Raw genomic sequence first — 142428 nt, 5'->3', positions numbered from 1 at the left:
TCCTCAACAGTCTGCTCCTCCCCATATTGTTTTCACCAAGCCATGAGTTTGTGTTGGGACAAATTTATATGGGACTTCGGAATCACGGCCATCGAACACCGCAGGTCCAAATGCTAAAAGAAACAGTGTATAAATCAGACATTACACCCACCCAGCATTCACAGGAGTGCAGCTTTTCATGTTTGTTCGCATCTATGACACACATTATGTCAGCACTCACACTTAGTGTAGCTTTCCACTCGCCACTCCCTCCTCCCCCACGCTAAGCTCTTAGCTATGTCGAAGGCTTTTACTGTAGGAAGCTGACTCACCGCAGATTCACAGAGCCGGCCTGGAATAATTTACAGAAATGAAGTGACTCAATCTGCTGTGAAAGCAGCCCTGAACGCTCAGCAAAGGAAAAGACACACACACACACACACACACACACACACACACAAGGGTAACACTGCTGTTCTGCAGGTAGCCTAGCGTAGCATAAAGACTGGAAGCAGGGGGAAACAGTGGGCTCTGTATAAAGTTTTTAAAAATCCTTTTACCAGCAGCTGTGAAGATGAATAATTGACAAGAAGTATCTTCTTTGTATATCAGACTTCTGCACATCCTGAGAGACGGATCCCTGCTTTGTTGCTCTGCCTGAAGTTTCTTCTTTTTTATTCTCTGGAAAGGCTTTTTTAGGGAGTTTTTTCAGTCCCGATGTGAGGTCCTGGGATAGAGGATGTAGTATGTTGTAGGTTGGAAAGCCCTCTGAGGTAAATTTGTGATTTAGGATTTTGGGTAATACAAATTATTCTAATTTGAACCATTTTTTACACAAACAGAAATGAAAAACATGAAAATGGGCAACTATTCAATAAGTAGAAGAGTTTATCAATCTGCCCAGGATGTCTTTTCACAGTCTCCTGTAGTGTGGGTTGCCAGATAAGACTTCAATATCGCTCTATACAGACACACTGGGACAAAACCTGGCAGCTGTTGTTTGTCAACAAATAGGCACAGTCACTAACTCAACTTAACACAACAAATTGTCACTTATGCATTCATTTTCAGGTATTAACAAACTCAAAAAAATATAAATAGGAGCTTTAGAAGTGCTAGTAATTCACATGTTAAGCATTAGAGAGAATAAAGCTAGCTGTCTGCTCTTGCTTCAAGTCTTTATGCTAAGCTAGGCTAATCACCTCCCATCTCTGGCTCTATATTCAGACACACAGGCTACATCGAACTCATCTAACAATTTTATCAACTAGATTCCTTAAATGTGAAAATGGTCCTTGAGAAAACTCAACTGAATGTTGACCTTGATGGGTTATCTTTCTCAGACACATTTTAAATCCCTGCAGTTTTTCACGAGTGTGAAATGAATGTGCGGCGAGTAATCCATCTAAAAACTGTAAAACTCTTTTATAAACCTGCTTAACTAAGGCTGGTTTATAGTTAAAACCACCCGCATGGATGTTTACTTCACACAATAAAATAATCAATACCTGCTCCCAGCTGAGACACCTCCTCCAGTTCTTTCTGAGTCTTTGCCGATGCAATGGCCTCTGGGAGTTTGAGTGTGAAAGGCAGGACATCCCTAAGAGAAAGATGAACGATAAATGTGACAGAAGTACAATATCATAAATAACGAGAAAATGGTGATACATTTCAGCATGTGTTGTGACACTGTACCGATTGGTCTTAAATCAATACTTTAGAATATATATTTGTACAGAATAAACAAAGAGAAGCTGAGGATGTGAGGGTTGGATGGTTTACCTGCTAATACAGTAGAAGGCCACCAGGCGAAACAGATCTGCAAAGCTGATCCCAGATTCCTCCAGAGAAAAGGCTGCGAGCAAATGAAATGTTTACAGACTGAATTACAATCCACAGACTGGAGCAGTTGTAGTCGCTTTCAGGGCATTTGCATTTGGAGCATTTCTTCTGTCACGAGAGGGGATGCTCAACAAAGAGAGGCCTTCGGTTGTCCAGCAGAGTTCCATCACTCTGCCCCAGACTGAATATCTCAAATATTGGCTGTTGTTGAGAAGTTTTGTACAGATGTTCAATGTCCTCAGAGGATAAACCCCAATTACTTTGGTTTGCTGTGAAATTGATATTCAGGGTTCCTAAGGGATGTTGTCTGACGAATTTGGTGAACGTGTGACATTTTATGTAGTGCTAAAGTCTTCAGTTATCCTCCAAGATACTGCATATCCACATCTATACTGATTGGCACAACATTTGGTTCAGATCATGGTTCCAAGAGAAGCAGTGAAATTTGGTACGGACATTAGGGTTCAAATCCCTCCTCAGTTTCCTGTACTCCTACACCTGCTCTTTACTGTACAAAACCGATAAGTGTCAATACCTTTGCTTTGCTTTGGAGCTGGCTTATCTGATACTTCCAAGTTCTCTGATATGAATTAGCAGCTCTTAGTTTCTACATGGAGCAACTACAAAGAGAGCAAATTACCCTTCCCAATGTGACATTTAAGCCCTGCTGTGCTTGTTAGTGAGCAGTGTGCCCTAAAAGGACGGGTGATTTGTATTGGTTCAAAGTCAAGTTCAAACCGTCGACGCGTGGCTAACTTAAAGCAGCAGGCAGTGCGAGAGGCCAACTGGAAAGCCGCTGACCCACATCTAAAAGACTAACCAGGCCAAAGGCACTCGCCCCCTGCCACCTTCCCTCTCATGTGTGTGTCATTTCAGCGGGTAAAATCCACAGCTGGCGTGCCATCACACTTTGGCACCGTCACAGCTCCATAAACTGAAGCACAGAAAAAAATCTAATGAATAATTACAGTTCATTTTACAACTGAAGTGACGATCAGTGTTTTTGTGGGTTAGGATCACAATAGTTGTCCACGAGAATGCGGTCGCTTTTCTCGTGTGGCAACAGCTTGACTATCTTCACGTCAAGGGTTTCTGAAAGTCACACATCTACACACGGCTGTTACCTGTTCAACGTCAGTGCTGAGGCAGTGTAAATAAACGTGACCATGACCAAACAGTCACATTCAAAGAACAGCTCACTGCCAGGAGGAATCTACTTCGGCTCTAGAACTCTCTGACCTTGAGGTGGTTGTGGTGGAGCTAGACAATCAGAGGAACTGATCAGGGAAACTGAAAGACGTGTCATTATGTGATGTTCCTTACTGTACTGGCTCTCCCTGACGGGGAAGTGGCTGATGGAAGTTCCCGACGGGTCCTCCTTCAGACGCACAGAAAGAACCTTTCTCTGCAGCGCAGCCGACTTTCTGACCAGGAAAACCTGAAAGCCATGAAATGTCCGATGTTAGACAATAATCAAATAGGACGCATTAGGGTTTCGTAGCCGGACGGTGCCCCCTCACCCCGGGTGGCTGCCGGAGCAGAATGCGACTGGCCTCCTCTTCACTGACCGCCAGCAGCAGCCACACCGGATGGGTTCGACTCAGCCTGTCCAGCACGCTCATCCTCCTTCGCAACGAGTCGTATCCGGAATCCCTCTCGCCCCCCTCGCCCCCGCAGTGGGGGGACTGCAGGTAAACGCCGCTGACCTCACCCTCCAGCCTGACAGAGGAACACACACAGAGGGAAGAGACGCAGAGAGTGAAACTCTTTTGCCATCTGCTGGTGACAACGAGCACCAATGCGTGGAGGCATTCACAAACACTTGTGAGGGGAATGCCGTTGGACAGAAGCGCAGAGCCAGTTGACGGTGAAACCCGGCGCGGCTCAGACACGATAAAAACACGACGGGTCAGGCCGAAGAGAAGACGAAGCGCCGACTTACCCTCGTAGATCCATGGGCTGTCTGTTGGCTGTCGGAAAGGTCTGGACCATCTCTCTCTTCAACTCCCCGATCTCCAACGCAAACGTATCAATCAGCTAGAAGGAGACAGAAAGAGAGGACAGGAAGGAGAGGAGGAGATGGGACAGCAGTAAGGACACCGACAGCATGGCTCAAACATACATTAGGAAGCGGCAGACGGAGGGACTGTGCCGGTCACAACTAGAACAAAGGGCAGGGTAACTGTTTCCTGTCTGCGGACCTCATTTCCTCTAGGCAGGAAAACACAGAGACAAAGCGTTGTCAAAGAACCGACTCGCATCAACAGCCAGAGTCAGAGGTACCGTGTGCAGAACTCTTGACTGAACGCTCCTCCGGTGTCACGCAGGGCTGTTTCAGAAGATAATGTAATCTACGTAGCACACAAATCAGTCAACAGATAAAATGATAACGGCGTGTAGGACTGTGTCTTTGTACTGCATTTAGTTTGATCTATTTATAACTACTGGGGACGGATATGGAACTGGTTTAACGACCGCTGACACGAAGGATACCCAGAACCCCTGTGGTCTGTTGCTGCCCAGTGGCCTCGGAGAATGCAGTGAGTTACACTGCGGGTTGCAACTGCAGCCCTGTTATTTAAGTCTCCACTTGTTGACAACTTACGAGGAGTGTATTATTTTTTTCTACGATTTCTCTGGTAATTCAGGGATGATAATGTGCAGTGGATGCATTAGAGATCACGGTAACCTAAGTGAAGTCACACTGAATAGTTGGATCCTGTCTGCACTCGGGTGTGACCGAGTTACGAGAAGAATTTGCGATATTTGACACACATTGCAGCCATTAGGTAAATGTTTTGATATCGTCTCATAAGCGGCGTTGTGAAGCCTGTGTTGATAAAATGGACCAATCAGTGGGACAGAATGCCAAAACCAACTTCCTGCTTTGCTCTGGATTGCCTGCATGCACCCGTCCCCTTCACCTCGTGCAGCATCTTTGTCTTTCTGACTCCCGCTTCATCTCAACAATTTGAAAACCTCTGGAGTAGAGTAATGAAATAGTTCTGAGAATATGTTCTGACAGAATTTAAATAAATCAGCACGGTTCTATGAAACTCCGCTCAGAAAAAGGACTTGTTAAAAATAGAGTGGAAAAACTGCTCAGCTGCATTCAGACTTCAAGCAACTAATTGCTTCTCATGTTGTTGTTTTCTTTTTTCAACCTCAAGTCCACATTCCCTCATTCCGCAATGCAGAACCTCCTCAAAACACATCCGAGCAGATGTTGACATTTGGCGGCTCGTACCCTAATGATCTGGGTCAAGCGGTGAATCCTCACAGTTCTTGTCTGTAGCGCACAATACAATGACGACCGGAAATGTGAGGTAATGCAGAGAATGTCAGTGTCACAGTATCAGACTTCTTCACATGTGGTAAGCTTTCCCCATGTCGTGCAAACACAACGCACCCTGCAGGAACACTTTACATTTCAACCAGTAGGAGGCCTCCTCGGCCAGCTGGGCTCCAGACCACAGTGACCACAGGGCCCTCTGACTCCCCCCTCTTAGTACTGAGTGGAAGCAGCCCTGTTAGAGCCTCACACCCTACAGTATGAGCAGATAGCATGAGCAGACAGCATGTTACTGCAGCCCTGAGCACTGTCCACTTCAAACACTAACTGAGGACACTCATTTAGAGCCCTGGTGAAGACAGGGAGTGGGATCTAGACAACTGACCAGCGCTGTAGAGGGGCATTTCTCTCAAAGGTATCCTGTCAAAGGCAGTGAGAACACTATAGCTACAAGCTACAAACAGCCAAAGGTGCTGACTCATGCTTATTCCTCGCATCGCCACTCTCCTCCGCCATCACAGAGGATCTTTAAATCCCTTAAATGCACCTGGACGAGACGAGGAGCTTGGATTGAGGAAACACGGATGCACCCTAGAAGCGTGCTACACCTCCACCTCATGTGGCAGACGATACAGAAATTGTAACTGAATAAGAGGTTCTGCAGGCCAGTGGCTTTGACAGCTGAGGCACGCCATCAGTACCGGACGTTATTATGTGGCTCCACCGTCCTCGCATCTCTTTCACATCCTCAATGGGGGGAGACAACTGAGCGTAATGAAAAGCAGCAGAAGTGTCCATTTAAACTACCAGAACCACAAGATGTTGCCAGAAATCAGTTTTGAGGTTACAAAGTGTGAATCTGAAGTTATTGCAATAACTTTACTTCATGAATTAACTTCATAGAATCCATTTGTTTCATATTCACACACCAATTTTGATTAAAGTGTGATTATTACAGTAAAAGTCGGGTTACAAGTCGCTCCTACCTTCAGTGGGTGTCCCTGCTGGAGCAAGCTAGCGCTACTGATGCTAACTCCCCGCTGCTACTATACAACTACCTTCGGTGGTTGTCGGGGAGCTAGCGGGAACGAGCAGAGCGCTAGCAGAGAACTAGCAGCATCGCTAACTGGCTACAGCGGGGAGCTAGCAGACAAGTAGCAGCAACTCTAGTTAGCTACAGCGGGGAGCTAGCTGGGAAACCCACTGAAGGTAGTAGCGGCTTGTAACCCGATTTTCCCGATACATTATGGATTACATACTAGATATCAGGGCTCTCAAGTGTCACACATTCTTACGATGAAAAAAAACTCTAGGCTATTTATTGTGCCGCGCAGACACGAGCTGGTCGCGCGCTGCCCTCACCACGGAGGAAGCAAGCCGCCCCCGTGAGGTGCCACTCATCAGCCAATCAAAAAAAAGGAAATGGGCGACAGCCAATCAGAAAAACATATCTTTTGTATGCGATGTATCCGGGTAAGATGCAATGACAGGCGGGACTGGAGCCGTCCAGCGGCGCGTATTTGTCGTCGTCACCGTTGTCTCTCCCTCTCTATCCTCCTCCTCCACCGTCAACGGCTCCAGGGGTACATATATCACGCTTGCCTGTCTGCAAAACTTGAGAGCCCTGAGATATGTACTTCGCTACATTTCACCACTGTATCTATTTAAAGCTCAGGTAAAACAACTGGACAGAGAACGGACTGGTCCCATTTAACTTCCAGCACAGGAATGCTGTGTAGAGGGGGGTGGAGGCCAGCGGCGAGAGTTATGAATGTGGCAGTGGAGAGAAGGAAAATTGGGAATGGAGCCAGAGCAGAGCAGACGACATAGAAACTCCTAATATGTTGTTCAAGCACACCAGAGGTTTATTGATTCAGCTCCTTTAAACGTGTGTGTGTGTGTGTGTGTGTGTGTGTGTGTGTGTGTGTGTGTGTGTGTGTGTCTCGAGGTAAGTGATTCTCTGCATGGACTGCTGTTAAAGCCATGGATGGAGTCAACGGGAAACTATGTTTGGTTTCAACACAGACGGTTTCAGAGTTAGTGAGGATGGAAAAAACAGGAGAGGAAGTTGAAAGCGAGACAACGTTCAGTGTTTGTTTCGTAGGTCACTCTTGATCCTGGTCCAACTTTGAAAGTAGAGACAAACAGTCTGAGTGAACTAAGACGTTCTGATAACGACAGAACAGCTGCTGCAGAAACACTGGTAAAAAAAAAATACACACAGTTCAACTCTGACAAGTTGTAATACTTCATGTGTTAAACCTGCATTCTCTCTTATGTCCATCAGAGTGCGACTCCTCTGGTTGTATACAAGTCTGCTGAAGAATTAGCGTCCCTTAAGAGCGGATCTTTTTCTATTTTTTGTCAAAGCATTTGCTGCAGTGATTGCTATCAGAATGTAATTAGAAATTCAACCAATTTAACAAAGTTCTTTTCTCTAAAATACATTGCCCGCCCTTGCTTTCATTATCTTAATTTTTCATATTTTGTAATCTATTGAGTGGATACATTCAAGTGTTTAATAATTCTTGAAAGAAGTTGTAATAAGCTGAAGCTTTAGCCAACACCGTTACGTGAGCATACACTTGTTTTTACTTTATGTGTATTATCAGTGGTGCTCATGGGAAATGCAGTCTTCATGACCACTTTTGTCCACAGGGGCCAACAGGAAACACCAAGTGGAAAAATTAAGTGGCTTTTATTTAACTTTAGCCAAAGCTAGGTGTGTCTATGTCACCAGCCAAGCTTTATATGCTGGTAATGCAAATTATACATTTCTTTATGGAGGTAAAACACACGTCAGAAAGTTTAACTACATTGTAACCAGATGTCGCCTCGTTTTTTAGGTTTTGGTTTTGCAGCACAATGCAGTTTTTCCCTGTTCTAAACAAAGTCGCAGTGTTGAGTCAGCCTTTTCCCAAAAAGTACATTTTGTACACAGGAAGTGTTGAGCTTTAGTTTTCAAAGTCAGCTACATGAAGCGTCCATCAGTCCTCACCTTAAAGAAGCTCCCGCTCCTGTCTGTGAGGCCACTCAGAGGGATCCCGGGCGGAGAGCTGGAGGCCATGTTGTCTTCCTGTCCACTGAACTCTTACGTACGAGTCTGCAGGAGCTCTGTGGGTCAAAAGAATGCTTCAGTTCAGACGCTTCAGCTGTGGTGCAACCAGAGGACATTCCTGCTTTGGCCACAGATAGTTTTATGGAGTTGCTACCCCCCCCCCCCCTCACCTCTCACTTCTCTTCTTCTCCTTTCATTTCCCTACCTCCTCTCTCTTCGCTCCCCCTTTCCATCGCCTCTTGATCTCAGACAACTGTATTAATCCTCAGCCTCTGTCCTGTCATTATCTGTCTCTCCTGTTTCCTCCCTCTCTCACATTTTACCCTCTGTTTTTCCTCGACTTTGTTTCCATGTCCTACATATACATAATTCATTCTCCATCTTGTCCTCGGTTCTAGCACAGCTGTCCTTCTTTCCCACCACAGTTGATCTATTTCTCTATCTGTATCTATTTGTCCTCCCACCTTCTTGCGTTCTCAGTGTATCATCCTTTCTCTCCAGCCAGGCTACAGCTATTAGGCCAGCTATCACAATCCTCCCAAACCAGGCAGATGTCCCATTCTTCCACTTCTTTTCTTTTTTTTTGTCTATCACCATCTACCAGAAGTGACACTGGAGGGTGCAGCTGAGAACAACCGAATGCTGAATAAGATATTTTTAGGACCAAAAGGTTACATTTAACTTTGATAAAGCAAAAAACACACGATGAAAGAGTTAGAGTTGTAAGACGAAAACACAGACAACGCCGAGGTAGCGACCTGTCAATCACAAGCAAGCCCCGCCCTAAAGCATACCATGCTCCTGCTTTATGGTCTGTTTACTCAAAAAGATAATAATTTAGAAAGCAAAGTGTGTGATGAGTCTCAGTATCAGATTTTTTTTACTTCACAATTATTGAGTTCAAAGGAATTCATGAAAACAATATTATTTATTATCCACAGAAAATGTGAAATAATATTAACAACGCCATCAGTCAAATTCATCTTTAAAAGGTCGTCTATGCAACATATCGTACCCCGTTACCCGTCTGCTCTGCCTGCCTTTGGACTCATTTCCTTTGAGTCTTAAAAAAAAATTATCATACATTTGTTGTTCAAAATATTTTACTTCAAACGTTGCATGGATTGTGTCGAGGCCATATGGTGGGGCCATACATATCTAGTATGAGATATGAGTTTAGAATTTATTATGCTGCCGTCAGAGAGGCAGAAAAGAACTCCCGCACCTGGGTCATGTTATTGCCCCGAGGCAAACCAGATGATGGGCGTGTGTGTGTGTGTGTGTGTGTGTGTGTTCATCGGACAGGAAGGAATGGAAAGAGTGTGTTTGATTTAAATACACCGACTTGGCTGTTTACCTTACTTACTTAAATTAGAAAGGCTATTCCTTAAAAAAACAGCTGCACCAGGAAGGATCCTGATCACTCGCAGCTTTTTTTCCATGAACTTTTCATGGACGTTCTGTCAGTCAAACACCAGCCTGACCAGCAGCCCAACCTCTAATTATAGACTCAGGAGGCTGGCAATGGGAACATGCAAACGCTCAGAATCACACCGATGGAACTTCATATCTAAGCGGTATGAAAACCAGACGCCGGCCCCGCCCGGCCCGGCCGCAACTTTCCAAAAGGTCGGCGAGAGAAAAGCCTGAGCTGTTTTTCTCTGGGCTCCTCCCCTTTATACGAGTACCAGGAACACTTGGAGAAAGGAGGTGGGCGATGCCTCTGCATAACTCCGGTGCCTGAGATGTATAAAGGAAGAGGGGGAGGACAGCAGATGAGCAGATATAGGTGGGAGCCTTCCAATGAACAGGAAATAGTCCAATACCTCCATTACAGCAGCGCTTGATGTGGTTGAGACATGGAGGGAGATATGAAAGACGGGCAAAAGGGTAAACAAACACAGGAAAGTGGATTTTAATGACTTCGGCCCAAGCCTGGCTCCAACCGAGACGGCACTGGAACCCTCAGGGGCCCCAGAGGCCTCTCTCCCTGTGTGGCGACTAGATAGCGGAGTTTTGTCTAAAGCACAAAATCAACTCCCATGAACGAGAAGCTTCAACGGGGCTCCCCGTCCTCGTTTGATTTAAGTCAAGATGAGCTTCCACTTTACGAAAGAAATGCATGCAGGGAGATCTCAAAATAATGTGCCGGATGCCCAATCGAGAAGATTTGCAACATTTCGACATGTTGGTGGCTGGTCGCTGAATATCTCTGCAGCAATAAGTCCACTGAGAAATCACAGGGGAAAAAAAAGATGCCTCTTATAGCCTCTGATCTTTCCTCATCATCATGACCAATCAGACTTTCTTCCGTCTCAAACGGGACGCGGTGATTGTTGTCTGTTTCCGTGGTTTCAGAGGAAGCAGAGGGACGTGCCGGCAGCTGATGCGGCATGGCACAAACAAACACGATGCTCGAGGTGCAGCCCAGAAGCAAACTCACTCTCTGCATGGAGATAGTAAATGCATTGCTTGCATCTCCCCCCCCCCTCAAAGCATGATGGGAGTTGTAGTTCCAACAGAAGGATGGATGAAGCCATAGTTTCAGCAGAACTATAGCTCCCCTGTGGGTCTGAATCAACGTTTGAGGCTCATATTCAGTCCAGTTAGCCGTTAGCTCCTGTGGAAGCGTTCAGTGTTCTAGCTGCTGCCTTCATGACGCTGCCAGGCTCTCGTTCTGCCTCGAACAGAGCACAGACGTGGTTTGAAGAGAGTTCACCTTCAAATGTAAAAAGCAGAACAATCTCTCTCTCGACCGTTAGAAACAAAAGCTCCCGAAGACAGCGGCGGGGCAACGGCAACCGTCCCGTTAAAGGGCCCCGGTGCACACAAACACCCATCGGCTCCACAACCCCATCAAGTACCCACAAGTTAGGAGTCTTTGAAATACCTCGCAGCTGATTCACGTCCACAACGCAGCAGGCAACTCGGGCTCCGCGTGCCCGAAAAAAAGCCCCAGCGAGGATAATGTCTCCAACAGAATCCGAAGAATGAGTAAATTGTTCCCTTTTATTGCGGCGATAGACATCCGATCAGCGCTCAGGAAGAGAAGGGGACGTGTTGTGTTCTGTCAGATTTCACAGAATCATGCGGAGGTGTTGCAACACGTCGACAAGACAGACGCTCGTACGCTCCGATAAGTTGAGAGTGGAGGAATTCCTGAAATAAACAAAGTGAGGGACGGCACGCACTTCCATTCCCAGAGGGACGAGGGAGACGTGAGCACGTTGTCTTTTGGCTGGGGGGGAGAGTTGAGGGAAAAGGGGATGACATCTGATGCATTCATGCTCAGCACAGACTCAGATTTTATTATTTATTTCAGAACTATTTATTATTTGGAACCCAAAGGACTCTTAGTATTTCACTCTTTTTCCACCTAAAGGAATCCAATTAATATGCAGGTGGACTTTACACCAATGAAAGTAGGCGATGGTAAAACCCCATAGACGTGAACTTATTTTTTAACAATGAATGTACAATAAGAATAGATCACCCCGTATAGTTTTCTTCTTTGTTTCATCTCTTTTTGTTGTTGTTTATTCTATGTTTCTCACCCCTCGTTCTCCGCAAAACTAAAATGAGCATCGTTTAAAAATGCGCACATGCAATGCCAATAGTTTGAAAAGCATCGTAAATGTCTAATTGGTGGCAATAATAATAAAAAAACACACAAAAAAACCTAAAAAGTAGGCGATGGACATCTGCTTTTTCTTTGGCGTGTCATGTTGAAGCACAGTAAAAAAAAAAAAAACAGCGTTATGAATCCTGATGATGTCACGGTCCAACCGGAGTTAATGATGGTCGTGACCGACTGAGTTTATGTCTCACTGGAGTCTGCTGGCTTTGAGGATGCAGCATGGGGAGTATGTTTTATTCGTGGATAACTTGAAATGAGCGTGTGATGTTTCCATCCCTGCTCATCGGATGAATAAACCAGACTTCATTTGTCTGGGAATCAAAAGCTGAACCTTTGGAGACAAAGGCCACGCGCTGGCGTGTGTTAGTGGGGTTTCATCCAGTGGGAAAAGGTTCTGGTCAAGAGTTTAATGCCACTGTGAGAATCGGTGGAATTGAATATTCCACCGATCGTAACAACATGTTACGATTGAAGATGACTTGACTATTCTAGTTCTTATTAAATACATGTATATAATACTGTCTGGGAGGGAGGGTCTTGTAATATTACATGGGGTAAGAGGAGGGGGGGGGGGGGGTTATGGTATATAGCCCTGAACGTTTTGAAGCCAAGCAGCACAGTGACCTTCCTGAACCTGTAAACAGCGTGCAGCATGAAGCAACAAGAGAAGAGCCACAGACAATAACACCAGAAGAGGAAGAAGAAGGGAGACAGCATTCCATCTGGATCCCTCAACACGCAGAAGGCTGCAGCTTCCCGCAGAGACTCCAGCTGCAGCTCAGAGCCACACAGAGACTCTCTCATGTCTGCTGCATCCAAACAACAGAGAGGAGCAGAGACCGAGCGGCGGGTTTCGGGCCTCTGGGAGCTCCGGGTTCCATCACTGCGCACGCGGGCATCGGGTTGACTCCTCCAAAGAGGCAATGAGACTTTTTCCTCGCTGGTAAAAACAACTTAACATATGCTCTTTTTGGTTTTTTTAAACAGTGTGCATAGAGCCACTTCCTCGCTGGTGTAGAGTCCACCAGGGTCCCGCCGCACAAAGACAACTTTACTCACCTCTCCAGTCCGCGCAGGCGCCGTCGGGTTCGGGTTCGTCGTGACACCGAGGAGCCTCCCTGTCCCCCAAACCCAACCGGTTACATGGTCCAGACAGACCGAGACACCGGGTCCTGTGTGGCGGCGGGACCCGGAGAGACGCAGATGTGGAGGACGAGGGGGGCAGGTCGCGGTAACATGACGCCTGCTCCTGATTGGCTGAGGACGAGTGACGCGTTTTCACCTTGACTTCACATTTTGTTAGATAAAAAGTAATGATTATGAGATGAAGTCTTAATTATGAGATAAACAGTCTTGATTATGAGATGAAAAGTCATCATTATGAGACAAAAAGTCATAATTATGAGATTAAAAGTCTTGATTATGAGATAAAGTCATAATTATGACATAAAAAGTATTGATTATGAGATAACTAGTAATACTTATGAGGTAAAAGTCTTAATTACGAGATAAAAAAAAGTCACAATTAATAGACAAAAAGTCAGAATTATGAGATACAAAGTCTTGATTATGAGGTAAAAAGTCATAACTATGAAATGAAAAAAGTCCTAATTATGAGAAAGTCATAATAAAAGTGGTAAAAAAAAGAGAAAGAAATACTGGTCAAAATGGGCTTCCATATTGTTCATAAAGCAACTGATATAAAGAATCATAACTGTGGCACATTCAGGTATTACTGCCAGGAGAGTTTGAACTGTTACAGTATGATATTGAACAAGTAAATATTGTTATCATAACAAACTGAATATACACATGTATGTGTGTGTGAACAGCCCACAAAGACATGCGGGGAGTGATTTGTGTATGTAAATCAGTTTATTGCAAGAAGACCACTGGGAACAAGGCCACCATCTTCATCTCTGTGCCCAGAGGTCCTCGTCAACAAAAGAAATGAAGATTTACAAACAATTCAAAGAGACATGAGCAGAAACGACACGGGTCAGCTGAACAAGAGCTGCTGTAAATAGGGTACAGATCCTCGGAAATGCATTAAAATTACACACAAAATAATCTGAATGATGAAAGAGGCATGCAAACCGAGCGGTATGTATCTCTCTCTATATATATAGACTACCTGCAGATGTTCCTCACCTCCTGGCCAGTGTGTGAAAGACACACGCGCCTCAGCAGCGCCCTCCAGTGGCAGCGGGAGGAGCAGCAACACCTGCAGAGGAGGCTTTCTTTTTCTTAAGCAGCAACTCTATTAAATATGACATTTCTCAATGACAATTCCCTCAAGGTAAAAGAAATGTAAATACACGTCTCTCCCACGTGTTGTCAGGACACACGCTGGAACAGAGCGGCGCTGCCGTCGAACAAAAGTGTTGTTGTTGTTGTTGTTGTTGTTGTTGTTGTTGTTGTTGTTGTTGTTGTTGTTGTTTTGGGCTCAAAGACAAGCAGGAGGTGTTCCGAGCCTCAAATAGACGGGATGGCACAAGAGTTAAAGCACTGCGTTTAATAAATCAACCTTCATCGCCCTCCCCGCATCATCATCATCATCATCATCACAACGACCACTGTGTTTGAGAAACCATGTTTGGGGACTCTTCATCACGCCACTGCATTATCTTCCACCCGTGTGGTAAACGTTCATCGAGTGCGTCTCACTGAATCCGACCCGCCAATGTTACTGTATTAATATACAAATGCTGCAATATCTTTCCAAACTATACACATCTTATAAATTATAAAGCACTATTCTTAAATATAAACAACATCAAGTCAGTTCCCAGTACTTGGATTACATATTGGGTATGCTCCAGTAAATACCCCGAGCCCGTCCAAAGGGCTGAAACTGGTGGTTAGACATGATCTTTGAATAAATTAATTCATAAATAAATCATGATTATGTCTTCCCAGTAACAGTCATGCCTTGGCTCCCCTTCGAGACTGTGACATGCATGCGCACACACACACACACACACACGCACGCACACACACACGCACACACACACGCACGCACACACATGCACAGTGCACTCCAGCTGACTTTTAAGTCTAAATATAACATTTTGTACTCCTTTTCTAAAAATACTTTTGGCTTAAAGCAGTAACAATTATTACACTCAAACAGGATTCTTTAATATGAACATGACATCTACCGTCGAGAGGGAACTGTAAATTCAGTAGTTCTATGTTGAGAGTACCTGCTTTGCAACGATGGAATAATACTTCTAAAGTGACAGTGCTGGGTGTCAGTTCCCTCATCGCAGATCCCTTAGCTGTGTGTCTTTTAGTCATTATTATTATTATTATTATTACGATTATATAGAGAAGAAAGAAGCCCACATGTGTTGGGATGTGCCCGTCTATGTGAACACTGTGTTAAAACATCGAGACTCTGTCTGTCAGTGCAAAGCTACAGTTGACTTTGTTAGTACAGCATGCTGTGTAGCTTGGTGCTGAGCGCGGGACACATCTGGACACATCTGGACCAGATCACTACAGTAGGACGTATAATAAAGTCACCTGATGCAGTGGTGCAGAAGAGAATCCCATGTATCAGCTAATATTATATATATATATATTTATATACACATATATATGTACACAGAGAATGCCAGGTTTTAATTCAAAATACCTAAGTGGTGTGTTTATATCCAAACTTTTTACAAAGAGTAACAAAGAATCCAGCTAAAAAGCTCCGTCAGCACGGGATTCCTCTGGTTCCTCCAGCCAGTAGCAGCGTCTTCAGCAGCGGGAGCAGAGCTGTCGGAGTCCAGACGACCTTTGGCTTCACGAGACAATCGGAGGCCATCTCTCCGGTTCCGGTCCCAACAAACTAACTACAATTTCCGGTGTTATTGCACCAGAGATAAATCATACGGAGCTCTATTTTTCTATTTAAAAAAAAAAAAAGAAGAAGGTAGGACTTGTTTTCAAGGCGCAGAGAAACTGGAAGCCAGGTGAAGTTTTCCTCCATCAACCAGAGGCAGAAGAGGACGCGGGAGAGGACGGTGACGGGGTCGGTGGGGGAGGAGGGGGAAGGTCAGTGGATGTCTCGGCACATGGGGAGGTTGACGAAGATGAAGACGTTGAACTCGATGAGGATGGAGAAGCAGAGGAAGATGGCGTACAGGATGATGCAGGCCAGGCCCAGTCGCCAGTCCAGAGTCCATTTGTTCAGGTGGACGCCGAGGACCTGCAGACAGGAGGGACGGAGAACAAGATGGTGACTGCGGTGCACGGATCATCTACACACTGGCAGGCTAACAATCAGCCAGGTTCCAAATGGTCCGGTCCACCACAGTTGCGGGCTGGGTGACATATGATGCGTCGGTCATTTCATAACCCTCCTAACTGTGTATTTCACAACGGAGCATATTTTCTGTATTCTGCATGTTCGTGTAGTAAAACACGCCCACGTGAGAGGATCAGAACAAGGAGGAACAAGGAGGACTGCCATGTGACAATCAATAAGGAATCCATAAAGAATAGGAGCCATAAGAGGAATTCATAAAGAATAGGAGCCATAAGAGGAATCCATAAAGGCACTGGTGTTCATAGATTCTTATCCATTCCCTCTCCCCGGATCTAATATCCTGGTTGCCATCTTCTACATTCAACGCTCATCCGTTCATCCACCACATCATTTCTCACTGTTGACAGATGAGTGACCTCATGTGCAGAGAAGTTTTCTTGGAGCCACATAACTAGACTGTGCCAGTCTTGTGTTCACAGGATGAATGGTGGGCGGGAATATCCTCCTGTAAGTAGTGTAATGGTAAAATATATCCTGCCGTCAGTTCAAAGTTGGAAAGGCCCAGTGGAAGCAGAAACTGTGCTCCCCGTCAATTATCTTGAAATATTGCTGTTATTCTCTTCAAAGCCTGGATACAGGACGTGGGTGGATAGATAAGTTTGCACCTGCTGATAATTTTAATTAATAGTTGGAGCAAGAACATAAGACTTGGATGGCTGATTAAAAATAAGCTTCGGCCCCCCGATAAGGGTGCGGCTCCTTTTCATTGGTTGTCTTAACTTTTTGGTTTCTTTGTAAGACAGACAGAGATGGACAGGGAAAAACCTTTAATACCTAAGAACAGACACGAGTCTGTGTGAGTCCTTTCCACTGTCACTGTGATACGAGCCTTGCAAGCAAATAAAGAATCTTTATAATCTGTTCAAGAGGCTTTATTGTCTTCATTAGAAAAGCTCAAATTACAATTCTCTCCAAACTCTTCTGCTTCTGCCCCAGTGAGTCAAAAGGTAATTTTCTGCAACAGCAGCTATGCTTATGGTTTGTGGATTATGGCTACTGATTTAAATATTCTAAACTTGATTGTTGTTGTTGTTGTTGTTGTTGTTATCAGTTGGGCTGACCTCTGATATAAGGAGCCTGATTCACAAATCTAGCAGTCGCATCATCGGAGTGGCGGAGAAATGTGCTTATGAAACATGGATCATTCCATTCTCAAAATATGGGGGAGTGGAGTGTCTGGTTGGACAGAATGGCTTGATTTTAATGATGACATGTAGCCTGAATTGGGTTAAATATCAACCTATTCATGATACTGTTCATATACATGAGAGAAATGACTCATGTACTTTCAATCAGAACCCTTAGTGTGCATGAATAAACCACCATGTTTTCACAAATGAGCAGGACCACCGGAGCAGCATCTTGGCTTTAGCCGCAGAAAGCTAAGTAACAACAACAACAACAGAACAGCTGCTGTTACAAATTGGTAAAAAAAAAATAATTTAAAAATGAAGAAAAAAAGTGTTACTTACTGTGACGAATACGGAGGCTAGCAGGAGTCCGACGGAGAATATGAGTCCTCTGCTGTTGAGATGGATCTGAGGAAGGGGCCAAACACACATTCTGTTACACCTTTTCCCAAAATGCCTTTTCAGTGCAATCAGCAGGCTAATGAGCATATAATCTGTGCTCGGTGTGAGCTGCTACACTGTGCCCACCCCCCCCTAACATGAATATTATGTCTCATCACTCACTTCCGAGCCGTAGTCGATGCAGAGCGTTTGCAGAGTCCAGGGCAGGCCCAGGCCCACCAGGATGTCAAACACATTACTGCCGATGGAGTTGGAGATGGCCATGTCTCCCAGACCTGAACGCGAGAAGAGCAACGCCGCCGCGGTCTCAGAAGAACAAGTGTACGTCGAGAAGCACAACTCCTAACGGCACAGGGATTCGTTTCAATGTGTGTGTGTGTGTGTGTGTTCGTACCTTGCCGGGCGACGATGACACTCGCCATGCAGTCTGGGACGCTGGTGCCCGCAGCCAGGAAGGTGATGCCCATGATGACGTCTGGGATGCCCAGGGTGAAGCCGATCACGGTCACCTGAAAGCCAACATTCACTGCTCATAGGCGGCTCAGCGGCCTCACACAGCCGGGCCCGTCTCCACAGAGCAGCGCCAGCACTGTGCAGAGCTTCCTCACGGCACCGTTCTGCTGCGGGGTCTCTGTAGTTCTCTAAACCAGGACCAGTGGGCGGAGCTACGGACTCACTGAGGGACTCTATGGACATGATTGGACAACAAGTCCCCGTGCTTGTTCATATTTATATTAGAAAAGTATGCAATATCTTACATTATTACAACAGTATTGACTTTAGACATACGTTGCCACTCTATTTTAAATGTTGCGCCTCTATTTATATTTCAAATGAATCATAAATTACAAGTGGCATTGTAGAAATCATTACTAACATAATTAAGTGCTCATTCCAGTAACAAGAGCTAGTGAGGGAACAGCTGTCACTGCACTACTGAAGGAGGCACTCTGGGGCTGTATACTAACCAATAATGTGCTTTTAAATTCTGCTTTTTAAATGATTCATGCAGGTTGTTGAAGCCCGGACACAGATTTCAGTCCTCTGCATCTGGCTGAACACCTTTCTGATGAGTCACTCCTCTCAAAGATGGAGCTTCCAAGATCAAATCCTTTTCGTGTGGTCCTCAAACAGACAATAAAAGTTTCTCCTCTGTCATGTCCGTGTCCTTTCCTGGATCAGAGCTCCAGTCAGGATCTAAATTTGGGATGCACAGGATGTACCTGAATGCACCGATGGCTGCTCGTGACGGACAAAACGAGATGTCAAGGGCTCGCTACGAGCAATCTGATGCATCCGATCGAGTCTGTAAAGGATTGATTATTGTTTATTAATCACCTATTATATTGTCATTAACACTTAGAGTAACTTTTCTATATTTCAGATATCTTCCTGTGTTCATGTTGTTCCACGGATTGGATGAGAACGTTTCCTAAATGCAGTTTAGGAAACGTACCAATCGTCCTACATGTCATCCTACAGTGAGATGAGGTTTCAGACTTATGCTTCTGTAACGACGCCTCTGGTTGTGACTGGACTGACCATCCAGACCATGATGTAGGAGAGGCCGGCGATCCAGAGGGTGGCGGTGAAGAAGGAGACCATGAACCATCTCTCCCAGCGCCGCTTGGCACAGTTGGGCACGGTGAGGAACAGCAGCAGGGACAGCGGCCACATGGTGAGCCACTTCAGCTTGTTGCAGGCCCCGGCTGGAGGGACGGAGGGGGGGGGGGGGACAAAGACAGGGTGATGGCCTCAGAGCCCACGAACAAACACATATTGTCAGGGGTCGTTTCATTTCAAAATGTCCGCCGCGCCGTACCTGGAACTTTGAAAGGCACCAGGGGCCCGTGATCGTCATCCTCCCCCTCTCCGTCCTCGTCGTTCTCGTTGTTCTCATTATCCTCGTTTTCCTTCTCGGTCTCGTTGCCGGACTCCAGCCGCTGAAGTCCACACCTGCCGTTCAGGCCCGGCTCGGCTCCGCCCATCCCGTTCTCTAAGCCCCGCCTCCCCTGCACCCTGGCGGCGGAGTCCGGGTCGCCGTTGGTGACGCGGTTGACTCGGGTCTCGGTGGTGTTGATCAGCCTTTGTCTCTGGGGGCGATGACAGAACATCGGCACAGACGACGTTAAAGGGACAGCGCTGTGAATCGAGACGGCAGCTCAGTGTCTGCTGCGCTCGCTCTGCTTCGAGAGGAACGCTCCAGTCCCAGTTGACCACTCAAGTTTGCTTTCATTCATTTAAGCCTCTTCTATTTATCTGAAGCAGAAGTGCTCTTTTCTTCTCTTTCAGTCAGTTTGGTTTGGATTTACATCCAGACTGCAGTCGGCAGCAGACAGGTGTCTGAGAGGAAATTGGAATCCGCTCCACTCGCCCTGCCGTTGAGCCCAGACTGGATTATCTAGTTTCAATTCATGCAAAAACTCTGGGGACCCTTTCAAAGTAACGTCAGGTGACCAGATGGCTTTTGTTGAGCACTTCAACTCTTCCCAGAGTGTGTGTGTGTGTGTGTGTGTGTACCTCGTTGATCAGCATGCGAGAGGCCATGGTGAGACGCGTCCTGGGGGAGAAATGACTGGTGATCATGATCCTCATGCCGGCCTCGGAGAAGGAAAGCTGGTGGGGGTACGCACACAGCAGCTCGTCCACCATCAGCACAGACGGCTTACAGTGGAAGTTAGCTGGAGAGAAACGACACAAACACACACACACACACGCACACACTCAGCTGACTGCAGAGTTGATTGTTTACTCTAACTCAAAGCATAATGAGACATCAGCCCAAAATATGTAAATATCAATATATTGTTTCTTATTAGAAGAATGAAAATGTTGTTTTTGCACGCGTCCTCTCTAACCCTCTGAGTGGGTGGGCCTGTGTGCCGCTTTGATTGACAGCTGGGGCTGCTGGATCTCGCTTCCGAGCTTAATTAGCGCATGGAGTGACGGATCATGCAGGTTTTTTTGCTTTCAGCAATGTTTAAGTCAGCGGTGTTGCCTGACACATAACAGAATAATACCGGTGTCTTCCTCGCGGTGTGGCATACAGTTTACCAATGAATCAGTGCTATATAATCCTTACTCCGTATCCGGCGACACCCAGAGCCCAGGTACCGCTATCGGTGCCAGGACTGAAAAAGTCGGACGAGTGCATCGCTAAGCCATAGCAGGCTCAAGGTATCATTTCCCCCCCTAAAAGCTGCACACCATCTGCCAACCGTGATCAGATCCTACAAAAAATCCCTTCACAGAGGCCCGAATGGAGACAGAAACGATAGGAGGTTATCTCCCCCAGAGGGAGGAGGATCTGAAGATCCAATAGTCCCGGGTCCCTGCTGGTTTCTTTAGGCTCGTGAAAAACTCAGAGACGAGCTGACGGAGCGAAGGATGAGCGCGGGCTCGAGCCAACATCTTGAGAACCCGCGACACAGAAAATACCAAACACTGGAGCGATCAGTGGAAGTGCTGGCTGACAAAAACAGTCCCCCCTTCGACGACGGAGGGTGATCCTTCTGGTGGCCAAACAGACTGACGCAGAGCGCCAATAAAACGTGGCACAGCGAAAAGGCATCTCTGGCAGGGAACCATTGAAAGCAACTCTCCTGCCCACGACGAGGATTTGCGGGCAGACGAGTCCCATCTGCCCTGTTGGCACAACCAGATGCCAGGTGAGCAGGTGAATCCTCACCGCTCTGGTGTTGCCGAGCGCCGGGCGGACGTTTTACTCGAGTGAATTTTGACTCATCTACGCGGGCGTCAGAGTTAGTTTGGGAGTGACACTGGTAATCCATCCAGGGCGAGCAGACAGACGGTTGTCCACCGAGTCATCCTGACCGCCCGGGTCCCGGATGGCGGAACGCAAATAGACGCCTTCATACCGATGCAAGCAGCAGAGGCTCAACCCAGGCCTGCACAGCCCCAGCGTGAAGCCGAGCAGATGGCGGCTTACCTTTCTTGAGCAGGACTGCCGTGGCGTCACACGTGACATTGTCCTCCAGATCCGTGCTCCCCGTCAGCCCGTTGGACAGGTTCACGGAGCTCCTCATGCGGCGGCCAAAGTAGCGGTGTGCCCTGTTGTTGAACCTGGGCAAGGACAGACGACGAAGGTGGAGGGCCACAACTTTTACAACCGAAGGCGGCTAATCGGTCAACTGAAGGCATCAGCCGTTCCTGATGGTGAACACTCACTTCATGATGAGGATGTAGACGGCGTACATGAGAATCAGGACGAGAGACTCCCACCTGCACACGGACGCAAGGTCAGCCAAACGTTTTGCCGTGCAGAATATCTAATAAGGGTGTGGTTTAGGATTACTCACCAGCACACCTTCTCGTCGTAGATGAACTAAAGAGGACACAAAGGGGACATTAGGTGGAGGCTGGGAAGCATCTACTCCATCAGAGGACCAATCCAGAGCTCAGGCAGACAGAGAAAAGGTCAACGCACGACCTTTCAGGTCGTTGGGGTTTTATTTTGAAAGCGCTCGTGAGGTTTGCTGTGTGGGCCTCCCGGAGTCATGGATCTCACTGTGAGATCCCGCCACGGATCACCGTGGTGCCGACTTATCGGTTTCTTTTTGTGTGTGCGTGACATGCAGCGACACACGGGAGCCAATCAGACTTGACAAAGAGAAAGCTAAATGTTTGCCGGCACATTAAAAGCCATCTGCTCTGTCTTTGTGGAGCTGGAGGAAGCGTCACATCTTCATCGTCATCAAAAGTACCAATACCACAATGTCAAATGACTCACTGCTCGAGTTACAGTACCCGAGCATTGTCAGATGAGTACACGTGAAGCATCGTGGGGGCATTAGTGATGCGGTCTTTCTTTAGTCTGTGAACATGAGCTCATTGAGTGGACATGATTCCTCTCTCGTCTTGTGTAAGAAGCTGCTTCGGGGCAGACCGGACACATCTTCACTCTCTCATGATCCTCCAGACGCACTACACGTTGATACAACCAGACACACTCCGCATATTAGCGTTAACAGTTGATTAAAAAAAAGCATGCTGGGTATTGGAAGCATAAACAGACCCTTTTCACGCGTCTTTCTGCAGAAGCCGAGCTCTTACCGCAATCAGGGCCGTGATAGAAAAGGTGTAAAAAATAGAATCTCGGAGTAGCGCCCAATGAGAGAGCTTCACTGCCTGCGAGGGGAAAAGAAGAGAAGAGATGAGAAGAATTCAAACACTCCAATAGCGACACTTATTCTCGCTGGAGTTCATGCAGCTCCGGGGTACAGAAACGCCTCTGACATCGTCAAGACACAGGAATCCCATGTTGCCCCTCCTATGAGAGACCCCCGATGCTGGAACCTGCCCGGCGCTCACACTCTTTCACGCGTACAAAAGTGGAGGGTCGGAGGTCACATCTTTAACGGGCCGCTCCTGGCCGTGGAATGGCCTGCCGCTGCGAGGCGGAGCCACGTTAAGAGCATAAACAGAGACGGGAAGTGTTTGCTTGGCCTCCGCCGCGCTAGACGATCCCGCTTTGGAGAGGGGAACCCGCCACGGTCAGCCGGCTAACGCTAACAAACAGCAGCGAGGTGCGGGGGCTTTTTTTTTTTTTTTTTACCGCACCCAGCCCCCCTCTTCCACCCGCCTCCTCCCTTGAGGCCTGCTGCACCGCTCATTATATTACATATTGTTCAAGTGGCTGCTCAAGCACATCGAGCATACAGGGGAATATGAGAGGAAATCATCGGATGAAACGTGTCCGATGGGTGTTCAGGAACTGTGAAGTGGAACATTTTAATCCCGGACTTTGTTCTTTCGGAAAGTCACATGAAATAAAAGACAACTCTGAGGTTGAAAACAGCATGGAATACATGAATAAAATCTACATTATGTGGTTCACGCGGGGAGTGGATTTCCTCTGAAGCGGCAATTTAGTGCAGTCGGGCTCATGGACTCATTGCATGCATGAATCAACTGTGTGTGTGTGTGTGTGTCTGAATATTTAAAGGTGACATTAGCCTGTGTGAAATGTCACCGGGTCAGTGTGGGGATCAGCTGCAGCAGTGTAACGCTGATGACGTCATTACCTGGCCGGCGAAGAAGCCACACACACCGATGATGCAGAGGATGTTGAACACGGCTGAACCCACGATGGTCCCAACACCCACGTCACCTTTGGTTATGAACACTCCTGAGGACAGAATGAGCCAGAACACACACACACACACACACACAAACACACACACACACACAGACACACACGCACAGCATCAGGACTCCATAGAGCACACATCATGTGTTGTACACTACTTGACATTTCCAGTTGCAGAGCGGTGCTGACAAACAGATGTCACACGTAGGAATGCCAAGTTGGTCACGGACCTCTCTCCCTCTCTCTCCCCTCATCTCTCCCTCTTCCTCCCTCTCTGCCTTCATCTCTCACTCTATTCCTCTCCCTCCATCCCTCTTCCTCTCACTTCCTCTCAGTTCCTTTTACTTGGTCATTCCCTCTCTCCCTCTTCCTCTCACTCCCTCTTCCTTCCTCTCGCTCCCTCTCTCTCCCCATTTCTTCTCTCTCCTAAAAAAACAACACATAATACATGTATTACCAAAATGATATCGGCATTTCATTTTTAAATATCTGGGTTATCTTCAAAACCTCAGCTCCTATGATAAACTGTGAAGCCAAAATACAGACCGTCAGGCCGGTTGGGTTGATAATGTCCCCACTGTGTGCCCCAAGGATTCATCTCAGGCCCATCGTTCTTTGTATATTAGTGATTTGTGCATCAGTAGACAACTAAAAAGCACATTTTTATGCAGATGATATCATTCTTTATGCAAATGCAGCATATGTGGAGCAGGCTGTGTCACATCTTCTATGTGCATCTGAAAAACTAATATTGGTTCAAAACGAGTCAAAGACCAAATATATATGCTATTTACAATGTCGTTCCCCGAACACAACGTGTCACAGATGAATAATATGGGAGCATTTGGCTCGATGAGCAGCTCTCATTCATAACACTTGTGCTCGAGCTCAGGAAGAAGTCCTTGGTGAGGGTGATGCTTCGTATTTGCACGACACAGCTCAATGTAAGTGGTTTCTCTCAGTGAAAAAGGGAAAGAATTGCTTGGCAAGTTACCACCTCTCCTCACTTTTCTAATAAAATTAAAATCCATTTGTCATCACACACACTCCTCAGATCAATAAAGAGGTTGGTAAAATAGCTTTTAGTTCTTTCAGATGAGAAAAGATATTGAAATGTTGATTGTTTTACGTCAATGCTCGATGGTGTGGTGGTTAGAGAATGTTCCTACTTTGGTTAATTTGCGAGTTATTGTTTTCATTTTACATTTCGACATTTTATTGTTTGTATTGCTGGTATTGTTGTATGTTCTTCTGGCCTGTATGAATGTCCTGACTGAACTATGGCTGATGAAGGACTTTTTTTAAGTGAGGCTGAGGGGTTAACGTGATTCTGATGGGATTCAGAATACTGAAACCATGTGAAAGACGTGCATGTTTCCTCCCTAGTGCAGCTCCACTTGTTGCGGCATGTGTTTCAGTTGGAACGGAGGAGTTAAAGAGCTGGAGGACAGGTTGAGGTGAATACCTATGATGGATGTGAAGAGCTCAGGAGCCGAACTGCCAGCGGCCATGAAGGTAGCGCCTGCTACGTCCTCGCTGAGTTGGAGACGCTGCAAGAGACATATAAAACGCTGCCATTAGGAATTCCTAACCCCTAACTTCTGATCCGTAATCTCTAAACACTAACGCCTAATTTATAACCCCTAACCTTTAACCCCTAATCTCAAAACCCTGAACTATAACCCCTAATCTCTAAACCCTAACATCCGACCCCTAAAAGTTTTTCTTCTCCTTTTTACTGGGAGCCAGCAACAGGTTGTTTATTGCAGCAAAAACAGGAATATATTTAGATCCACAACATACATATTAACGGTTACGTATTCAGTTCCTTGAAGAACATACTATTCAAAGCGGTTATATAAGTACATGTATGATTTATGGCTGATTTATTCTACAAATGTAACTGGGATGTGGCTGTATTTTCTCATATGTTATATATATATATATATATATATATATATATATATATATATATATATATATATATATATATATATATATATATATTCGTGACTCACTCCCACACAGCCTTGATGAAGTGGATTAGTTGAGTTCTCAACTCTTGTAAGCGGTGAAATGTCCTAAATATACATATCGTGCACTTACACTGATATTTATTCTCTTAGTGTGTAAAATACGTCCACCGCAGAACGTTGCTTTGTTCCATCTACTGCAGTGAAACACTATGAAGAACCTCATAGCGCCACACTCCAACACATCCCTACTGTCCCTTCATTAAATAATACCCAAGAACTTATTTTTGTAGATAATTCAGTCTTTAATATTCAATGTTATGAATAAATATTCAAGATTTGAAATCAAGTGCGTTCATTCATACCTCACACAGCTTCTCCAGCGAGGGGACGAAGTAGTCATCGCAGACGAGGGCCAGGGCGCAGAACATGTAAACCGTCTGCAGAGAGACAGAAATGATGATTGGGCAGAAACAAGTGATGCATGTCTTCTCCTGCTTTTTATTCTCCTTTGAATGAAGGTCTAGCCTGAATGGAAGCTCTAACTGCTCCATTAAAGTTTGATGTCAATTACCGTGAAGGATGAAAACAGGGATTCAAGTTATTTAAAGCTCAAGATTCAACGATCTGATCCCATGCGAATGTAGTGCAGTGCATTAACGAATACATAAAACACAGACATAAAAGAATGATGAATAACAAATCTGTGGGACCACACTTCATACATTTTTAATTAGGAAAGTTAGTTTTCTCATTTAAACATGCTGGCCTGACTTCTGACCTGGAATAACAGAAGAAAATGATATCATAAATAAAGCCATATTGCCTTTTCTTTTCTTTTCATACAACAGTTGGAAACGTTCAGGTAAAGCTTTATTTTGACCTTTACATGTAGTTTGCATCGTTACAAAATCTCTGAGGGTTTGATGGTGTTTAAAGAGACAGTGGCGATGTGTTGACGTTGTGTGAGGCTCTTATCCAAAGGGTTTTACTACAGGAGATATGGTTTGCAGAAACAGACAGCAGTATCAGCATGAGAGCAAAGCAATGTACTGCTGTGGACGTATTTTAGACAGCTTAAGAGAAGGAATATGTACGCTACATTTCGATTATTGTTACCGCACTTCACCTTGCTGGCTGACAGCCCCTTTCCCTTGTATCCATCCATTCCTTTGTTGTTTTAGAGGTTAAACACTCTGGAGCAGAACCTCTCGCACCTCTAAACATTACCACTGTCCCTTTAAAAGGTTTTTCTTGTGTTGCTTTATGGTTGTGTTTTGCAGCATGAACATTGCGTTTGTACTTTGAACAATTTCCCGAAACTTCTAAAAAAGAAGTTCCTGTAAAAGTCGAGTTACAAGCCACTGCTACCTTCGGTGGGTGTCCCCGCTAGCTCTCTGCTGTAGCCAGCCAGCGCTGCTGCTAGTTCCCCCGCTAGCTCCTCGCTAGCTCCTCGCTAGGACCAGCCTCGGCTCGACGCCCGAGTCGGGCAGAGGAAGCACGGGCAGTAGCAGCTAGCAGCAGCGGGGAGCTAGCAGCAGCGGGGGAGCTAACAGCAGCGGGGAGCTAGTAGCAGCCGGGAGCTAGCAGCAGCGCTAGCTTGTTACAGCGGGGACACCCACTGAAGGCAGTTGCGGCTTGTAACCCGACTTTTACGGTACTAAACATTTTGGAAGTATTAACGAACAATATAAAGCTCAGGCAGCTTGTCCTGATACATGTCGTTTTTTTAATATACACACGACAATGTTTAAATACCTTTCAAACTCGTGACAAAAAGAATTCCCTCCCAAATAGTTGTTACGATTCATTAAGACAGCAAACAGTCTCCTGTATTGAAGCCTTTTGACAAGTTATTTTCCGGCTTTATTATGCGGCATAGCTTTGGCATCACAGAGCATGGAGGAGCAGAGACAGACTGGAGATGAAAGATAGCGATGATCAAGAGAGAAAATGGCAGTTAGTGACGACAGACTGACGGGGAACGTGTGAACAAAGGAAAGGCATGAATATATTTTTATGCTTCGTAATGATGAAGCCTTTCAAAATAATGACACAGAGTCAATATTCCTTTCCCCTCCTGAGTCTCATTGTACTTTGAGAGGGAGCTGAGCTACACAAGAATAAGCCACGTACACACACGCAGTGCCTTTTGTACGAGGTCATCACTCACTGAGATGAAGAGAGGTCAAATCAGGGCAAGCAAAAGGTCAAAGGTCACAGGGAATCTTAATAACTCGGTCATGTATTAGGGGATTTGCATAAAAACATACTATTCAAATTATGAGGAAATATAAGATTGTATTTTTATTCATGTATTTTTTGTAATATTATTAGTATTAGTATTATTAGTAACTTTAATAAAGTATAATAAGCTGCTTATAGCTAAGAGTTGAGTGTTAAAAGCTGCCAAAATAATCATTTTTGTATTTAGATGCATAAACGTGTGGATAATCTCAACTTTTCATTCCAATCAAATTAAGCAACTTGAACTACTATTTTTAAGCCGGTAGATGTGGTAGGAATGGACACTGATGTTCGCGATAGTTAATTTCGATGAACTATATCATTTCACCCTCCTCCTTCTTCAGCAGCAGAGCTACGACGAGAGCTCCATGTCTGCACTGAATCGCCTTTTCCTTGTTATTTACATTTGCCTCGTCTGCTGTCGGTGTTACTAACGTTACGAGCTCTCCTCTAGACCTATTGTTCATAAGCATCATTATCAGACTGGAAAGCATCAAGGATGATCTTTAGATTGCATATTTTTACTGAATCTCGGCTATTCTTTTCACACTCAGGTGGTTAAACTGTGTAATTAATCTGCCATTCACATTACTCCCTGCTATTTTATGTACAAAATGCTCCCTCACTGCTGATTTAAGGCACTTTTTGGTGGATATAATGCTGGAGTGTTGGTTCCCTCTAAAATGTTTACAGCAACGCTTCATGACTCTCTCAAACACGTACACACACACGGACACACAGACACACGCACATGGAGCTATCATCCGAGGAGGTTTCAGCAGACACACAAACGTGTCTCCCTGCAGGAATCAGAACACAGAGATATCGTCGCTTCTTTAATTATCGCGGTTATGAAACTGAGGCTTCTGCACTGTAACTGACGTTAATGCCAGCCGCCCTAATTTCATTATTAATAGTTTACTAATCGCGTCCATCGTGGTTAGCTGCAGCCCTGCTCTAACACCTGATATAAAGGCACTTGGCACTTAGCTTTGTGTATTCTGCTGAGGTCGAGGAGACAGCGCTCTCACTTAGCTTTCGCTCTAGCTCACTTCCTACAACGTTCCAAACCTTTTTGAGGTCATAAATATACATGGATATATATATATTCATGTCACAGTGGACCACAGCCCATTCTCACTTAAAAAATGCAAAGCAGTACAACTATACCACAAACTCTGCAGGTATAAGCCCCGACTGTCTGTCCTGGAATACAGAGAACAGTGGTTTTCTCCACAAAGTACAGCAGCACCTGCTGTGTAATGACACAGAGTGCATTACTTTAAAGGTTAAACATCCCAGGGAAATAGTTTGTGATGATATACTGTATTTTGAGGGTTTGTTATTTTAATATCCAAGCATCCCAGAAAAGGTCACCTCCATTTGCCCCTCTGCTGCTGGGAAAGGCAAACTCAGAGGGTGGCCGTGCTGTAAGTAGTGACATCGCCTCTAATGTCAGGAACATCGCGGCAACGCGGCCCCGTCCTGTAGTTCTTAGTGCTCCGTTTATGCACAGCTAAGTTCCCCGGAGACGCCGCACTGCTGGATGAGCTTTCATTACAGTTGGTCCCCCCAGAGACCGCCAGCACGACGCAACATGGGTCATCCTGTACTGGAACATTCTGCCTGTAAGAGTGACGGCAGACGGGCTCCATCGAAGCCTTGACCTGGCTCACTGAAGCATGCATCAGCTGAACCAAGAGGAGAGGAGAGCCTTTTTTTAAAAGGCTCAGTCATTTCCCCAAACACAAGGGCACTGTAGTTTTGAGCAAACATTACTCAAACCAGAGTAAAGGACTATTTTTATTGATCCACATTTGATCCTTTAGTATCAGCAGGACGGAGTGTGTGTGTGTGTGTGTGTGTGTGTGTGTGTGTGTCTTTGTGTGTGTGTCTGGGTCCACACCTGGAATACATCCACTCCAGTTTAAGTTCACTGGTCGTCAGCCATCGGGACATGAAACATCGGTTTCCCCGTTTAAAAAAAAGGAACCGACGAATAAGTGGAGTAAACGATTAGCCAATCGGCGCCAGGGGCGGGACTAAAGCAGTTTGCAAGTCAAATGCAGAGCTGAATACTCACACACAGGACGTGGAGGGCCACGGCTCCTTCTGTTCTCTCTTTGTTGGTGAACAGGTCTGTAGGGAACTCGTGCAGAGCTGGAAGAGACAGACACACACCAGGGTTAGAACAGGGTGTGTGTGTGAGTGTGTGTGTGTGTGTGTGTGTGTTTGCGTGTACATATGTCTGTGTTCTTGCACTGTGTGGTGCGGGAAACATATCTCAATGAACAGCCGATAGGTCAAACCTAAGAGGAAGAAAACTTATGGAGGTCATGTGTGCTGACAGGGAGCCCCGCAGAGAGACTTGCCCAAATGTAAGTGACAGTGTGACATTTTGGGAACAGCAAAAGGAGACCAGGGAAAGGAAAAAAAAAAGGGAGCACAGGAGGACAATGTGACGGCACCGTCTAAAAAAGAGAGGGCGAGAGGGAGAACTTTGTGGAATATTCAGGGTACGGCAAAGATGGAGAGGGTGGTGGAGGCAGGTGAAAACCTCACTTCTCTGTATGGGAGTCCAGAGAGTGAGACTGAGAGAAAAGTTGGCGGACGGAGAGAGTGTGAGTGAGAGAGAACGGAGAGAAATGATCATAAAGGACAAAAGATCAGAGGCCAAAGTTACCACGACTTGCCCCGAGTTCATCCAGTTCCCCCCAAAGGACAGACAGAAGAGGACACGAGGTTTGAGTCATCGTTTAGAAAGCAGGAAGTCTTCTGCCTCATTAAGGCCCGCTCAGGGGACGAGTGAATGAACCAAGTTCGCAGATCATCCTTCCAGCTACCGCTGGTCTCATTTCAGCCTTCAATCCCCTCGCCAAAATGAGAGCAAAGGGAACAGATGACATCCCTCCAACTGTTTTGTAGTATACGTTGACCTATTTGCATCTCCATGTTAGAGTGGCTGCAGTCCTCCTCTGCACTGGGACCCCCAGTGTGTCTCTGTGTGAGTGTGTGTGTGTGTGTGTGGCTCCTGATTACTACTCATTCACCTGTTATGTCCACCTAGCTGCCTTCCATCAACTCATCTCCTCAGCAGTTTATCTGCCCCTTTTTCCACCCACGTTGTTGCGACTTTGTGGTATCTTGTAGTTCTCTGGCGCTCATTATTCTGAGTCTAATCCAGCTGGTTTCATGTACTTGTACTCACCTTGTCATCATCCCCCTCCGGCTCATCAGCCTGTCTGCCTGTCACCAGCCTGTCTGCCTGTCACGCTCTGCCAGCCCTGCTTTCTTCTGCCCGGCCTGCTGCACCACTCCATCACCCCATTTTTCTCAATTTTTTTGCTTATTTACACCCTGGTCTATATCTGCATTCGGGTCCTCAACATCCCCCACCCCGTGACACACAAACTATACTACACACACTGTTCCTGCCACTGTTCCTGCCTTTGGTGACAGCAGATGGCAGCGGGCACGACGTCTATTGCATCTTGCCCAAGAAACTGAGTTGAACTCAAGGCGCTCTGTCTCCAACCCGAAATCACATGGAGGCACACACACACACACACACACACACACACACACACCTACAGCTGATGCCTCCATAACCACTGCTGTACGTTTACTGCAAAAACCCCTCCTGGGGTTTAAAATGGTGTAAACTGTAAACAACTCAAGTGGAAAACATGCGTTCAGTCGAGCAGAGACGAGACATGACACACACTTGTCCTCTGTGGCTTCCCAGTGGTGATAGTCACCGGCTTCACAGCTCGCATGGCAGGATCGGTCAGGCCGGAGCCAATTCCAGTGGACATTGGGCGAAGGCAGAATACACCCTGTACAGGTTGCCAGGGCTGACATATATCTATATCTATATATATATATGTAGAAAATTTAGACCGGAGCTGCATGTCTTTTGACTGTAGGAGGAAGTCGGTTCGCCCAGAGAGAACCCACGCTGAACGTGCAAACTCACGTTCCTCTTGCTATAAATAATCCAGATTCAGGCCTTCAGAGAGCAGAGACAGAAATGCTGCTTCCGTCTGACTCTTTCTTGTTTATTTCTTCAAAAAGAATTCACGATTAAAGCTGCAAGCCGCCATGAACGGACCCTCGCACCTCTGGGGTACCGGCAGGACGCCGGCGATACGCAGCTGCCAAATTCTGTCACCGCGAGACACCGTGCGCACGACTGAACGTGCCATTTCCTGTGTGGAGAGCGTGGCGCCGAAAATGATTCGGCGCAAAATTAAACATGATATTGGTGTACTTCGGGTGGAGATCGAGTGATGATCTCGGCCCCATTAGGTTGACTTCCCCCCGGTCAGTAGGTGGCGCTATGACTCAATATGGGTCTGATGCATTGTTGGAAAGTTCCATACCTGTAAAGTGTCTAAAATGGCATATTAATATGTGAGCTATGACATCATCATTCAAGGTTGTCCCAGAAAACGAAAAGGGAAAGGAATCCAATAAACCCTCTGGGAGGAGTTTGCATAAAATGTGAAATGTGACACTTGCACTGAACCCATCCTCATCCTCATCTTCATCCTCATCCTCAGCAACAGGAGCGGTGGGCTGCTGCAAAGCTCGAGGACAGGAGCCCGGGATGGAACCGCTCTCCCCCTGAGCCACAGACTCCTATAGGTATTAATCGGATAAATACAAGATCACGACGCCCTTTCATCGTCTGTCGAAGTCCATTTCACACTTCATCTACAGAGCCGAGAAATTGTAAACGCTGCGCTCCCATCCGTCCACTTTGATTGTGCGTGCTCGCCTGAACACCAACTCCATAGCAACAGAGCGAGTGTCTCCTCGGGGCGCAGTGTGTTTAAGTGGCGGAGAGGCGGGCGCGAACAGTGGACCGCCGGCCTGAACCTGGAGGAGGCGCTCCACATGCCGCCGGAGGACTCCACGCACTGCAGTTAGTACGCTGTTTGGGCGGAGGAAGGGAAAGAAAGGGAGGGGGGGGGCAGTTAAGAGAGGAGAACCTGCACCTGGACTGACCGCTCAGCAATAAGAAAGGAAGGGACAGGAAGGAAAAGGGGTCGCTACACTCACACACACACACACACACACACACACACACACAGCCAGAGTCCCCTTCTTTTCTTCACTGTGCACAATCAGTGGCAGTCGATGTATCAATCAGCAATCAGGCTTGAGCTTGACGGGAAGAGCACATTCTTCCCGCCGGAGCTCGTTGCTTTTCCTTCAGGCTCCCGTCGCGATAGCTGCAGTCTTTTTTTAAAAGACGCTGTGAAAACCTCTCTTTATCCTCCTCAAACTGGGTTTGAATATTCCTATTCTGCATAAATGTCTGTCAGCAGTGCGCCGTGCCAGACTGCGTGGCATATCTTTCATCCCGCTGCTGCATTTCATTCTCCTCTGCAACAAAAGAACTGAGTCATGTTACCTTCACATTCATCACGGACGTCACAGTCAACCGTTACAATAAGTGAGACTCGGAGCCGGAACCCTGAAAACGCCGTCACGCTCAGCCTCGGATTCTGCGTGGCTGCTAATGGACACTGTGGGCGTGCAGAGAGACCATGAAGGCTCGCGGGTTCACTTTCATTCATAAAAAAAAACCCCAAAAGAAACCTGTTTGTCCTGCGGGTCGTAAAAAAAAAAAAGGCCGCAAGCCAACAGTCAGTTGTTGATGAATGTTCTGTCGGTTGGCTAGTCGCGAGGGTGCAGATCATCACGTCGCCACATAAACGCCATGAATGTGAGCGAGTGTGTGGGTTTATTTATAGAGGAGGGCACGTGCATACAGTGGTGTTCTAGCTCTTGGCCTGGAGCTCTCCTTCAATCACCTACTGTAATAATCCCAGTGGATACTCACAACTTTGATCACAAAGGTCATTTAAAACTGACTCACACTACAAGGCTGTGAACGTAGAGGAAGTATAAAGGGATAAGGTAACTGGCCGAGGGGCCCAAAGTGTCATCCCCCTCCCCCCCAGGCCTTCCCCGACGAAACGTCACCCAGAGAGACACGTACTGACCAGGCAGAGACTCAGAAAGACCAGTACGACGACACACTACACTACAAAGAAACGACAAAGAGATACCAAACGACGACAAAGAGACACAAACACTGTGTGAGCCAGCATGTCCATGTGGGGCCCATAAGGTTTAAATTGGGGCTGAAGATAAGGGTCCCAAGTGGGTTTGTCTGCAGTTTCCACGGTGGCCTCACCTATGAAAAGTAGTGATATTTGACATTTTTAGTTTATTCCACCAGATTCAACCATTTTCCCATTGTAGGCCAATACATGATTTTTGTATAGATGCCAGTTATATGATGGAGATTGAGTGATTGGTTTGTGTGTGTGTGTGTGTGTGTGTGTGTGTGATATCATTTTTAAATCAACATATGATTTATCAATGTGAACATTTACTGTGCAAACTACAACAACTTTGAAGACTCCAACGACAAAAGAGAAACAACAGAACAAAATGAAATGCTGCCATCCCAGAATGCATTTTTATACTCCAATGACAGTGAGATCAAAAAATCCAACATGAAAACCCATATGGGCAAACACAGGTAAGGCCACCGTGGAAACCTGGACCTCTTATCTGCAGCCCAAATTTAAACCTTACGGGCCCCACATGGACATGCTGGCTGGGTCTTTTGCCGCTAAACGAGTGCGAGGGGTTTTATAAATATGTATATAAGCATCAGTTACGATTACTTTGAGACTGTTCCTCATAGAAACACCTGCAGCCTGTCGGCAGGGTTGACGCTGTCCATAGTCCTGAAAACAGAGCGCAGACGATCCATAATGTCCGAATCCCTGAAGTGAACTTTCAGACGTGTCCGTCGCTGCAGGGGTGCGGAATGGATTTTTTTTTGCCGGTCGGTGAAAGCGCCGCCAAATTAAAAAAACGGTCCCGTCTCAGTGGGCATGAACGTGTTATGATTCTCCACGGGCACGAGGACAGGCGTACGTCTCTGTAAAGACATCACCGTCAGATGATACCCATTGTACAGACAGAGACGGCTATTCACGGCCCACACAATCGGCAGTTTCATCCACAGAGCGGAGAGAGACTCCCGACACAGATACTCTTGTATTAGTTCATTGATTAGTCTCCTGTGACGCAGATTTCCCAGAAAGCCTAAAGCTTTTCAGACTTTTCTCAGCCATTTCGACTGGCTTTTTAAAGGTGCCTTTTGGAAACCGTGCGCGAAAATCTTCCCGCGTCCATTTGAAGTTCCAGCATGCCCCATTCAGACAATCTTTTGGCATAAAATATGTATTTTTTCCTTTTTTTGGACTGAAACTCCTTCATAACAGGCCAAGTCCTTGTTTTATTGTGATTTTTGTTGCAGATTCTGATTCGTTAGGTCCTAATCTTTCCAAAAAGGTGTCTTATTAACCGCTTGAGGTGGCATTTTGGGGGAATCTGGCTCATATCATGCTGGATGTTTATAGTTACGATCAAAATATCTTTTAAAAGTGATTTTCTTTTGCAGATGTACATTTTTTTTCCCAAGACTATACTTAACAAATACATACAATAAACACAAGTTTTGGAAATAATTTAAGGTTCCTACGACGACTGAAACACAGGAAAAAACACTCAAACACAGGGAAAAGGAGACTCGAGACAAAATTGGTTCCACAGTTTTCAACGGGTTGAGTTACAAACTGCTGTCAGCTCAGTTGCTCTCTCGTTCCATCTCTTCATTTCTCCCGCTGGATAATAACTGGTGTTTGACTGAAGAAAGTGGAAGTGACTTTTCATGTCTGACGAGGAGACGCGTGCACTTCTTACAGTTATTAATTGGGGACTCTCTCAATCTCTCATTTGGAGAAAGTTACAGGCTGTTGGACAGCAGGGAATCTGCATACTTTACAGGTTTACTGGCGATGAGCCGAGCAGACTTCCTCGTCTCTACGTCCAGACTACAACCCCTCCACGCGGCCGGAGACGGCACCAGCTTGTTTCCTTTCAGTGCCGACGCTTCCCATCGGGAAAGTGGGCTCAGAGCTGCTGCTGGAGAACAATCACTCCGAGCAGACACAAAATAACGAGAGAGACGCAAACCCACTGGAAAAACATTCAAAACGAGCACGGAGAGACGCTGAGCGGCTACGAAGAGACACAAGACAACACAAAGTCCGTGGGTGTGTGTGTGTGAGTGTGTGTGTGTGTGTGTGTAAAATTATTCCCTACTTGCTTCTCACTGATGACATAATACTTTCAGGCCGTTGTCATGGAAACGAACAGGAACCGCTGGCTAGATTTGGCATTGGGGGGTAAGATGATGATGAGAGGAGAGGGAAGGGGGGGGGGGGGATTCTGGATGGCACACACACACTGTGTGTGTGTGTGTGTGTGTGTGTGTGTCTGTGTGTGTGTGTGTGTGTGTGTGTGTGTGTGTGTGTGCTGTTTTGCTGTTCTGATGAGTAAGCATATTACTGTACACTAGTTTGGTACAGACCAGAGCCGACCTCTAGAGTAAAGGCTCAAGAGAGGATTTCACTGTGTGTGTGTGTGTGTGTGTGTGTGTGTGTGTGTGTGTGTGTGTGTGTGTGCGTGCGTGCGTGCGTGCAGACAGACAGAGCAGTACAAACACACCATGACATGACACTCGTGTGTCTGCAGTGAGTCCCCACAAAGACAGTTTGGCATTTCAATGAAATATAGATTACATCCCCGTCTGCACATATTATCCTTCTTATTGTCTTAGTTCTGACATTATTTCCATTGACAAGGATATCTTTGTCCTCAAGTTTGAGTCACTAATTCCTGTCCTACCTCATCACAAACAAATATAAAAAAACGTATTTGAAAGCTTGGTCAACACTCTTTTGATTGTTTTGACATCATTAACAATATTAACAACAACGATGGCCAAAACTACCAAATCAAGACAGAGGTTGAAATGAACCAGAATCCGTCCTGATGGATGAATCACTGCTCAAACACCAGAAAGGTTCCGCCGGCGGCGGAGCGGTGAAGCTGGTGGCATGAAGGGAGGTCGGCCTCTCTGCAGGGACACGGAGCAACTCCCATTCCTCCTCCTCCTCTTCCTCCTCCTCCTGATCCGACAACAGGTGAGGGAGGCGTGGTGTGGAGCCAACAGTCCACTTTTGTCGCTGTCCAATCAGATATGAAGGGTTTGATTGGAACTGCTCACCTCTGTAATGTCCTGTTTCATTGTGAAATGTGTCGCAGCAGAGAAGCTCCAGACGCTCGCACGTCTGTCTCACTGGGACTTCACTGCGCTTAAGTTCACTGAGGCACAACGCAATCGCAAGAACACAATAATATTGTCTGTTCCTAAAGGGTGGAGGTGGGGGCGGGGGCGAGGGTATGATGGCACTCAACAAAACAAAAAAAAACACCCAAAAAAAGGCGATTAAAGTTGCATCTCCCACCCTCGGGGATCTGTACCAGCTCATCCCGTCTCCATCTCGTGCACGTTTGGAGCGCACGTGGAGGGCTGCGGGCCTGTTCTGCACATGCTCAGTGGGCGATGGTGATGCGGGCTGACACATTGCATGTCGTGAGCGTAGCTACCGCGCCGAGTAATGTGACATTTAAGGACTCCCACTTTTTCCCCTTTCCCTACACAGATTGTAGCGCGCATGCACACACACACACAATACACACATGAGCGTATCCTTCAGCGGAAGAGGAGGAAATAGTTTGTGCATGGTTAGAGTGTGACACATCACTCACTAGTTCATGACTACGGGGTTATTCTGCTACATTGATCCTCTTGTCCTTGGTGGGGCGGCGAGGAAACCCCGTTTGCCCCGCGACGACTGCAATCATGGACACGCCCATGAGAAGAGAAGCAGTGGAGCTGGATGGTAGAGAGCTGTAGCAGGGACAATAGTGGCAGCGCGACACAGTCGGATCAGCTGTTAGCCGGGACTTTAATTAACCAAACACACAGGCACACAAGCAAAAACAGAAAATCTCGCTCGATCAGGAGCCCGATCTACAATCTAAAACTCTCTAAGCTCATTCGCCGACGTTATGTGGGTGCCTCTCTTAGCCCCGCCCCTCAGCCCCCCCTCACAGAGCTGACGGATTGGGAGTCAAAAGGGGGCTGAAGTCGGATTTCTCTGTTGCCCAAACTCCTCCACCAACGGTTAACAGGAGCAGTGAGAGGATGAGTTCAAGCCAAAGTATCTGAACCTCTCCGTTTGGAGGTAGAACCCAAACAAAACTAGTTCGTCATGACGCAACAAAAACTACAAGTCAGTCTCAGTAAACTCCGATAGAAGAGTTTGGGTTCACTTCCAAATAGATCAGGCTGATCTGAAGGCTGGTAAAGGCCTCGTAGAGGATCAGTAACCTGTGTGTGAGGCTGGATTACTGCCCTGCAGCTCCTGTACTCAGCTGTGGCAATACTGAACAGCTCCTAACTCTACAAATCTCTCTTTCTCTGAGCCCCTAATGCAGAACTCCAAGGAGCTCCAGAGGCTGAAAACTGTGTCACTGACGGGTGTGAATAGGAGTTTGTGTGCGTGTGAGTGCAGTGCACATCCCTTTGAGTGGTCAGAACACCAGAAAGACGCTCTAGAAATGCGAGGCCATGTGTAACCTGAACACGAGTGTTCAGAGACACTGCCTCGCCATCAGGAGGCCTTGGCCTTCTGGTCCACTCATCCCAGCCCAGCGTCCCATCAGCAGAGCGTCCAAACCCGCGGTTTAGGCACAAACCCCAGGCCTTCGGTGCAGGGCCGATGACTCACATCGCCATGGTAACGCAGGCTGAACAGCCGGACCGCGGGAGCCGGGGTTCATCCGAGCTGCATTGAGATTCATGTTTATCGTGGAAGGGGAGAGGATGGAGATGGAGAGCAAACAGTGGCTCCCAGAAGCAGCAGGCGCCTCACGGAGCGTTATGTGATGATCAGTCATGAAGGAAGGGAGCGAAGCTGACATGGTTTTCCCCTTGAAGGACTGGAGAATATATAGAGCCCATCTCCTCAGCGTTAGGCCGGCTTAGCGGAGAGAGAATCTTTCTGTGCATCAAAGGTTCGAGTGTTTATCGCCGCAGAGCTTTGTGTTCATCTTTCTTTCATTTTAATTGCTCGTTTCTCTTCTTCTTTTTTGAGAGAGATGCCAAATCTTCGTCATCACATTTCCCCCAAAGTCTCTTTATCTTTACTGTCAGCAACGTGTGCTAAAGATGTTGGCCGCATATTTTAAAACAACACACTCTGTAAGTCATTTCGGTGTATTATAGATCATAGTTGCCTCTCAGTACCGTTTCCACTGCGACAACAGAAATGGACTTCATCTAACTTCTCCATAACCGCTGACCTCGAGGTCTAAAGGTCAGCTCTCAACTTTGTGTTAGTGCGTTGCAGTAAACGCACACACAAATGTACAGTCTGCAAAGTGTTTTGTGCATTCTGATTAATTCATATGTTGCATAGTGTTGTCAGGCCAAGCAGACTCTATAGCAGGGGTGTCAAACTCATTTTAGTGAAGGGGCCACATGCTGATCATTTTGATCTCAAGTGGGCCGGACCAGCAAAATCACAGCATAATAACGCATAAATAACGACAATATTTTTCTACGTTTGAATCATTGGTGAAGGTTTTTGGATGATAAACTTTATTTTAAGGTGTTTCAACAATTAACTACAAACATAAAGACCAAAAATTCAGACATCAGCCCTCTGTTTATCTGCCTGGGTCCTCCTCTGCAGATACCCTCGCTTTGTGACACGTTTGTGACGCCACTTTCGCGACGTAATCCATGTTCCATGGCCTAAAAAGGACTTCACATTCTCTGAACTCGACGTTTCCTGTCCTCTATTAGTCTAATAAAGGTATAACATGGCTGCAGTGATACTTTCTTTGTGCCGCCATGTCCTCCCAGACTAGCGGCCTCAATATGCTCTCACTCACACCGATCTTTTTAAAAGGTGTCTGGTGCCTCTCCTGCTGCCTGGAAACCAACCCTTGTCCTCTTTCCCTTCGCAGAGGAGCTAGGCAAGGAAGCACTGGCTCCTCGCGGGAAGACGACACGTGAGCAAAAAGGAATGAAGAGAGTCCAACAGGAGTCCCGTTGGACGCCTGCTGTGGAGAAGAGTGAGGCGGAGTGAGAAGGGAACCTCGCCTGTTAATACCGCCACTGCGTTGGGAGGCGGCAGCAGCCCACTCAGAGCTAATATTGTAATACAACAGAATTGATTTCTCAGAGGAAATCACTTGCTTTTGATTACTGGAGGTATTAGGGAGCGATCGCGTTCCTGACAGGATTGATTCATCTGCGGCGTTACGGCAATGCGTACCTACTTGGGCCTTATGAGGAGGAGGCAGGAGGCCGCCCGTGTGGACCAACACACGCTCCCTCCTCCGGGGCTGCAGAGACCAGGGCCGCCGCCCTCGCATTAATCAATACTATTCTAGGCTCTCCTCCGGACGGTTTGTCACAGGGAAGCCCTGATTAAGTCAGAGCAGCCTCCTTTCCTAAAATGGAGTGTTGCGTCGGAGCCGAGCTGAGAGGATCTTTAATAACGGAGGAGGACACCCTCAGGGGGGGAGGGGGTGGAGCGCTCACGTGACCGGGGTACCCCCCCCCACCCCTCAGATCCGCTATCCGTCAAACACACAGCTCAGGGGTTAGAGCTCCACCTGTGTGTTTGAGAGACGAATGCATCAGGACAGTGGCGGTGTGTGTGTGTGTGTGTGTCGGGTGGAGGAGGAAGAAAGAGTGCACGGGTGTGCGTGTGCATTTACTGCAGATGAAATATGTGAATAATCTGCTCGGACATGTGCAAAAACAGATTGTTGTTTTTTTTCGTGTCTCCCACCTCTCAAAGTCAAAGGACGGCGCGGCCTCGGGCCTCGCATCTGGACGGCGACGTCAACGAAATGAACAGCGCCTGTTTTGCATGACAAAAGGGGAGGTCAAGAGCAGGAGGGCTCCGTTTTGTACCACCTCCACGGCGACGAGCGCGCACGCACTGACAAGGACACGCGTACCGCATCTGAACTCACCGCCCTCCTCGAGCCAGGAGACTCTCTTTTAGATGTTTTATTAGCAGACCTCAAGGCGGCAGAGGTCGAGAGATACTCATGTAAATATTGCTTCCAACCGCTGCATGAGCTTCCCCTCGTCGCTCCTTGAATGAGAAATGAAAGAGTGATGGGGTCTGACCGCCTCCTCGCTCCCTCGGCTTAAGGGTCATTTATACCCGCAAGCACGCAAGACCCGCTAGAAAAGGGCGGGAACCATAAACCAATACGAGTCCATCGATGCAACTGCGTGGCCAGCCGCAGTTGTAGTTGCAAGAGTGTGTGTCGCCCTTTACAGCACTTGACCACCAATCAGTCAGTGCGTTTACATGCTGGTATTAATTCGAATCTTGCTTTAGTCGGACTATGCTCTCTTTCGGGGCAACTGCTGTTATCCGAATATACATGGCAGTGAATAAATCGAATCATTGGCCGAATGCATGTCATATCCGATACGACAGGTGGCGCTGTTTTCATTCCATGTAGTGGTGATACAGCCACCTCCGCTTGACCTCTTCACTCTTCATAATGGAGAGAACCCTGCTAGCTTCGGTGGTTGTCGGGGAGCTAGCGCAGAGCAAACAGGGAACTAGCAGCAGCGCTAGCTGGCTACATCAGGGAGCTAGCGGAGACACCCACCGAAGGTACTAGCGGCTCGTAACCCGACTTTTACGTTTGTTTGTTTCTGCCGGCCGTGACAACTTATCGTCTCTTTCGACTTCCGGGTCACGACCTGAGAGGGAGGGAGGGAGGAGGCGGCGGGATCTTGAGCATGCGCACAAACGCATTGTCCAGTTCCGATCCGATTCAGCGTTTACATGCAGCGTTATTCGAATTATCAATCGAATCGAATCGAGTTATCCAGGGGTGTTAATCGGATCGTAGTCGGACCGCAGTTATTCGAATAAAGGTGTTTACATGAACGGGATAATTCGATTTTAGTCGGACTAAGCCAGTAATTCGAATCCATGTAACCGCACTGAGTGAGGACTTCTCCCCCTCCCTCCCCCACCCAATGTTGACGATCAATTACCAGTTTGAACTGGAAGCGTTGATGGTCATTCAAACACTACGACCCAGACTGAAACATTTCAAACAAGTACTGTCTGGAGTGGATGCGAAGATGGAAGCCGAAACCTCTAGATCTCCATGTCAGTGAGCCAAACTAAAGAATCAGATTACAGTGTGTATTACATTTGTTTAAATATCCATCTGGATAACACAATTTCTTTATATGTCTCTGAAGGAAACAAAACAGAATCAATTTACACGGCAATACGTTCTTTTAAAATACATTCTTATCGTGTGTTTTCAAGTGTTCATTTTTTCCAGACAAGTTTGCTTTTAACCTTTTGGAAACTCCTCCCGCATCCATTTGAAGTCCCAGCAGCATGCCCCATTCAGACAATCTTTTAGCATAAAATATAATATATCATTTTTCCATTTTTGAACCGAACGACATCGTTTTTGGGACTGAAACTCCTTCGTAACAGGTACAGGGATTTTTTTTTATTGTGATTTTTGTTGCAGATTTCTGATTATTTCAGTCCTTATCTTTCCATAAAGGATGTCTGGAGCCAAAAATTGGTTCCAGAGTTTTCAACGGGTTAATTAGTCAGGTGAGATGCCACGATGGAAAGAGGTGAAGTAGTTGCGGAGTCGGAGGCTCGGGAACTGTACAAGAGAGAAGATGTAACTTTAACTTTCCATGGCTGTAATGAAACACGCGTCAGTTTGCTCATGAATGCATTTACAGAGATTTTATGGCTAACTGTTGCTTCCTCCTACGGGACCGGACCCAGACTCTAGCTTCAAATGAAGTCCAAATCGGGAGATAGCAGCTCAAATATGCGGGACATGTATGTGATACTACAGGTGATGGCTTGAATGATGACCTGTTATGAATAAGAATAATCTTTTATTAGCATGCTGATGTTGGCATTTGGCTCAAAGCACTCTGGTACTAGCTGCTGCCTCCCAGAGCTGCTAGCGAGTGTTGATTCGCTAGCAGCGAACCAGAAAACAAGCGATATCAGTCTTCTATATTCTCCGCATTGTATTATTCTTCTTTGTCAAAACCTGGAGCCGACAATTTCCACAATGCACCCCGACCGCCGGCGGTTTGGCCGTAGATTGAGGTGTGTTCTGCTAGTCGCGGTACCTCAAGCGGAAACGAGATGCCACCGCAGAGGTCTGGTGACGTCCCTTCTTTCTCAACGCCTCCAGATGTTTCTACTTCTCTGACCCGTCGCTCTCAGACCCAACAGATGCTGGCTCAACGGACCCTCTGTTGAGAACATGTAACACACTTACTGTACTTTTTCATGGATGCAAAACCTGGTGGACAAAACAAGTCACTTCAACGAGTATGGAGGACAGAAAATGACTTAAGTACAAATAAATACAGGAATAAATGCTTAAATACATACTACTTTATTTAAGCTTTTATTTATTTATTCCTGTATGTATTCATGCATTTATGTATTCATATTTAAGTCATTTTAAGTCCTCCATAAACGAGGGCCTTTACGAGGTTGTGACGACTATACAGCCCTTGCGTACCGCTTCGACATCCCTCTTTTCACGCGTCCATCAGCGTTTGAATACACACAGATTATTCCCTTTCAACAGTGGAATAAAGAATGACTCAATAACTCCACACAAAGCTGCATTTTGTTGTCTCACACCAGAGACGGGAGCATAAAATCACCAGAGTGAGAAAGACTTCCAGAAAATAGTCGTTTTTCGAAAGGAAAAAAGCCAACCCTTGCAGCTCTCCAGAGGGTGGCAGGGGCTGAAGCCACCCAGGTATTCTGCTGTAAATTTAGCCCGAGACGAGCAAAGGGCAGCTACGGTATAATAAGCAGGAGAAGAGAATAAGTTGAACTTTGACCGACGCTCCCGCTATAGATGACAGCAGCGACCTTGGGAGGGTCAGAAAGAAGATTGATGACCGCCATTTTCCTTAATGAGCTCACGAGAGAACCGGCTCCTCCCTGCGAGAGGAGGTCAGTCGTCTCCCGCTCAAAGTGAAGAGAAAAGACAAATGTCAGTGTGATCCGCAGTGCAGCCATCTCCACACCCGTCATGTACGGATCAATTACGACAGGATCCCATCTCCAACTTCCATTTAAAAATAGCCGCGGATACGAGTGACGGTGAGGTTCGTTAGGAATAATCCAGTGAGAAATAGTCTAGCCTACATAACAAGAAATGTTTATTTATAACTTTAAAGCCTTTTTTTATAGCAGCTTTGAATAAAATCCCTTATGTGGCTTATGTCAATCATTTTAACTGGACTGAGTGATTTCAACATTACAAACAAAATACCTTCAACATCCTCTCACGCTCTCCTTGAGTGCCTCAAAGAGAAGTCGCCGGTTGATGATAAGATAAAAAAAAAAAAGGTCGCCATGGAAACTGGGATTTTTTTTTCTTCTTTCGGAGATGTGGCCACAATGAAGGAAAAACGTTAAGGAAGCACAGAGGGAGGGAATGGGAGAGACGAAAACAGAGTTGGTGCGAGACGGGGAGGGTAAAAGCGAACTGGAGGAAAGTGAAAGTGAAATCCGCAGGATCCTAAAAAAGAAGTGTGACGGAGAGCGAATGAGGAAACCGCTGAGGCAGCCAGAATGTCACCGACTGTTGTGTAGCCTGTGCTCATGGGAAATCATCCGACCTCACAATCTGGGTTACCCTCACATCAGGAGGAGAAATTGGGGGGTTAGGGTACGGGGAGGGAGGGGGGGGACAGTAGAGGGTTGGGAAGACCGAACATGTGGGGTGATTTGTTCCTTCATCCCGCCTCTGTCCTACCTGGAGCAGTGCAGTTCTTAGAGTCCTCCTTCTCCTCGTCCTCTAGGCTGCTGTTGTCCGTTTCCTGCAGTAGCCTCCTCCCTCCCCATCTCTCCTGGCCGTCGCTGCTGTGGCTGGAGACATGGAAACCTAGGGAGGGGGGGGAGGGGGGATGTTTGGCACAGTGAAAAGTCTAAACAGATTCAAGGACGTTTCAGTGCAGCATCTAATGAAGATGATTTCATATACAAAAAACCTGATGCCAGCTATGAGCGAAATACTTTTTTCCCAAGATACGCTGACTTGGACAAGCTGAAAGACTTTAGTTGGATTCGAGCTCGAACACTTGTGACTTGACTTTGAATCTATTTTAAAGACTTGAAACTCAACTTGGACAATAGCTCAACAACTTGAGACTTGACCTGGACTAAAAAAAAATAATATTTGACTTTTTTTTAATTGAATATAGCTTCAACACGTGAGACTTGGACCCTTGCTCAAAGACTTGAGAACTGAGTTAGACTCTATTTCAAAAGACTTGAGACTTGAATTCTCGATTAAAAACTTGAAACATGACCTGAAATCTTGTTTAAAGACATATGGATTGGATTTACTCTCTCTAGCAAGCCACACATCTGCTGCTTTACATCTGAATGATGAAAAAATAAACAGATTTTGCTGTGATTTAATTGCAATGAATGGATAAAACTACAATATGATGCAGATTTATAGTTTGTTGGTTCTCTCTGCTAGACGACAAACAAATAACTTTTAGAATGCTTCTTTTCTCAATGGAGCTAGGCTACGCTAACATTGTAGCAGCTCCATCAACACTCAAAATCTGTCGTCTGGGCGTAAATACGGCCGTGTTGTTGTCATTGTTTGTACCATATATGCATTATCATTCATTTCTACACATAGTTGTTGATGACAGGAGGAGCATCTCATCGCCGTTTGGCTTTCACGACACAGCGTCTTGCAAATTTCTTGCCCGAGTTTTCCCGTGGCTCCGTTGTGTGAACACAGCGTCGGACCCCAACGGGAAATTGGCAATTGTTCAAAAATCCAAACATTTTTACAATGATATAATCCTCCCATTCGATTGGACAAAATACCACCAAAGAAGGTTTTTACCATTTTTGGCTTCTTTGTGTCAGTTACATGTTTGTGTTGCTGGGATGTCGCAGGTAGAAAAGTGCGTGTCAAGCAATTTGTTTCATTTTTAATGTGCAGGGTTGTGTTCTCTGTCACATTAAAGTTTGATTCGTTATGTAATAGTGGGGTAGGGAACAGCTGGAGGAGTGCGACACAGATGTTCCAGTTTGGTATCCCCCCCCCGCCTCCCTCCCTCCCCTCTCCCAATTCATACATTGAAGGGGGAATTTCATGATTTTCCAAAACAAAATCCTCTTGGGGGGTGGAGCAACAGTGCAGAGCGCGCAAAGTGGGGCTCCCACTGTGGCTACATCTGCACATTCTTCAAGAAAGCAGCAACACCAATGAATTAATTTCATACTTCAGAGGGCCCAGCTGGAGCACACTGCCCTTTCCACCCTGCCAACTACAAGTCTGGCCTAAGCGAAGCAGGATTCAGGTAGAATTAAAAAGCCCAGTTATTCAATAGTCCTCGGGGCATGGCTGAACTTCTCACCTGGGCTCACCTTCACTCCATCTCACAGGGCAGCTACAGCGGCAGCGAGGTTCGCGTGCCAGCGCTTTACTCTTCCCTCCCGCTTTCTATCTGTCGCTATATCTTGCCCGCGGAGAGGAGGGAGAGGAGAGGAGTGTGGGAATGATTAATGCACCACTGCGAGGAGGCGTTGAGTGCTCCGATTCCGGCTTCACGGCATCCAGCTCAATTGAGCAGAGCTTCATTAAGCGCATCATAAATAATCAACTTTAATTGATATTCCGGCAAGCTGATTAAGAGTTAACGACCACGCAATCGGGACAAGAGAAATGCATTAAGTGCTACGGAGTCATCCCTTGTTCAACTCCGACGTTGAGCACATGCAGGGAAAACAGCACTGTTGCATTTCCATGTAACCGGGATACGCAGCAGGGGGTGGGAAGGGAGTGGGGGGGGGAGAAAAAAAGAATGAGTCCCACTGATGATGCACAAATCATGAGTGTATGAATATTCATGCGGGCCTTCTGTCCATAGAAAGTGATAAATACATCTCACTTTAGCTGACGCTGACTCAGTAATCAAGTGGAGTGTTGGGGGAACGGTCGAAGACGGATAAAAAGAGTAAGAGAGAATCGTGCAGACGTTACGTCAAGTGGTACAGATGTTTGCTGTTAGGAGGTACCGCAGCAGCTACTCTTTATCCAGGTTTCATCGGATTGCATTTTGATCCATTGACATTACGAATGAAGTCAGAAGAGCTTTGACATGAAATTGGAGAGAGACAGTAACCTGGAGGGGAGTTTACCCTGACTTACACCCTGTTGTATACTCTCTAGTATACCCTGTTGTATACTCTCTAGTATACCCTGTTGTATACTCTCTAGTATACCCTGGTTTATACCCTCTAGTATATCCTGGTTTATACCCTGTTTTACACTCTCTAGTATACCCTGTTTTACACCCCCTAGTGTACCCTGTTTTACACTCTCTAGTATACCCTGGTTTATACCCTGTAGTATACCCTGTTTTACACCCTCTAGTATACCCTGGTTTATACCCTGTAGTATACCCTGTTTTACACCCTCTAGTATACCCTGTTTTACACTCTCTAGTATACCCTGGTTTACACTCTCTAGTATACCCTGTTTTACACCCTCTAGTATACCCTGGTTTACACCCTCTAGTATACCCTGGTTTACACCCTCTAGTATACCCTGGTTTACATACCACAGCATACCAGCTCCGCTGATACAGGAGATCATTCCTGCCTTCTGCAATAAGACTTTTGTTTGATTACATCTTGCACTATTGTTTAGTTAGTTCATTAAATAATATTCTGTTCTATTTTTAGAAAGTCTGCATTTTTATATTAAATATGTATTTACCTGTGTGTATAAATGTTGCTGTAGCGAAACAATTTCCCCTTGCGGGATCAATAAAGTAACTATCTATCTACCCTGTATACACCCTGTTGTGTACACCCTGAAATGTACCCTGGCGTACACGCCCTGTGTTGATACCCTAGTGCTGATGCCCTAGTGTTGATGTCCTAGTGGTGATGCCCTGGTTGATGCCCCTGTGTTGACGCTCTAGTGTTGATACCCTGGTGTTGATACCCTAGTGTTGATGCCCTAGTGTTGATACCCTGGTGTTGATGCCATGGTGTTGATACTCTGGTGTTGATACCCTGGTGTTGATGCCATGGTGTTGATACCCTGGTGTTGATACCCTAGTGTTGATGCCCTAGTGTTGATACCCTGGTGTTGATGCCATGGTGTTGATACTCTGGTGTTGATACCCTGGTGTTGATGCCATGGTGTTGATGCCCTGGTGTTGATGCCCTGGTGTTGATACTCTGGTGTTGATACCCTGGTGTTGATACCCTGGTGTTGATACCCTGGTGTTGATACTCTGGTGTTGATACCCTGGTGTTGATACTCTGGTGTTGATACCCTGTGTTGATGCCATGGTGTTGATACCCTGGTGTTGATGCCATGGTGTTGATACCCTGTGTTGATGCCATGGTGTTGATACCCTGGTGTTGATGCCATGGTGTTGATACCCTGGTGTTGATGCCATGGTGTTGATACTCTGGTGTTGATGCCATGGTGTTGATACCCTGGTGTTGATGCCATGGTGTTGATACCCTGGTGTTGATGCCATGGTGTTGATACCCTGGTGTTGATGCCATGGTGTTGATACCCTGGTGTTGATGCCATGGTGTTGATACTCTGGTGTTGATACTCTGGTGTTGATACCCTGGTGTTGATACCCTGGTGTTAATACCCTGGTATTAATGCCATGGTGTTGATACTCTGGTGTTGATACCCTGGTGTTAATACCCTGGTATTAATGCCATGGTGTTGATACTCTGGTGTTAATGCCCTGGTGTTAATGCCCTGGTTGATACTCTGGTGTTGATACTGTGGTGTTAATGCCCTGGTTGATACTCTGGTGTTAATGCCCTGGTGTGAATGCCCTGGTTGATACCCGGGTGCTCACTGCCCTGATTTCAGCGCTCTGCAGCTAAAACACCTGAACATACAGGAGTCTCTGCATCTCTCAGCCAGGAGCAGATCTCCCATGAAGAGATGAAAAAAAATAATCATATTTTAACAAGATATAAACTTGTGTTAAATGCTGTGCTTTGGGAATAGAACTCAAGTGAGATTTTAGGAGGAACTTTCGTCCCCATAGGAGAAGGCTTTCGCACACCACTAGGATTTCACAATGAAACCACAGTCCATTTAGACGTTGAGTACATGCACCACCATGTAAGCTTCCGGAAATGAAGAGTGATACATGGGATTAAGTGACAACAGGAAGGGTGGTTTTCGTCATGCAAACGCCTGACGTGAATGTCTCTTTACGAGCACGAGAAGCTGAGAAAATAAAGACGGTTCACGTTGAGCCTAACAGGAGACTGTTACCTACAGACGGGAATCAAACAAGCAAACTACCGGAGGGATTCAAACCCTTCCCCGGCGTCCCGGGGCTGCGGACCGGAGGCTGAACAAGCGGCTGAGTCCTCACCTGAATGTTCCGCCAAGTAGGAAAACCCCTTCACGAGCAGGAGCAAGCCGCCGAACAGACATATCTGGATTAAAACCAACTCCTTTCGTCTCTTCCGCCTCGCGTGGACCTTCCTCTGGATCGGCATCACTTGCGTCGGCCGATTCCGGAGTCGGATACCCGGCGGAGACGTCCCCTCTGCCGCTAACACATCCATGCGGATCCCCGAAGTAAACAAAAAAACAAACAACCGAGCAGCCTCCTTTTTTGTTGGTTTAAACCACGGAACTGCTGTTGCCTCCCGGGAGTGGATGGCAAACAGAGCCCGCTGAGGAGCAGAGGGACGGGGGAATAAATATTTATAATAAAAAAAGTTGTCAAATTGGTACCGCCGGGATGCTGCGAGCGTCTGCTGGCCGGAAGAAACCCGCGCTGCGCTTATTAAGTCATGTTGGTATGCGGCTTCTGGAAGTAGAGCGAGGCGCGCGGACCGCTGCACGAGCGCTGCGAGGACGCGTCCGTCTGCGCGAGAGAGAGAGAGAGAGGGAGAGCGCGAGAGAGAGAGAGAGAGAGAGAGAGAGAGAGAGAGAGAGAGAGAGAGAGAGAGAGACCACACGGCGAGGGCGCGAGAGACCGCGCGCATGGCCAGGCACGCACACACACGTTAACTTAAGTGAAACCCAGGTCCAACTAAATACTCGCGTGTGCGCATGTGCGTGCGTTCGAGTAGTTTCTCCCCATAGGGCTTTTTTTTAGGGGCATTGTCTTTGATTCAAGGTGCAGTCAGAGTCATGGAGGCCATCGTGAGAGCAGCATGACGTGAGCCTCTGGACACTGAGGGGGGACGAACTGCGACCACGTTTATGGGCACCAGGTGACACATGCAGAGTACAGACCTCGAGCAATATTTCATCTCAACATTTAGCTGGATGCATACTGTACTTAACTATGTTCTCTCGGTGAACTCGCCAGCTCGTGACGGACTCTCTGAGGTTGGACTTTATTCACTTCAAATAATAATAAACAGCGCGGGTCGACGTGTTTCACAGCTTACAGGCCACATACATCACCGGTGTTCCTGTTGAACTGGTTTTCATGTTAACTGGTCAGGCAATGATTGCTTGTTGTGTTGAAGACACCAACAAGACATGGAGGTGTAAAAAGACTTCCGTCTCTTTTAAATGCAGACTTTTTAGTTATTATTTTAGGTGCAGGTCCACTTGACTCGACATGTGTATCTACTAATATATGTTGGGCAGTTTTTCATACAGCTTATATAGCATTTTATTTCCACAACTGGTCCAATTGTGTACGTTCAGGTACAAAACCAGCCCTCTGGCCTCCTCTGGGACTGTCTAATTGATGGAGGAGATGACGTAACCTTAGTTTGGCGCTGTCTCGGTTGTCTCGTGACCTCACGCCGCTGAAGTTAGGTCACGTGGTCTGCTTTCACCTGCGGCTCCTTGTTGGGACGGTGAAACAGAACTTTGGGACGCAGTGGATCAAACTTTACAAAGGGGTTACCAAATGGGTTTGTTGATTGTCGGGCCTGAGGTTTCATATAAACAGCACTGGAAACTTTCCAGCAAGAATGGAAAAAGTGGTCAGGGCTCTAGGCAACATGGCGTCTTTGTGTGTTTTTAACCCTTCGGAGCATTAAGCGAGGACCGACACAATAAAAGACAAGAGGGAGGCAAAGCAAGAAGGAGATGAACAGTTTGTGTGTGCAAATACGATTTGTTTCTAAGTCAGATCAACACACTGTAAGCATCACTTATGGCAAACTCAAAGGACACCCCCCCTTTGTGACTGCTGATCTGGAAGCCGCCATGAAACCTGGCCTGTCCGAGCTCAGACTGGGCATGGAGTTACCGGGCGAGATGAATTCCCAACCTCTCAGAGAGGCACACAAAGTAGGGGGGAGGAGGGAAGAGGAAGGAGGGGGGAGGTAGGGGCAACAAATTAAATCCAGTTAAATTGTTTTTCCATAGCCAGTGGGCTTGGCAAAGGACTCTCACACACGCACAAGATGTAAGATAAGTTGGAGAGAAGACAAACCAGAAAAAAAAACAAAAAACGTGTGGCTTCAGATGTAGGAGAATGCCTGGAATTTAACCCACTTACCCATGTCTGACTGTCCCCCCCCCCCCCTCCCCCCTCGGCTCAGGGCGCCCACTGGCTCTCTCACACACAGGTGACTGCAGAGACAAACCTTGAACATCTGCTCTGCTCACACTCCCTGTCCTACAGCCGCTACCTCAGAGGTTTGGTCCAGTAGTACATCAATAACCCCCCCACCCCCTCACACACACACCCCCTCCCAGTCTACTTCCTCCTCTGTACTGTGAAGCCTGTCTGGCATTGGGATCCCACTGCAGTCATCGCAGAGCACAGCTGCAGTTGCAGCTCACTTTGAGGCAGCACTGAGGCGAGCAGATAGCAGGACACATTTGGGTCATGTCCACCGCGCAGTAAGTAGCTGCTCCCCAACACAACACAGGGAGGCCTCGGCTCCACACCGCAGGAGGGGGAAAAAGGGGTGTATGGATACGGCTTGGTCGGCCAGGAATAGCTCACTGAACTACAAAAAAGAAAGAAGTTGGGACGGAGTCGACGGGCCAGGTGGAGAAATAAGGACAAGCGTCTCTGCTCTTCATTACATACACGAATGAGTGAATAAAGCTCAGCACAGCGTGGATCTCTATTGACATCTTTATTAATAACATGTACATTCAGATCTGTCATGCGGCAGCAGGACATTGTCACAATCAACAACATGAATAAAATAGTCAAGTATTTTCTGTGAGGCCCGACCACACTGCTGCCGGCGTCCAGTGATGCAGAGGAGATGTCCGAGGCACATCACGCTCCTTTGCAGGTCCATACTTCTAGTCTGGGTTTCTTCTAGAATAGATTTACATGTTTTAATGCTAAATAAAAAGTATCCCCCCCTCATACTGTTTGAAAAGCTTTATTTTAGCACTTGTATCATGAAGCCCCCCCCACCCCTCTCCCACAAAAAGGCTCAGTCTCCTCTGATTGGCTTGTAAGAAAAAAAAAGAATATGGTGCACCTTAGAAAAGGTAGTTCTCAATAGTTTTATTCTAAAGAGTCTGCATGTGATGCAGGAAGGGGAGCCACATCTGATTGGCTGGTTGAATCACATAACTTCTAATGGAGGCAGCCCACAACAAAGTGACTAGGTCGTCTTCTTCCGCAGCTTCCGCTTGTGGGTTGATGGGCTCTTCAGACACACTAACAGACGTGCACTAGCAGTGGGAAAGTGAGGTTTTCATCATTTATGAGAGACATTCAGATCCATCTTTTATTTGGAGGTGTTGGAACTTTATAGAGCAGGTGAAAGTGATTTCTAAACACATTGCCGATATTGTGGAACGCATGAACCAGAGAGCTGACGTGGGTTGTTGTTGCTCGCAGACTGAGGCCTCGAGTTGCGGTCTCGCTATTGAATATACATTTCTCTCACAGAGCACCCTGATGTTCTGTAGCAGTTGGACCTCAAAATACACAGTCTATTCAAACAGTAACAGTCACCTTTAATGACAGACTCTATACATGCACTGGAGCGATGAAAAGCGATGCCGTCACTGACGCTTTGAGACCGCTATCACTGTCCTCATGCTCGCTGTGAGCAGAGGACCTTGGAGCTGAGTTATGCTTCAAGGTCAGTCCCACGTCTCTGAGCGGGGAGAGCGCGAATAGGAGAGAGAGACAGACAGAGACAGACACCTGGGAAGATCGGCAGTAGGAGAAAGACAGTGCTGCTGGAGTCTGTCCCCTCCCTCTGCACCCTTTATTCAATCTCCCTTCATCAATCTAAAAAGACTGGGCAGTCCTGAGGCTCGACTTTGCCTCTTTACTTTACACCTAGCCAGTCCTGTCTGTTTGTGAAGGAGAGAAGCCAAGGACGGCGGGGGCGGGGGGGAAGACGACGATGCTCTGCGCCAGGCCAAGAGAATCCTGCTGATGAAGGACGGTCCACAGGCCGGGTGTTAGAGTCACTGAGGATGGAAGCCTTCCTGAGAAGAGAAAACACGATCATGTTCAGTCCCTGGCTCCTCTCATTCGTGCCCCCGTGAATCAATCATCAAGTATTACAATGTGTAAAGCGTAACCGGGCCACTTATTTCTGGACAGCGCTCACTGTGGCCACAAGCGGCAATTACAGGATGACGACGCAGTTGACTCCATTCAGTTCAAAACGGCAATATCTACCTGGAGAGTGCTAACATCAGCCACAATTAGCCACCGGTCAAAACAGACCGAGTGAGGCTGTCGCAGCTCAACTCTTGAGCACATTAGAATGAATAAACACACTTTTTATTATTATTTTCTTTTACATACACACAGAGCCAAGTAAATACTAACGGACAAAAAAAGAAAAATGTCCGACTTTAAAGCTGCGTTAACGTTTTTTTTCGCCAACACATTAACACCTTTTAAAGTTGTCGAAACGAACATTTTAGCAAACGGTTACAGTAGCACATCAGTTACACATCCAGCAGATAGGGGGCAGCAATCTGTTTCTGAGGCCAGAAGACCAAATGGTATTGGCTGAAAGACACTGGAGCAGTCTAAAGAGCTGAGGGGAAGTGCATCGTTTGGTGAAACTTCTCCGTCAGCCTCCACGTCACTGTTTTTGCTAAATCCTACACATGACGATGAGCACGGCTGGGAAGACAGACCGTCCTCATCCGCAGCCGTTTTAAGTGAACAGAGACTAAAAGTGTCCAAAGAGGTCACTGGATTAGCTTTTTATCATCAAAGTTTGACAGTTAAACAATGGGCCTGCTCAGGGTTATTATGAATATTGAAAAATGGAAGTTCACTCCACTCTCTGATGTGGCATGTGGCTCCGCCTCTTCAAACATAGTACCATTAGGATGGAGATATATATAGATATAGATATAGATATATATATACATACATACATACATACATACATACATAGAAGGGAAGGAAGGAAGGCTAGAGAAGATGACGGAGGACTGTTACACGCTGCTCGTGGTTAAGTCAATCCAAGCGAACCTTGGGAACACCAATTCTCTTTCAAATATGCAGCGAATGAGTCAAGCAAGCTCCTTGTCTGACATCTCTTCGATATCCAAATGCCCCACCTCCCACCTCTCCTCCTACCAGAGCGCACACATTTCCAGAAGTGCTGTGAAATTTCAACGAACTCTCTGGACTTGTCAGACTTTATTCTTTTGGCTTCTTCCTCATTTCCCTCTCCCTCCCCTCCGTCTCCCCCGATCTGGCTCTCCGTCAGACTAAAAGGCCTTATGTAACGAGGTGCTGAAGCCTCCATGTCTTACCCAACATGCACTTAGGGATTACAGCGCATGGGCCCCCTGCAGAAGAAGACGGGACGACACAGGCTTTAGCTTTGTTTATACCCCGCGGACTAGCGAACTCACAGCACGGCCGAGGCGTTCATACTCTTAATACGCTGTGCGCTGCGTTATTCTCCCAACCACCAGAGGGCGAACAAACAAAATGAACTGGGAAGAATCAAAAAGACGAGTAAAACTCAGAGATGAACGCAGACTGTTGGTGTAACCAAAGCTAGAAACCAACCTGTTTTTTTATTATTTTAACTATTTGGGACGGTCACGTGATTGCCATTTCCTGGCGCTCCCGTCCAAACTCCAACTTACGCCTTCCCTCATGAGACGGGACGCGTGAAACTCTGGAGGTATGATAGCACGGACAGAACTGCACCAAAATAGCCCAAAATTAATGACACACTTGAATGTGTCATTACCCGTTCAGGCGGTGGGTGTCAACAGCGGAGCGGGACCTGTCGCCGCCAGGAGGCGAGCTGCAGTGACAGACTGCTCGTCGGTCAGTGTGTTCGCCTGCCAGAGAGCCGACAGAGGAGAGGAGCTGTTCCACAGCAGCAGCAGGGAGATGACTCAGTGCTCTTTCTCCTCCTCCTCCTACTCCTCCTCCTCCTCTTGTTTTTGCACGAGTAAACAACTACTGAAGGCAAACAGGAGCAACCCCAAACCCCTCCTCATCCACACAATATGAGCAAAGAGAAGGAGAAACAAACAGAACGGTGTCTCTTGAGCTTTGCCCAGTTTCACTGCAAACGTCAACAACATGAAAGAGAGCAGGCAGGAGGAGGAGGAGGAGGAGGAGAAACACAGACGCTGAGGTGAATGGGAGCGACTCTGCTTCTCTCTTCTCGCTGTACATCTAGAGCTGTCACACATCTAGAGCTGTCAGCTGTCACATCTAGAGCTGTCACACATCTAGAGCCGTCACACATCTAGAGCCGTCACACATCTAGAGCTGTCAGCTGTCACACATCTAGAGCCGCCATACAGCTAGAGCTGCCATACATCTCAAGCTGTCAGTCGTCATACATCTAGAGCTGTCAGAGTCGTCATACATCTAGAGCCGCCATAAATCTAGAGCCGCCATAAATCTAGAGCCGCCATGAATCTAGAGCTGCCATACTGTACTTGTACATAAATGGGAGTAGGGTTGTAAAGTTCGGGAAATATTCAATGAAATAGGAATATTTGTCAATAAAACGGCTGCTCCAGCAGCATTCGTCATGTGCAGATGGAAACAAACCATTACATCACATCACAAACTGATATAATTCATCAGATTGCAAAATAAATTTAGGAATTAAGGAAATATTCTTACACCTAATCTGAGAAATAAAACCGTCGACCTTCCGAGATCAGGTTTCTCTTTTAGGCCAAACTAAGACAGGCTTACCCCTCCAATGGTTTTCCTGCTTAACATGGCGGAGGGGTTTGTGTGCGCCAGGGACCCTGGGAGCCGTGTTGTCGGGGGGCAACAGTTCCTGGTAGGGTTTCTTCGGACAAAAGGGTCTCGGGGGGGTGGACCAGGCCAAGAGCGATTCGCTGACCCTATATGAAGATGTGCTGTAATGCACCTCGCCCCGGGTGGCATCCTGGAAAGGGGGCCGACTGGGGACTCGATCATTCTGATGGAGGATTTCAACGCTCAAATTGGCGACAATGGAGGGAGGTGATCGGGAGGATTGACGAGATCTGATCCTGAGCTTTGTAGTCTGACTTCTGACATAAACCGTGCTCGAGCATTGGCTGATTTATAAGTGACCAGAAGACCCCGAGACCCAAGGCCAACGACCGTGTGTCATGTTCGAGCCCTCCATTGTGGAAGGGTTACGCTTGGAGCCGTGGCCGCTGGATCATCTGTGCCCAACATGGCGGCAAGCTAAGAATCCACTGGCGGGCAACAAGCTGAAGGAGGAGGCCGCCCAGTGGTCTCCGGAAACGGCAGACAGGTACTGGTTGGCCAGCTGCAGCTGTTGCCATAAAAACGAAACCAGCTGTGGGAGGAGTTTGGGGGAAACTTTGGAGAGAGAAAACTGTGAGACGACTCAGGAGGACTTTAATTAGTCTGTGAGATTTCTACGTTGCCTTTTCCAGTTTATCTCCAGCCCACTTCTGTCTGAGTGAGATGGGAAACGTTCATGCGTAGAAACACACACAAGGCTTGCTGTCTCTGAGCTGTAGTCCACAACAAGATCCAAAGAGAACTGCCCACGCTGACATTCATTCCAGCAAAATGATTCTGTTTGTTGACAAAGGCTCCACCAGTCGGTGCTCGCTCTCGGCAGTTCAGGTTCTGGAGGCTCGCCCGCCGGCCATGCCTCCCTCCTGCAGCAGCAGCCTGGAGCGGCCTCTTTACGGCAGAGTCAGCCAAAACACCGTCACATGCATCCTCGTCCAAAAGATCCACTGCTCTGATATTTTGGGATGCCATTCTCACTGTTGGAAATGTTACACAAGCAACATGAACAAAGTCGTTCTTGAGCGGCACACAGCTCAAGCAGCAACAGATTCAACTCGGATAGCCAGATCATAATGTTGAAAACCTGCCAATTGTCTTATTAAGTTCTTTAAATTTCACTCATTCAGCGAGCGAGTTAGCAAGCTATCTTGCGAGTTTCACATTAATCCTTCACCGGTTACAGAAAAGATATGATTGATTTTGAATTATTGAATTGATTATGATTATTAGTATTAAGCATTAACAGCTCCAAATACACTTAACCATGGAGGACGTCTGAAACCATTGATGAGTTGGCAGATTTTTTGTATTTTTTAAATGATTTATATTTTAAATTTAACTTTGGTTCTCGAGCAGCAACCGCAAGTCACTACATGAAGTAATTAATATCTCAGTGGGAACAAATCGAAAAATCATATTCCTGAGTCAAGTCTCTAAAGATTGAAGGACACATCAGACAGTCTCCTCGTGTCCCTTGTCCTCTGCTGATGTCGTTCGCTGCCTGCAGGTACTGCCGGCGGAGGAAGAGGCGGGGCTGATTAGTTTCAGCAAGCGGAGATACGTCGCAAACTAATCCAAACAGTCAGACTACATTTAGACAGCTTTTGTTTGAGCGTGTTGCGCTAATAGCCGAGCTATCACCGGGGGATAAAAAACAGGACAGAGACAATTGAAAAGAAAAGTCAAATTTCCCGCGATAAAACAGCTGTAACCTTTCTAAAGAGTTCGGGTATGTCAGAGTTTCTGCAAATTTTAGTCGAACTCGTCGTTGAAAAAAAAAAAGAAAAAAGGGGAGGTTTTAAGGCCCTGGAGACACCCAGTGTGTGTGTGTGTGTGTGTGTGTGTGTGTGTGTGTTGGTTTGAACATGTATTATGCGTATACGTCTCCTGCGTCCCCCCCCCTCACCCTGCTGACCTAGGGCTCCCTTTCTGATGACACATCGCCGTCGGCCCCGCTACTGGCGTTGGGGTCCTGTCGGGAACGTACGGCGCCTTTTTCCCTGCTGGACTCGGAGGGGCCCTTGGAGCGCGTCTTCTCTTTCCTCTGCTGCTGCTTCTCCTGCTTTGACAGCTGAGGAAACACAAGAAACGTAACGCGTGTGAGGAACAGTTACACACTGTTGGATCCTATTTGTAGGATACATGTAGTTTTCAGAAGACGTCCGGGTACGTTTGTAATAATATTTGATGTCTAAGTGTTTCACATTTGGAGAACAGAGTAAACCCCGAGTGCACAACATGAAGCTTAAAGCTAACAATCTAGCATCTTACGTTACATAGAAAATGTGGATTCTCCACAAAATAAAGTCAAATTGATATATCTATATACAGTATGTATGTACTGTAAATATACATCTAACTAAGAAGACGGGAGTTTATTTTAAACTCACTTTCCAAGGAAAATGCACGTAAAATGAGGAGGAACTTTTGCTAGGAACCGTGTGTGAAGGTGCGCTGCACATCAACTTTGGCTAAACTGGAACTGAGACCTTATCAGTCCGGGGTTCCTGGGGGTTCACATCATGAATGTGTTGCATCATGACTTGCAGATCATGACCTTTGCCGCATGTTCAGTATTCCCCCCCAAAGGTCCCGGCATGCATGAGAATGAGTGAAATGAAGTCAACAAGGAAGTAGAAACTTTTCAGCGGCACACACCAGCGCTCCACATCCGACTCCTCCTTGTGCATTGTGCAGCCTCTCCTGCTCTCTCCTTCACCAACAGCTATTCTGGCTCGTCGCATGCCCACTTCAACGAGTCTATTGTTGTGATGCACGCGCGGCCTCTTACGCGGTCCTAAATGACAGTTCACAGTGCCAGTCGGTAGTCGGCGCTCCGATCAAACCGCTCCTTTCCTCGTTGTGTTCTTCACGGCCCATGAAACACCACAACAGGAGCCTCCGTCTGAAACGCGGCCTGTAAACACAGGTGCTAAAACTTTAATGATTGCTGGCAAATATTCATGAGCTAAATGTCATCTTGAAAATCCAAAGCATTGCATAAGACATTACATTATTCAAAGAGGACTCAAAACTCAAAAATCAGTGCTATTCCCATTTGAACCCATTAACAGGCTGCGGTACCAAATCAGGCCGACCGGTGAACCAGTTTAAAACTACAATACATGTTCCTCTCGCCACGAAGCATTCAACATCTCAATCTGTATCTCGGTTACTCGCCCCGGGATATCTTAATGCTCTGCGAATGAGGAATACAAGAATACAGCGATGAGTCTTGCTGAATTAACGTAAACGGTTCAACCGCAAAACCAAACGCAGACCTCTGTTTATAGAATCTCACACAACTCATGTGCAGAGTAATCGGTCTCATTCATCCAGAAGTAACGCAGTGAAACAGTTCACGCAGAAGAGTTTTAAACGGTACGGTTGTAGTGAAGACTGGATCGATGAGACTGGGAGGACACTTCAGGCAGTTCCCTAAGTCAAGATCAGCTCGGCCGCCGCCTCCTCCTCCTCCTCCCCTTCCTCCTCTCCCTGACATTTTACTTAAGCCGATGGAAGGGCAGGCAAATATGTATGCAAGAGCAAATGGAAATCAAAGTAGAATTTGCTTAAAGTGATTCTGGCTTTCCTTTGAAAGCTACAAACCCCGAAACTCTCAATCCCAACTTGATAGAAACCTTATATCAAACATCTCATCCTTTCTGTGCAAGTTGGGTTCCAGCCCAGGGCCCCCGAAAAACAAAAAGGCACAAAACGAGTCAGGTGATCAACCTCCAGAAAGAGGACCCTCTACCGTCGAGTCCGCTCGGTCAGCGTCCCAAAGGCAACATTCAAATTTTGCTCTGGATAACACCATTGTTTGCTGGCCGCTTGACCCCGCAGAGGACTAAATCCCTGATTCATGGAAAGAATGGAACAGTGTCTGTTGGCCATTGCTTCATCTCCCCCCCACCCCTCCCTCCTCTTGCCAAGCTTAGCTTTTTGGCTGGCCTTTTATCCCTGATGTTCAGCCTCGGCTTTGGCTCATCGGCCTCCACAGCAAAAAAAAAAAAAAAAAACCTCCCCAAAACAGACAAGATTAAAATTCGGAGGACTGCTTAATATCCCAAAGCCGGAATGAAGCCAAAGCATAGGGATGCTGGCCGGGTTCCACGGAAGTGACCAGAATCCATTGGGGGGGGGATAAGTGAACGTCTCCTGGAACAAGAGGCCGAGAGAGGTGCAGACAATGGCGCTTCATTCAAGACGTATAGAGGGGAAACTAACCAGTATTCTAGTTGGGTTTTGGTTATTATACAATTCCGTAACATACGTGCTAAACTACGCTCAATTTACTGAAAAAAAATGCATTTTCATTATTAGCAGTCCAGTCCATCCCAAACTGAGTTACAGGAGGAGCAATGTGGAGTGAATCTAAAGTGTTGTTATCAAACGGAGGAGAAGGTCAAACATTAGTAATTCCTACGTTGTATTGCTTTAATTGCTGGAAGTCAGCCATCCAATGGTTCCAATGTGCTTTTGGCACAACAGCAACTAATGAAACTAATGTTGTTACCACTTGATGGAAACACATTGTTTTGGCTTCCAAAAGCAATCTTTTTCTTCCATCCATCCATTATCTCTAAAAGCTTATCCTGTTCGGGGCTAAGGCCGGCAACAGCACAGACAACCATTCACACATTAACAGGCTTAAATGAACCTTAGCTGCATGTCAGCCAGAGAACCTGGAGAGAACCCACGCTGACGTGAGGAGAACATGCAGACTCCGCGTAGAGAAGGCTCGTCGAGCCTGGGAATCGAACCCCCGGCCCCTTTTGCTGTGAGGCTAGCCATCACCAGCCCGCAATCTTTTTCAATCAATTTAAATAATACTGAAATGAATATTAGTTTCAAACTAGAATTCCTGCCTTCAGGTTGAATGTTGCCGTTTGCATCCATGTTGGTCTAAAATGTCAGCATTTTTTGTGAGAATATGTGAGAAATTGTACATCAATGTTGCCGTTGTATCCAAAAACGTACAGACATAATCAAATAAATGAATCCTTTTGAGCACGAGACCGGCACGGCGATGCGCGATGGCCAACACTTTAGTCAGGGCTGAAATATTTCAACACTTTCCCCCCCGGATGCTGTGAGACCGTGAGAGGCGGAGCTAAAAGCATCGAGGGGGGTCGGGTCCTCATGCTGCCCTGGATGACAGGCAAATGCATTATACTGGTGAACTTTGACAGATATATGAAGCACTTTGTTACATTCCACCACTGCTAAAACAAGAGCACAAAGTACATGTACTCAAGTACTGTACTTCAGTACAATCTTGAGGTACTTATAGTTTACTTAAGAAGTTACAAAATGGAAAATTATACATCTAATCCACTACATCGAAGTGGGAAAGATTGCACTTTTAATTCACTACTTTTATTTGACAATATGAGTTACTATTTAGCCTACTTTACAGATTCAGATTTTTTTGTTTTTTTACATTTAAGTATAATATAGTTCACTTTCACCGGCTGCAACATTAAAGTGATGAACACATCAATGCACTGTAAATATATCATTTGAAATGGGCAATTGTATGCTTTCACTTTTGATACTATCAGTATATTTTGAAGCTTATGACTTTGTACTTTTACTTAAGTAACATTTTGAATGAGGAAATTTAATGTAATTGGTTATTTTTACACTGCGCTCTAGTAAATAAGGCAATCATGAACACATTGGTTGTAGAAATATGAATGGTGCCGACTCAGTACCAAAAATAAAAAGTCACCCTCTGTTCCTCCCCACAGCGAGCGGGGGCTCAGCGAGCAACGAGCCAGATGAAGCAGCACAGTCCGGGGGCGAGAGCTGCTGGAGCGCCGACACGGCCGGAGCCTCGAGCCGCGAGCCGCTTTCACTCTCCGAGAAGCAAAACAATATTTTTCGGTTCATTATGAAACTATGACGTAAAAAAGGTTACGACAGGCCACCAGAGTCTAGGTAGTTCAGGGATAAAGTCTACGAACCGGGGAGACCCCCTGACCTTTTCCTCTTGCGCCACAATCACCAAAAATCTAATGACATAAGTAATGGCTGGAATCATTTCTTGGAGTTCGCAGCAGCATACAACTGAAGAAAAAAAAAGAAGTTTGTCTATTTTAAAGATGGACTTGGCAACGCTGGAGAAAGCAGCACGAGGACGTTAGATTTGACAGCTTCCAACTGAAAACCAAACGGTTCCCCACTGAGAGCAGCAGGAAGAGCTCCAGACTGAAGAGATGGAGAGAATTCTTTATTGGGTCGTCATGAGAGCAGCTTGTAAATGTTGGATGTATATCTTTTCTTCATCTAAAAGTCAGTTAAGCTCAGATCTAAATTTCATATTTATAGCTACACAACAATGAAACAGCAATCAGTGAAAGCTGAAAATAAAAACACAATTTTCTCAATTATGTCTTTGCATAATCCATATTTCTTAAAGAACACCCCTATCATTCAAAACAGAAAACCTGCTCTACATGTAACAGGAGAAGCAAGCGTTTCTGCACACAACAGAGTAAATGTCACCACCTAGTGGATCACAATGAGAAATGACACCTAGTGAATGATTTGATTGCGGTATTTTTTTTCAACCTTTTTTGAGCCACGGCACATTTTTGACAATAAAAATACACCGCAGCACACCAACAACCAAAAAAAGATAACACAGCATATATTGTAGGTAATTGTTGCGCTACCCACTGGCATGGAAGAGTATATAGTTACTAGGCCGGCTACTATATTGAAGGCTCAGACGCAAAACAATGGCAAATTATTTGCTGCAACGAAATATTTTTTTTTGGGACCGATTAAGTAAAATTGGACATTTCCATATTCATGATGACTCGGCTGAAAGCTCCAGTTGAGAGCTAATAAGTGGACCTCGAGGTAAACTGTTCTGTCAGACCACTTTGTCCCAGACTTCATGAGCAAAAACACGTACCTGTCTGAGGTCAGAGGGGCCGGTGGGGGACGTCAGTTCGATGGTGACAGGTCCGTCGTTTTGAATGCTGACCTGCATGCAGGCCCCGAACTTCCCGTCTGGAGACACAAGAACCAAACACACATTTTACAACCCGCCAAGAACGAGCCCAGGACATCAAACATCAAAGACACCGTGAGCCCACGGTGGACTAGATCTACAGTAACCTCGACGTCAAGAGGCAGTCAGTGTTTCACGAGGACGTGGGACGGCGTGGGCCCCCCAGAGACACTGGGGACAAAAGACGAAGGGGCTGTAGGAGGACAGGAAGTTTCGACTTAAGTGCTCTCCTTTCTTCTAACAGGGTCCAGGAGATTAATGACACCATCTGCACAATGAAGCCGTGGGACGTGGTGGGAAAGCGCTGCATCATCATGTTTCCTCTCGGGAGGAGGGGGACTAATTAGGAAGCCTTATGCCTGCCTTGCTGGGACAAGGCGTTCTCCGCACCCGCTCCCCGGTGGGCTGACCTAATTCACTGTCACAGTCCCCACCACGCCGTACCGCAATGAATTAGCAGGGAGGGGATAGGGGGGGCTGGTAGAGGGGCACCGATCCAAACTTATGAGTGGGTGGCAATAACGGTGACCCTCAACACTTAAGTGTTTAATAAGCTCGGAAACTAGCTTTCTTTTCTTCTAGCCATCTTGTCCTCTCAGGCTCCTGGGACTCCACTGGAAGCAGCTTCTGACCCCCGCACTGACTCTGGAAACTCGAAACTCCAACCTCACAAAATATATCACGCTGTCATGGAACAACAGACGTGTGTGTACTTCGCAGAGTGCAGTGTATCCACCTAGCCCGCGCGCACAAAGAAGAGTTGAATCACTCGATTGTCCCTCCTCAACTTCAGTGGATCAAAACCAATCAGGTCTGGAGTTCATCTGCAGACGCTCCGCTTTAAAATGAGATAGCAGTTTTTGCGCCACAACAAAGATTAATATCTGCAACAGACTGGTGAAGCTGGTTTTTGCTTCAGAAGCTGCTGTTGATCCCCACAAGCAGCTTGAGAAGTCAGCAGTCAGTGATGGTAGAAAACAGTCCAGTCATCACTAATCCACCAGAGGTCCTTGAGCATGCAGCTATAAAAAGCACAATTCATGATCACGCGGATGGCTTCTGTTGTATGAGAGATTAGCTGTGGAAAGACACACATGCACGCCTCCTGGGAGATGCTAAACAATGGCTATCTGACCTCGAGCTGACATTTAATGTGTAGAGATAACAGGGACACTATCTAAAGTCGGACGTCTCAGCTCTCCTCTGAGGTCCAGCGGCAGGCGGGTGTACTCGCCCTTGATGAGCTCCGGCTTGTAGCTGCTCCTCATGCTCTTTAGGATGCTGGCGTAGAAGGGCTGGGCAAGCTCAGCGGGCATAGCCGCGTGGAAGTCTGGCTTGTTGCCTTTCAGGACACACTGCAGCGTGAACTGGCTCACGCACAGCACCTCGAAGTCCCGGTCCATGACGCTTTTGGCCCACGCTCGGCCGCTGTCGTCCTCGAACAGCCGCAGGTGGAGGATCTTACGTACTCTGAAAACACACGCACACATCATGGCTACTTTCTATCTTTGCTCATCATCATCAATGCATGGTATAAACACAGTCTTAGATGTATTGTTCTCCCTTATGACACTTATTGGTTCACGTTCCTTTTTGGATGTCAACGAGCACAAGTCTGCATTGTTTCTCACATCCAAATCATCGTTACATGGCAACGCCATTTAAGTGCGGGTTGACTTAAGTAGGAACCAACATATCCCACACCACGAAGAAATACCAGAACGTACTAGGGTCTAAGAATGCTTGAATCTGCTTATAATTGACTGCTCCTTTTTCCGAAGTCTTTGTGCTTTCTCTCCTCACAGTTTTACATGGATCGCGGTTTCATCTGGACCCTGGTCCTGCCTGACACCACCTGCTATTATCATTATTATTATAAAATAAGATAATCTTTTATAGTGGGGGTTATTATTAGTTGCATTGCAATTAGCATTGCCATTACTGCTTTTATTGTCATTATTATTCTACTATATCCACTGTTGCTGCTATTGTTGGTTGAAACTTTTTCTTCATGCCTACTACTCTCATTATATGAATAATTGATGTCACATCCATTGAATGTGTTGTACTCTATTATGTTGTTCATTCTGTACACATGACATATATTGCACTTCTGTAAATCCTATTGGAGGGATCATCCTCTGTTGGGGATAGACAAAATAAATTGAAATTGAAATGAACACTAAATCATTTCTGGCACAAAAACGTTGTAACGTGTTGGTGTTGAAGGCCTCTCCCACAAACACTCACATGTAGTCCGCATCCTTCTGGGTGTCCTCCACCGACACTCCCAGCAGGACACACAGTCCTCGTCCTATTGAACTGATCTCTTCTTCTCCCACTGCAGGAACACAGGCGAAGACATGAGCAGCTATATACTGTTTTCATTCAGGGACAAGCAGTCGGGACAGACAGGCAGCGGACAGATAGACAGGCAGGGGACAGATAGACAGGCAGACAGACTAAACCTCATCATTGCGAGGACAGGCGCCAGCTGCGGGTCAACTTGTGACCTTTGCTGGGTTCCTCGGAGCTTGAACCACCACCGTCCGTCCGTCTATGGGGCCGCGCGCCTAACTTAGCTCTACTGCTAGCCCAGCTAGGGAAGCTAACGCGCATGCTCGGAGACGGGAATACACAAAGGCGGTTCAGCGACACTACCAGAATGGGGTGCAAGCCAATGCCACCTCGCTCGGGTCCGAGCGGTCTCTTACCCGTCACGCTCGCCTTGGTGACCCTCTGAATGATAGCTCTCATCGTTACAGGCTCGCGTGTCGGGCCGTTCGTTCGCTGGCTTTCTCGGCTTCCGTACACCTCCGTCGTGGACGGGACGCTAATGCCCTCTAGCGACCAGAACACGCAGCGCACGCGTCGAGAAGAACATTAATTAATAAATATAAATAAATAAGCCTGGATAAGTTAGCAAAAGTAGAGCCTACAGGCAGTTTAATATGCATATATATATATATATATATATATATATATATATGTATGTATGTATATATATACATATATATATATACATACATATATATATATATATATATATATATATATACATATATATACATATATATATATATATATATATATATATATATATATATATATATATGTATATGTACACAGCAAGAATCAACTGTTAAATTAATCGCTGCATTGTTTAATGCAACACAGTTCGTAATATAATTCAATCAAGTAATTTGTGTGTGTAGAGTTGATCATATTTATTTTTCCATCGTATTGTGCTGTTTCTTGAGTGAACCTATAGCAAAGCCTGTATGAGACCAGTGTCTTTGCAGCTTGCAGCTTTTTATTGTATTAGCACACACTCGGACCAACTGTGCTCTCTCTCTCTCTCTCTCTCTCTCGGCGGTTTGGCCAGTCACGTGGCGTCGCGTTGCTCTGACGGGCTCGTTGCTGTATTCATATTGTTTATGTTTAACCAACGAAACAAAAGTTAAATGTAAACTGTTACTTCTATGCTTTTGTCTACCACGGTGGCCTCTCAGAGGCTACAGTGGGCTGGCACATGGGGGGCCCGGGTTCGAAACCGGGCCTGGACACACTTGAGGCACTAAGCACGCGCGGGTCTACCAGTGTAGCTCGCGCGTTAGACCACAGCGCGTGGTAGTCTACCCTGGACGGTAGATGCCTGTGTGAGGTCATTAGAAGCAGCCCGAGTGAGGTTCAACTCTGTGTCAGATCCGCAACGTGGTAGTTTTTTTTATTTTATTTATTTATTTTTTAACTTTATCTGATATTAGATTAAATATATATTTTTGGATTTCATCTCTTTGACTTTCCTGGTATGAAGTGTTGACTGATGGTAAAACGTACAGGGACCACGGACCCTTCTTCTTCGTGGAAGTAACCAAGTTTAGTTACTCGAGTACTGTACTATACAATTCGAAAGGACTTCAACCTTTTATTCATTTTACTTAGCTTTTTGACTGTTTCAATGTTTTATATTCATCAAAATTTGAGTATTTTAAATATCTCAAATGACCTTGGGCCATTCATACGTCATGCATAATTAATAGTACAACAGTTAAGGATATTTCAAGACTTCCAAACAGTGAAGAGTGATTTCATCCCTTCAAACTTTCCATACTTAAAGTGTGAACTGCTCAGAAGATGATTTCTCACACTGAACTAAAAAACATAAAACGAGGTAATTGGACTTCAAACAATAGTGATTAAAAATACTCATTTTACAGGAACATAATCTCTGTGTTTTAATATTACAAATTGATATTACATATGTATATTTGTTTGGATCATCATTCCTGCAGCACATGTTTCAGGTGGAGCTCATTTTAACTCATTTTTTACAATGTAGTTCAGTTTGGGTTGTTAGGAAGGGTTTGAAAAATTGTATTGCGCAATGTAACTACTAACTGAAGCTGCATTGTAGAGTAAAAACTAAAACGTGGAACAAAAGTACTTTGAATTTGGACTGAAGTACAGTACTTAAGCAAGTATACTTAGGTACAATCACTGATCATAACATTTACTCTTTTTTTACGTCTCCATTCTTCTATTGGGAACTGCATTTTTAACCTCACGTTGCAATGCAATGTGGGTAATTCCCCTAGGCAAAGTCAGCATGCTGACTTACGGAAAGAGTTCATAAAGGGCTCAAAAAGTCTGCCACAGAGCCCTCATGCACTCGACAATTTGACAATGGGACACCCCTAAACCCTCAAGGACATTGCGGGAGCGCGCCTTAAAGTTTGTGAGTCTGTCAGGGTGGAGATTGGGATTGGGCCTAACTCTCCTGTCATTTCAGCACCTGTCACTCACACCCTGTAATCCCTCATTCCCCTCACCTGGTCATGCCAATCTCACCTGCAGCCCATTCCTTCATAGTCCCTCCATTTATATCTGTTTGCTTGAATTTGATCCCTTCCAGATTGTCTTTTGTGTTACTCCCAAGCTCTCTGGCGTTATTCTTGTTTCTATATCTGTCCTGACCCTGCCTGTGTGTTTGTGACCTTAGATTCTTTGCCTTCCCCTTTTTGGATTTGTTTGAGTGACTGATCTTAAGGTTTTGACCTAGGTTAAACACAAAGTAAATTGATCCTTGCAAGTCTCTCTCTCTCTCTCTCTCTCTCTCTCTCTCTCTCTCTCTCTCTCTCTCTCTCTCTCTCTCTCTCTCTCTCTCTCTCTCTCTCTCTCTCTCTCTCTTTGTCATGCTTTTGGGTTCCAGTGTGCAGGCGCTTGTGTAAAAAAGGGAAATTGTGACGTAAACACAGGATTTAACAATTGTAAATGTGCAAGTATACATTTAGTATGTTATTGAATTGCTGTCTATGATCTCAAAAATACAGAAATTGTCCATCAAACCCTGAATTAAAAGGCTGGCTGAAGCCACTTATTGGAAATGATACAGGGCCAAAACATTGCAGGCCTGTATTGTCAGGCCGATTTCTGTCAAACTTTGTGATATAGAAAAACACATGACAACCAAAAAAAATTCTCAAAAGACAAAGCCCAAAACAAGCGGTCATTAATTAGTAAAACAATGTATATATCGTCATATTCCCGTCTTCTATGGGTTACATTAATACTATGCAAATTAGGTATGACGTGATTTTGCGACTTCTAGCGACCTCTAGAGCAGCCAATAGCGACTTCTCTTGCTGGGGAGTTGGCAATCTACAACTTCCTCCAGCGGAGCGCCATTTTCGGCGTTGTTACGGGACGACAGCATGCTGTTGTCAAACAGATAATAAGACCAGAATATAACGTTGCAAGACCTCTCTTTCAGTATTCGCTCGAAATGGGACGAAAGAAGAAGAAGCAGATGAAGCCATGGTGTTGGTATCCTTTTGTTGCCTTGACGGCTAGACACCCGCGGCTCAACGTTAGCTTGACAAAAGGAAGGCCTCCGTTAGCCTCTCGGAGGGTTTAGCGGTCTGTGAGCTAACGTTAGCGTAGCGATTTGGTTACGGGAGGCTAGGAGGTAGCTTTGAGGATTGCTCAAAACAAATTTACTTCATGTTTCATACCGCAAAGACATTTAGCCTCGTGTATATTAACGCGGGCGTAGACTATGTGGAGTCCGCGCTACGCTAAACTCAGCTGGGAGGAGAGTTAATAAGCTGCCTCCGCTCCGATGCTAAGCTAGCTAGCCAACGGTGCATTGATAATTCAGGGCAACATCTATCGTTGTGATGTAGCGTTACGTATCGAGTCGGATTAGTCAGAAGTCTTGTAGTTGTCCAGTTGTGTGAATTTAACATCCGCGCTGCCAGGTCATTGATCATGAAGGATGATCACGACTACCCCTCAGATCGGGCCGTTTTAATCACCAGTTCGGCAACATTAGCGTCATGTTGGAGGCTTGAGTGTGATTCACTGACTCGGGGCGTTGTATGTTGTGTTCTTGTGTATTTTTGCTGTTTTGCCCGTGCTTCCTCTTTCAAACACAATCCTTAACACCTCGCTCAAGGTACTGTAATCGAGACTTTGATGACGAAAAGATTCTCATCCAGCATCAGAAGGCTAAGCATTTTAAATGCCACATTTGCCACAAGAAGTTGTACACTGGCCCAGGCTTGGCAATCCATTGCATGCAGGTAGGTGCATTTGTCTGTGTCATTTATCCTACTTCAGTTTAAATGTCTTTGGTTCCACAGTTCCTGCACTGTTAAGTCATATAGGGGTTTCAGTTGTTGTCTTAAAATGGACTGTGGATGTAATATTACTCTACTTGCTATGATGGTATTCACTGGCTCACTTTGCATGTGTTTCAGGTCCACAAAGAAACGATTGACAGCGTACCAAATGCAATTCCTGGAAGAGTAGACATCGAGCTGGAAATCTACGGCATGGAGGGGATTCCAGAGAAAGACATGCAGGAAAGGAGACGGACATTAGAACAGAAATCACAAGGTTTGTACACTTTGATGTACTTGCGTTGCCAATTTTAGTGGCCGAATTAATTAGTTTTCTTCGATTTCTGTAATGGTTTTGTGTATATGGAATGCTTTATGGTTAAGGGTGATTCCGGATAATGGGTAGCATTTTTATGTGGTAAGACCCCTGAGAGGAAGTGGAGGGTAATCCTGTGGTCTGCCATCTTGGTTAAGTGTTCTATAACTATGATGTTGTTTTTTTAAACTTAAAATCAACCTTCCAAGTGTTTTTTAGAAGCTTAGGATCCTTTATATTTTGTTTATGCGTCACCAGTAGCTTAAATATGGTCCCTTTTTTGTTTTCAGAAAGTCAAAAGAAGAAGTCAAACAATCAGGATGACTCTGACGACGACGATGACGACGACGATGAAGCGGGACCATCAGTTCAGCAGGTTGCTGCTGTCCAGCCCCAGCCAGGCTATGCTACTCCAATGGCCCAGCTTGGGATGCCTCCTGTGGCTGGCGGTGGGATGCACCATGGAGGATACCAAGGCAAGGACCTCTTTGTAAAAAAAGACAATAGAAGTTGGGAATGAGCACTGACTCAAGTTTACAAAACAAATTATCATAAATCCACTCTGAAATTGGGCTATTTCACACCTACCTCACCATGCCATATATAACAATGGATATCTGAGACGAGGCTGCTCATGCTTTCACACGGATTAGGTTGATTAGGGTATTCGACATAAGCATTATTTTGGGATGCCATATGAATTATTTGAAACCTATTCTTTAGACTTGAATGGGAAAGCGTTCAACTTGTCCTATGTCTGATAATCAGGTGGTTATATTTTAGGATTGGATATGTTACATTTTAGTGCTACTGGCTAAGCTGCTATATACATACAGCCGGGAAACATTTGAGGGGTTTGGACTGATGAAGTGTTGAGTTGTTAAAGAAAACATATCTTCTTACTCACTGTTGCAGGAATGCCTCCCATGATGCCTGGTGTTCCTCCCATGATGCACGGCATGCCCCCCAACATGCATGGAATGCCACCAGGGTAACAGATCTCTTATTGATTGAAACATTGATGTCTTTAAAGACATTCAGATTCAATGCTATTTTTCAGTTTAATTCTTCAATTGATTACATGCTCCTTTTATAAAAACTCTGTTTTGTCGTATAAATTAGATTTTATTTGACAGAGGAGACCATTTATAGTGATCTGCTACAGTGATAAACCACTGAATTGAAACTCCGCCGTTCCTCAACTGGCTCTGTGTTACCGCACATGCGTCATCCTTGTTTCCTCTTTTGCAGCATGATGCAGATGGGTGGAATGATGCCTCCCATGATGCCAGGGATGCCCGGTATGCCGCACGGTGAGTTGTGGTTGTGTCTGTGTGCCCACGTAGAGAAGATTTGATGTAACACCCTATCAATTACATTCTTCAATCATAGCCATGCTTACCTTTCTAGATTGTGCAGCAGGTTGGGCTGAATTAAACACATTTTGTCGTCTGCTAGGTGAATGATGTCAGACGATTTCAAGAAAAGTTGATTGACCTGTTTGGGTGATTTTTGTTTAGGAATGCCTCCTCACATGGCTCCAAGGCCAGGGATGCCCCACATGGCCCAAGCTGCTGCAGCCGGAGCGATGCCCAGTCGACCAGCAGTACCATTGTCCCAGCCCGCTGTCACCAAACCCCTCTTCCCCAGTGCAGCGCAGGTGGGCACCATGCGCTCCTCCGACACCCACAAACACCCGCTCACACTCGTACAGCCTCTTCAGAGAGTTGATAGCTTTCTGTTATTATTAAACCATAAATGCCACTTCTTATGAAACCGGTACTGAGGGATATTGGTTTACTTCTCAACTTTACGGATGTCTGATGTCCCGTTTCCTCATTTTATGTAGTCGGCATTTCCTCTTTTTCTGTCTTTCTCGGTCCCATTTCTTTCTTTTATTAAATCAGTGTCACTATTATGTCGGATTCTCAGTTCTCATTATTGAATTCGGACCGAGTGGACATGCTACATGCCAATGCTGTGATCTCCTTTCCACCATGCTGCAGATGGGCGCTGGCGTTCACAGCGCCACCGCCGCAGTTTCTTCTCCACCTGCAGACCCTCAGTCTGCCTCCTCTCAGCCTCCCTTTCCTAACGCGCCACAAGTACGCTCACAGACGGGACTTTGACAGCTGCATGTTGCTTATTTATTAACTCTGCCTGTATTCTTAAGCTTTAAAATGAGGTTGCTTGTCAAAGGTAATTGCCTTGTGCATTAAAACAAGCACGTCGGCGTCTGATAAGTATCCTCAACAACAACTGACGCACTGTTTTGTCTGTGAGCTTTATTACTGTGCATGTGCTTTAATTAACGCGGAATGAGGCGCAAGATTGGCTGTGATGGATCTCATTTTGCATTCACACCCCTTAGCCTCTAAAGCATGGTTTCCGGAATAAATAATTACTCGTCATGCTTTGACTTTGTACGCTGCAGCGGTGCATAGCACACGGCAAGTTGTTCTCCCACACTGGTTTTACTTTTATCTCAGGATTTTGTATTGTGCACTACGGTGAATACCTTGGGGTTTATGTCCCTTTTTAAATGTTCAATCCAGTTGAAAGTGTGTAAGGCAATTGTTTCGTTCTTCACATTCAGAAGGCTGATTCGTTGGAATATTACGGTTCACACATCAAAGACAAACTTTTGAATATTGGTGTATTTGGAGGGGCGGGAGTTCATCTGTCTCAAAGAAATCTGTGACACAATGGTTGTCCCCCAACGGTATAATCCACTCGAGGAGCTCCGATTACCAGTGTGTTACCTGAGTGCGTTTCTTTCCACAGGCCCAGCAGAGCACTTCAGGAGCTGCAGCTTCAAACTCCCACAGTACAGCCGCATCCTCCGACCCTCCCAAAGCAACATTCCCCGCCTACACCCAGCCCTCTGTCTCTTCTTGCTCTTCCACTTCTGCTTCTTCTAACCCCTCTAGCAGCACTGTGGCCAAACCCCCGGCCACAGTGCCCACCAAACCCGCCACCCTTACCACAACGAGTGCAACTAGTAAGTTGATCCATCCTGATGAGGATATCTCACTGGTAAGTTGCTTGAGCTTTCTATTTTGCCCTTTTCACAGTAAGTAATGACTGATGCATATAAGAGCGCATTTATCCGCCATAGGGCTGTTTTGACCACCAGTCAGGTTCTGAATAGCACTGTCATCGTAAAGTGAGATATTTATGGAGATACTCGCCAAGCGTTTAAATTGTATCGCCTCACACTCACTTAGTGGTTGCTCTTTTGTGGTTATGTTAAAGGATGGTTCTGAACTTGAATATCCTCAGTGTGAAAATCAGGGCACGCCAACATTGGTACCCAATTCCTCGTCGTTTGTGTGAGTGTTTATCTTTGTACTGTAAGGGGGCACAATAGATTTTCTTCGGTCTGACTGTTCGCTTTGTGTGTTGTCCCTGCCAACAGGAGGAATTTAGGGCCCAGTTGCCCCGCTACCAGCGACTTGCACTCAGGCCGGGTCAGGCCCTGGTGGCTGCGCCCCCTGTGGTGGCTGTGGGCAGCATAATGCCCCCACAGCAAGGCATGCCACCACAGCAGCCGGGCATGAGGCATCCCATGCATGGTGAGACAAACGTTTGTTTGGAAATCAGCCTCTAGCTCAGCAGATGTTCCTCTGGCTTAATGATCCAAACAAAATGACGTATTCATGTTATCAATTCATGGTGTCGGCAGCTTCATTGCACTGGATCAGTGGTTCCCAATCATTTTTAAACCATGGCACTTTTTCATAGAACTTTTTTTGTTGTTGTGTGACACACTTAAGTCCTGAACAAAGAAGCCTTCAGTATACATTAGTCATGCATGTCTTGGTTCGTGCTAGATGCTAAATCAAGTTGTTTAATTTCCTGTTTTAAAATGGAAAAGTCTGCCTCTCAATGAATTTAAGTCAACTGTTGAAGTCATTTAGAATTGCAGCAAAAACTCATGTTTGCGGTGTGTGTCCCTGCAGGTCAGTATGGCGCTCCTCCTCAGGGCATGCCGAGCTACATGCCCGGAGGGATGCCTCCGTACGGGCAGGGTCCTCCTATGGTGCCCACTTACCAGGGAGGCCCTCCCATGGGCATGCGGCCGCCCGTCATGTCTCCGGCTGGGCGCTACTGAAGCAGCAAAGAAGCAGCCGCCGCATTAGGTTTGAGGTTAACACCTTTCTCTCATCCTTGTGCTTTTTCAAACCTAGCTGCAAGCAAAGAGCAGTGAGACCAGTGGTGGTGAAGACAAACATTACTTGTTAGAACTAACGGACATTTAATATAACATCTTTATTGGGGGAAACAGCCAAACACCACACACGTTCCTGAAAGCTATTTTGTTGTCATCTGATTTCATGTGAGGATATATATATAAATAGATATATATTTCCCCCCTCCCCATAGGTTTCACTCAGGTTTATAGAAGTAAAGTGTGTTAAAATGATTCATATTTCTTTTGAAGCTGCTGGAGTTACATGAACGTACCAACCCCTTACAAAGGCAAGTTTCTCTTGTAAACATTTGATTCTTTTTGTTTTGTTTGTTTTTATTTTTGGTAGCTTTTTATTGAGGCCCTCACAGCATGCTTAGGTGCTGTTGGACTTGCGTCCCCAACCTTGGTTGGTGAGGGTCTCAGTGACGAAAATGATTCCAACTAAGTAGTGTTAAAGAAATACTCACGACTCATCAGCCTCTAGCTTTATCCTTATTTCAGGTTTGCTTTTAATGTCCTGGTCAAGAGGGTACCTGTATGCATCCTTTGTAATGTTTTATGAATCTGTTGTAATAAAATTCATCTTGAAATTCAATGCTGGTTTGTCCTGACGTGCGTGGAGGTGAGTGACGAAGGTTTGTACTGGTGCGCTTTTTTTTTTTCTGTATCTACAGGATTTCATCAGGTATTTAAAAACCAAGTTTGCCATCATCGATTATTTGTGTGTGTGTGTGTGTGTAGAGTCCACTTAGCATGGTCAACGACTGGACATTGAAGTATTACAGGAAATGCTCCTCCGTTAGCTCAAACAGATACAAGATTCAGTGTTCTCAAATCTTTTGTTCCACCAGCCCAAAACTAAGATGTTGGCCAACTTTTGGTTCTAAATACTGCATGTTTACCTCCATGATAACGGCGGCCATAACTGCAGATTATGTAATACTTGTAGATGCACTCGACCGGCGAGACAGAGGAACTAAAGTTCATTAACTTGCATAGCAGTACTCCAACATGCATGAACACTCTACTGTTAGATTGTCATACATCACAGGCGTGTCCCCACTACAGGGTGGCGAGCAACACAACAAACCCAACAATACACTAGCTCTGTGTTAAATTCCGATTTTTGTGACTTTGCAATCAGCAATTCCGTGGTGATCCAAGTAGTTTTATCAACCTGTGTGAATAAAACTTACGCTGCAGGCGCGTGCCGCTAAAGGGTTGTGTCTGGTTGTGGTTGAGACTTGCGGCAGTAATTCCCTAAATGACTTGCACATCATATGATGCAAAAGTGTTTCAAAATGTAATGATGTAATCCTAAAAAATAAACACTGCATCAGCGAGAGGGAACAGTCTCACAAGCAGCTGATTTCTCAAGATGAAATCCTAGATTATTTACTGCAGCGCTAGTTTGTGTTGCTGGGTGGTGTCCTTTTTATTTTTTATCCATCCTTTTTATATTTAAATGTTCATAATCGCCAACCCCAGTGTCCACCGCCATGATCCTGTGTGGGAGATTGCCGTAGAGAGCAATCTCTCCGGAGACCGTCGTTAGTGCGCACTTGGATCGCGAGACTCGGTCTTTGTAGGTGTTTCTAGAGTTTCCTCTGCACACGTCACTTACTGCTTTGTATTTGTTTTTTGTTTGTAGCCCATCCATATCAGCCTTAAAACCCACTCAGCTGGCATGAGAAAGGTCAGTTAAACCCAGTAAGTACCTGATGTTTATTTTAGTCGCGAGGCCTTGTGTTCAATGCTGTATTGTTAAATGTGTTTAGGGCGGTTGAAGACTTTTTAAAATTGTGTCAGAGCCGAGTATACGCCTCAAAGACCATGTAACATGCGATTTAAAAGGGATGACTTAAAAACTGTTAAGTTGTGGGTTTTGTTTTGTTCAGTATGCGATCAATGTCATCAGTGTGTGTGTGTGTTACGTTAAATAATGTTACCTTTTTTGTTGTAAAAAGTCGTTTGCACCAACATGTACTTTATTAGTGAAAGTATTAATTATGCAAATTAGCTCTTTACCCAAGGAAAATGTGTCTTTGACAGAAATACCAATTGATCTTTAAAACGTTATTAAAGTTGAGATAAATTAAGTTTGCACAAGCTGCATGTTCGTCTTTTATCACTGATACTGTTTTTTTTTGGTCTGTCTGAGGAATTGTATGTAGCTTGATATTTTAATAAAAATGTTATACATCAATGTTTTTTTTGTAATAAAATGATTGCATTAATTTGTAGCCACATGTCTTTTTAATTTCATTCAAATGAGAGGTGAAATCCACTGTTCTGAACCAGTGGCCCCCTAGTGGCACACGATGGTATTACCTTGAACAAATCCACTTCTAACCCTCTGATGCAAGTCCTGAGGCGTCGGATACAGCGTCATACACTTACAGTATATCCTCTAATATCTTCAGTGTGAATCTTAAATCAGTGACAGTTTCTATAACTTCCAGAGAGCGAGCGACGGACGTGTTATTTGTAGTTTTTTCTTATCACCAAGTAAAAATAAACAAGATAACTGTAGTGAAATATTTTTCCAAAAATCCTATTTTAACAATTTAATTATGTTCTCTGTATTTATAAATAGGAATATTACGCAGAGCTGAGTATGTATTGTTTCCTTCAACAAAACAACCGTTGGCGTAAAATGTCGTGAGATGGAAACCTGCAGGACCTCGGCATCGTGCCGGTGTGGGCTTGTTCGTGCACGTTACCAGGAATCACTCGTACGCTTGTTTTTAACCTGAAGTTGTGGTGAGAAGCGTCATCGAGGCCGAGCACGCTCTACATAAATGGCACGAGTAGTTTGAGACCTCAAAAACAGTTTGCCTCAAAGCGAGACCCCTCCCCCTCCCCCTCCAACCAGCTCTGATGAAGCGTGAGTATTAAAACGCACACACTCAAAGCTTGAACTCTGTAAACAAGTCACAATCTTCCACCTGTAACAGAAGCAAACATTCTGACTGAGGTTTCCTGCTGGACTAGTAAGAACTACTTGAACCACAAAGCAAGAATAAACTGCCTCTCGTGTTATTAAGACTCTTGCTCAGTAAGTGCAATAATTAGTCCAAACTGGTGTTTACAGATGAATAACTGACCCACATTGTTCATGCTGTTGCAGGTTTGCATGTGTTTACCCTGAATTAAAGCCGTCCACTGTGCCATGTATTTTCATCATTTTCTTTTTCAGCAGACCTTTTTCTTTTTTGAGCAATGTGGAAAAAGTCAGAAATGAAGGATCCTCTGTGATGAGTTTGGATGGATGGAGGTGCTCCATTTTTCAAAAGTCAAAAGTGCACGTGTCCTGTGAGGGGTATCTGAGGCCGATGCTCCCGTGCTTTTGTCCACAGGCCTTTTTATTTCACAGACTAAACCCTGATGCAAGTGTTCAGAACGCTAACGCATCCTGTTCCGAAACAGGCTGTCACAATCGTTTCCTCTGGAAATTGCCGAGACGCGATTGATGCAAATTTCTGAAAAAGAAAAAAACAAAACTAAATGAGTGAAGAGATGTGTTGACCTGCGCCTCAGAAGGAGCTGATCCAACCCCGTGTGTGCGCTGGTGTGTGCTTCCTCTTGTGTCTTGAGGTTTGAAGGTGGAGCTTCATGGAGTTCCTCTTGGTTTCATTTATGTTCACCCAAAAGCTTTTGTGACCCAGTTGCTTATTGTCCTGTCATGGTTTACATCACTGGCTCCCGAAGGGTCTTAACTCGGGTCTTCTAGTGTGAAAGATGACTGGGATCCGACTGCTGGCCTGTCTGGCCTCGCTCATCATCACACAGACTGGATTTGGTAAGTTGATTCTTTTGCTTTATTAGTTTTTTTCTTTGCCCCCAAATTGAATTGCACTACACCGAGGGGGTGGACAGAAAAACAGGAACACTTCACAATGTAATGCACTCCTCTAAATAAATGGGGTTTGGGCTTTTCTTGTCAGCTGCAGTGAAAATAAAATAAAAAATATCTAAAATGCTTGAGTTGAAATGATGAGGTTTGTGTTGGTAGGGTTGGTTTTGACCAAGTTATAAACATAAGATTTGCTTGGTTGTTTTTGTTTTTTTTTAGTTTGAAAATCTGTATGTTGTGTTATGACTTGTTGTACTTTTCATTCTGTGTTTCTATTAACGTTTTTTTATCGCCGAAAAAAATACTTTTTAGGCTTTTTCTTCAAGTAAATAAACAGGTTGAAATTGGGTTAATGTTGACGGCATCCTGTGATTTCAAAGCACAGGATGTTAAAGAACTAAAAGTGTTTTCTTGATTGGCTACACAGCAAATGATGTTAAAAAGAAAAAAGAAATAAAACAAAGTGATTTACCAGATACAGAATATGTTCTAAAAGTTACTTTCTTTTCGTATCAAGTGTGCAGCGAGCTCCAGTTCCTGCAGAGGGGCGAGGGCGAGTCTGTGCTGCTCTCCTGTGCGGTTGAGGGAAAGAACCCACCGCCCTACGGCGTCTACCTGAAGAGCAGCTGGCTGCGTCCCCGCGAGGTGCTGTTCAAGCACACCGGCAGCGACTTCAGTTTGGATAATGACGACGACAGGCCGCGCGTCATAGTCAGTGGAGACCCGAGCAGCCACTCCCTGAATGTGACCATCTCGGATCTCAGCGCCCGAGACACGGACCACTACTACTGTGAGTTCATGGTGAGCGACCCGTCGTCCTCTGTGGACCAACAGATCCGTGGGAACACTGACTTCTTCCTCCTGGTTAATGCTGGTGAGTGTCTATACACACACACCTACACACACACCCCACTCACTTTTCACTTGTTTTCCACCACAGAAGCGTGGGAACTTTCCAAAACTACCACAAAACAAGAGTGTTAAATACTTGGGGGAAATGTGTTTTTTTGTGTGTGTGTGTGTGTGTGTTTGCTCAGAAGCCGTGTTGGCACCACACACAAAAGGATCATTATTGTCAATACTTTTGATTTTGGTGCAGGCGCCCTGCAGCCAGATCTGTAAATAGAGGGGCAATTAAAGAGCAAAATAAAGATATGAAGCATGCTGTGTTCGGGGAGGAATGCACACCAGCAAGAGGGATTTCGCACAACCCCAAAAGTGTCCCATAATAATGATGTTTTAAAATGTCTCATAAGCATTATAAAATCACTAAACATGGTTGCTAATGTCACCACGCTAAATAATCTAGAGCCTCACGGCTTTCATTGTTCAGAGGATTTATTTTGACCATGCGGCGTGTTCTAAGCTTTATCCCCTTTCCCTTTTTGGAGATGCCCCGGGGTCGGTGGTGGACATTGGGTTGGTAGAGACGTGTTCTGGGGGCTCGGCTGTGCTCCCCTGTCTCCCCCCTCACGGGGAGGCCCTGGCCGTGGAGGGGGTGAGTCTGAGGCGGAAGAGGGGCCGGGCGCCTGTGGAGCTGTTGTACCACTCAAAGCGCCACCACGGCAGCAGCTCTCCATCCTCCTCCTCCTCTTTTTCCTCCTCATCCTCCTCGTTCCCTGTCGAGAGGGTCCAGCTGTCCTCGGCGCCCGGGCCCGGGGGCCTCACCTACAACCTCACGCTGCTGCAGCTGCAGCCGGACGACAGCGCCCTCTACAGCTGCCAGCTGCTCCTGCGCGGCGGCAGGCCCGACGGAGGCCCCGGGCTGGGGAGGCGTGCCCTCTTTGTGTCCGTGCAAGGTGGGTCACGCCACGGAGGGGCTCGATGGCCATCGTTGCTTATTCTGAACCGGGATTTTCGTTTTTTTTTTCAGGCATTTGAAAAAGAAGAAAAAAACGTCTTTTCATACTAACTGTTGTTCTTTTGTGTTTCTCTTTTCCTTCATGATGTTTCAGTGTTTATCTGTTAGCCTTCTACTAACACCACTGCTACTGATAATATCAATATCAGCGACTTTAACTTATATTTGTCACTCTTGCCTGTCTTCAAAACTTGAGAGGCCTGATAATTTGCATGGAAACATGAAAATATATCTCCTCCATCAGTAACAGCAGCATAGGCAAAGTCCCCTTATTCTTTTACTTGTACATCTGTGTATGTGCCCACAACTGATAACACCAGACAATAATAGACATCGCTAACTCATGAAAATAACGTTTCCCCGCTGTAGCACGCTAGCGCTGCTACCGCACGCGGCGTTGAGACGGGGCTGGTCTCGCTACCTTCGGTGGTTGTCGGGTAACTAGCAGAGAGCTAGCGGGGGAGCTAGCAGAGAACTTGCAGCAGCGCTAGCTGGCTACAGCGGGGAGCTCGCTGGGACACTCACCGAAGGTAGTAGCGGCTTGTAACCTGACTTTTACACGGTTGAGTCTCGCGTTCGAGAGGACAAACGTCTCCTCTGTCTGTTGCTGTTGACTGCAGCCGACAAATGGGAAGGAAGTTTGTCTCTGTGGTTTTTGCAACTCCCCTGAACACATCGCACCTTTGACCACAGCGGTGCAAACAGACTGCTTTTCTTTACCTTCTTTCTTTTTCTTTACCTGACACAACTTTGCAAACGCACACGTGAAGCAGTGCAACAAGGCACCAGAATGGTGTCAGTGAGGCCCCTCGTGGAGGGCGTTGAGGCCCTCAGAGTTTTTTTGTGTGTGTAGTTTTTTCCTCTCACCTCAACATTTCTCCGCTTCTTCACAGGAGGTCAGTGCGGCTGCTTCAACTACTCCATTCTGCTCTACGCTCTGTCCTCCGCCGTGGTCATCCTCCTCATCCTCCTCCTCACATTTGTGGCCCTCTACAAAGTGAGTGGCCCTGTGGCTTGTATTGGAACACTCTGATAGTGCACCAAGAGTTGGGGGAAGGTTATCGAGCAGCTGCCTATTGAGAGCGTGCCAGAGTTCCTCCAAGCTCTCGCCACAAAAACCACACGAGTTTCAGAAGTTGTTGCTGCCAGTTGTCACTTTGTTTTTCTTCCGATTCAATCATGCTTTGTTTTGAGTTTAGTTCATTTTTTTCTTTCTTCTTCTATGAGAGGTGAAATATGTTTTGTTTTTAAGTTATAGTAGAAACCCATTAGAGTGAGGATGCGGCTGTTAGGACTTCCTATTCAAGATGCCGCTGAGGGAAAAACTCTGATTTTAACAGGAAATCGAGACTGCGCTTACTCTGCTTGTTCTCTCCACTGATTTGTTTTCTTCCTGTGTCGTTGACTGTCAGAGCAAAGCACGCCGCAGCGTCAAGAGCCCTCAGGCCCCCATCTACGAGGAGATGACCGGGGCCAGTGGGAAACGGCGGCCCCGGCATCTGGAGGAAACAAATTTATCCGAGTACACAAACTGCCACGTGAAGAAATCCTGTCCTGAAAACCATTACGAAAGCCCCATCAGCACCTGGAGTGAGGCACAGAAATGAAATATTTGACTTTGAACTGCCTGGAACTCTCCAGACTCCAGATGGCCCTCTGAAGTTTCTCCAACAGATTGTAGCAGAAATGTTCTCCCTGTATTGTCTCTGATCTCATGTGTATTGTACTTTTGATTTGTTTGAAATAGTGAGGCTGTATTTTTTTGGCATTTTCTTCAAAATCTCTGTAAATCTCCACTGCCACTGTCTGTTTTTGGCTATTTCAGATAAATAAAAGTACCCTGCAGAGTTTTGTAAACCGTGATCCCTATAAATCTGGGTTTCTGGGCTCCACAAAATAAACTTTAATTGATATCAGCATATGAGTGTAGAATGTTTTACACAAGCGTCCTGGTTTCCTTTCATAATCGCAGTAGTGTTGACCAATCACACAAAAACGTCACAGTATTAAACACCTGACAAATCAAAGTATTTTTGACATTGATGCAAAACTATTTAAAAAAAAGTCGCCACCTGGATTTAACTACGACTGCCTACTGAACAAGCCTGTGGGGTAGTACTATGATTTGGGGTTGCTGCAGTTGCTCAGGTCTAGGTTCAGCAACGACCAGGTTATTCCATCAATGGATTTTTTTCTTCCCTGATGGCAACGAGCATATTCCAAGATGACAACGCCAGGATTCATTGGGCTCAAATTGTGACAGAGTGGTTCAGCGAGCATGAAACATCATGTTCACACACGGAGTCCAGACCTTAACCTCGTTGAGAATCTCTGGGATGTCCTGGAGAAGGCTTTGCGCAGCGTCAGACTCTACCATCACCAATACAAGATCTTGGTGAGAAATTAATGCAACACTGGATGGAAATAAATCTTGTGACATTGCAGAAGCTTATCGAAACAATACCACAGCAAATGCCAGCCGTAATCAAAGCTAAAGGCGGTCCAATGAAATATTAGTGTGACCTTTTTTTGTGGCAAAAACTGTGGAGAGGGATTAAAATGTTCATTTCCATTATGGGATAAAACAATGACAATCGAAGGTCTCATGAGTCTCGTTCTCACTCACTTTTAAATGTATATACACATGTGACGGACCACAGTATTAAAATCATTAGCCTGTCAGGTGTCCAACAGACCAGGAACAGAAAAAATACCGTAAAAGTCAGTTTACAAGCCGCTACTACATCCGGTGGTTTCCCCCCGCTAGCTCCCTGCTGTAGGTGCTGCTAGCTGCCCTGCTAGCACCTGACTTGGGCAGCGGGGATGCAGGCAGTGGTAGCAGCAGCAGCGGGGAGCTAGCAGCAGCATTGGAGAGCTAGCTACAGCGGGGAGCTAGCAGCATTGTTAGCTTGCGACAGCAGGGAGCTCGCAGCAGCGCTAGCTTGCTGCAGGGGGGAGCTAGCAGCAGCGGTAGCTAGCTACAGCGGGGAGGTAGCAGCATTGCTAACTTGCTACAGCAGGGAGCTAGCAGCAGCGCTAGCTTGCGACAGCGGGGAGCTAGCAGCAGCGATAGCTTGCGACAGCGGGGAGCTAGCAGCAGCGATAGCTTGCTACAGCGGGGACACCCACCGAAGGCAGGAGCCGCTTGTAACCCGACTTTTACAGTAATAATCACACTAAAAATCAAAATTGGTGTGTGAATATATCAGCAAGAAACAGCGTTGCTGCGTAAAAGAACACATGAAGAGTTTACTCACACAAACAAAACTAGGAGAATTGGAATAAAAGCCATTTAGGCTGACCAAGGTAACAAAGTATACTGATTCTGGGTATCTAAACCCAGAGGTTATTGCTCTTAAATCAGATAATTATTCATCTTTTTGATAAACAACAAACTAAAGACACTCAAACTGAATTTGAGGCCCATGGCCAGATGGACTAAATAAATGCTTTAAATGGCCTTATTTAGCTTCCAAATATTCACTTTTGCTTCTCTACTTAACTTAGTCAGTATGGATTAAAAGGATAGAATAAAAAAAACACCTACTTCACCGATAGAATCATAATAAAACGAGAAAAACATGTATATCTGTATACAAAATAAAAAGAGACAAGACACCAAATAACAGCCAAGAAAATTTGTAATTTATTAATATAGTCCGGAAGAAGATCCATAATCCATGGAAACATTTTTTTCCGGTGCATGTCCTTAACAATCACATTCTATGAGGAGAAAAAATGAACAACATTAAAAGCCACAACTTTGTATTTCAGTTACAGACATTTTTCCTTAATGTTTTTTTTTTTTTTTTTTTTTTTTTCAAAAGTAACGAGAAAGGCTAAAGGCAAAGTACCTCCCACTCGTGAACCCCCCCCCCCCCCCCCCCCGACTCCTCCCATTAACACAAAATAAAAAAGAAGCCGCAGGCTTTTTCGTCTCTCTCGGTACAACCCCACAGTGCTTTACAGAAGGATAAGCGCTCATTGGTTAAGGATTACACAGCATGGCGACGCAATGTAAAGTTTTACTCAAACATTAGATGATGATGGCAATGATGATGATGAGAAGGGGAAGAGGAAAAACAAACAAGAACAAGCCTACATAAAACCCTGAACCCCAGAGTCTGGAGTGGACACGCGGCAGCAGAGCAGCAGCGTGGTCCGGACTCCTCCCGCCCACTTTGTGCATAGATCATGATCCCTTAAAAACCAGCTTCCTTCCTCCACTTCAAACCCGTCTCTGAAAACCCTCCGTTTCACGCCGACAAATCTCTCCACCGTTGAAATATACCCGCCGCCGGGAAAAAAAAACAAAAAAGAGACGCGCTCGACAGACAAGGAGAGACGACTTTGAAATAATAACTCAAAATACTTGCACGATGCTCCTGGACAACAGGATGGAATAAAGTTCAAAACGTACAAATGCATTTTCTGTCACTGTCTTTTTTTTTTTCACAATCAAACCGTTGATCGGTTTAAATGTAAAGCAATTATATTTAGATTTCACATGTAAAGCACTCCACTTTTTGTTTTTCAGAGTTGATTCTTAAGTCTTATTTGGTAAATATATAACTTGCTACACACGTTTTGTTGTTGTTACTTGGTACTCTCTATATTCTGTTAAACTCATAACCTTCAGTGCTTGCTTGGAGTTTCATTGTTTTCAGTTGCTTCTTTCACAAAAAAAAACACACACGTTACATCTAGAAATGATGGAGTTGCTATCTGGAACCCTGGCCTTCCTGAGACAAAAATCCACATCTTTTATGAGTGTGCAAGATATTGAGCAAACTGTGTCGCTTACAGGAAATACAAAAACACAACTCAATAAACACACAGAGATAGTCTGTCGACGTGGAAATACAAAATAACAAAAAATTGAAACTTGAAATGACGCAACACTGATCAATCCCAGAGTTCTTAAAGTAGCATAAATCTTCACTTTGCAAAGATTCTCCATGTCCAAGATGAAATTAGTCTTTTTTTGCCTTTCTTCTAACATTCCCGTTATAAATTCCTATTTCCTTGAACCTCACGCGAATGAAATGCTTGTAAACGACGACAGGTGGCTTTTTGCAAAACAACCAAACAAACGGAAAAGATAGGCACCTCTGAGACGAGTCTTGTAACAAACTCCCCTCCCACACGTCATCCCTTTCTATTTCTCCATGAAGTTAACATCAGGACTAGTCCTGCTACAGCTAGCTATGGCCACAGTTCTTTGTTGGTGGTTGGTTTTTTTTTTCTCCTTTTTTTTTGTTTTGTAGTTTTTTTTTGTGTAGTTTTTCTTTTCATAGTTTAAAGTTTTTCTCCATTTTTTTCTTGTATAATTGAAACAAAAATGGTGCAATACTCAATGATAACCCTTGTACGGGATTATTCCACAATAAAAGCCACTATAAGGTAGATAAACTTTGTACAGATAGAATGAAAAGAATCCATTGAGTCCTTGAGTAAACACGCACACATGAATTGTCACCTTCCGCCCCTCAGTACTTAAACTCGTTTTCTACGATTAGCTGAGTGAGGGGTAGAAGACACTCAGTGCAACGGTAGAAGATAATAACGACGGCTATCAGAATAGTTTTTGACAGAAAAACAAACAAAAGGAAAATAATAAACAGACGTAAACAAAATATAGCATACTGAGTGGAACATTACAGCGGACCATGTGCCCGGTACACACAGTTTCTGGCGCACACATTCATACCAACATCGGACTTTCAAGCACACATCGAAGATGACTTTTGCATTTTTTTTTTCTCTCCTCTCTCTTTCAAAGATTTTGTATTTGTAACTCAATGCAATACATGTTTTTTTTTAATATTCTCTAAAAGCCCCTCGGTGTACCTGCCAGATGGAGAGAACAACAACAAAAAATGACTGACTTCACATTACATTATTGGCGCTCCATTATTCAAGTATTTGTGTTTAATATTTTGTCTTGTTTTGATATGTTTGTGATTTGTCTTTATTTAAATGGACTGGTTGGGCTTTTAGACAAACAATACACATATGTACAGTACGAGCACTTCAAAGTACTGCAATATGTCATCAAAAGCGGAAACGTGCATATCCAAACTCCGCGTGGGAAAAACCGACGCTTCCGATCCATCAAAGTGTCCGTTTTGCGCCCGACCCAAATTCGTTCCTTCGTTATCACTTATTTGCGGGGAAAATACATATTGCTCATTTTTCAGGTGGATGAAACAAAGACCGCTGAAACCAAAAAAGTGAAACGTTTCAGGAGGTCATCGCTCCAAGAAGTGTGAAGAGGTGATACCACACACACCAAACTCACAGAATGTATATGTATATATATGCATATACATACACACATATACACATATATACATATTTTTATATATACACCGTTATCTAGAACAGAGCTGTAGAGAGGAGAACCTCTCGATGCTGGTGCAGCATGGGAAACCCCCTTCACTGTCGGGGTTCTCCGGTAATGCAGGATGCAGGAGGAGGAGGAGGAAGAGGAGGTCTTCCTCGGCTATTGGGTCTGTCTGAGCTTGGATCAAGGCAGTTACAGAAACAGGCAATAGTGATTTTTGCTTGTGTGCTGCAGGACTGCAAGTCCTGAAAGGTAGCCTTGTCCCATTTTCTTGCTTTTTTTTTTTTTTTGAAATACATTTTTTTTTCTTTTTTAAACCAAGTTTTTTTAAAACTTTTGTAGTTTTTCTTTTTTTTTTTAAGACTTTGTACCTCTTGAAATGTGCCCCTCCCCTCCTGCTGATGCAGAGCGAGGAGAGTGAGGCTGATACAGTCGGCCCGAGCCATCTGGGTCCGTGGAAATGTACAGTTCAGGGGTCCCGCTTTGAGCGGGACACAAACATAAAATCGAGATAAATACAGCATCCACAAAACAAAAACAAAAAAAACACAAAAAAAAGGCACCCCGGCCACCGGTCTACTCCTTTAGATGGTGGCAGTAGAGGACGGCGGCCGGAGATGTTTCAGCTAGAAGTGCAGAGCTTTAACATATTATAGATCTTTTTTTTTTTTTCACTTAGATTTTTTTGCATTTTCAAGATTTTTATGTCAAACTTCATAAAAATGACGTTAAAATGCAATTTCATTTTTGGTTTTAAAAAAATATGTACCCGGGATTACCCATCATCAACTGTGCACTGTAGCAAACTGGAACACCCAACTGAGTAGAGATGTTCTCCATAGCAATGGGGCGTTTCCCCACAAAAGCAAACAAATACAGAGAAAGAAAGAACTCTCAGCCTTTTTCAGGGTGTGATGCTGCTGCCCGTGTGTTTGATCCCTCCTGTCCCCCGCTGCACCCTCTGCAAAGGTTATCAAAGCTCCTCCAAACAGGGAACAGAAGTGCTCTCTATGAAGATACAGTATGACACAGGAAATCTATATTGGCACATTACGTTGGCAACTTTTACACGCAACAATGGGCCCCGAAACAGTAAATATAGGCCACCTTTTTGAGGAAAAAAAAGATTCAATACAAGCATTTTCCCCTTCCAATTAGGATTAAGTTCGAGGCGTGAGGTCCGTACATGTTGCGCAGATGGCCTTTTCGTTTTAAGACTTTGCTCTCACAGTAGAAAGGACAGATACGGAGAGCTGCATCTCCTACTTGGTATCATCTACTCCCCTACCCTGAGATCAAGTGGACAGAAGTGTCTTCAGCGCGGAGAGAAAGGCCGATCTTTGATAAAGTGTTTCGGACTTCAGTACGTGACAGTGTTCTGGTGGCTTAGCCTGACTTTACAGAAACGGCGGCCATTCTGAAGTGCTGACAGAGGCGCACAGGGGAGGGGGGAATGTGTGTGTGTGGTGGAGGTGGTGGGGGAGGAAGAGGAGGGGTGGGGGAGGAGGAGAGGGTTTTGGGTTTGCCAAGCCCCGGGCTACGAGTGCTCATTCCCGAGTGAGGTTCGGCGTGCTGTAAAGGGCCCCGGCCTCTAGTCTTTTGCATAGAAACAGATGGGAGGGGCCTGTTGGTGCCTGGTCAGGGAGGGGGGCGGGGCTACTGGGTCTGGTGGCGCTGGAGGAGGAGGTCATCGTAGCAGCTAGGCAAAGGGCAAGGGGGGACAGCCTGCAGGCAGGCGGAGCAGCTCGGAGCAACAAACACCCACACCCCCCTCCCTGTCTGAGACACCCCTTTTTTTTTGTAATGTTTTTTTTTTTTTTTTTTAAACACATCTCAAGATACTACCTGGAAGTACTACAGAATACTGTTAAACACAAAAAGCATGATCAGTTAAAAACAAAGACAATCAATAACGCTCTGTAGTATTGATCCTCGGTTTGCATTCAATACACAGGATGAACGTACAGAGGCACCTCTGACCAAAGTGTTTCTGCATATCGACAGTGAAGGGCTACTTCAGCAGCCAGTATTTCGTAGACCACTGCATGTAGACAAAAACGACAACAATATAACACGTTGAAAATAACCGACAAAGTCAAAAATGATCTTGTCCAACAACAACAACAAAAAAATAGAATAAAAAGAACACTGGCAAAAAATTCCAGAAATATGACTATTACATCTTCCAGCTAAAGTGATCTGTGTGTCAAAGAACTGAGAGATGAGAGGAGGAGTTGAGGGGGGGCCGGACGACGGCATGGGGTCGAGGGCCCCCTCGGCCCCGTTGGAGACGCGGAGAGCCGTGATTGGCCGGGTCTCGGAGGGAGCCCGGACCGAGGGAGGGGTTCGAGTGGAGCCCGGGAGGAAGTGCTGCGCTGTGGGGGGGCTGCCGCTCGGCCACAGCAGGAGAGGCACTCGGTGGACCGGTGGACGCTCCCCCCCCCGCCCCCCTCCTCTCCCCTCCTTTCCCACACCCCCTCCGACTCCCCCACCCCGGCTGACTCGCCGGGGTGGGGGCGCATTGCAAGTCTAGTGCCTCCAAACAGAACAAGGCGAAATATTTGGAGTAACAGTGATATTCACTTTGATATTGTTCAAAGACGGGAGGGAGGGGGGGGGGGGGACTAAAGCGTCGACTGCAGTTTTCCCACCGAAGTCCAACGGTGCGTTTCAGTTTCGTTTCCCTTCGTCCTGCTACCAGAGGAACAATGCCAGACACATTTTCAAGGAATAGATATAGTACAGAAAAGAGCAGTTTTGTGTTTGTCGTGGTTTTCAATGTTTATGCTGCTCCTTTTTTTCTTCTTCTTTTGATTCATTGGATTGCAGGTGAAGCGATTTGCTCTTCATAAGTGCTATGATAAAACCCTTTGAATTTATAAAAGTCTTCGTCTCTTCTGTTTGTACAGTACCAAACGCAAGGAACACTCGAAGGTCTACTGCATTAGGAGAAACCCCTCTTATTTGGTTTTGTGCCAGATACCCAGAACCCCCCCCCCCCCCCCAAACCCTCCCTCCGTGGATCCAGTCTCTGTTGGGTGTGGCTGTGGCGTGCAGAGAGGAAGTGTGCATTATTGTGTCACTCTTTAGTACAGTTTGCTGCATGCACAGTTCAACAGCTGCTTCTTCCTCTTTGCAGAGTACCCCCCCCCCCCCTGCCCCCCACCCACTCGCCCCCTCCCAACAGTTTCAGGGGGATTGGCGGCCTGGAGGGAATCCAAGTTTTTGAAAAGGGGGGGTAAGTAAGGTTTGTGAAGTTCCAATGTCTTTTTGCTGCGATCAGCAACAATCAAGAAAAACTAAACAAAAGAGAAACCAGCTCCGGTGGACATATGGATGGAAGAAAAGGTCTATGGTGTATATTGCACAATGTAAGGTGAAATTGTGTTCTTTTTTTCTTTTTTTTGTCCTCCGAAAAAACTGGCTGACCAGACAGACCGTTGGGCTTCATAACAAATCGGACAATAGAAAATTCAACAAAGCACCAGTAAGCGACTGGGTTGAAGGTGACCAGGAGGATCTGGGCTTGCAGTGATTAGGTGCCACTGGACGGAACCAGAGACACGCAGCGAGGTCGACGAATAATCTTCTCTCAGCTTATATATTGTAGATATCAAAAAAACACGCTTGGGTCTAGAACTACTACTACTACTACAAAAAAAGAGAGAACAAAAAGAGAACATTTTACAGCTGTGTCAATCCCTTTGAGAAACCTAAATAATTAAGCTGATGATTGGTAGGGCCAGTCACGTGGCCAGGACTTCTTACTGCCCAGTGACAGAGTTGGTCACCAGTCATGTGTCCTGGTCCACTCGCTGGTTCAGAGGTGAAACTGTGCAAGATTTCAGCAATTTCTTCAGTTACAAAAACAAAAACAAAAAAAGGCTGCTTGGGAAGGACCTGGGCCAGAGAGCACTTAAGGCTAATATTAGTGCTGAGAAACAAACATAACTAGTAAAGGTCTTTGAACCACATCATTGGCCATGGACATGCTGGGAATGGTCGTTTTAAGTCTTATTTTGGGATGATTTTTTTCTTCTTTTTTTTTTTTTTTTTTTTGGAGGGAAAAGGAAAGTCTCAGATGGCAGCTTTGATTGCTTCTCCTAAAAACAGTCTTCAAAAACTATTTCACACAGAATGTCATGTATACTTATGGAAAAACTAAAAACACTTCAAAGGTTTCTTTGTATTGTGTCTCGTTTCAGTTTGTTTTGTACGATGCATTTAAAAAAAATACCAAAAAAAAAGGTAAGGTAAACCAAATAAAAATCGGACAACAGCAAACCAGAAGGACTGGAGTCTGCAGTCTGTGTGGTTGGGACTCCAGCCGTCTGTTTTACAATTCACAGTTCAAATTGATACTGATTATCGCCACATGATTTGCTTGGGTTTTGCTCCCGTTCATATTGATTTTTTTTTGTTTGTATTTTTAGTTTCTTTCTCCCTCCACCACCACGGCTTACGTGACGTGGCGGTGGCGGTTGGTCGGTTAGTGTGTGGTTGGCGTCGTCCTACATGGACTCTCCACTCAGCAGATCTCCAGGCAGCAGGGTGTTGATGGAGGTGGGGCTCCCGATCACGCGGGCATCGTCTCCGCTGGGCGGCCCCCACAGGCTGGAGTAATGGGGCATGCCGCCCCACAGCAGGTCGCCGCCGCCGCCGCCGCCGCTGGACTTGCCTCCGCAGCCGCCGCCGCCGCCGCCGCTGCTCCACTGGTTCATGGAGTGGGACTGTGCTGCCCCGCCCATCCGGTTCTGATTGGTTACTGAGTTGGCCTGCCAGCTAGTGGTGGTCGCCCCCAGGGACTGGCCTTGTGCAAAGAAGCGGTTCACCTCCTCCTCGCCGGCAAACTCCGCCAGGATGGTGGTGTTTCCAAGCACACACCTTACAGAGGACAAAAGAGGAGGCCATTAGTCTCACCGTGACGATTCCACCAGAAATGAGGAAACTATCTTCTCGTGTTGTGAAAAGAGGTTCTCGAATCAAAATGGAGCAGCGTGGAGCTGACATGCTTTTTAAAAGGAAGGATTCTGTTGTTTTTTTTAGGGCTTAACCATGCTATCATGCTTTTTTTGTGCCCTGCCACAACCACATGTTGTGCTGCTGATAATGAAAAGTGGGTCACGCAATTTGCATTTTGTTTCTATGGCAACCAGCTGCAGTGGCTGCCACTATTAGCGAAGAAAGATTGAGGTCAAACCTTTGACAAATAGAGATAAAATGCATCCAAAGTGACCTCAGACTGGCTCTGAGCTAGAGTTTCCTCCACTTTCAGTGTGATTATTACAACCATAACTGTTATATTACAATACAGCTGACTGCAGCATGAATCACCACCACATGTGATAGCCCACAGACCAAAATAACATCATCTGTGGGAAAACATCATTAGGAAAACGGGAACATTAGGTTCCCCCCAAAGGTTACCAATTATTTTTCTCTGAAAAAAAGAGAAGTCTGGAAAGAAAGGGCAAACTCTTCCTTCCTTTCAGTTTGTTTCACTTTAAAAGATTTTGCTTACATGTGCAGAGACTTCTGGGCCTTCGCGGCCTCATCCTTGGAGCTGTAGCGCACCACGGCGTTCCCCTGGGTCAGGTTGAGGTGGAATGTGACCAGGGGGCCGTGCTGCATGCACAGCGTCCGCAGAGTCGAACCGTCGATCTGGGGAACCAAAAATATACATTACAGTTACAGCTAACATCTGAGTTTATTCATCCACATTACACTGCAGTTTCAGTCAACATTTATTTCCTTTACTCAACATGCGTGTTTTTTTTTTTTTGGTACTGTGGCGCATTTGCCAGAGATTTTCTATTAAGTGTTTTGAATCCCACTTTTTTTATCAAACTAAAAGTGCAGAGTCATATTTCTTTTACATTTGGAGTACCCTACCCCCTAAAATCATCAGGTGAGTTGTTTGAGGCATGGCAATTAACATTTTTATTTTAATTTTGTACTTAATTAAAACAATATAATCCACCGTGGCTTCAATCGAGCAAGAATCAGCAGCACAGGGTACGTACTTGTGGGGTGAGGTTCCTCAGCACCAGCCAGCTGCTGGTCCTGCTGGAGCTGTCAGTACTCCAGGTGGTTCCCTCTGCAAGAGAAATGTCAGATATAATGTTATGGAAGAAAAATGTTATGTATTTAGTGCAAGAAGGAGAGTAGAAGGGCTGCAGAGCTTGTCATGACAAAATGTCATCAGCAAATGAGTTATTAGTGACTAACAACCGACTGAAGTTGGTTCAAAAGGCAAACGTGAAGACAAAGAGGCTACGAGACAAATGCATTTCAAGTGACCCTTATAATAGAGCTCTTAAAGGGGAAACTGTTCAAACTGACATTCTTTTTTTGTATTTGCCACTGTTATGGGTTTTCAAGAGGGCTCGAGGTCAGAGGGTTTAACTTCTAAAAACCGAGGAACACACCGTGTTACAATAATACAAGCGCGTCCTCTTCAATCGGCATGAACCTGAACCAAAAAAGGGTCGCATATACAGGACGCTTGAATGAGGCTTCCTCGCAGAGCCGGTAAACCTCAAGATGTTAGTTTCGGAGGGTGTGTTTCCCCCCACACTCCCCTCAGACCTCACATAGCGAGTGCAGCCAGTGCACAATTGCAGCTGTGAACGTCGGCACACCTACACATCTTCAGTCATGCCTGTGCCTGCAGGGCGTGAAATACGCCAAAGAGATTTGACATCTCTTTATTTTGGTGAAAGCTGTCCTCAATTCAGGGTCAATGTTGAAAATCCATCTCGTTGCAAAATAACACATCTTGTACATGACTGTCAATTGTGCATGCTTAGAAGTAGAAGAAAAAGTTGAATTTTTTTGTAATGATGTTAATATATTTGACATATTAGAAATAGAAATGAAATAAGTGCACGTGCTCACCATTGGTGTAGGAGCCGCTCCAGCCTTGGGCCAGGCCCAGCGAGTTGCCGCCCCAGGTGGAGGAGGGTTTGTTGTGGCTGAGACCCGGTGGGGGCCGAGTAGGGGCAGCGTTGCTGCGTGGCCCCTGAGGGACTTTCCACAGCTCGTGGGACAGAGAGGCTTGGCCCTGGGAGATGGGACCCGGGGACCAGGTGGACTTCATGTCAGACATCTTGCCTTCACACCGAGAGAGGGTGGGGACACGGAGGACAGAGAATCAATAACGATGACGATAGGACCGGACAACCAAGTTGGTCAAAAGGCTCCCAACGAGGCGCTAAGCTAATGCTAACGGTAGCAACCGGTATCAATTCACCAAAGAATTTTGGAACACCAAGAGGTGCCAAAAAGAGGTTACGCTATTTGTGCACTAACGACATGCTCTGAATTGTCCACAGGTATTTGTGTCTACTTGGTTACAACCAGGTAGACACAAATACCCGCTGAAGTGAAAGTAGACACATACGTTCAACATGTATGTGTGTGTGTGTGTGTGTGTAGTGAGAGTTGGGTTTCAAGTACCACTTCTCTAAATTAGAGTAAAGGCAAAAACTAGGATTGTGTCAAACAGCAGTCATTTCAAGAGTCGCGTCTCAAACGACATATTCATTACATAGAGCTGAATATATTTATTAAAAAATATATCATCGTAAAGCACACAGAAAAACACCACAAACACAGGGTGTGTACTAATGTCATGACCAGCTGGGGTGAGGCTTGTTTTTGTGTGTGGGTTGAGTCAAAAAAAAGGCACAGATGGTTGAAGGTCACATGTAGGTGAGGTTGCTCTCTTTGTGTCGGTAAAGGTTTCGTCTTAAAAAAAAAAGGCACTGGGAGTACAAGTTTAGGTTTAACTTGGAGAAAAAAACTAAACAAAGGGTTATAAACACGGGTCAGAGGTCGGGTAAGGTTTAGGATAAGTAGGGAGCATAAGACAGGGTTGTAGCAGGGCTCCAACGTGGATGGGAAGAGGTTTGGCAGGTCCACACACTGAGGAAGGATTTTCTGGATGTGTACCTGAGCCGTCTCCGTCAGAGGACGAAAGAGACTGAAAAGAGCTCGAGTAGCCACAGACGGGCCAGTCGCTGCTGGTCGGTGGCAGAGAGTCATTCGGAAGTGGCAGAGCTGGGGAAGTGGCTATGTGGTCGTATCGGTAAGTGAGCAGAGACGGTGAAAAAAACAAAACAAAAACAAACAAACGAGTGACTTCATGTATGCATCCGCGCGGCAACGGACAGCAACATCACGCCAGCACGTCTAACGTAAAGTCACTTACATTCTCTTTGCACATTTTGATTCAAGACTCCTGGTTGTCTCAAATAAGTATTTGTGTGACTGCTCTTGTTCATACCTCCATTCCTGTCCCGCAGCAGGTATCGGTTGACGTCGTGAATGTTGGTGTTGATGGTGGGGCCGCTTGGCACGCTGCCAGGGGTCATGTTGGGGTCATTCTCTGGGTCGATGTTCTGAAGGCCCTTCCACGGCACACCCGGGCAGAACTCTGTGGCCGAGCCAAAAAAGAAGAGCTCGATTAAGGGTTTTGAAAGCAACAAGATCGGAGCTTGGGGACCTTTTTGCCATCTCATGACCTCCCCGCAGTTTGAGCAATGTTCACCGGCCTTTCAGCCGTCGCTTTCTTCACTTATTGTTAGACTGATGCAACTGGTGCAGAAGCCATGAATTAATTAGTCAGTTCCTCTTTTTTTTTTTACATGGTTGTTGCAGCTTTGCCATTGTTTTGTGAACTTGTGCTGATTTTAAGGCTGTACCTATGTGGTTGGCCTACAAAACAGAGTTGGCCCCAAGCTAAAATATTACCTTTTTGTGCATTAATGTCTTCCACTTTTTAATTTGATAAGAATCCCCATTCGCTGATACGGTAATATAGTCGCTGCAGTTCTTACTGAGGACCATGAACTAGATTAACATTAACATTGTCAAATGTCCTTGTGGAATGGCAGTTGACCACAGGCCGTTTTCCCCGAGGACATTTCACCACGGGAAAAGTACAGGTCTGAATAATCAAATTAAGAATGTCTGAATCCCATTACAGTCGCTTCGTTCTCAAGCTCCAGGTCCTGTGCTTGCTGGCTCACAGTCACACTGGACTTACTCAGGACCTATCTTTGTTATCAGCAACATCTGCGATGCGTGAGTGGCCATCTATTTGGATTTTGTCCTCACCTGGGGGCCAGTTGATGTTGGTCCCATTGGAGATCTTTTCATTGGGGCTCTTGGCTTGGCCCCAGCTGTCTTGCGGCACCATGGGGCTGGTGGGGGACTCAGATCTGGACATTAGATTGTAAGGGCTGTACGAGTCCTCCAGATGGGGAGGCTTCCCGGGGGGGCCCAGGTTAGAGGCAGCAGATATGGCACCTGGATATGCAAAAAGAAAAAAATATTAAATTTAACTTAACAAGGACAAAACTTATATTTTGAATTTGCATTGAATTATTTTTTTCGAAATAACATCTCATGGCTGGGATGTTTACTGTAAGATGATCTCCGTGTGCTCTGGATGTCTTTCAAGGACGTCAAAATGTAACACGTGGAAAGCAAACATGGAAGATGACTTATGTCAGCATAAGCTTGAAGACAGAATGTGTGTAAAATAACGGCCGGCGCTGTTGATATCTCAAAGTGTAGGAGTCAACAAGTTGGTGTCGGTCGGTGTTAGTTTCTCTACTCAGAACAAGATACAAGTCAAAATGTGGTTTTGCAGATGGTTACCATCACGCCTGTGTGTTCCATGTGTAAATGTACTTTGGCACTACATTGCCCCAATGAATTGTATATATTATATTAAATCCAAGGATGGCATCTCCATGTTCCTAGCTTAGAAAAATGGTGGCGTCAGGGGAGGAAGGGTTTTAGCAGGGCATGTACCTCAGTGATGACAGAGCAAAAAACACAGAGAGCTCAAGCAGCTTTGCCTTAGCGAGAATGAGCGTGCAGTTGGAATGTGTGAAAACAACAGAGAAAATGACGAGTCAGTGTCAGTTGCTGAGTTCCTCATCTGCAAACCTTAGAGAGGCTCATATGTGGGAGGTTGGGCTGCTGGCCGATCATGATTGTCAAGTTTCACAGTACACAATAATATATGAACCATTGAACATCCATCTTGTCGACAGAAGCAAACTATTGAAGAAGTAAATCACTTCAAAAAATCAAATCAACGTTGAAGGACATTGTACAACACGTGTTGCCGAGTGGTAGTTTACATTATGACATATATGAGACAGTGGCTGTCAAGAATAATGTGTTGTTCTCCGACATACCGTGCTTATTGAGGTTGTTCTCCATGTGTGAGGAGTTGCCAGAGAGGCCGTCCATGGAGTTAGAGTGTGTCCACTGGGACAGGCGGGATTGGGGTTGGGGGGGCTCCTTCAGGGACATACCCCCAACCTCCATGCAGTTTACATTCATGTTTGGATTCAGTCCAGCTGCACACACACACACAGAAAAGGCATTTCTTTAAAGTGTTCATTATATGGAAGTCAGTGGTAGAAGATGTTAAAACCCCAGCAGCTCAAAACAAAAACAGGACAAACACACATTTATATGTTGTCAGACGTCGAGATGGAATCCCCTAAATGTGAATTTGCATTTGTTTGTTCAAGACAAATGGCTTTGGACCATTTCTAGTTGGATGCATTCACTGAATGGACTGTGGGTGACAACGCAGTGTGGTAGGAATACAAATGTATGCGTGACAGCACCTCAAAGGCTGCAGAGGAAAATGACTATTCTCAACAAGCCAGCTACAAATCGTTTGCACAAAAACATCCCCACCCCCCGTCCCATTTCAGCCGTCCCCATCCCGGACTCACAGAGAGGGTAGTTGCTGTAGGCGTTGGGCGAAGACGGCGGCTCTTTGGTGTGCAGTGTGTCGGCTAGGCCCGGAGCCTGGTGTGCGCCTGCGTATGGGTCATGGGTTGATTTGCCGGAACCGTGTCCTCCGGAGGGGCCGCCGGGGTTATGCAGACCGGCGGAGGAGGAGTGAGAGGGATGTTGCTGCTGCTTCATCAGCAGCGCTTGGTACAGCTGACGCTGGTGCTGCTGGATCTGCTGCTGCATGTTGGTGATTGTACGTGCAACCTGGGAGAGCGGAGAGGCGGTGTCACAACAATGTGTCATAAGAGACGCTTTGAGCAGCGAGGGGCAGGATAACAAGAAGATTAAAAATAATAATAGAACAGAACGGGAGGGAAGGATGCTCTGAGCATATTGAACAATGCGTTATGGAAAGTAGGGAAAACGGTGAGGAGGAAGCACAAAAGCCCCCATCCTCCTCCCCTTTCAACAGGCTTGTTTTCTTGATATCAGACCACGTTGCAAAAAAGGAGAACAAAAAGGAAGACAGAATTGCCGGCTCTCGCTAAACGAGAAGTAACCTGTTCACATGCCGATCTCGATAAAACATTTGCGCAACTCCTGTCGTAACGATGCATGATGTTATTTTTTTTCCGCTGTTGCCGTAACGGTGTCATGTGAAAAATCATAATATTTGTGTGATGATGCATTTGTGGACTCACTTGCTGCTCTTGTTGTCTAATGGGGCCGGAAACATTGCGTTGCGCCTGCATCATCTGCTGCTGGATTTGTAAACGCTGGTACGCCTATATGAAGGGAAGCAAAAGCACAACACGCCGATTAAAGAAAGGCAATGATGGAGGGAAACAAATGCAACATGGTAGGAAACAGGGGTCAGCTCTGATACATGAAATCTGATACATCTTTTCTTATTCTAACTCACTTGAGTTCTACTTTCTCATGTGTTTTCAAATTCATACACATTTTGACGAATGGATTTCCATGACTTTAAACCAAAGTTTCATGACCAAACATGTAGTGTAAACAGTAAAAAGTGATAAAATGTAGTATTTAAACTACAATGACAGTTCCAAAGCACATAGTATACCTTAAATGACACAAATGAATGAGAGACAATAGTTTGATTAAAAGAATAAACATTTATATAGATGCCTGTATGTGTGACTGGTTATATTTTGAGCGTCTTTCTTTTAAAAGCGTATTAATTATTTCCCCTAAAACTTTTGGGATTTTATTTTTTTCAAGGACTTCACCAGGCCTGGAAATAACCATTTTAAAATTCTATGACTTTTACAGGTTTTCCATGACTGTAAGAACCCTGAAATAGACACATTCTTAACTTTCATAGGACGCTCGTGTATCCATATTATACATTTTTAACATAAATGTTTTGCCTTGTTTCATCTCCTTTAAATTTAAGCGCCCACACACATGCCTCAGACCTAAATACAGCTGCTATTATAGATGGAAAGAGGGACTCTGACTCACCATTTGCAGCTGCTGAAGTTGGTACAAGAGGGTCATTTGTTGAGGGTTTATTGGTGAGGTTAAAAGTGCAGGGTTCAGACCAATGTTTTTTGCTGCAAACTGCAAGAGCTGTGCTTGGACCTTTGGGGGAGAAGATTGGGGACACAGAAAGTTGAGATGACAAGTTAGTCATTGCAAATCATAACCACTGTACAAAAGCAGCTTCTGACAAGGTACAACTAGTCACTGCTGCATGCATGCATGGAGGAAGGGTCTGCCAGAGGAGTCTGGTAAAGTAAAGAGGTTTTGACATAGTGTGTCGTTAGCTGGGAAAAAAATACATGTTGATGTTGGCCAGTCTACAAAATAGATCTCTTTGGATTTATTCGTCATATAAAATTCATATTTTGACACATTTTTGTCCAGGTTTCACGTCTTTCATGATTATTAAACAGAATATTTCTAATATAGCTCATAAAGTCAAGTATGTATTATCATAGTTTGTCAAAATCATTTACGAGTGTTATATGAGGCTATACAAAATGTAGGTCACACAGAGAACAACAGCCCCACCTATGGTCCTCCTCAGTTGCTATAATAATATCCTGGTAACATTTTAAAGGTAAACCGGCATATGTTTGCAAATTGGAGATATTGCAGATATCAACGTTAGTGATTTTAGGCAGTTTTTTTTTTAAATAAAAAGGCTAGAATGTCAGTTCCTTCTGACATTTTTCACCTGATGATGAAATGATACAACTCGCTGTTGGCTTCTCATCTTGCATGCAACTCACATTGTACAGAAGTCAAATTGTGTTCCCTGGTTATGGTACAACCAGTACAACTTTTGTGATTACATCGGTATTCAACAAGGCAAGTCCTTAAGAACACATTTCACACCAGCATCTTTTATCTGGTCTTGTGGGTTATGAACCAAGCTCCATATTCCTCATTAAATCCGCACATGGTTGTGTGTGTCTACCTGAGGGGAGAGAAACTGAGGCACTTGAGCACGTAGACTAGGCTGGGAGGAGCTGAGAGATGGCACTGGTGGCTGAGGAGGCTGCTGCTGCTGCATCGCCCGGGTTTGTGCTGCTCCACTACTGCCAAACATTCCACTGGGTATCTATAAGCAGGAGTAACGAAGGTACAATGAAACGTCTTCGAAATCTTCCCGTTCATTCAAACCATTGGGGCCATTTCTTAACTGAAGAGCTGAGCCACCGAGTTGGTAAGATAGTGTGCATTCTTGACCACTCCAGCAAAAGGAGCCCCTCGAGAAGAAGGATACGAGTTTTCAGGCCTCTGTGAATTTAATCGGTTCATTCAATACATGAATGAGTGCACTTGAATTGGATGAAAAAACAACAACTTTAAGTGCACTCACAAGCCGAAAGCATGGTTCTATGATACCCCCAACACACACAGACACGTCTCAGAATATATTTTTCAAAGCCTTTTCCTTCAAGGTCAAACTTCACACTCCACTTTGTTCACCAAAGCACATTGAACACTCAGAGCAGCAAGGCGTTAGACCATGAAATTGTTACTATTTTATCTATTTTTACCATTTATCAAATAGCCTCATCCATATTTTGGATTCCATGTTGTTTAAAAGGTCTTTCTATTCAGTGCAAAAAAAGGCCCTCTTACAGTGCCTTTTGTGTGGGTTACAAGGACACACTGTAGTGTTTCTGGGCCATGACTGCCTCTGGGGATGATATTAGATTGCGCAAAACTATCTGATTTCAATGGGCACTTCAGGCAAGGTCATACACACATAAGTGAGTGCAGAGATTTGGGAGTGCATGTGGGAAGAGAAGTGTGTGTAAAAAAAATGAAATTCATCAGTTGTTGCTTTCCCTTCATCATATACACTTAAATCCTGCAAAAGCTGTTCAATTTCACAACAAGGGTGATGCATTTTGCACTGTGATCAACAGACTGCTGATGAAAAATGTTTTGCATGTATTTGACACTGCTTTAAGCGTGCATGCTCAATTTGTTACCTGTCTGTTGTTCAAGTTTTGCATGGCCAGCCCCGGGTTGCCCTGTCCCAGACCCTGCCCAGGAAGGCTACTGTTGGCCAGGGGGAGCTTCAGGCTGGGGGAAGGCAAAAACGGTGATGGGGGGGCATCATCTGACAGACCACCATCCTGGACCAGAGCAAACATAAATGGTTAATGTATGAATAAACAGATAAGGGAAAAAAGGCCCTAATCATTACACATGAAAAACATGAATGAAGTGAGAGAAGACTATAATAAAGTTGGTATTGGCAACAGATTATGACCAGATAAAGAAAGCCAAAACATATAACACGTCTTTGTAGCAGGTCAAAGTAGTTAGAATGTAAAGGTAAATGCTCCCCAAAAGATGAAATGTAAACCACACTCATCATTTCCAACGGATTTTTGGAAAAAAATGTCTGACCTTGTCAAGAAAGGATGTGCGGTCGGAGGGGTCTTTGGAGAGAGCAGAGGGCCGACACATCATGGGCTTGTTCATGCCGTTGCTGTAATCAGACATGCCCATGCCCCGCTTGTCCAGGTCCGTCTTCTTCTCCAACAGGGCGCCTGGGAGGAGAAAAGAGTAGAGTGGATGTAAGTATAGTAAAATCATTGCATGTCAGCATTTTGCAACACACACACACACACACACACACACACACACACACACACACACACACACACACACACACACACACACACACACACACACACACACACACACACACACACACACACGAACACACGAACACACAAACGCACACACACACGCAAATATGTTGTGACTTACTCATGGCCTGGTCAAGGTTCATGTTGTTGCTCTTCAAAGCCTCCTCAGCAGGGTCTCTCTGTACCACAAGACGAACATGAGCATGGTTTAATAGAGTTTTCTCTCTTTTTTTTGAACAGTTTATGTATTTATATTGCTGTATTTATCATTGGATGGTATAATGCCCTCCTTCATTGATTATACATGTTCTCAGATGTTTCTGCTTTGTTAATTTAAGGATCCTGTTTTTGAATGTGGCACATTTTTGGCTTAGTTAGGATAATAAAAAAAAACTTGAACTTACCGGAAAGCCCATGTCAGTGAGCTGTTTGATTAGACGGTTCATTATCCAAGCTTCATCTGGCTTGCCCATCTTGCCCTGACAACACACAAGCAAAGTATTAAAAACATTATTAAATTATTATTTAAATGACATTGATTCCTATCATTAACGTCTGCCTGTATATTCACGACGAGAAAATTGTGTTCTCTAACCTTGCTCGGGCCCTTCTTGGGGCCATTGCCCCAGGAGTTGCAAGAAGAGCTGCTCTCCTGGGATGTAGGGCTGTTCCACATGTCCCCATCCTCAGCATCCCATTGGTTAGTAGACATGCCCATCTCCTCCCCTCCATTTCCCCAGCCATCTTGCATAGGTTTGGGACCTGTGAAAGTGATGAAAGAACATTATGATGACAGCGATAAGCGTTCAGTTGGTTATCTGTTAGAGTGTTTTAGTATCGGTGAAAAAAAGTAATTTTCAACATTAACCACTTGGTGCCACTGTGGCTATTGGACATGCTGCATGTAAAACTTATACCATTCACATATATAGTGGAACAGAGTGTTATGGCAGTATAGAAACCAGAAAGTGTGCGTGAGGAGAAGCAATAGCAGGTGGTCCTACATCTTGGTATACAATAATTTTCCATGTTCGACTCATTGCATCACTTTCTATGTAAATCAACTTACCTGGCTTGCAGGCTGAAGAACCTGTGGGTCCGTTGGCCCTGCCGTAGGGTCCAGAGGGCTCGTGACTACCGTCTCCCCATCCTCCTACTCCACCTCCACCTCCTCCACCACCAACCGGGGGAGCCCCTGTGGACTTGCCCCAGGCAGCGGTGCCATTGTCCACAGATGATGTTGGAGCGGCTGGCTCTCCCCAAGCAGGCTCTGACTTGGGCTGAACATTGGGAATTTCTCCCCAACCTGGGAAAAAAAAGAGATCAATTTCACTGATAGACTGATGGACATTTGAACATGCAATTATACTTCATTTAAAAAATGAAAGGAAGGAAACTCCCAAGTAGTAGGAGTTTGAATTGAAGACATGTCTGAAATCTACATTATATTTATGCATAAATCAGATCTCCTTTAGCAAAACTATATTATGCTAATCCAAGTATTTGAAAACCACAGCACTGTAGTGGCATCTTAATAAGAGACGGAATAGTGGCATGCTGTTTATATCTAGAGGCCCTTCAGGCGGCCTCCTCCTGACCACAGCAAACCCTCGACAAGCTGGCTCGTCAGGAGATGCTTTTTGGTCGCTGCACTGCAATTGGTAAACAGCAGGGGGCAATGGTTTCACTAACAATCCAAAAGGAGAGGAGAGTGTGGGGTGTTGGAGCTGTGCCATCTCTGTGAGCATGGCCTTTGTCTTCAAAAAGACCTATTTGAACTGGCTGCAGAGGTGATTTGAGCTTGCTTTGCAGAGTCTTAATTATGTATGCATGGCCATTCGGAGGCCTTAAATACCTTTGACAGTATCTACTTAGTAATTACTGAGGGAATCATTTTAAGGAATAATCTTTGAATGGAATAACCATTGATGCTTTTAATTAGTAATGTTATCACTTTGTGTGTCAATGAGTGAAAACAACTCTATTTAAGCATCGTCTCTGCTCCATTTGATTCGGCTCCTTATCAAGACAGACTCTGAGGCCTAATACGATTTAGTAAAACATACGTATGCTGTCAGATAAACACGTTGGATCCCAAAAGCGTGAGGTTTTTAGAATGTTGAGTCTTTTCACGAAAATCCTTTTGATACATACCTACTGCATTCGTTTGTAAACATTCCTACGTCTTTTGCATTTGTTCTAAACATAAACATTGGTTGTAAGATTTTCTGAATATCAATCATTACTTTCATTTAAAGTAATATTAAAAAAAAATATTGAACACAACAGCACTGTCACACTCTGTTACCTGGGTTGGCGAGGGGTGGTCTACCCTGGGGGCCCGCACCTGGATGTGGGGGGCCATTGTTGGATGGCCCATTGTTGTTTCCATGGTGTTGCAGGGGAGGTGGGTGCTGGCTATGATGAGGGTGGTGGTGCATGTGGTGGGTGTGATGGTGATTGTTGTTGCCAGGGCCAACAGAGTGATTATTGTTGTTATTGTTGGGGATAATCACTACACCACCCTTACTGGGCGGCGGGCCACTGCTGCCTGGGTTATTATTGGGATTTTTGCGATCCCACATGTTGCCAGTCTTGTTCAAGGTAGCAGGCTCGCCCCAGGTGGACGTTCCATCGTCAATCTCCATCTTCCTGCGAATAGACGGAGGGGAGGGCTCTTCCCAGCCAGTGGGATCCATGCCTTGGTCCTGTTTGCTGCCATTTCCCCAGCTCGATGAGTTCTGCTTCACGGTCCCTGGACCACCCCATGAGCCCATGCTGCCACCTCCTCCGCTACCATTGCTGCTGCTGCTGCTGCCGCTTTCCTGGGGCTTAGAAGAGCCCCAGTTTCCTTGCACTGGGCCATTGACACGTGGGATCTCCCCCCAGCTGCTATTACTCACGGCAGGAGCAGGAGCAGGCTTATTCCAGCCTCCGCCTCCACTTCCTCCTCCTCCACCACCTCTATTTCCTCCCCTGGGGCTCTCCTTCCATCCACCACCTCCTCCATTACCTCCTTCACCTTCCCACATGCTGCTGGATGATCCATTCTTCTTGACCTCGACCTCTCCCCACTCTCCTGTGCTTGTGCCGTTAGAGCCACCATGACTGTTGCCACCATTACTGTTGCCGCCATTACTGTTGCCGCCATTACTGTTGCCGCCATGACCGTTGCCGCCGCCATTACTGTTACCGCCATGACCGTTGCCCCACCCATGGGAGCTTTTGGGGCCCTCTCCCCAGTTAGTCGGCTGACTTTTCGTCATGCCATCGTCCCAACCGGATGACTTTTCCTCAGAACCCCAGGACGGTGTGCCTCCATTTCTGGGTGCATTGGGAGGCAAAGGGTCCCCCCAGCCACTGTTAGTGCCATTCTGCGCTTTGCTGAGTGACTGTGGGGGGTCCCCCCATCCTGATACAGTTTGGATAGGCTGAGTTGAAGGGGCTCTCCAGCCAGAAGATGATGATCCTTCATTATCACTTTTTTCTCCAGACGCAGGCCTCTGACTAGGGCCAATTTTTGGGTTGACGGTACCTCCATTGATGGATGAGGGTCTAACATTAGAGCTGGAGCATCCTGTGGAGGCTGAGCTGCTTTTCATTTTCCCTTCATCCGAGTTGGCTTCTTCCATCTCCCATACAGTGTGCTGTCGGATAGGGGTCTGTCCCCAACCCATGTTACTCAGCACCCTAGGGTCCAGGTCCTGCCGGGGTAGCAGAGGGGTACAATCCGTGCTGGAAGACCTGTCTCGGCCAGAGTGACTTTCGTTGCTGTCCCCACTACCGTCGCTTGCTGGGGCTGTTCTGGGCTGCTGCCCCCATGAGCTAGGTTGCTGCTCTTGGCCTGAACCAGAGCTACCAGCATCTACTGAGTCCCAGCCTTTCGATGCCTCTCCGCCACCAGAGGATTTCTTCCAGTCAGCCCAGCCCCCACTACCACTGCTCCCACCACCACTGCCTTGCCGGCCCCAACCAGAAAGGCCTCCAGAGGGAGTTGAGTCCCAGCCTGATTCCTTGGGAGAGTCAGCTGCCTTGGTTTCTCCACTACCCCATACAGAGCTGCTTGTTCTGTCCCCATTCAGCTGGGATGATTCAGTGGGTGACTGGCCTCCCCAGCCAGTTATCCCATGGATAGGGCTCATAGGATCCTGAGCTTGCTGCTGCTTAGTGTGGTTTGGTCCATCAGTGTTGAGGTTAGAAGGATCCATTTTGAAGGACAAGCTTGTGTTAGTTGAAGAGTGCTGTTGATCATTTTCATTAGTACTCATCATGCCACCCCAACCTCCCCCACCATTATCCGCACCTCCCAGGCTCCCATTTCCCATGTTTCCATTCATGCCTGGTGGGAGGGATGGAGAGTTTGACACCACATTAGGGCCAATACCACAACCTCCACCACCCTCCTGGCCCAGAACAGGCCAAGCTGATGGGTTGGCATTGGGATTGAGGTTCAAGTTCAAATTGGTAGAGCCCCAGTTATTGGGTGCACCTACTCGACCACCATTCATACCATCTTGTTTCCCATCTGAGCCCCAGCCTCGACTACCGCATGTGTTGGCTGACCCAGGTCCCGTCATCATGTTATTGTTAGCTTTAAGAGAGGAGTAGTGGGCCTGCTGGCCTGCGGCACCTGTGGCCATACTCAGAAAACTATTACTACTAGTGGTAGTGACAGCACTTGTGTCTGTGTTAGAGCTAGCTGAGCCCAAGGAGCATTCTGGTGCTGCGGGGTGGCCGGGGTCACTACTGCGGCTGATGGAGGACCAAGCTTCTGTGTCACTTCGGTCAATAATCACTTTGTCCCAGGTGTTGGCACTGCAGGCGCTGTCAACTGGCAAAGAGTCTCCCCAAGGAGAGGTCTCATACTGGGCAACGGAGCCACTCTGGAGGGATGTGTCTGAAGAGAAAGAGGAGAGAAAAAAAATGGTTGAGTGAAAAAGCGAAATACAACACATAAATTAGGTGTGATAATTCAATATGAAGATGCGGAATTGCAAAAAAAAAAAAGAGAAGAAATAAGGCCTAGATTGAGTAATAGGAGTAAAGACGAGTAAGAAAGGGATGTAGAAATAAAAAATATAATAGGTTAGGCTAAGGAAAATCATGTAATGCTGCTGCCCTAAGTACCCTGGACCAATTTGATCTTCTTGCTTGGTTAATGCTAGCAATCAGACTTCTTGGCAGGAGATGGTCACATTTGTACGTTCCACAACCCAACACATAATCAGAATGCACAGCCAAGCGTGCCACATGTCAAACCAGCTATGGCATATCCATATATCCTTGCCGTGGTGCAGTCGGCCAAACAGAAACAGGGAGATGGAGCCCTCCCTTTTGTTTCCTTTTTCCATCTTTCTTCCCATCCCACTTCTCCCTGAACCTCTTTCTCCAGCTCAATTTCCCTTCCCTAGCTGTCTCTCCTATGCCCCTTACTTCCATTGCACCAGAAAACTTCCCTTATTCCTTCTCTTCCCCCTTGTCTCTCTCTGCCCATGTCTCTCCTCTCACTTTCTTTTTCCCCACCCTTTAATTCCTCCCTCTCTCCCCTCTGCTCTCCTCTAACACCCAGCAATGAGAGGCCCATCCGTCTCCATCGTGGCTTCACTAGCTGGGGCTGTGAAGGGAAGCCCAAGTGGAACGCGGCTCATTTATTGGAAGGAATCCAGGACGGCTCCTCATCCATCACTCCCAACGCTCCGCCGGGCATACTCCTCCTCCAAAACCACAAAACACTTCCTCTAAAACCTGTGTGACTACAACACATGTGTCTGCCAACTTCTCACTACCTGCATATACATGAATCCGTATGTGTATGCTATTATTGGATGCATCGCGATTCTCTCTTGAACAATTAGAACGGCTCAGCTCGAGCAGTTGAATATTGATACAATGGCTTAAAAGAGAATTATGGGAGCATTATGCTTCGTCTTCTGTCCAACCTAAAAAGGGGGGATGGAATCACGAAGTAGACTGCTGCTTTTTTTTTGCAGCACTAAAGTCATTGAGAATCAAGAGTTTTTATCGCTTTGTTGCACACACTGGAACTGAGGTACAACATCCACGTCCACGTTTTTATGGACACAGCGATGCTCTACAACAAAACCAAAGCTAAAGTCATGAAGTCTCTGAGGAAAGCGTGGAGGGTGGCAGTAACACGGTACACGTGGGCATCTGTTGCCACTGAATATAGTGTCACCGTAACCGTACACTTCATCACTGTACGTTTACTTTTTCCACATGTTCAAGAAACTATTATTGTCGTAAGACAGCTGAATGCTAATAGCCTATAACAAGGGGCTTTGTTTGAAGATAAGTCAAGAGTAGCTTGTTGGGTCAAATGATTAAGATGCACAACTCTGTTTTTACTACGAGGATGCTCCTCCTGATTTTATTAATTTTATTATTGGTGCTCACCCTCCAGTTGACACATGTCCTTTATAATCCTTTACATCCGTTATAATGGTGGTAAATTGTGAATTATCCCAAATATGCAGTGTTTCAGAAAAAAAGGATATAGATAGTTATAATGAGAAAAAACAATGTATATAAAAATGTTGATGCACAACCATGAATCGATAATTGTTTCCTGATTGCATTGTAGCCCTCTAAATCGGATTGTGAGGTGCCTAATGATTTCCAGCTCTAGTAAGGATGTAGATGAATATTTGATCAATATCAGAGAACTAAGTAAATGCATTTAAATCTTGTCTTTCAAGCTTTAAGCATGATTAACAAATTCAATAGCACACTTCCAAAAACAGAGCATTTACAACAATTCTCTTTACAACATGGTATCACGCACAAAGGCAATTTCATTAGGCACAAAAGCATCCAATCAGAGGAGGGGGGTTCGTGGGGGAGAGAGTAATAATAGACAGATTCAATGCTGTAAAGGGGTAATCAATCAGTGGGAGGCAGCTAATCAATGATCTTTTTAATGCTGGTGGCTGGGAGCAGGGAGGTTATCGATCCAGCATGCAAACATCCAAACCACTAGGCCGGCCTCGTGAAATGGGCTAAACACCAATGAGAACCGCGAGGACTCTCAAAAGTGCACATGCCTCACGAGGCAAGCGTATTAAAAAAAATAAAAAATCATCCAGAAACTTGTAGAAGTAAGAATGGGAAACAATTGTGTATCGTTAAACTAAATGTGAACATGAAAGCTACATATTCATCCCAGTTTGGGTGTTTTCCAACATTCCACTTTGAACAAAGTGTGATGTCAACCCACAACCAATAAAAAGCAGTCATTTCCAGCGAGCATTAGAAGCCTCCCAGACAATAATACATGTCTGGCTACCCCTCCTGAGCTGCTGCATTAAGCGTGGCTCACTAACCTTTAATTAGAAGACCCAGGCTGTGTTTGTAAAATATTTGCTTTGTTTGGCAATTAAGCCGTTTTACCTTCCATTACTCCGCTATTAGTTTCCGTCAGATTGTTGCAGTGATTTTCCAGAATGGAGATAGGTTATCCATCACAAGATAAAGACCCAATGGTCAAAACAATCCAGTCAATTCAGGGAATAAATAAAAAAAAACACGCCGGCAGAGCAGAGATGTGTCTTTAAGATCCTGCGCAACACGCCACAGAGGCTGTGAGCAAAATCTTCGCCTGAAGACACTAATCTCCACTCTCCAGGCATGCTTATCACTAGACTCATGACACACACACGCACACACCAGTCTGTTTACAATCATTTAGACCAACAAAAAAAAGCTGTGATCCCTCACAACTGTTATGACCTCGCCAATTGTTTTAGAGGATATATAGGAGCGTTGGAAACTTAAAAACAAGACACATGTGATCCTTCAGTGAGGACGTTTTCTCTGCCATCTGACAATAAATTGGGTTTGAGAGTCAAGGCAAAGGCCTAGTTTCAGTTTGTATGACAGACTTTCATTCTTAAAACATTTAAGAAAATATATATATTGTGAGGCGGAAACTGCCCAAAATACAACGAGCTGAAGCAAATTAAGGAATCATTTGAGGTACTTAAGGGCCCTGGAATTCCACTAAAGTTACAATAACTGAACTACTGTATTCATTGAACAGATGTTTTTTTTTGATGAAGTGTTTCTTGACATGGAGGGATTTTATTCTTTCTCTACTGTTTTTCATAGTCGATTTGTAAAGAATAAGAACAATAAACAGCTGGTCCTTTCAGTTACCACTTCAAACTCTCAGCGGCTTGTAGGTGGGAGAGAACTGCGACGTCACTCAAAAGCCCCACTGATGTTGCCCCTCTGTCTGTTTTGTACCGGCTCTGTCAATGCTAGAGAACCACCATTTTATCAGACCTGAAACGTAGCCAGAGAGCTCAGAGACTGCAGCCTCAGGAAAATTTGGTTCGGTAGACCCCTCGCCCACCCGGTGCATCCCTCTATGTCTATCTCTCTCTCCCTCTCTTTGTCTCAGTCTCGTTTGCACTATTTGTTTCCTCAAGAGTTGAAAAAATAGGTTACACGAGAAGTTAATCAAAGCCTGGAAAGCAGCCATCTTTTTTTATCACTCCTGTCACAGACACTGGGAACAAGCCGTAAAACTCCCATTAAAAAAAGGAAAAAAATAGAGAGGAGGGGGTGGGGGGGGCGCTGTCAGGGAGAAAGCGAGCGTGTGGAAAAATACCTGAGGAGAGGTGCACCAGCGCCACTCTGAGTGCTGACACAGATATCCTCCGAGTGTGTCCGAGAGCTAACTACCCAGCAACACACTGCTGCTGCTGCTGGCAGGCTGAGAAGTGGCTTGGATCAATAGTGTGTGCAGGCATTTGTGCAACGTGGGGAACAAAAATGGGACAATATTAGCTCCACAAAAGGAGTAGCTGTCACTGCACTACTCCATTGGCTTGCATTATACTGTATCGATGCTAACGCTATTGAGTCTACCTCTAAATATGAACACACTTAAGACTAAAGCAAAACACCATTTCCTCTCTTTTTATTCCCTTCACCTCAACAGGCCCCGATTGCTCCCCTTTTGACTCGCTCCCCCAGAATTACCAATAGAAAGGTCTGCTGATTCTTGGCAAAGCCGTGATTTAGCCGCGGGTGGTGGGGGACAACGACAAAAAAAGGAAAGAAAAGAAAAAGGGGGACAATTATCACCATCGGCCATTTGCAACCATGTGTCAGTAATGTGGTGCTGCTTTCACTCTGCTTGCAATTAGGAGGGCAGTCCCTTATTACGCTTTGTGAATGAAAAATACAAACTATGGGGCCCTCTGTGGCTCCTCATGCCTCTGACGGGGAGCACGGCTTCCTTTTGTTGTTTGTGCGTTCAGATGCAGGCTTGTTCTCTTTGGAGAACCCGGTCGACAGCTAAATAACAGAAATACGCAGGAGATGAGCTTCCGATAATGAGACGCGCTGTCGTCATAGAACTGGGCAGGTAGCCAATAATTAAATGCCTCTCCCCTCCCCTTTGAATGAAATGAGAGGCAGCCTTGGGGATGAGGGGGGAGGGGGGGTTCGCATTCGCAGTTGTGAGGGCAAAGAAAGGGAGCCGGTGAGGGAAAACCGGAGCAGACTATGAGAAACGGTGCGGCAATAAATGGAATCCGCTGCTTGACGGCGAGCCGAAGACTCGGCTTGGTTTCTCTCTCGGGGTGACGTAAGACCAGAAGGAGAGCAGGAGGGGACGTTTAGGAGGCTTTTGTCCCCAAATAGACCCTCTCCGTCTCCCTTTGAGGGGCCACCCCCACACCACCCGCATCAAAGACGGCATACTTGTTTTTCCGGAAGCGGGGAGGAAAAGAAAGACTGAGGGAATGGTCACAGGAGGTTTAAAAAGCTCATTATTCATGTCTGTTTACCTCTGCCGAGAGGAGGAAAAACAGGAGAGCGAGACCATGGTGACTTCTCTGGTTTCCCTGACAGAGGCTGGATTAATTAAGCCACTAGGGGGTTCTCTCACTGTGTGAGTGTGAGCGTGTGTGTATGTGTGTGTGGGTGTGTGTGTGTGTGTGTGACAGCCTGTGCACACGGGGCAATCTATACCTCACAGGCTTCATTAGGGCCAAGTGCTCTTGTGATTATGATTTTAAAGCATACAAGATCTAAGTGGGAGTTTATATATATATATATATATATATATATATATATATATATATATATATATATATATATATATATATATATATATATATATATATCCTAATGGTACCATGTTTGAAGAGGCGGAGCCACATGCCCCCCGAGAAGGTACATGAAGTATATTTTACAGACCACTGTTTTAAAAGCAACACTCTGTTCCTCATCCACACCGAGCTTAAACTTGACTTAAATAAGATGCGCTCCAAAAATATATATAATATACCTTAACTGCTCCTACCTGCAGATCAAAAAAAGGGCCAAATGAAAGGGCCAAGTGTTTTAACAGCACCCAGCTGAGTGCCTTCTGGCTGCATGCTCTGTCTCAGGGACCAACAAACAGCTGTTGGGCTGCAGTTCCCACAGTCTTGAGAAACCCCCTCACCCCACCACCCCACTCCAGCACCTGCTACTGGGGAGCCTGTCTGGACGGCTGCTGGCTGCTCCGGACTACTTAATGGTCTCCAGTCAGCTGGGGAGACTGTGATGGCGGGAGGGAGAGGGCACGGGGGGCGACTGTCTGGTGTTTGGGACAATTAGATGGGATTTCGGAGAGCGGAGGTTACGTGGGAGTGGTGTGAATGTTGAATTTAGAGAGGGGGGAGGTGTCTTGGGGGGCGGGTACCTTTCGGACTTAGTGAAAGTGTGCGTATGGCCTGCGGGAATGTGATAAATTAAACGCATTTAAATGCTATATGGCTTTTGAATTAATTCTGTATGTATTTCTTTCCTGATCCAAATGTGAGAAAAGTAACCAAAATAAATGGGTCAAAGGAAGCGCATTTAACCACCTTAGGATATCTACCCACGATTACTGCAGTGGCTTATAAACTAAACATGCGTACGTGTGTGTGCGTGTGTGTGCGTGTGTCTGTGTGTGTGCGCTTACATACCCTTTAAACTCAGCCAGCTGGCCTGCAAGGCAGACACAGATCTGAGCGGACACAACTAGGTCAGACTAGTGTGTTCTTACTGCTGCGCAGCCACTACATCCATGTGCATGCGCTCGTGTTTGCATGTGCGAGTGGAAGTGTGTGAGGGAACATCATGTCCCTCTGGGCCACAGTAACCTCAGCACAGAGGTCAGAAAAAAATGTCCTGGAAACAAGAGTTCACCCCTGAATTACAGATTACACTGGAACAAGTTTCCAGCTTGATGAAAGTCAGTTTGAGAGGGGGGGCTATAAATTATTATCTTATCTGTGATGATGATGCACATGATTCTTGGCTCCATGATCAACCATGTAATATGCTTACATGGTTGGGTAAGTTCAAAAGACAGCGTTGCAAAAACCGAAGTCATGCGTAAATAAGGTGTTCTGTTCTCTTAATTCTTCTATTTGTCCGTCATGACGCTACAAAAATGACCACAAGAGCAAGAATTGCAGTTCTAATGGGGTCAATTTTAAGATATTTCTTAAGCTTTTTTTCTTCTACTAAAGCGGCAATGTTTTATGTAAATATAGCAGATGCGGCGCAGGAGTGCAGGGTGGGAAGTTTAACGTCCACTCTCTAAATTATGCATCGCCAGAATCTTTGCAACAACAGGGCCGCGAGCTTGAGGCCATTAAGCGAGGCGGACGGAATGAAACCGGCTGTGAGGGGGGAAGCCCTCGAGACAAAAACAAAACGAGAGGGGAAGAAGATGGAAACCCAGCCAATGGCTACTAACGCCATGGGCCGGGATGACCCCTGGGAAAAGTGGGGCCAAGCGAAGGCCAAGCAGTAAAACAACCCTCTGGACCAGGACAATAATAAGGATGCGATAAGGTTAAATACTCTCATCCAGGGGAGCTTAACATGAAGCCAAAAATGAGAGACATATTCTTTTTTAAAGTTCAAGGGCTTAGAGGTATTGCTTCTCTCGAGTGAGTTTAGCCTGCAGCCAATTGTAGTGCTTGGCCCACAGGCATTGGGGAATTACCGCACCAGACAGCAGAGCACAGAGAATACATACCATAATAGGAGGTTTCAGATGCGGGACTAATAGACAATAGTTTATTATCGTTTTGCGAAAAGAAAGTCCTCATTAAATGAGCCTCTAAATATTGGAACAACTTGCCAAAACAAGACCGACGGAAGAGAAACTCAACAGAGACACGCGTGTGTGTTTTCTTCTAACCTGGAGATGAAAACAATGCGCGCTGTCTTCAAAGTTACTGTGGACGTGTGGTGCAGCTTTGTGTCTGTGTAGATTATTAAGCAGATGGTTGTGATTGCTTTACAAAAAGGAAAAAACACTTTGTGACAAATGTGTGCACACACACACACACACACACCTAAGAAAATGTCTAAAAATGTATCTAAAAGAAATCTTGAGTGCACATGTGAAAAGAAACACTGCAATGTCCAAAGAATGAGGGGGCAAAGAATATGTATAATGGCTATGATATTAATAAATCATGGCCATCCTTTATCAACACATCACTTGCATAGAAATACACAAAAGCAGCCGCACTATGAGCAGCTGAAGGCAGGTTCAGTATTAATGATCTTAGGGGCCACAGGTGACTTCATTAAAAAAGTACCGCTGGCTATGGAGGTCTGAGAGTGTGAGTCTTTGTGTATGTGTGCGTGTGTGTGTGTGTGTGTGTGTGTGTGTGTGTGTGTGTGTGTGTGTGTGTGTATGTGTGTATGTGTGCGGTTGAGCAGAAGAGCGTGCAGAGGCTTGAAGAACTTAACCATGTTCTTCTGACTTTGGCTAAAACATCTAAACAAGATTTTTTTTTCCCACAGCTTGGAAAGAATTTGCCGTTATTATTGCCAACGCTAGAAGCACTTGTATCCAGACCTGCACACTAATAGCACAGTTGGAAACAAGCAGACGGCTATCAGAAGGCCAGAGAAATGGAAAGTAGGGCAGCAGCCAATTGAAAACAGCTTAGACTCGAGTCTCACATTTTGAGTTGGCTTTAAATTAGTCAGACTACTACACATCACTTAAGAGCTGCATCTCGGCATCCTTTTAACACCGACAGGAAGTGAAGGTGTGCCGTTAAACTTCAATTATAATCATTGAATTTATTACGCTTACAGTGCAGTAAATCTGAAACCCTGAGATTAAGCTGGTTGTGGGATCCTAAAAAAAAAAAACTAGGACAAAAAACAATGTAGGATTTCCTGCATGTTACGGGGTGATTTGTCTCACTGAAGTTTAGAGGGTGAAACAATTTGCACATAGCCAGAGTTCAACATGAAATAAAAACCAGGAGCCCAATCCAGGGCAATCATATTTGTGTTGTTGTTTGTCTACTGCTTTTTACACAAACCTGGGTGGCGTTTGCCCACAGTGGACGTGGCCGAGTTTGGGGAAGTGCTGCTGGTAGTCGTGGAAGGAGAGGAGTAAGACGATGAGGGCAAAGACGAGGAGGAGGAAGAGGAACAGGAGAGGGTGAGCGCGCTGAGGGCTCCTGCAGGCAGTGGCTGGCCTCTCTTCAGGAGCTGCTTGTGCTCCTGCTGGCGGAAGCGCGGGGGCACCTCTCTGGGCGGGTAGCGAGCACTGGCAGAGGACAACTGGCACTGCTGGGGAGTCTGGGTCGGGAGTTGGCTACTGGAGGAGGCGCGCTTGCCATTGCCAGAAGAAGAGGAGGAGGAGAGGGGCAGCGTAGGGCTGGCGGGGCGGTGGTGATGGTGGTGTTGGTGGTGGTGGGGTGGGCCGGGACTGGGCTTAGTGGGAGCAGGCTCTGGCACTGGATGGATACAGCACACAGGCACAGAGAAAGACACATGCAGGGAGCAAGGTATTAATGTCTGGGTTCACTCATTATTAGACCTTTATAGAAACAAAACGATATTTGGCTGGGTTGTAGTGATAACTGACAAAAAATAACTGTGGCTGGAATTTGGGAGGGGCGGGGCCGGAGTAAACCCTGCAGTGGAAATGTCTGAAAGTGTGGTTTTCCTGAGTGTTCACTTTAATCAATTCCATGGTAATCAAAATCATGTTTGTTTTTTTTAGTGTTAAATGATTACTTTATGAAAGGAAAATGTTCAAAAACATTCAATATATTTAGACACTTTGATTTTTGATACATATTAATCAGTAATGTGGATATAACAGCTTGGTGTAACAAGGCAAATAATTCAACCGCTTTAACAGTCCCGTGAGTTAAGAAAGTTGAATCACTTTACTTTAATGCAGCCTTATAAAACCAGGAAAAGACAACACTTATGACATATTACGATACACAAAAGACAATATCTAGTCTCACAACATAATATCTGTATCTTGCCTGGTTATATTGTCGCAGTATGTGATGGAACGGTCCAATTTTGCAGGGGAGAATGTGAACCAGACAAATGTTCATGAAGTCTCCGGAAGTTTAAATGTGTGTGTTCTTATTTGATGTATAGTACCAGGCAGGTGGGAATAATTGAATCTTTTAGCATGCACCGCACGCTGGTGTGGACTGTCCCTTTAAATTTACGGCCTCATGCAGCCTTTTGTCGAACATATGTTACTTGCCCAGACACACTCTATGAAAAGGTCATGTTTTTTTCTGCTGACTGAACACACAAACGCGCCGAGACAACTTCATTTCCTCTTCAGCACGCACGCGCGCACACGCATGAACGCATGCGCACACGCACACGCACACGCACACTTTCTGACCCCTTTCCTGTGGTTGCAGTGACCGGCCAGCCATCTAATTGAGCGTTAGCCGAGAGGTGTTATTATTAGCAGGACCTGGACAGCTAGCAACCAAACAGATTGGCCTGGCTAAAGTTTCCTCTTCGGGGGGCCAAGAGAGGGGAAAAAATACTGTCTGACACCGAATAATTCTTACTGGGAAGCCGAAGAGGAGGACGGTGGGGGTCTGCGGCTGTACGCACCTACGAGGAAATGAAAATGAGCTGCAGTTTCTTGTTCTAAATGGGTAAATAAGATGAATATTGTTTTCTATACTCTCTATAGATACGGCTGCTCTAAAACAGCTGAGACTGCCCTCACTCAAGTGTGTGTGTGTGTGTGTGTGTGTGTGTGTGTGTGTGTGTGTGTGTGTTTGGAGGGAGGGAACGGGAAAAAAGTATAAAGCATGAAATAGTAGGAAGTTGATGGCATGGAAATAATTTGTTCATTTAAGCTTAATGTCCAGTGTGTGAACTCGTCCTACAGTAGTGCTTTGCTGCAGTGCTGGCAATTAACCACAAAGTGACACACACACACACACACACACACACACACACACACACACACACACACACACACACACACATACACACACACACACACACACACGCAGGCCAACGCAGCCACACTGGAGGAAGTACATTCGGAGAGCGAAAGGTATTTAGCGTGTCTGCCAGGAGCTCGTCTGAAAGCTGAAAAACAACACCAGAGGCACTCTCAGTGAGCACAACACTAATCCAGACGGCTGCCTAAGTGCTGACACACAGAAACGGCAGTGATATGGAGCAAACCCTTCAACGTGCGGCAACCCAGATACAGTTCCAAAACAAAAGCCCCTCTACGTGGAAAACGACTGCACGTGTAGTAGTGCAGCGTCTGAAGGGGAAAACCTGGTTTCCTTCCATCGATTCACAGACGCGCTCACTTCCACACGGGCACAAACACGTGCGGCTTTACTTTTTTTTCTCCAAACTACGAGAGAGCGAGAGACAGAGAGAGAAAGAGAGCAAGAGCAAGCGAGACAGAGAGAGAGAGAGACAGAGAAAGAGAGAGAGAGAAAGCCTGCCCCCTCCAGCAGTATCTGGCTGTTGGCTTGGAACTGCAGCTGGTGACGCACATCTCTGATTAAATCCATCTTGGCCCGCCTGACTCTGCCTCGACCAATCAGACAGCAGAACGGTGAATGCACGCTGCCTTGCCCCCTTTCCTTACTGTTCTGCCCCCTGTTTCCAGTCCTGCGTCTCCCCACTCCAAATATCTCTCTTCCAGCCTGCTCATTGCTTCCTTTTCCATTTCTTTCAGCTCTTCCAACTCCAACCCTTTTTTCTACATAGTCCAACATTATGTTGTGCCCTGCTTGCTGTCCCATGAACCTTTATGTAGAAACCCATTAACCCTTTAAAAAAGGAACTCAGAAAGCTAGAACTTGGTTCTAGGCCTGAACTTACAAAAAGTACTTCCCAATGGCCCAGGAGCGACCAGGATGCACGTTGCAGTACTTGGTGTAGCTCGCTGCTCAAACTGAAAACTGACGACTTGCAAATTGCGTGCAGGAGCCCTTCAGATTAGGGGGACATTCATTTCACGTATTGTGAGTGCACCCAGGATTCAAACGACGGTTAATGTGCCGAACGTCCCGAGCAGATGACAAGCAAGGGACTCAATTCAGAGCGACGGTTATGTTACGTGAGCAGAGAAATAAACCAAATATAAACCCTTTAGCAAAGGGGGGCGACATCAAAGATTGTGTCGTCGTCCACTTTTGTTCTCATCTCTGACAAACCAAAAATCACAGTTTGTTCCGTCTCAAATAAAAGGGATTCCCGTTTAATCCGTTATCTGACTAATTTGCCAAATCCTATCTATTCAGGCCCACAAACGGGCGGAAGGATCTTCCAGAGCTCCTGAGACTTCGGTCTTAAGAGGAGGCGGGTGGACCCAGAACACAGTCCCTTAGCTCATGCACACCCCGCGGCTTCATACTGCGATGGGCTGTCGTCCTAACAAGGATGTATCCATGCTGCGAATCCCTCATGTTGCCCATGACCACACCTCATTTCTCCCGCGCCAGCAATGACATTCCTTCTCTTAACATAATCACGATACATTTAAAAACACATTGTCACGAACCCGTTCAATTACATTATTCTGTGCTCGCGGATAAGAAGAAAGAAAAGAAGCTCAAATGAGCTGTCATTTTTCATGAAAAGTGCTGCTATCCAGCTGGGTAATGTGTCGCCATCTATGGTGTCGTCTGTATTTAACAAGTGGATCAGAGAGAATTAATGTACTCCTGTGTGAGTGTGCACACTAACACACACACACACAAAATGGGAAAACAGCAGCATGTGAGAGACACAGCTCCTCTCTGCCCTGAACAAACATAAATACATTTACTGAGACGCCCCTTATTATTTTTGAGCAGGAGGGATCTTTTCTTAATCCACGCAGTATGGGTAAGTGCTTTTGAAGAGGTGGGGGTTGCAGGAAAAAGACGACCAAGGAACGAATTAGAGAAACGCGGGGAAACCCCCTTTTAGATGAGAGAGTGTGTGTCTGTAAAAGATTAAATGAGGAAAGTGAAGAGTGTGCTGCCAGGGAGGAGAAGCAATGAAATCCACACAGTGAAGTGGTGACGTTTGCTAGGATGACTAACGGGGGTTCTCCGCTTATTAAGCCCTGCCTGTGGGAGAATTTAATTTCTAGAACTATTCATTGACGGCTTCTAATATTGAACCTAGTTGGTGATCATCTATTTTATCTTTACATATCTTGCTTTTGTTATTTAAAAAAAAAAGAAAAAAGAAATCTACTCACAAAAGAGAAAAGGAAGAAGAACAAAAGACATCGGTAACCGTTAGATATCATCTGGGTAAAAAACCAAGTAATGATGCAGAGAGACAAAAGCAGACTTCTAAAAATAATCACGTCGGCAACTCCACTGGCATAGGTACGTACGACGCGTTTAGGTTGGTGTTGTGAAAACCACATTGAGACTGCCAGTGTGGTTGTGGCCTTGGTACCGCTAATTGTAGTTGAAAAGGAGAGCCAATTAAATTAGCATCTCGTATCAAGTGCACTGTAAATTCCATTAAACCCTCCAGCTGAGGTGCTCTACGCAACCTTGCACCAAACTTTTAATTATAGCCCTTCTTCACACTAAATGGTTAATTACAGAGTGAAAGAAAGAGCAACCGTGTACGGATAGAGAGCAAGTGAGCATAGATTAAGAAAGGAGGGGAGTGAAACGCATACAGAAATCAGATATAGGGTTCATAATCCATATGGAGGCAAAGCGTAAGGCGGTGGGGGGGTGGGTAACGGTTATCGAACCAGAACAACTGTTGTACAAGCACGACTGTGATTGGCTCCCTGAGTGCCAGGCGGCGCAGGTTCCCACATCTCTTCTGTCCATTGTCTGCAGAGAGCCACTTTATTATGCAGCTGTGTTTATAGAAGATGGGGGGGGGAGCTGTATGTCCTCCACACAATGGGGCACATTTCTTGATCCAGTGAAAGCAAAGGAAGGTAGAGGAAGGGAATGACATCACATTATCCGTGTACAACACTTGTATACGTTCTCTTTTTACTCACAAGAGAGAAAGAAGGAGCATTTTCCCGCGCCCTGGTGAAGGTAGTGGGACGAGGTATTGCATCACGACAGTATCGAGGTAACACAGAGGGGACTTTTTTTGGGGGGGTGGGGGTTGAGGGAGGGCTGGGTGGGCGTGTCTCTATGGGGTCCCATCTGTCAGTATGAGTGGAGGAGAACAGAAACACCCTCGCTCACGCGAAAAGAAAAAAAAAAAAGGGTAAACATTTCTCACCCCTCACCCTTCCGACAACGGGGCCGTTGCTATAGGGACTTGCCTCACGCACCTCCATTTGCCTCGTGACCCCCCCCCTACTCCCCTTAACCCTCTCCTCCCTCAGCCTGTGCCTCCTGTGACCTCTTCCCATAGCGCACCTCTTCCCCCCCCCCTCTCTTTAATTAGTGACCACCCCGCTCTCAAAGCCAAGCTCTTTCCTCGGTTGTTCATCTCAGCTGTGCCTCTCCGGCCTGTTAAGGTTTTCCTTTTCTCTTTAGCCCTGATACGAGCTAACACGCTGAACGGCATCATACTACTACACCTCGGTCCGAGGTCAGTGCCTGAGGGCGTCGACTGCCTGAGGAGCGGGAGAAAGGTCTTTTGAACTTGGTAGATATGTAGCATGGTGCGTGGCATTTTAAACATGCTACGGCTGATGAGGTGGTCTCCCACAATCAGACCCCCGTAGACAAAGAGCATGAGGAGCACAGTGGGGAGGAGGAGGGGGGGGGGGGGGGGCACCAGTCATTCGAATGTGATTTCTCATGGTTGCTTATAATGTCAGCATTATACGCCCCCACTGAAACAATCTCATCAAGTCAAATTCAACTGGCAAGGTGGTACTGGTTTAGGTCTAACTGCTGCCCCACAATGGCCAGTGTGAGGATCCCTTTATGAACGCCTGCCGCCGGTCTTTGAACCACACACACACACATAAGTGTGTGTGAACACCTTTGCCTCAAAGCGCAGGCTGAACTGTCATTCATATCCGTCGAGCTCCATCCCATTAATCTGCCCCGATGTGTGACGTGAAACAGAGGTGATGGGTCATGGGGGAGGGGAACGAGGCGTCGAATGGGCTCGCTTGTCAGCAGCTTGTGAGTGATCATACAACAACGAATACGCAGAGAGGGAGGAAGCATTGTTGGAGCTCGTGCTCCCCTCTTGTTTCCTCTCACTCTGCCCCCCCGTCTCTCCACCCTCCATCGTTCACTCGCCTCTCGCACTTGACATGCATGCCGGGTGAGCGCACTGGGGGCGGGGGATGGCTTAGAGAAAGAAATTATGCTTGGCAGTCATAAATCCACGGGATGTAATTCACAAGCTATACACTATTAATTCATGGAGTGTTTATAAATTGTGGTTAACAGAAGAGAAAAGCAGCCCGACTGCTAAAGCAAATTAGCCTCTAATTAGATTGTGATTCATGAAATACCCTTTTCAAAAGTGTTGACGCAATTAATAGCATGTGAAATGGCAAATTAATCCGATGCCGGGTTATACGACGCACTGGCATTTGTGGCCGCCTCTCGCCGCTGAGAAAAGCCTTATTGGGGTAGTGTTGGGACTTTTCTGCGTGCAGTTTCATAAACTGCGTTTATGCAACTTCCTGCGAACTTGAATACTATGTGTGTGTGTGTGTGTGCGCATATTATGGCCTTTGCGTTTTCAAAACGAAAGCGTTTTCTTTCGGTCGCAGAGTAGATTTAAATTGCTGCAAGTCGCTGTCGCTGAGAAATGTGCAGGTCTTTTAATAATGCCCGCCAGATACTCCTCACGCACTCCCCTGTGTGTGCGAATATGTGTGTGTGTGTGTGTGTCGTGGCATGTGCATGTTTTTTGTCAGGTGTGTGCAGCAGTCAAACTGACTGATTGTGATTGCAGTGGTGGCAGAGATTGTGATGAAGCTGCGTGTGTGCTGGGGGTGAATAATCAGCATCCCTCGGAGGTAATGGGGACCAGGGGGAGGGGACGGAGCTGCATCAGAGGTCCAGTCTGTGTGTGTGTGTGTGAGGCCGGGGGAGAGGGGGGGAGGTGCGGGAGGGCAGCGGGACCCTGCCTCCTGGAAACCCTGCGTTCGGAGAAGCTCCATGCCTAATGGGGGGCAGAGGAGTTAATTCCGCTGCGCCGAGGCTTTATCTCATTTTCATACATATGAACGCGCGTCGGGCCGAGATCGATTACCGCAAACAAATTGAAATGCCTGGGACCAAGGAAGGCCTGTGGAGAGAAAGGCAAGAGAAAGTCGCTGAAAGGTGGGGGAGGAGCGGTGCGATGTGCATGTGTCTATGAATTTCTGAGAGTGTATAAGGGAGGCAAAATTCCCCGATATGGATGGAGAGACACAAATCACTACCGCATACTGATTTTCTCCCTGCCTGCCTGCCTGCCTACATACACACACCTCTATTATCTAGAGTCACACATGAAAACTCAACTCACTCTGTTGATGCCACCTTCTTTCTAAGCGATATTGCCGATGGGAGGTAGTACGCAAACTCAGAGGTCCTGAAGGCTCGCTACACGATTAGTCTTCAAACTGGTCCGCGAGCCCGCTTCCCCCTATTCCCGTTATCTCTGGGTCTGCATGAGCGCCCGCTAACATACACACAATTAGTTTCTCATTCTATGTCTTTTTCTCGCTCTATCTCTCATTAAACATACCATAAAACAAATGTCCACGTCATTAGCCTGATTCTATACTCGCACCGTCATTTTTGGCACTCCTCGAAAGTGCTCACTGCTTCATTACTTCCTTTCCTTCATTTCTTTTCGCTTTCATCCGGCCCCGGAACGCCCGGTTACACTCTCTCTTACTCTAGTCTCCTCCCACTGTCTCGTTCCCCCCCCAGCCCTCCCTGTTTGTGGGCCTCTCTCACAGGCGGAGGCTTTCAATTTTTTCTCTCTCTCGACTCTCGTCCAGTGACACTTTGGTACAGCCCACATGCACGCGATAACCACATTGGGTTTGAAATGAAACAATGAACAATGCGGGGCACGTACACAAATGAGACCTCCGATGAGATGTTCGGCAGTCAAACTAGAACCAGAGCCAGTCACCTGACCTCCACCCAAATGAAAAAGGTCTCTGATCAGGCAATGCGTTACAGCTGCAGCTTGTCAAGAGCACCACTGAGGAAGAGTGTTGGCTCACTTTTCAGTTCCAACATGTTGCACAGTGCCAAACTAAATACAAAAATGTAAAACATATAGAAACAGACACAGAGCTGTGTGCCGAGGCCCCAGTCCATTGTTGCCTACATCACACTTTGGGATTTGCACCGTCTGACAAGCACATAATTCTCACGGGCCATTTCTCAGTCAACCGCCTGAACAAACGCCACAAGCAAACCGCTGAGCAGGGCTTTAAACGCCAACTGCCCCGAGTGAAGGTGGTCAGCGGGCAGCAGATAAAACCGCGGTTGTAAAAGACAGCTTCCAGGTGTGAATGTGAAGCAGATCTACCCAGTAAAATAATACAAATATTAAAAAACAAACGCTCTGCACATTCAAATGTCCTTGTTCCCTCCTTAAGTTCTCGGTTGCTCGTTAAATCCTATTCCACATACAGATATAGCGCACACATTTCGGACCGGACTATAATGAAGCCTGGAAAGGTCTGAATTTATTTCCATCTTCAATCACTCAAGCGCAAGCATTCAAAATCAGAAGCAGCTAGCTTTGAGTGGAGGCTTTGAAACTCGGATAATAGGCCGAGCTCACAGTTGGTCTGGTGAAACACGGGGAGGGCAATTAAATAGACGGGTCAGAGTTGGAGGCAAGCTGCGGTGACCTTTGTTAGGGCCCAACAGCGACACCCAGATGGCCAAGCTGTTGCTCGCGGTGCGGGAGGAGAGGTAGGCACGGGCGCTAGCAGACGGTAGCAGATTTTTAAAAAAGGTTTGCCACTGTGCGAGACCTCAAGCATCATGCGCAAATTGCCTCACGGACCAACAGTCAACGCATGAACCGCACCAGAGGTGAAACGACGTCAAAGCGGGAAGCCGTGTGCGATGATCAGCACAAAAAGACACGGGACAGCGGGTAGAGGAAAAGGGCAGAAAGATGGAGGAGATATGACTCGAACATCGGCTACTTGGGACCTGGCGCACTCGCTCACATAGCCGTTCCCTCAAGAGCTATTTTAGCATCTTAAGACGACGTCGAAGGGCATGCGAGGACACCGTTCTGTCGGATTCACTCTCTTTGCATTTCAGCCAAACTCTATGGCCTTCTTTTATTCCCCTCTTCCTCTGGCCCCTCCCCTCCCCCACACCACACCACACTCAGTGTGCTGTCTGGGTGCCCTCACGCTTCACTGCCTGATGCTGGGGGCGAACTGGGCGTCACTCGGCATCGCTCTGCATTAGACTCTGCTGTGTGTGTGTGTGTGTGTGTGTGTGTGTGTGTGTGTGTGTTGGAGAAACAGAATCAAACGGCACAATTGTGCATGCATGTGCAAAACGTGTGTGTCCATCTGTGTACAAGAATGCTAAATGCTATGTGTGTGTGTAATGCATGAATAGTGTGTGTGTGTGTGTGTGTGTGTGTGTGTGTGTGTGTCTCCCTTACGGGTCAGTGTGTTGTTAATCAGAGCTGATTAATGCAGATCAGTGGTTGGAACGTAGTTGTTAAAAGTGGGGTAGATGAAAGGGTGCAGTTTAAGTGATCATGACACTCACCTTTGGGTTTCTGATCAGCAGCCTGCAGGGTCAGAAGAGAGAGAAGCAGAATTAGGAACTCCCTTCAAAACTGCACCGGAAATCAAGAGCATCGTGCCTTTATTTGACAGGAAAGTGGCCTGTGTTCCTTGTTCCAGCTGTTGTCGCTATTGATTTTAATAAAAAAGACATTGATAAGAGAAGGTTTAGCACTAAGTGTGCGAGCCACACACACAGTGCTTCGTTCAAGTGCCTACTGGTGGATAGATATACGCAGCTTATTTAACAGGTGTGCTGTGTGCAAACATGTGCATCGTCACCGTTTTCTGAGCGACGTCCGTCTTGGTCTTTTCTTCTTGTTTTTTCTTTTTCTTTTCTTCCATCAAATGGTTCTCTTTCTTCTGTGGCTAGCTTCTCTCAGCTGCTTGAAAGAGAGAGAGAGAGTAATGAATGAAACACGAAGGGCGAGTATTCACGTCAAAAACTGTAAAATGAAAAGGTGCAAAGGGAGGAATCTTAAAATGATTTTTTTTTTTTTTAATTTTAAAAGGCATACATGAGCTCGAGAGCGATAAATGTAGAGAAAGAGAGGACAGTAAGAGTGAAGTGTAAAGAGCTGGGTCAAAAGCCGGAAAAGGCGAAAAGAGCAAAAAGGCACGGGATTAAAAGGACGACAACTTAAAAAGGCCAACAATGTGACAGAATAGGAAACAAGGTCTTTAAAATAAAAAATAGAATCCGTTTCCAGTGGGCGCGAGTCAAACTAGCTAGATCGCTAGCCCAAAGGGCCACGGAAACTAAGTGGTTCTTTTCAGCCCATCTTTCCTTTGACTCCGCTTTAGTGACAGCTCCTGGAAACTATTAAGAGGCATGAGCTGGGCCAGAGGGACCGAGTGTGTGTGTATGTTTACTATTCACAAAGTGCAATGGACACTAATCTTTAGAACTGGACTATGTCGTATCAAATCAATGATAGCCAAATGTGCCAATACAATTAATTATATTCATGCCAGTCGAAAATATTTTGTTGGCCATCCTGCTAAGACTGTGCGTGCGCACGCACACAATAAGCTGTTGCGTTTCATCCTTGTGATATTGAAGGACATGACTTCATGATATCCAAACGTGGTCTGACAGTTAACAGCAATTCATCAGGTAAAAATGACAAATATTTACTGGTTCAAGTTGTATATTACGATGACTTTAAAGTGTGGATCAGACAAAACAAGCAAAGCCAAAACAACCAGACGGATTAATCAAAAATGAAAATCCTCATTTGAAGCCCGTATGATGTGTGCTGCCCCTGACGAGTAAACTAACCAGAAAAGACAAAGTGTGCCAACACAGAGCCTGGAAATGAATCAAATTTGGAAGGTATGAATGAACCATTACGCTCACAACAGAAGATTAATGAAAGCCCCCCACCCGTGCTGCCCACTGGCAGGGAGGGGGAGTGAGCTGTCTATCAAAAAGACAGGACAAGCCTGGCAAAAAACTCCCCGATGGTGGGGCTATGTTTCTATGGCCGTAAGGGAGAGCAAGAGAGAGAGATTGGAGACAAGGGTTAGACCATAGAGACAGAATGAGTCCGCCACTTGCCCCAAGTCGGTTTGGCTCATACGTTAGCCTGCTACAACGTTGCAATGGCAACGGTACGCGTGTAAATGTACACTGCTCTCACCACCCTGCTATGTCAATTTGAATGGGAATGTCTGGTGCGCTCCTTATCTATTTATATTTCTATGCGTTTGACAGACATGCAGACGGGTAGAGAGACAGAGGCAGACGGACATTGAACACATATCAACAGTGAGAGACAAACCCTGGGGGAGACGAGACTAGCGGCTATGGCCGCCGGGTAAAATGAAAATGAAAATCCAATCTGGATTTTCTCTTCTTCACTCCCTGTTACCCTTTTCAATGCTCTAATACGCTTTCTTTCTCTCTCCCTATCTCTCTTACATTCACACAGTCCTATTTTTCATACTGAGGAGTCTGTATGTGTGTGCGTGTCTGTGTCTGCGTGTCTGTGTGTTTGTGTGTGTGTGGCGTCATTGTGCTATCTCAGCAGCTCGGGGAAGGCAGCCCTCAGGTAATAAATAGGAGCTCAAATTATGTGTGGGGCAGAGAGGCAGAGAGAAAGAGAGTTTGTGTGTGTGTGTGTGTGTGTGTGTGGAGGGGGGGGAGGGGGAGGATATAAGTGGGAAGAAACTGTGAGCTAGTTTCATTTAAATTTTTTCTGTCACCATCAGTTGCTAGTGACAAGAAGCTATGTAAGAGGCACCCACATTAATATGCTGTTCTGATCTCTTCACGCACACAAGCGGTCAGAATCCATCTAAATCCATGCTAACGCGCCGGAAAATGCCCAATTCTTTGTTGCACATTCATGGAATAATAGCTTGCATTCTGTGGATGTAGGCAGTAGTAGTATTGTGAAATGCAGACAGCAACAGCAGCTAGCTAGCATTGGCAAAACATTGTTTTGCACGTTGAATTAACAACCGAAAAAAACACTGTCAGAGAGGACAGGGAGAGTACAAACACTACAATAATACCACCAGATGTGCACAATTTAATATTTAGTATCCATCTCGTTCCAGAAATGTCAATACACAGTTAATAATAAATATAGAAGGCCTTTATTTAAACAGCTGTTATGTTGGCAGCAGCCTGGTAGACAACTGACGCAGCCGGTGGCAAACTTAAGCCTAGTTTATGGTTCTGCGTCAAGTCGACGCCGTACCTACGGCATCGACGTGACGCCGTCGTTGAGCATTTAAAGTTCTGCGTCGCTCTGCAATTCACCTCCACGCCGCCAGGGGGGTGTGGCTGTGTGTTTTCAGGAGTTATAGGCGAATTCATGCCTTTTTTTTCGGTCACAGTAAACAACAATAAACAATGGCGACCAAGTTTGAGCAGATGTATTTAGAGTCGGAGCTCATCCATGTTGAAGAGCAAATGCTTATATTGCAAATGTTGAAGCGCAGGCGACAGAAAAGACATTTGACACAGAACCTTAAGCTAGGCTTAAGCTTCCCTCCTCTGCCCCACATATGACCTTACCTGCCTACACGGGTCTCCCTCTCTCTCACTCAGTACTGCTGACGCCTGCACCTCCTCAGCAATGACCCAGGGGCGTCCCTGTGCTGCCGGCCAGCATCAGGTTCACCCTCACTGGCAGTGTGACACTGCAATTAGGCCAAATATGTCATGTTTTGAGGTTACGGACCTACACGGCAACAGCGTGTCATTGAGTCGCTGCCTCGCATTAAAGAGGCTTAGATCACTGGAGCGAAAACAGAGAAAGAAACTAATGCAAAGGAAGCTCTGTGGTACATTCAACCAAACTCTAAATCCAAAAAGCCAGCCTCAATTAGTAAGTAAGACTGATAAACCTTGCAGCAAATGCATTGCTGTTTTTAACATGGGTCGTGTCATCTAGCTCATCGATATGTCCATGATGCAGCTGTGTGTAAGTTGCTGTTACAGCTGCTGGCAGAGGTTTTACGGTTGGCTCTGTAACCCCCCCTCGCATTATCAGAGCGAACACGGCACCGACCAAGGTCACAGAGAAGACTTCTTTACTGAATGAATCAGTTTCAAAACTTCTGTTGTCTCAGCCCGGCTTTACTGGCTTTTCTTACAGACTCGAGTAGGAAAACATCCCAAAACTGGGGCCACTGGGAAATTGTGAAGAAACTGCATCATGAGGCAGTATCCTCTCTTCCTGTGCTGCACACAACCGCTCCATATCCCGGGACTATACGGCTTTAAGCTATAGAGGAGGAGGCATGACAACAGGAACACACTGTACTGGAACGAGGGGGACTGGAAACACACAACACACACACACACACATGCCCACACACACACTCACATAAAAACCACACAGGCTCACACAGGGAAGCTTGATGTACACAAACAGGAGGCAGTCTGTCTGATGCATGCCTTTTTTTCTGCCAAGGATGCAGAGAGAGAGAGGTGGGAGAAGGAGAGATGGGAATGGAGGGGTGGGATGAGAGGACGGGTAAAAAAAAAACCCTAAAAAAACAGGCGGAGGATGAAAGCAGACGCAGAGCAACACCAATTAAGAACGACAGCCGCCGGAGAACCAGACAGGGCACACAGAAGAGAGAGGCTGTGCTGGAAGAGAGAAAATAGAGAAAGAATCCTCACTGGAGAAATGGAAGAGTTTGGTGGGGGGGGCGCAGAACATCGCACTATTGAGGCTGGCAGACGAAGAGAGATGGGAGGGTGCAATGAGGGGAGAGAAAAAGAGGTGCACCGAAATATCCCTGCGCCTTGATCGCTGGTATCTTGAGATGCAGAAAAGCGGGGGGTGATGGGAAAACCATGCAAGGGTGATAGAGAAATAGAAAAGAGGGGGAGGGAGGGGGGGTAGAAAGAGCTGCGCTCGAGCGACGATGGCGCGAGACAAAAGGAGAAGGAGAGACAAACCGGGAGAGAACAAAAACTAAAAGGGGGTGGGGGGACTGGGAGGAAAACATGTAGCTTCACGTGTTCAGATTCAGGCTGTCAGATCAACTGCAGACACAACTCCAGTCACAAAAAGACTGGATTGGGGATGAATGGGATAAGGGGGGGCGGGAGGGGAGGTGGTTATTGTCCGGTCCGCGGCTACAGAATCTAGTGAATCCAATACCCGCCAACATCACCATCCAGCCAGCCGTCCCATTCCTGTGGCGTCAGAGAAGCCACAGGGCTCTCCTGAGCCTTATTACATGGAACATTATCATCCTTACCTGGGGAATAATTCCTCGAAAAAAACCTGCTACACACCTCAACCGCTCCCCACAAATGTCTGGGGCTATGCCATTGGTGTGTACTCGACCTGAACGGCTTGGGGTGGGAGGGCTGAGGGAGGGGGGGTTTAAGTAAGCAATAACAATGTCGTTGTGCGAGTTTCTATGCCGCGGTCACGCCAACAGCCTCGCCCGTCCGCTTTGGTTCGCGAGCGTTCGGTGCATACCCGCTACGCTTTCAGCAGGTGGAGGGAGAGAGAGAGAGAGAGAGAGAGAGCCTCGCGGAGATGTAAAACGGCGCACGGTGTTGCTACTAGGCCCGACCTGCTCAATGAACTGTGGGCAGAAATATTCTTGGTCTGTTGGAATCCGGAAGCGAGGGACTGATCGAGGGTGAACGGGTGGGTGGAGTGACGATGAAGGGCGACTCGCGATGGGAGAGAGAGAGAGCGAGTCAAAGAATCCGATGGCGAGAGAGACAGACCTGCGTTATAAATAACAGCTTTGAGGTTCGCCTCCAGAAAATTTGCTCTCAGCGTCGTGCCTGCTTCCTCTGCCAAGTCGGTATGAAACTTTAACGCGATGGCAGCTCATTAAATGGGAAAAACAGCACAATGCACGAGACCAAGCCGGCCGGCTCCCTGCCAGCAACGCAGCCAAAGCTTATTGAATTCAAGGAGAAGCTGTCGAGCCGAGTGCGTCGGCGTGTGCGCGTTCGTCTTTACTCGCGACTTGCTTTGTGTTTACGAGAAGAAGTAAATGTGGCCTGCATATGGCTGCATCGTTTGCGTATTTGTTTTTGTAATTTGTGTGGCCGCCTGGCAGCGAGGTGACTCCCTGTCAAAAAAATAAATAAACAGGTCTGGATGATTATGAAGTATTAGTGTTATAATACAACGATGACCCCTTAAGTTCCTCTCAACTTGTACCATAGACCAAAACTGAGCACCTCTAAATCTGCACTCACTCACTGAGTTAATATCACGACCACCGAGAGGTTCGGTTCAGCGTTTGGGACTCAAACTGCAGTTTGATCCAACATTCAGCCTACAATATGCATCAGGATGCATCAAACCATATAGGCCCATATAAATGTTAGTCAACAAATCCCTGGATGTCAACAGCGGAAGCAATAAAACAGACTCTGAAATAGCCCGGGAAGGCGATAGGTGAGGACATTAAAGAGCAGGAAGAGAGATAAAAGCATCAGCCCCGTCTGTGGAGCTGCAGGGTTGATGGTGGAGAGCTACAAATACAATGGGAAAGCTGGCGTGGACATGTCTCCATCTGGAGCAACCATACTGAGAATGGGCATCCCGAGATAGACACCCTCAATATCTTGCATTAATGCTTATGACACAGTTCTTAAGAGACAGTTCTTAAGAGACAGACAATAGTGCGACAGCAATTTCAGTATCAAAACATTCATAAAGAAGTTAAAACATGATGACAGCTTGACAAATTCTTTAGTGTCTTCAGATACTCGGTGTCTTAATCAACATACATGAGGCCGGGTTAACTGTTAAAACGTCATCTGCCTGCAATTTAACGAGGTCACAACTCATACGTCACAAGATGTGTTTTGTTGTTGGTCATTTCCAGCAAAGTCCCTAAAAATGTGCTCTATCAAAATAGAAAAACGTAATGAAAAGGCTCCGACATTAATTGACTGTAAGTGAGTTGATTACGACAATGAAACGTTCCCAAGACGGCAAAAAATGATCAAAAATGACCTGAGCTTACGAGGCCTGGCTAAAGCCTCGTCATAGGGGCATTTACAGAGACGCAACAGAAGGCTTTGGGAGTGCTGTGGGGCCTAAGTCCTTTTACATAACGAGTTAGGCCGTCTAATGTCGGTTTGGCGCAGGAAAAAAAAGGGAACACTGTATTCCTGCATATTCACTGTTATCCTCCATGTGACGGGCCCCTCTCCTTCTCTCCACGTCCCTCCAATTAGCCGAAATAGAGCAGGGGGAGAAATGGGGTGGGAAGGGGGGGCTGCCGAACCTCGGGCACATTGAACATTCCCTTGGACCTCTGCCAAGACTCACAGGCAGCGGCTCGCCAGTTTCAGCTTGGCTTCCCCCCGCTCTGCTTCCATCCCGGGGCCTGGCTTACCCTTGGTGGGCCCCCTTAAGCTCTAGTGGCTCACAAGTCGGTAAAGTAGACCCCCCCCAACACACATTGGACTCTTTGGTTACAACTCTCCTAGACCTCTTCCACACAACAGCCATGTATGTGACATAGTAACGTACTGGAGCAGGAGGTCAGCCCGAGTTGGTCTTTGTGCACAGGACAACTGGTCACTACCCGGGGACCTTCACATGGGACTGAAACTACACTTTATACCTTCCTCTGAAGAATTAGTCATTATTTTTAAAAAATAAAAATAAGTGAGTGCAGCTCTCCCACTGACACACTTGGAGGTGTCGACTTTAGAAGAGGCGATAATGACTATCATGACACGACGTCTCATCCCAAAGCAGATTAGTGTCAGAACCCAGGTTTGTGTAAACCGTGTAGACCCAGTCACTAATGGCGTACATGCAAAAAACAAAGGAGCACCCTCTCACAGAAAATGTCAGTTGTGGCACGTGGAATTATTAATGACAGATTGGTACTATTTGCTTTCAGGGTGCCGTCCGTCCATCCATCCAAGATTACTTTGACTATTTCTGTTTTCCTGGCTACTTATTGTGACTACTGCCAGTACCACAGTCCACATACACTTTCCCCCCTCATTTATTACAACAGCTTCACCAACACAACTGGCTGGCAAGTCTTCATCTCCATCTCCACCCATACGACTTCAAAATAGCCATCTACAGAGCAGAGGAAAAACGTAACAGCTTTTGGCAGTCTCCCAGTGAATCCAGCTGATTCTACTGTCAACAACCCCCCCTCCTCCTACCCTCCCACTGCAGCAGCACCCTGCGGCAGTGTTAAGCGCGTTATCTATCAGGACTGTGCCAGTTGTTTGAAAAGCCACATAATCACCGGCTCAGTGACTACCACAGACAGACCTGGGCTTGGGTCAATGACAGGGAAAAGGGATAGAAAGCACAAGCCACTTTTGCAAAGCACAACTAAGTGGGATTTACCAGAGCAAACACAAAATGTCTGACGGGCGATAGAAAGAAGTTTGTTTATTTGATATTGCAGTCCCCGGGGCATATAGCCTAACTACGGTGGAGACATACAAATTTAAAACAGGAGAACCAACACAGTTTATGGGTGGTACTGGGACATGAGACAAGCAGGCTCATTCCAGTTACATTTAGCCCTGTAGGGGAAACCAGGCCGATGACAGCAACCTGAGGGCCGGACTAGCCATGTTTTGGCTGTGAGGGGTCAGACTAGCCGGCTTTCAGTTCCCTTTCTAACAAACGACCCCGCCTCCCCGGTGATAAGGAGCTACGGGCGGAGGGTTGGTCCTCATAGCTTTGTAGTAATACACTCTAATCAAAACAATGTCTAGATGCCAACAGCCTACAGCACCGGTTGGATCCAGAGCTAACGTGGGTTATGGTTTTCCCGCGAGTGCGCTGCCAAAATGGCAAAAGTAGTAATGAAATTCATTGACTCTGGAGCTCCGGTGAGAGACTAAATTTTTCATTTGGGGTCTTGATGTACTGAGAAAGAACCAATTATAGCTGGAGATAATTTATAGAGTTCTGTGCAATTTCTCTGCGCGTGGATTTGCAGATGCCAAAACCTTTTATACTACAATATGTGGGAAAAAACGTTCATAAAGGAGGTTAAAAAAAACACTACTGGCATCTTCGTTGAAAAACACAACACGCCGCCCTCTGGGGCAACCCCCAGTGCCTGTGACCTAACGTCTACACACACACACCACATTTAACCTAGTGCCCTCCAGATAAGCCACCTGCTGTGGCTGCAGGGGTAGCTATGGTGCTGAAGCAGCAGTGTCTGGGAACGGGGAGCCTGACTGTATGGCATTTCAGAAACCTAGCAGACTCCTTCCTCCCCTTTTTTTTTACCAGGCTATAGGCCTCTCTTTTCTCCCTATTCACTCATTTTACATACAGGGGCCCCTGCGACATCTTTTCGCAGCCACCCCCCTGACTGCGTGCTCTTCAGCCTTTTTGGACAGACGGACGTGCGCATGGAAGGGAGGAGGACCTCTGACCCTGTATAAGAACAGGGCTGTGTGTGTGTGTGTGTGTGTGTGTGTGTGAGAGAGAGTCAGCTGGGTACTTAGGGTATGCAGCAGGCGGCTCACAACTTGAGCAGCTGCAGGGCATTGACCAAAGGCGGTTGGCCGCAAGCTTGACATTTGAATGGTCGAGCACTCCCATGCCAAGAGCAACGGGCATTCCACGTGTTTGTTGTGTCTTTGTTGGCTGATGCGGACACAAACACACAAGACTTGCGACTGCATTCTAAGGCACGCACACACACAGACACACACAAATGTGAATGTACCCCACGTGCCAATATGTGCCCGAACAGTCTCCTGAGCTGACTGCAAATCTATGTGCTGCTGCCGCCGCCGCTTGCACGCATTTTTCATTTCATCACCTCACTGGTGTGTGACGATAGAGATAAGTCAGTTGTGACAGAGATGTCAGTGGGGAGGGGGGGTGGAAAGGGGGGTTTCGACATTGAACGGGAAATTATGTACTTCAATTAAGACACGCGGAGGAGATATTAAAAGCTATACTCCAGTGCCTGGGGACAGGATGCAGGAAGAAGGGTTGGGGGGGGGGGGGATATGCAATAGAAGGCGACAGTTCAATCAGTATCTCCAGCTTGTGTGTAAGTGGTGGGGGGGGATCTCCAGAACAGCTATGTTTAATATTGTACTTGGAATTAGTATAGTGGAATGTACAATAGTGTGCAAGATCCAGGGCGTGATAACGCTACAGAATGAACCAAAGAGGAGTGACAACAGGACCGATGGGGTAAAATTGTGTCACGAGGAAACACACTCTGCAGCCTCTATGTTGCAGGGGCAGGAAACAAAACCGTTCTGCTGACATGATACAGTCCTCCTCTGTCAACGACCATGCTATAGAAATAGTGTGATTAAAAACAACCACAAGACATCACCTTCTGATTACTACAGAAACGTGGAGGGGGGAGGGGGGGCAATGCAATGCTCCCAGTTGGCTGGAGTAATCATCACATGTACCCAGTGTGTTCCAACGGGCTATGATATCACAGAAAAGTTCCCAAAACATGTTTAAATCGAGCCACCATTCGAGTAAACACAAACTTCTACTTCCAGTCATTGACCATAGCCAATGTGGGAGAACACCTCGGATCAATCAATTCATCAATCAATCAATCGATCGGTCCTGTGGGGTTTTCTCATCGATCAAACATAAAAGCAGCGTTTCTCATTTTAGCAGGGGACGCCCCTCTCAAGAACAATAACAACAACATAAAACATAAAACACACGAACTGCCTCACATCCACACACTGAGTTAAACGGTACTTTCTGGGGAAAAACAACATAAATACTGTGACAAGAAGAAGAAGAAGAAGAAGAATCATGAATAAATAAATCAAAGGTGTTTTAACTACGCAACACTGCCATTGATCGCTGAAGCTTTAACGTTGTAAAAAGTGTCTGTAACCGGGATGAATGGAGACGGGTTACAGGTTCAACAATGCGATGAGAAACAATAACAACAACGACGTTGCAATGTGATATTAGTTTGCTCGGCGATATTGAGGGGACATTGCTTCGAGGCGAACACGGATCAGCATCAACGACATGCATGAAGTCGTCACACGAGAGAAAAAGCCATTGATTTGAGACTTACCTCGCGTTAGCCGCAGATTTGTTGGCAGCTTTCGCTGTGGAGTCGGTTCATGGCAGAAGAAGAAGCATCCTCCACTGTCTCTTCTTAAAGTTACCCGTAAAAGAGATGGAGCAGAGATTCAGTCGCACTTGGCAGATGAGCCGAGTGGTGACGCGAGAGCGAGGTAAACAACGGCCACTCAGCCAGAGAGACAGAGTACGGTGATTTAGGCTTTAAACGCAACTAAAGCCCACAAAAAAACTAAATATGCCGCGAAATTACACTCGAAAAAACTGTTTTTTAAAACGTCACTGATATAATTGGAGGAGGGGAAAGGGGGCGGGGAGGCGACCGAAACGCCACTGACAACAAAAACAAAAATAAAAAATAAAACACGAATAAAATGACTTCCAAAAGCAGCTAATTGACGCACGCGACCGCCGGTTGACGTTGTAACTCGTCGCGAGGTTTTGCAAAGCGGAGAAAAATCAGGCAGTTTTCGTAAAAAAAAAAAATAATAATTCACCGATGACTTCTCGCGTAAAGGAGCAAAGCCGACGGCCAACTTGCTTTAAAGTGCAAAATAAATTCGTTTTGTTTGTTTGTTTGTTTTTTTAGGTCGCCAGTTGGACGACTAGCGACGGGCTGACTACCGAAGATGCAAAGTGAGAAACGAGTCCGGGGAAATACATTCTGTGTGGATCCAGACAGCGCAGCGGACAGTCATGGTAGGCGTTCAGTGAGCTCTCGTTGACAGTGGTCTCGCAGCCATTTTGTTCAAACTAACAACACCGCAGTCTCGCTCTCCTCCTCCCAGAGCAGACAGACCAGGAAGTGGCCTCCGATACGTCACCCTCGGCCAATCAAAACAGCGGACTCTGACTCCGCCCCAAGCCCCGCCCCCGCTCCCTCCCCCCGGTTTGCCAGACCTCCAAGCCTCCACAGAGGATGGACAGACAGGCGGATCATATTTCTAAGGTAATTGCTGAAGCATGCAGCGAATACTGTGAGCTTAAAAAGAAAACAAATGTGACGCTGTTATGGATTTTGGCAGGATGATGTTGTAGGTTTAGAAAGAATAGTTACATATACCTGACATTTTTTAACACTTTCTCCTATAATGACACAAAATACTTTATGGTATAGATTTATGGCGCCATACTTCACGACCCAAACAGCGCTAAAGAAACGGTCATCAAATTCTACGAGCAGTTCAAAACTTCAACATCATGCACTTTACTTTGCAGACTCAACTGTCTCTTAAAGGGCCCACGCCAAATTTCTTCTACCCAAGATGACCTTTGTCAAGAATCTCTTGATCACACAATGTCCAGAAAACATGTGGCGATCATTCCAGGCTATTCAAAACATGATGAATGAGGTCGCCCTCGCACAAATCCCCCTAAACTGCATCTGCAGCCGTCTCGGAGAAAGAAAATGCGGGCCCTGTCCATTCTCTGCGCTCTTTTCTTATGGAAATGTCGGCCCTGTGCACAGGCAACACACACTCGCACACACAGTGTGATGTGGGGTCAAGGCTGCAGTCCACAAAGGGGAAGGCTGACCAGTGAGAACTCTCTCAGCAAAGCTCCGGGCTACTATCCATCACTGGGAGAGACTGCTAATGAGTAAGCCAGGGGCCCCGGCCCAAAACTTTTCTCTCTCTCTCTCTCTCTCTCTCTCTCTCTCTCTCTCTCTCTCTCTCTCTCTCTCTCTCTCTCTCTCTCTGTTTCTCTCTCTGTTTCTCTCTCTCTCTCTCTCTCTCTCTCTCTCTCTCTCTCTCTCTCTCTCTCTCTCTCTCTCTCTCTCTCTCTCTCGCCCTCTCTCTCTCCTTTTCAAGGCAAGATGCCCAGAGCTATTAAAATAGCAAACCCCGATTGAATGGAGAAAGCAGATGTTCCATACTCGGGGTTAAAAGAGGTGAGAGGAGAGGGGAATGCCTTCAGAATCGCCTGAAGGCATCTGTAATTCACTGCAGATCACAGACTATTAAATGGTATGCAGATATTTGCTGTTCATTCATGCCACGTAAATTAATTGTGTTCCACGTGGGTCTCGAACGAACGTGCATTACGCGAGGCATCAAGCTAAAGTACCCTCCACTTACTTGTGGCTTAAATCTCCTTCATGCAGACTCGCGTGAGTTATCAAAGATGAAGATGGGAATCTGTGCGCCGCAAAGGACAACAGAGACTTGAAACGGTACGTGGTTTGACACGAGCTTAGCCTTCAAAGGCGGAGCACTCCTCAGGTGCGTGTTAATGTTAGGCGTGAGGGGGGGGGGGGGATGTGTGAAAGAGAGAGACAGAGAGAGAGAGAGGAAAGAGAGAGAGAGGGTCTGTGTGCAGCAGACATGTATGTGTGTACGTGAGTATGCATGCACGCTTGCACGTACGCACGGACACACACACAGACACCCACACACACACATCCACTCTTTGGCTCTTCAAAGCTCATTCTGAGATGTTTCTTTGACTCTACCAATTTCCCCAATTGCTTTCACATTTAAGCATCCTGCTGACAGAAGCGAGCCAATGGGAACGTTCCGCTTTGACATTCTGAGAGGAAGCAGCAGCCCAGACACGAACCGAGAGGACTGCAGCAGAGGGAACCACTCACTCCTTCCCCTCTCAGACAATACACTCCTCCTCCTCCCCTGCTCCTTTTCTCACCATTCTCTCTTTCTCTTCTCTCCTCTCTCCTCTTGCTTTCTTCTTCTTTTTCTCCTCCTTTCAGTGCGCTTCTCTGCCTTTTGTTTTAATTCCAGTCCAATCACCGGCTGCGTTACGCATAAGGTTTTAATTTCAGGGCTGCCGCCGGAGTCTGCCAGACGGACACGCACACATGCACAAATTCACGCATGAACGCATGTGCATACACCGAACTGCAGATTCTTATGCAAAGCGCAACACACACACACACACACTCCGGCTTTACAAATACACACTCGCACACGTTTACGCATATTTGATGCATGTGCTCCGTGGCTACAATTTATCATTCAAATATGTTTCCCATGAGAGAAAGTAAGTCCATCCAGAAACATTAATAATCACACACATTCATAAAAGGCAGACACGTCGTCAGACAAATTACATAAAAAGAATCCCAACAGGCTGTGTGTGTGTTTTTTTTTTTTGTTGCTTCAGCAGTCAAAATATATTCCGTAGTTTATGACAGACGAGCAGAATTTATGGGATCATCAAATGGATTTGTAGTACTTTCTTTGCCTTTTACTCTTAAATACAAAGCCCCTTCTCCAAATGCTTAACATTTAATCTCGTGGAATTAACAAGATGAACGTGATCTGAGGAGGAGCCAAACATTTCATGACAGCACTGAATCCCAAAAAAAAGCAGATTCCCCAGGGACTGGAGGAAGAAGAAGAAGAAGAAGAAGAAGAAGAAGAAGAAGAAGAAGAAGAAGAAGAAGAAGAAGAAGAAGAAGAAGAAGAAGAAGATTCATAGTTTGCTGTGTGATGCCGAATGACATGCAAAAGACCCGTCATGACGATGATGATGAATCTAACGCTGCACTTGAAGGCCGAAAGAGCAAGTTGAAGCCGAAACGCCACATTGTGAGTTTTCCTCACGCTGATTAGCGACATGACTGAGGAGCGCCATCTCCACTCAATAACAGCAGAGCGTGGCCAAACACCCCGCTGAGCTGCTCATCTCCAAGGTCTGCAGCGTCGCATCCAGAGACAAGGACAGACTGCAAGTGTGTGGCTGAAGGCACGGTAGTCCTTAAGAGGCGCAGGGATCCTTTTCATTACCTTTCCTTAAGAATAAAGTGTGAATTCCCCTGAACAGAAGAGGTCCGACACACAGAAGCCATTAGGCAAGGAAATGAATGCACACATGCTCAGACTCTTGCATACAAACCCAGAGCAGACCGTGGCAACAAAATGCTTCTAATCCTGCATATACTGCCATTCCTCTCTGTAGTGCATAATGTATTGCGGGCAGGAGGGACAATAGCATAGCAAGAAGGAACACTGAGCACACGTCCACAGTTTGTACGTGTGTGTGTGTGTGTGTGTGTGTGTGTGTGTGCTGTGGAGGGAGGCAGGGCAGAGCGGAGCGTTGCAGTGCAGTAGGACAGCGTTTCTGAGCTCTGGTAATTTCCCCCGAGGCGAACGAGCAGGTAAAAGGCCAACGAGAGAGAGGGATGGAGGGAAGGAGGGAGGGAAGGAGGGATAGAAGGAGGCTGGAATAGGAGGAGGAAGGCAGAGAGGCAGCGAGCGAATGTGTCACAGAATAATGAGGAATGATACAGCGGTGGCTTGGAAGAAGAAGAAAAAAAGAAGAAGAGAGGCCGGCAGATTCGGCCAATCAAACGCGTGGACACTCTGCACCGACAGCACCGTACGGTCGCTCTCATTGTCAACACATTAAGGTTTCTATTTTCCGTTTCAAAAGGCCTTATCTTGTTAATGAGTGTTTTTTTTTTTTGACTGAGTCATTGTTTTTGTAATGAATTCATCTATTAATTACAGCTGCGCCTCTTCCTGATGACCTTGCTTTATTTTGTTACAAGCCGCAGACCTTAATATTAGCATACATTAAGCCCTGCTTATCTTTCATCCCCAAATGCTAATACGTCAAATTATCACCCGAGAAAAAAAATGAAAAAACACAATAGTGGTTTGTGTGTGTGTGTGTGTGTGTGTGTGTGTTTGTCGGTGAGCACCCATACTTATTAGCCCCCTTCCCCCTCCCCACTTGCAAACTCATTACCAGGGTATAAGACCTGCGTGGATTTTATGGTGTTTTGGGAACTGACTGGTTAATCAGATTTATTGCACACTTAAGCTTAATTGATTGCCTTTATGGATTCAAATGAATAATTAAGTGCTAACAAGCCTATAGTTTCTGTTTCATCGTTCTGAAAGGATGATAATGACCCGCAGAGAGGGACGGTAGTAGAGGTGTCAATCAAAAAGTGCTAACATCACAGGAACCACTGTGAGGCTGCGGCCCTCTGTTTGCTATAGAGCCTGCTTATAATAAAGCCGTGCATGAATAGTTTTACTTCCATCAGTCAAAACGCACGCACACATTGTCCCCTGAGCGTTAGACTCTAAAACCCAAAGCTGGAGATTTATATTTCTCTGTCTACTATGGCCCCACCCCCCCACCTCCAACACACACACTGTGATATTTGATGTTTCTATTAGAAATGAAGTAGTCGTGTATGCCTGTCATCTACCGGCAGTGAAAGGACAGACGGTGCATTAGGATCAAGGCGGTCCAAACAGAGGCGACACATCCTGACCTTCAGATGATCTTCACCAGATCAATACTATCATCAGCGCAGACGAGCAGTCACAGATTCACCCGGCCTCCTTTAACAACCCCCAACCTAAACACACTCACTCTCTCCCTCTCACACACCTGATTCAGTAAAGGCGCTGGCTGTATCGATTGGTTTGTATTGACTGACACACAGACCTACCACGTGTACGCGCTTGCTTGTTGACTTTATTTTTCTCTGGCTGGCCGGCTGGCATCGCACAGTGGGGAGGGTGACGGGTTAAAGCTGTCTATATTCGGAGGCAAGGAAGTCCTATTGTAGCTGGATGGATGCTCAACTGTATGGAAGTAGGATTTCTCTCCAGCAATTGTTTGAAAAAAAAAGTTTCTGGTTACTTCTCTACCTACATCTGACTCAAGGTCAAAACTGTGCAATGCTGTAAAAATAATGATTGGTTCTGCATTTACATACGTGTTTGACATTAGAAAAAGGGCATGATAAAGGCCATATGAATGGCATCAATATCTTAGGTCTGGCCCCTGCCCCCCCCCCCCTACCCCCGCCCCCCCCCCACACATATCTCTGCACATTCATTACATGCACATGTGCATTCAGACAATCACGACAATCTGACTCCCCCGCCGGCCAATTCCGCGAAGACGCGCACGAACGCGGCGCCGCAAAAACAAGAAAATCGATCTCTACGCGTCTGCGAGTTGCCGGGAGGCAACCGGCTCCATCCCGCGCTCCAATGTAAATGTTGGTGGCATATCCACGGGCACTGGCTGATATTTAGAAGTCCATTAACACAAGGTGGAGATGGGTTAATTCACTGTTTGTAGCCAGAGATCCGGAGAGGGTTCAGGGCACGCGGAGAGGTGGGGAGGCGGAAGAAAAAAAGAAAAAAGAGAGAGGCGGAAAAGAATGAGAAAAAACACAGGGTGATGTGTGTAAATCCAGACAACAGAGACACACAAATAACACAAGAGGGTAGAGGAAAAATGCAAATACATGTGGTTTGCTGGTGTTGATGTGTGGGTGAGTGTTTGGTGGAGGTGGTGGGGGTTTGTTGTGAGCATCGCTGCTATCATCCGCCTCAGCCTGGGCGTCACTTTGATTAATGCTGCTTTCCTCCGACTGACCTCCAAGGTCACCGGGATAGTGGGTACTCAGCCTCTCCCATTCTCTGTCGCACCGGAGGGGGGTAACGGCCGTATAATACGCTCCCCCAGAGGCTCTCCCTCTCCATTCTTGTCCTTTTCTTTTCTCTTCTGTTTCCCCTCTTCTCTCCGTCTGTCTCTCATTTAGACCATGTCTCTCGCTCTCTCTCATCCGGCCCAATCTGTCTCCCCTTGATCTGCCCTTTCCTTCTCTTCCCCGCGTTCTGCATCTCTCCCCCCGCCTCATCCGTCCCTTTCCCTCGGCCATCGTTTCTCCCCCTCGCCCCCCCCCCCCCCGCCCTCCACCCGTCCCACTGACTCTCCTGCTCTCTTCCCACCAGCGCTCTCTAATCTGAAACGCAATCAAAAGCGGCAATAATGTAATGTGTGTGAAGATGCTGGAGAGAGAAAAGGGGGGAGAACAGGCCTGCGAGGGGCTTTTAGAGAACCCAGGGAGGTTTAGATAAACACATACACATGACAAACACACACGCTCGCGCAGCCACCACCGCCACCGCTCCTCCCCCTTCCTCCCCCTTCCTCCTCTCCCTTTGTTCGCAGACAGACAGCCAAGGTGAAGGCACATGAATGGAGTTGTCCTACACCAATAGATACTTGGCAATGACACACTTCCTCTGGCTGGGCAGGCATGTAGCAAGTTCTCGTGCCAGCCGGTCAGTCCTGGCATGGACATGGCGTGAAGGGAGTTACATACAGAGCGAGAGAGAGAGAGAGAGAGAGAGAGAGAGAGAGAGAGAGAGAGAGAGAGAGAGAGAGAGAGAGCCAACCTCCTTAATCTATCACTTCGAGTTGTGCACTGCATTAATGACCAACAACCGTTTCCTGACCACAAGACAGCATTACATTTGCTGTGGCATTGCACCGACGGGGGGCCTCTAAAGGCTGAATTATACTTCTGCAACTCCAACTGCGGCTGGCCACGCAGTTGGATTGACAGACTCGTTTTGGTTTTTAGTTCCCCAGCGTTTTCCATACTCCAGAACAGTAGGTGGCGCAACGACCGTTTAGAGCCGACCTGCACACCGACGTTCACCGATATCTCCCTCCAGGAATTCACCTCCATCTGCGTGTCCTT

General features: G+C 46.1%; 6 protein-coding genes across 12 annotated transcripts in view; 2 read left to right on the top strand and 4 right to left on the bottom strand.

Annotated features, from left to right (window-relative positions):
- LOC137794910 (ras and Rab interactor 2-like) overlaps positions 1-8221 on the bottom strand; it is a 19543-nt gene extending 11322 nt beyond the window's left edge. For 2 of the 4 annotated variants that reach the window (XM_068592046.1, XM_068592051.1), the window contains exons 1-6: positions 8112-8221; positions 3764-3858; positions 3342-3540; positions 3145-3259; positions 1762-1834; positions 1488-1579 (exon numbers count right to left, since the gene is read on the bottom strand). In XM_068592046.1, the coding sequence (XP_068448147.1) occupies positions 1488-1579; positions 1762-1834; positions 3145-3259; positions 3342-3540; positions 3764-3858; positions 8112-8180 (643 nt within the window). In that variant the 5' untranslated portion in view covers positions 8181-8221. Of the gene's footprint in view, positions 1-1487; positions 1580-1761; positions 1835-3144; positions 3260-3341; positions 3541-3763; positions 3859-6099; positions 6332-6372; positions 6471-8111 lie in introns of those variants that run through there. The other 2 variants (XM_068592047.1, XM_068592048.1) reach the window with 2 other exon arrangements.
- A 6000-nt stretch (positions 8222-14221) lies between these two features.
- LOC137794895 (sodium/potassium/calcium exchanger 3-like) lies at positions 14222-49903 on the bottom strand. Its single transcript, XM_068592017.1, has 17 exons — positions 49463-49903; positions 44821-44949; positions 30074-30150; positions 26109-26183; positions 25236-25320; positions 23706-23809; positions 22735-22809; positions 21981-22006; positions 21850-21903; positions 21611-21744; positions 20182-20342; positions 19484-19754; positions 19204-19370; positions 18056-18170; positions 17824-17936; positions 17602-17667; positions 14222-16009 (listed from the first exon to the last, which is right to left on the bottom strand). Exons 1-17 carry the CDS (start codon positions 49656-49658, stop codon positions 15857-15859), a joined length of 2001 nt encoding a protein of 666 aa, XP_068448118.1. The 5' UTR covers positions 49659-49903; the 3' UTR covers positions 14222-15856.
- Positions 49904-53190: 3287 nt separating this feature from the next.
- dtd1 (D-aminoacyl-tRNA deacylase 1) lies at positions 53191-66093 on the bottom strand. 2 transcript variants are annotated; one of them, XM_068591810.1, is made up of 6 exons: positions 66005-66093; positions 65541-65631; positions 64525-64760; positions 63192-63289; positions 58179-58334; positions 53191-53481 (listed from the first exon to the last, which is right to left on the bottom strand). In XM_068591810.1, exons 1-5 carry the CDS (start codon positions 66045-66047, stop codon positions 58179-58181), a joined length of 624 nt encoding a protein of 207 aa, XP_068447911.1. In that variant the 5' UTR covers positions 66048-66093; the 3' UTR covers positions 53191-53481. The 2 variants fall into 2 exon arrangements, with proteins under 2 accessions (XP_068447911.1, XP_068447912.1); XM_068591811.1 differs by lacking the exons at positions 53191-53481; positions 58179-58334 and adding an exon at positions 58932-59180.
- A 2839-nt stretch (positions 66094-68932) lies between these two features.
- On the top strand, positions 68933-75019 carry LOC137794894 (BUB3-interacting and GLEBS motif-containing protein ZNF207-like). Of its 2 annotated transcripts, XM_068592015.1 has the most exons (11): positions 68933-69116; positions 69748-69874; positions 70052-70190; positions 70520-70705; positions 71145-71220; positions 71481-71542; positions 71750-71889; positions 72236-72334; positions 73014-73265; positions 73648-73804; positions 74192-75019. In XM_068592015.1, the coding sequence occupies exons 1-11, from the start codon at positions 69076-69078 to the stop codon at positions 74341-74343; spliced, it is 1431 nt and encodes a 476-aa protein (XP_068448116.1). In that variant the 5' UTR covers positions 68933-69075; the 3' UTR covers positions 74344-75019. The 2 variants fall into 2 exon arrangements, with proteins under 2 accessions (XP_068448116.1, XP_068448117.1); XM_068592016.1 differs by lacking the exon at positions 72236-72334.
- A 3093-nt stretch (positions 75020-78112) lies between these two features.
- Positions 78113-82047, top strand: cd7al (cd7 antigen-like). The gene is made up of 4 exons (XM_068592122.1): positions 78113-78226; positions 78798-79154; positions 81035-81138; positions 81554-82047. The coding sequence occupies exons 1-4, from the start codon at positions 78166-78168 to the stop codon at positions 81746-81748; spliced, it is 717 nt and encodes a 238-aa protein (XP_068448223.1). The 5' UTR covers positions 78113-78165; the 3' UTR covers positions 81749-82047.
- Positions 82048-89676: 7629 nt separating this feature from the next.
- On the bottom strand, positions 89677-135716 carry LOC137794809 (trinucleotide repeat-containing gene 6C protein-like). 2 transcript variants are annotated; one of them, XM_068591824.1, is made up of 22 exons: positions 134938-135716; positions 124696-124799; positions 124397-124418; positions 114764-115183; positions 103711-106299; positions 102472-102708; positions 101998-102164; positions 101807-101881; positions 101524-101581; positions 101158-101300; positions 100734-100880; positions 99707-99850; positions 98746-98865; positions 97959-98042; positions 97254-97521; positions 96702-96866; positions 95608-95799; positions 94775-94924; positions 93385-93600; positions 92511-92584; positions 92009-92148; positions 89677-91371 (listed from the first exon to the last, which is right to left on the bottom strand). In XM_068591824.1, the coding sequence occupies exons 2-22, from the start codon at positions 124756-124758 to the stop codon at positions 90999-91001; spliced, it is 5847 nt and encodes a 1948-aa protein (XP_068447925.1). In that variant the 5' UTR covers positions 124759-124799; positions 134938-135716; the 3' UTR covers positions 89677-90998. The 2 variants fall into 2 exon arrangements, with proteins under 2 accessions (XP_068447925.1, XP_068447926.1); XM_068591825.1 differs by lacking the exon at positions 114764-115183 and having other exon boundaries at positions 134938-135715.
- Positions 135717-142428: the final 6712 nt, after the last annotated feature.

The sequence above is a fragment of the Clinocottus analis genome, unplaced genomic scaffold (genome assembly GCF_023055335.1).
Source record: "Clinocottus analis isolate CAN_PGR_092001 unplaced genomic scaffold, fCliAna1.0.p SCAF_26, whole genome shotgun sequence".
Taxonomy (NCBI): Eukaryota; Metazoa; Chordata; class Actinopteri; order Perciformes; family Cottidae; genus Clinocottus; species Clinocottus analis.
The sequence above is the reverse complement of the archived record's forward strand: the minus strand, read 5'-3'. Positions and strand labels throughout refer to the sequence as shown.

What these genes read in the sequence shown, in the direction of transcription:
- LOC137794895 (XM_068592017.1), bottom strand. Translation starts at nt 49,658, where the DNA reads ATGGATGTGTTAGCGGCAGAGGGGACGTCTCCGCCGGGTATCCGACTC. An exon ending in CGCTGGAGAAGCTGTGTGAG is followed by an intron (nt 25,321 to 26,108) that starts GTATGAATGAAC and finishes TGTCTCTTGCAG; the next exon opens with CGTCTCCAACTCAGCGAGGA. An exon ending in TAGCCTCCGTATTCGTCACA is followed by an intron (nt 16,010 to 17,601) that starts GTAAGTAACACT and finishes TCCTGTCTGCAG; the next exon opens with GTCCTCGGCGTCCACCTGAA.
- dtd1 (XM_068591810.1), bottom strand. Translation starts at nt 66,047, where the DNA reads ATGAGAGCTATCATTCAGAGGGTCACCAAGGCGAGCGTGACGG. An exon ending in CACCAAGGCGAGCGTGACGG is followed by an intron (nt 65,632 to 66,004) that starts GTAAGAGACCGC and finishes GTGTTCCTGCAG; the next exon opens with TGGGAGAAGAAGAGATCAGT. An exon ending in CAGAAGGATGCGGACTACAT is followed by an intron (nt 64,761 to 65,540) that starts GTGAGTGTTTGT and finishes GTGTGTTTTCAG; the next exon opens with AGTACGTAAGATCCTCCACC.
- LOC137794894 (XM_068592015.1), top strand. Translation starts at nt 69,076, where the DNA reads ATGGGACGAAAGAAGAAGAAGCAGATGAAGCCATGGTGTTG. An exon ending in ATGCATGGAATGCCACCAGG is followed by an intron (nt 71,221 to 71,480) that starts GTAACAGATCTC and finishes CCTCTTTTGCAG; the next exon opens with CATGATGCAGATGGGTGGAA. An exon ending in CCTTTCCTAACGCGCCACAA is followed by an intron (nt 72,335 to 73,013) that starts GTACGCTCACAG and finishes TTCTTTCCACAG; the next exon opens with GCCCAGCAGAGCACTTCAGG.
- cd7al (XM_068592122.1), top strand. Translation starts at nt 78,166, where the DNA reads ATGACTGGGATCCGACTGCTGGCCTGTCTGGCCTCGCTCATCATCACA. An exon ending in CTTCCTCCTGGTTAATGCTG is followed by an intron (nt 79,155 to 81,034) that starts GTGAGTGTCTAT and finishes GCTTCTTCACAG; the next exon opens with GAGGTCAGTGCGGCTGCTTC. An exon ending in CATTTGTGGCCCTCTACAAA is followed by an intron (nt 81,139 to 81,553) that starts GTGAGTGGCCCT and finishes GTTGACTGTCAG; the next exon opens with AGCAAAGCACGCCGCAGCGT.
- LOC137794809 (XM_068591824.1), bottom strand. Translation starts at nt 124,758, where the DNA reads ATGGAAGAAAAGAAAAAGAAAAAACAAGAAGAAAAGACCAAGACGGAC. An exon ending in CGGACGTCGCTCAGAAAACG is followed by an intron (nt 124,419 to 124,695) that starts GTGACGATGCAC and finishes CTGACCCTGCAG; the next exon opens with GCTGCTGATCAGAAACCCAA. An exon ending in GAGCGGCTCCTACACCAATG is followed by an intron (nt 92,585 to 93,384) that starts GTGAGCACGTGC and finishes TTTCTCTTGCAG; the next exon opens with AGGGAACCACCTGGAGTACT.